The sequence below is a fragment of the Hemiscyllium ocellatum genome, chromosome 14, assembly GCF_020745735.1.
Source record: "Hemiscyllium ocellatum isolate sHemOce1 chromosome 14, sHemOce1.pat.X.cur, whole genome shotgun sequence".
Classification (NCBI taxonomy): Eukaryota; Metazoa; Chordata; class Chondrichthyes; order Orectolobiformes; family Hemiscylliidae; genus Hemiscyllium; species Hemiscyllium ocellatum.
The window spans coordinates 76358532-76502710 of NC_083414.1; the positions used below are offsets into that span (position 1 = coordinate 76358532).

General features: G+C 43.0%; 1 pseudogene; it reads right to left on the minus strand.

Annotated features, from left to right (window-relative positions):
• Positions 1-12749: 12749 nt before the first annotated feature.
• On the minus strand, positions 12750-102287 carry LOC132822042 (cyclic AMP-responsive element-binding protein 1-like; annotated as a pseudogene).
• Between the last annotated feature and the right edge of the window lie 41892 nt (positions 102288-144179).

The window sequence follows — 144179 nt, forward strand, 5'->3', positions numbered from 1 at the left end:
TTTGTGTGCCATAAGACTTTCATTTTAATTCTTGTAAACAGAAAATAGTCTCACCATGTCCATAGCTTGTGAGTATCATTTGGTGAAGAATATAATCTCCAAGGTCACATTGCCTCCTGACTTGAATCGAAACCATTGTCCCTTCACTGTCACTTGTTCACAATTCTGCAACTCTCCCTGAAACAAAAATGTTATGTCCCTGCACGACGTCCACTGGGGTTCACTAACATATTATGAGTGGAAATTAAACATAAGGCTTTGCTGACGAAACTCACCTCACAAACGTCAACTGAAAGGAAGCTGCACTATTAATACATATATTCGGCATTATCTAATTTCTAAAGCAGTTTCAAAGGAGTTTTTCACTTGTTTAAAAAACACATTTGGAAAGTTGTGCCCATCAATCTGTTCATGAGAATGGTCTCCTAATTTTTCAGTAGCTGAAGACAACAAAAAAGTAGAAACTAGCATCAGGAATAAGTGTTCTTTCTTTGCCCTTACAACGTGATTGTGTAGTTCTTAGTCAAGAATCTGCCTGCCTCTGCCTTATGAATATTCAATGTCCTAGCCTTCATCGCTCTCTGGTAAGAGTTCGTGAATACACAACACTTTAAGAGGGCTGAAACAATCCACATCTTATGAAATGAGATACTCTCCAATTTTACTTTCCATCCACTTATTGTAATCTCTCATACAAACTGAAATATTTTTTCACAACTCAACTTAAAAAGACTATTCGGTACATTCTGAGATTAAACAAGATCACATATTGTCCAGCTAAACTCCAGGAGATCCATGTCCTCCTGAAAGGCAATTCTTCATAGGAGTCAGTGAAGTGAATCATCTCTGGACTGCTTTGCAGGTCATTATGGCCATAGCTCTTCCGATGTGGTCTCACCAGTACCCTGTAAGACTGTAGAAAATTCTTCCTGCATCTGACTGAATTCTGTTTCAAAAACGTTTCAACATTTGTCTGGCCTCTCTAATACCTTGATGTACACAACCTTTTTTGTGTGATCCAGGTGCCTGATTCCTCTGTGCCTCAATCCAATCTCTCCATTTAAATAATTCGTGCATTTCCATTAAACTTCCAACATACTTGTGCACAGGCACATCTTGCATTCTATGTTCCATATACCAATATTTGTTGTCCATTTGACCCACTTGTATCTCCTTATTAACTCGTGTCTTCTTCATATACAAACAAAAACAAAAAATAAAAATATTACATTTTGTGGGCCGCACGGTGGCACAGTGGTTAGCACTGCTGCCTCACAGCGCCATAGACCCGGGTTCAATTCCCGACTCAGGCGACTGTCTGTGTGGAGTTTGCACATTCTCCCCGTGTCTGCGTGGGTTTCCTCCGGGTGCTCCGGTTTCCCCCCACAGTCCAAAGATGTGCAGATTAGGTGAATTGGCCATGCTAAATTGCCCGTAATGTTAGGTAAAAAGGGGTAAATGTAGGGGAATGGGTAGGTTGCGCTTCGGCGGGTCGGTGTGGACTTGTTGGGCGACAGCCAATGTCTTTGACCAAATATTCTGTCTGTATTATGGAAGAATACAAACATTTGAAATTGTCTATGTCCTCTCAAGCAGATTCGCATGTTTATATTTTTCCATATTGCAAACAGAATATTTCGTCAAAGACATAGTTTGTCGCTACAATTCAGCGGAATCAACAATGTCATATGTTTAGTCCATGTCCAAGCTATAAATTACCAACAATGCTAAAGTGTTTTGCATCACTCAGTTCCAATCACTGAAATATGGACAGATAGTGTAGAATCTGTGTTGCTGGAATTGAGAAACAACAAAGCTTAAAAAGGCAGAAAAGAGCGAGTGAGGATAAAAATGGTCCTGTCAGTATGGTAGCCAGTAACATGTGATATTCCACAAGGCTCAGTGCTGGAACCATGACATTTTACTTCGTAAATTAATGATCTAGATGAATGCTCTAACGGCATTCTGGTTAACTTTTCAGATGCTATAAAGATAGGTGGAGAGACAGGTAGAATTGTGGAAATGGAGAGGCTGGAGAAGGGTATAGACACGTTAGGAGAATGGGCAAAGAAGTGGCAGATAGAGTACAATGGGAGCTAGTGTGAGGTTGTGCACTTTGGTAAGAGGAATACAGGCAAGGTCTATTTTCTAAATGCAGGAAAATTCTTCAATCTGAAGTGCAAAGTGATTTGGGAGTTCTCGACCAAGATTGTCTCAAGGTAAACTTGCAGGCGAACTCCAATTGTTAGGAAACTTTTATATCACGACAGTGTGTTTGGAAATCTTATATTCACCAAATGAACTGTGAGTCGACTCATAAACAACAACATCTGTTTATTGAACACAATTATTATTAGAACAACAAATTTTACTATAATGTAACGAAACACACTACAAACTACCTTATACTACAACTTAACTTTATCGTATACCACCCCAACAGAACGTTGCCGGGTTCCACGTGCTGATTTCTCCTTCTTATGATGGACTTGGAAGCATCTTCTGCTTTGGTGGGTATTCTCTATTTACTGTGCTAAGTGGGGTTTTGCGGTGATTCTCATTCTTCAGAGTCTTCACTTCATTTTGGGAGGATTTGTCAACAGAATGACCATGTTGGATAACTCTGATCAATTAGACCCAACCAGAGGGCGGCACATTGATGACCCAAAGGCGGCATTCCGTTGTCCCATTCAAATTAAACTCCAGGTTTGTATTGCAGGGTCTGTAGCTGTCAGGTTTGTTTACAAACCGTCTGTGGATAGCTGCAGCCTGTCTGGATTTTGCAGCTTGTGAGTTAGCACAGAGGGTTTACTCAAGGCCGGGATCAATTTCACAGCATGAGTTAATCATTGTTCATTTTTGTAACTCCATGGTAAGTTGTTATTGTCCATCATTAGTTCATTATTTCAGGTGGCACGACTGGTCACAAAGGCAAATACATTGATGACATTTATTTTGAGAGGACTTTAATATAAAAGCATGGATGTAATTCTGAGACTCTATAAGGCTCTAATCAGACCACATTTGGATTATTGTGTAATGTTTTGGGCCCCGTATCTCAGGAAGGATATACGGCCCCTCGGCATGTTCAGAAGCAGTTCACAGGAATGGTCTCAGGACTGAAAAGCCTAACATATGAGGATAGTGGGAAGTTGAGAAGGATGAGGGGATCTAACTAAATCATAGAAAGTACTAAATGCCTGGCCAGAGTAGATGTCAGAAAGAGTTTTCCATTGTTAGGAGGGAAAGGACCCAAAGGCACAGTCTTATAGTTCAGAGAAGACCTTTTATATCGGAGATAAGGAGAAACGTCTTCAGCCAGAGAGTGATGGGTCTATGGTAAGGATGGAAGTGTCCTTCCTTAAAGGACATTAACGAACCAGATGATTTTCCCTTACAATCGATTCATAATCACCATCAGTCTCTTAATTCCACATTTGAATTCAAGCTCCACCATCTACCATGGCAGAATTCAAATCCAGGTCATTAGAACATTAGCTGGGTCTCTCGCTTAACAGTTCAGCGATAACACCAGCAAGCCACTGCCTTGACCAGTCCTCCATCGTGTGACTAACCTGTGTAATATGATTTGCCCAAGACTTTTCCCTCAGACTATTGTTGATTTCCGTGTTGAATCATGGGTGTTTTTTTTCTCCATTATACAATTCCTCTTCCTCTCACCAATGTACTTTAAGTGAGAGGTTATTTAGTATCACCTTGTGCCTTTATCTTTTTTTTTAATCTGTCCTGCCTTGATAGTTTTGCTTTTTCCTGGCCAGTCCACCCAGGCCAACTCCTTCCTTAGCCCAATATAGTTATCATTTCTCTACACGGAAACCGTCATATGTGACTCTGTCCTTATACATTCAATCTGAGTTTGAAACTATAGCATGTCGCGGTCACTGTTTCCAAGAGGATCCTTAACTGCAAGATCGTTTATCAATCCCTCCTTGTCACATAATATCAAATCTAAAGTAACCTGTTCCCTGTTTGAATCCATGACATGTTGCTCTCAAAAACAATACTTCATACAGTCTACGAATTGTTCTTCGTAGCTACCTTTGCCAAGTTGATTAATTGAGTCAATATGCATGTTCATCCCACTGTTGTGCGCTTGTCACCAGTCATCATTATTTCCGAACTCAGAAATACTTCGGAGGGACAGTAGCAGAACATTACTCTTCCCAAGAGGTTTCTTGTCTTGCTTTTTGTTTATGTCTGGACTGATTTACCTGTCGTTCTCTCGTGCCAACATCATTTCCTAATGCAGCCTTGACATCGTACTTAACCAACACATCAATTCCACCTCTTGCTCCTCCTTGTCTAACCTTCCGGAATAGTGAGTGACCTTGGACATGTCACTGCACAGTCTTGATCTCCCTGTAACCATGTTTCAGTAATCCGCCCCACATCATACCCATTTGACTCTGTACCTATTGTCTGCTCATCAATATTTTTTCCAAATATTTTATGCTTTAATGTAAAAACTTTTAAAATAAGTTTTATTGGTTTAGATTTAGCTTTTATACTTTTTGTACACTAGCTTCCTGATCTCACACACTTCATTCCATCACATCTCCCACACTGTCGAACCTTTTTATTAATCCCTGATAATTATGCACCTCATCTCTGACATTTATTCCAATCTCCAACTCACATTTTGAATTGACATGGTCCATCCTTCATCATGGTCATGAGCCTGGCCATGCCTGTTGTCCTATTCACCTCTACCTTCTGCTCAGTTTCATACCTGCTGCTTTGGTTCCCAGCCTCCTGGTTTATTAGTTTCAATCCACCCAATTTCCATTAGCAAACTGCCCCACAAGGATGTTGGTGTTCCTCCAGTTAAGATGCAAAATGTCCATTTTTGAAAGCTCTCACTTGCCCTGGAAGAGCCCCTAATGATCCAAAATTTGAAACCCTCACCCTTGTACTACTTCTTTAACCACATGTTAAATTATACCACTTTCCTAATCATTACCTCTTTTCCACGCAGTACCGGGAGTAATTCAGACATTCCGGCGGATTGTTCTCTCTCTCTCTCTCTCTCTCTTTCTCTCTCTCTCACACACACACACACGCACGCACACACATACGCATGTACACTTGCACACACAGACAGACTTATAAACACAAATGCACACACAGCCACAGATGAGCGCGTACACACACACACACACACACACACACACACACACACACACACACACACACACACACACACACACACACACACACACACACACACACACAGACAAACACACACCACATTAGTTTGTAGAAGAATGCCAGTAACCTTATGAATAATGAGAATGACAACTGGAATAAACGAATTAGTTAAAGGTAGGATGCAAACAATTAGGGTTACTCTTCATTAAGCAATAACAACAAAGCTGTGAACTTATTGCAGTGCTCAAAATTATGTAAAAAATATGATAGGTTAAAATACGAATACTCTGTTTCTGTTCGTTGGCATTACAGCGTCCAGGAGTCCTGGTTTCAAGATTGTCAGCACAAGAACTAGGAGTGAGATAAGGAAAATCTTCTTTATTGTGGGATTTGTTAGAATTTAGAATGCTCTGCTTGGAAGAGTTGTGAATGAAGATTCAAATGAGAACTGGATATATATTTGTAAGTTCCGAATTTAAAGGGCTATAGAGACCGGGTGGCAAATGGGAGGAGTTTGGGAGACATTTCTGGAGCTGATGCATACACAGTGGCCAACAACCTCCACCTGTCCATTAAATTTCTGTACTCGATCATGTACAGATGCAAGTAAACATCAGTATCTGATCATTTCCTGTTGTAAATGCTGGCAAATATCTGATCATATCTGGCGCAGCATAGCCATTTAAAATGCAAGTATTGCAATGTCAGCTTGATGATGAAGTCTAATTATTACTCAGCACATAAATATTTTAATCTTGTATCCCAATTACTAAAACAATTTTTTTTTGCTTTGGCACAAACACTTTGTAAATGTTTGACGTTTCTTTCCTATGGAATATGTTCATCATTTTTCATTGGTAAACAAATTTCGCATTAAATGCCATTCATTCATTTTAAAAAGTGCAAGATTTCAAATTATTGTTCGCTACAACATCATATCACAAATCATTTATTTAAGTTAATATTCACAGTGCATGTTGCATTACTATCATTCCTTAATTGTTGGTAAATAGCTGAAGCTCGTACATTTAAATGAGAAATTAAACTGATTGTTATTTAAATATATAAGACCTCGAATTCTATATGATTGTTCAATTACTTTACCAATCGGAATATATAATCAGTCAGACGTCAAGCGCTTTCTAAATGTTGGTGTGACAATGTATTTATTTGAATACCGACAATGAGTGTGTAATTGTAATCACGTTCACAGTCAGATAGCATATTCTTTGTTCAAAATGCAATAAAATGTACCTTCTTTATTTTTGAATCATTAAATGTTGACAGGAGTTTGTATTTTAATTCCATAAACATAACATCAACCTCATTGTTTTCAGAGATGATGCAATTATTGTTTGGTTGAATAATCATACTTCACATTTTACTTTTGTGCAATTCATGAAACATGGCAAATATCTGATTATTTTTCGGATCACTAAACTCATCAGCTTGCAATTATAACCTTCGCTGAAAATATATTTAAAAGGATCTGAATTCAGGAAGAGTGTTCCTGAACCTCATAGCTGCCCGTGGCACTTACTGAGATACTGGCCTGCACCTAAATGCATCCAGAACACGACCACTTGATTCAGGGCAGTCATTCAAGCATTATTTCAAAACACATCATTTGGAATCCACCTTGGGCCGTGGGGAAAGTAGCCACCAGGCTTTCACTGGTCTCTGCGTAAGCACAAATGCTGCCCAAATTTGACATCATTGACTGTCTATCAACGATGTTTTAGAAATTCATTTTCAGTCAGACCGTGGCCTAGAGAACAGATGTGTGAACGTGGAGTGTCAGAAGCACACCACACAAATTACTTACGGTGATGACATCTGACCTACCTCACAGACTCCAAATGGATTCCAAAGGTGGATTCCCAAAGTGGATTGCAAATGATTTGTTGTGAAATAATGCTTGAATGACTGTCCTGAATCACGTGGTAGTGCTCTGGATACATTTAGGTGCAGGACAGGATCTCACTACGTGTCTCGGGCAGCTATGAGGTTCAGTAACACTCTGCCTGAATTCAGATCCTTTTAAATGCATTTTGAACGAAGGTTATGATTGCAAGGTGATGAGTTTAATGATCCGAAAAATAATCAGATATTTGCCATGTTTCATCTGCAACCTGGACAGGCACTGAGTGGAGACGTTAACAAGGCGAAAGTGAAGACAGCAGATGGTGGAAGTTAGAGTCGTGAGGCTGGAGCTGGAAAACCACAACAGCTCAGGCAGCATCCAAGGAGCAGGAAAATCGACGTTTCGTGCAAAACCCCTTCATCAGCAATAAGAATGGGATCCATGAGGGTAGAGTGATAAATTGGAGGGTTTGGGGCTGGGGGAAGGTAACTGAGAGTGCGATAGTTGGATGGAGGTGTGTGTAATGGTGATACATTGGAGGGGAGGGTGGAGTGGATAGGTGGGAAAGAAGATGGACAGGTGGGCACGGTGGCTCAGTGGTTAGCCCTACTGTCTCACAGTGTCAGGGACCAGATTCGGTTCCATACTGAGACTAATCTCTGTGTGGAGTTTGTACATTCTCCCATGTGTCTGCAATGGGTTTCGTCCGGGTGTTCTGGGTTTTTTCCCACAGTCCAAAGATGTCCAGGCCAGGTGATTGGCCATTTAAAATGGCCATAGTTATAGGTGCATTAGTTAGAGAGAAATGAGTTACTCTTCGGAGGTTTGGCACGGACTTGTTGGGCCAAAGGGCCTGTTTCCACTCTGTAGGGAATCTAAGAAAATTCCTTTCCCACTTTGAATAAAAAGATGGGATGGCTCATGAGGGCGGTGCTAAGCTGGAAGTCTGGAACTGTGACAAGGTGGGAGGAGAGGAAATGTGGAAACTGGTGAAAACCACATGAATGCCATGGGGTTGTAGTGTCACGAGGTCGAAGATGAGGTGATGGATGATGCTCTGGACCTGCATGTCCTCAGCAGAGTGGAAGGTGAAGTTGAAGCGTTGGTTGGTTTGGGTGTCCAAGAGATGTTCTCTGAAGTGCTCCGCGAGTAGAGGTCCTATCTCCCCAACGTGTAGAATACCACATTGGGGCAACGGATACAGTAGCTGACATGCGTGCAACTGCAGATGAAACCTTGATGGATGTGGAAGGATCTTTAGGGCCTGGGGGCGGAGGGGTTTGTGGAGGGGAGGTATGGGCACAGGTCTTGCATTCATTTAGTGGCAGGGGAAGGTGCCTAGACAGGAGGGTGAATTGTTGGGGACCTAACGAGCACTACCTATCTTTTATCCTGTATTCTGCATTCAAATGTGGTTGTCCAGAATGAATCGCTTGACTCTTTTCCAGGTTGAAATCTACCTGTCACTTATCAGCTCCGTTCTTTATCCAGTCAATGTCCCAGTGCAAAGTACAACAGCCCTCCACACTATGCACAATTCTACCAACCATTGTTCCATCGACAATTATAATAGACCGCCCTTCCACTTCCTCTTCCAAATCATTTATAAAAACCACAAACAGCAGAGTTCCCAGAACTGAATCCTACAGAACACCCCTTTTCACCGAGCTGCAGACTAACTACTTCCCATTTACTACCACATAGTGTCTCTATGGACCAGTCAATTCTGTATCCAGACAGACAGGTTTCTCCGTATCACAAGCCTCCTTACTGTCTGAATGAATCTACCATGGGGAACGTGATCAAATCCATGTTAAAATCTATGTACACCACATCCACGGCTCTACCTTCTTCAATGTGTTTGATCCCATCCTTAAAGAATTCCATAGGGTGTGTGAGGCATGACTTGCCCCCTCACAATGCCATGCTGATTATTTCTAATCAAGCTATGATTTTCCACTTAATCATAACGTCTGTCTCTCAAAATCCTCTCCACTACTTTGCCCAATACTGATGTAAGACTGACTGGACTGTAATTCTCAGGATTATCCAAATTTCCTTTCCTGAACAAGGGAGTAATATTTGCCACCCTCAACCATCTGGCACTACTCCAATGGAGAGTGAAGACACAAAGATCATCAACTTAGGCGCAGAAATGGCTTCCCTCTCTTCCTGTAACAACCTAGGGTGTTTCCCCTTTGGCCCAGGGGATTTATCTATTCTTATGCATGTACTTCAATTAGCCTGTACTTCACCTGATTACTGCTTTCCATTTCAGGACTATATACCGTGCTGCTTCACTCAGCATGTATGGTTCCCAATATCCTGTGAACCATGGAACGGAAAATATGGGAAGGTTCCTGATGAAGAGGTGATGCCCAAATCTTTGACTCTCCTGCTTCTCAGATGTTGCCTGACTGGCTGTTCGTTTTCAGTGCCACACGCTTCGACTCTGATCTCCAACATCTGCCATCCTCATTTTCCCTATTACTGACGGCTGTCCCCTCTGCACACCTAGCAGGGAATTAATCAGCAGAAACGCATTGCATGTGGAGCAGAGTGCTCAGTTCTGGAAAATTGCATTAGATTAATACATTCATTAAAAACAAAATTGCATTTGAAAAAATACTAATTCAGTCCCAGAGTTACAGTTTTGGTTCATGAATTTGGAAGCTTCATAAGGAACATTGAATGAGTGAAGAACTCCGAGGTACAGAGTATTCCAGGTTTTATATTGCAGGGTGGATGAGCTTGACTTTAATGCTGGGAATATTATCGGACTGATAGATGTGATAAGGGAAGAAGGTGACATGTGGAAATGTGACATTGTTGCCATTACAGAGATGCGTTTGAGGGAGCTCAGGGCTGACAACTCAATATCTTGTGATCCAAGAACTATAGGCAGGACAGGAGAGGGGTAAAAGAGGAGGTGGTGTTGCATTACTAGTTATGGAGTCAGTTACTACAATAAGGAGGGACGATATCTTGGAAAGATCTTCTAATGAAACTTGGTGGTGAGAGCTCAGGATCAAACCCATCGCAGAGGCACTGTTGGGGATATATTATAGACCCCCAGATAAAAGAAAGTACAGGAGCAGATATACTGAGATGTGTAAAAAGAAAGGTTTATTATGCGCAGGCATTTCATTTCCAAGCACTCATTAGGGCAGTTATAACTTTTTAAGAGGGAACAGATGCCTTGAAATTTATTCCAGAAAGCTCCTTGTATCATCATGGAGCACATACAACAATGGGTGGGGCAGTGATGTGCCTCACTCTGGGGAATGAAGCCAGTCAGAATATTGCAGGCAGGATTGGGAGAGCATTATACGGCCAGTGACAGTGACATCATGCACTTTATGTTTGGAAAGGAAAAGGTAAAATGAAAAATGCATTATCTGGTAAATAAAAGGTTTTTGGATTGGGGAGACAGATTTTATGAAATAATATGACTGGATCTGGCCAAAGGGCAGTGGCTTCTGGGTGAAACTGGAGCAGAACAGCGTGTGGCGGGCATTTGGGGGATCACTTGATCAAAATGGAACTAATGCAAGTATCCGCCCTACGTGTTACACGAAAGACGAAAATTTGGAAAACAAGCCCAGAGAACCTCGGGTGTCAACAAAAAAATCAGAACAGAATTAAAAACGAAAGAGAAGCTTAAACCAGGTATAAAGTGAGCAGGTCAGTGGATGCACGAAATGAATATAGGAAGTGTCAGGCTAGTCTTAAAGAGTCAGTACAAAAACAGAAGGGTTAATCGTGATAAAACATTAGTGGGTAAGATTAACAAGAATCCAGAGACATTATATCAGTTTATTAAGAGGAAGAGGGTAACAGCTGAAAGAAGGGGGAGTATTAGAGACAAAGGGGCAGCCTGTGCATGGAGCCACAGGATATGTTAAACACGGGCATCATATCGGTCTTCAGTTGGGAGAAGCAGTTCCTGGATTCAGGGAGAGTGACAGTGTGCTCCTTTAATGAATTGACAGAGAAGCCAAGAAAGAATTGAGAGTTTATGCAGGGTAAAGAGTGCGAAAGTCCCCAGATCCGTGTGAGCTGTAACTTAGACTGATGTGGAAGATGAGGGAGAACAGCAAAGACTCTGACATTTTTATTTTTTCTCTTGTCTCTGGCCACAGCGAAGGTGTGATGGGACACGACAAACTCTAATGTTGGCACAACTCTCACACAGAGTGCTAGAAATAAGGTATGGGACTAAAGACCACCAAGTTTCCCAACAGTAAGAGGGAAATAATTGTAGAAAATTCTGAGGGCTGTTGTGGCTAGATCATTATACATCTTGAAGGCTGAGGCAGAATGATTTTTAAACAAGAGTTGATTATAGGGAAAATGCAATAAAGTAGAATGGGGGATTATCAGAATAAATATAACGGAACTTAACAGAAAAGCAGACTCAGTGCACGGATAGCCAGAATGTTGCTCCAAAGTCTAATGCAATTCTTTTTTCCGACAGCCCTGTATTCACTGCAACATAACTTCCCTCCCTTTGGAGTGAGACACAGTTTAGAATGCAATCGACGGATTCAAGGATTTCATAAATGCAGTGTTAATAGGCAGAAAGGACCAGAGGACTACGACAATGCGGATTGGTTGTTGGGGTGAATATTTGGCTCAGCGCAGTCACCACCAGGAGGAGGAAGACTCAGCAAGACATCCTCTAAGTACAAGTAATGACATGCTCTGGAGAGCAGGTCGTCATGGGCTTGGTGTCAAGGAGTGTTTAAGGCACAAACATTGCATTACTGTAGTTTCTCCCTTCTTCCCTAAACAAAAATAAAGTTGGAAGAGTAGAGAAAATGCAGTTGGTAGCAGAGTAAGCAGTAAGTCATTTGTTTGAGAGGCTTCAGATTGCAGCAGCTCAGAAAAAAAAAATTACAGGCAAGCTCAAATAAAGTCCTTTTAATTTATTGTTACAGCAGTCAAGATGGCAGTTGGGTCAGTTGCACGTTCATCCTGTGGGATGTGGGAGCTCAGAGAGATTTCCACCATCCCCGTTGCTACACGTGTGGAAAGTGCACCCAGCTGCAGCTCCTGGGAGACCATGTTTGACAGCTGGAGCTGTATGCACTCAGGATTATCGGAGATGCTGCGAACTTCACATATAACTGCTTTAGTGTGGTGGTCACGCCCAAGACCCACCCTGACCATGTTTCTGTAATAACTACAAAGGCACAGTCTCACATAAACATCCATGCACTGAGTTCATCAGTCTTACCTGTCTGCCCTGTTGCATTTAAATAAACACAATTTAATCCAACAGCCAGTCCTTGCTCCCTATCGTGTTCCAGGCAGAGAGTAGGTTTGGAATGGCAAAGGGAGTAGGCAGAGAGTGCAGTTATCCCCTGAGGCCGGTCCCCACGAAAACAAGTATACCACTTCTGATAGTGTTGGAGGGAACGACCGTTCAAGGGAAAGCAGTGGTAGCTCAAATGGTGGTACGACCACTGGTTTTGGAGCATAGCGGGAAAGGGTAAATTTAAACAGGATCTTAGAGATAGGAAAGTCGATTGTTGGAGAGACTTCGGAGATTCTTGGGCCTCAAACGGGAATCCAGCAAGTTGTGCTACGTCCCAGGTAAAAAATGAGGTCTGCAGATGCTGGAGATCACAGCTGAAAATGTGTTGCTGGTTAAAGCACAGCAGGTTAGGCAGCATCCGAGGAACAGAAAATTCGACGTTTCAGGCATAAGCCCTTACACATTTTCAGCTACGTCCCAGGTGCCAGGTTTCAGGAAGTCTCCGCTTGGCTGCAGAACGTTGTCAAGGAGGAGGGTGAGCAGCCAGAAGTCATTGTGCACGTTGGCATCACAAATGATACACGTAGTTATAGGAATCAGGTCCTCCAGAGTGAATACAGAGAGCTCGGAGAAAAGTTAAAAACCAAGACCTCGAAGTGGTAATCCCCCGAGCACTTCCTGTTTCATGAGCTCATGAAAGTAAGAATAGAAGAGTGTGTCAGATACATCCATAACTAAAGAATTGGTGCAGGGGGAAGGCACTCAGATTTTTAGGTCATTGGGGTCTTTTCTGTGACAGAGTTGACCTGTTCAAGAGGGACAGGTAGCACACGCACTGGAGGGGGGAACCAATATCCTGGCATGCACGTTTGCTGGTGCTCCAAGGGAGGGTTTAAACAAGATTGGCAGGGGGTGAGATCCTCAAGAGCAGGGAGGCAAGTGCGAGACTGGAAGGCGATACAGTAATCAGAAACAGTAAAGTGAAAAGACAGGTCAGGCTGGAACACAACAGGCAGCGAGAATGCCTGTTTTTATTAAATTGCATTTCTTTCATTGCAAGAGGACTGACAGGTACGGCCGAAGAACTCAGAGCATTGATAGCTATGTGGGAATGGGATATAACAGGCACTCCAGAAACATAGCTAAGCTAGGGACAAGAAGGGCAGCTTAATGTGTCGGGGTATAGCTTTAGGCAGGACAGAGAATGGTGGAAAGGTGGGGGGTTGCATTTCTGATTAAGGGGAGTATCACAGCAGGAAACAGAAATCAAATAACTGAAGGATCAAACAGCGAGGATTTGTGAATGGAGCTAATAAATAGGAAGGGGTATGATGATTTTATAGGGGCTGTACTATAGGCCCCGAAACAGTCACCAGGAATTAAAGTAATTAATATTATGGAACTAATAGAGTTATGATTGCAAAACCTAAAATATTCCCTCACGTTTACTTCAGTCATTTGCCTATTGCACAAAAGAAGGCCTAGTTTTGCTCTTTCTCTATTAGAATCATCTGCATATTGATGAAGAAAATTTTCGTGGACACATTTGACAAATTCTTCACAATCCAACCCGTTAACACTGCAGTAGTCCCAATCGATTTTTAGAAAATTAAAATTCCCCATTATTACAACCTTATTAAGCTTACATATATCCGAGATCTCCCTATATGCCTGTTTCTCAATTTCTTTCTTACTGTTGGAGAACTTATGGTACAATACAATCAACGTGCTCTTTCCTTTCTTGTTTTTAATTTCTACCAATATATTTTCACTGGACAGTTTGTCACAAATGAGCGTTTAGTGCAATCTGTTCAAAGTGAACTTTTTTTTGTTATTTATAATACTACTTGCATATTTTAACTGGATAATTTTTCAGAAATATCTTCCCCAGTCACAGCAATAATCTATTCCTGAATCAAAAATTGCAGACCTCCCCCTCCCTGCTCTCTGCATGTCAGTTTCTAACCTTTCTATGATACTTAACACCTGGAATATTGAATTGCCAGTCTTGAACATCTTTAAGGCGAAAGTGAGGACTGCAGATGCTGGAGATTAGACTCAAGAGTGTGATGTTGGAAAAGCACAGCAAGTCAGGCAGCAGCCGAGGAGCAGGAAACTCGGTGTTTCAAGCAAAAGCCCTTCATCAGCCCATTCCCCATGAGCGGCTTTTCCCCAAAACGTTAACTTTCCTGTTACACACATGCTGCCTGACCTGCTGTGCTTTTCCAGAACTACACTCTCGACTTGGACATCTCTCAACCAACTTTCTGTACTACATATTATGTCTCAATCCCATGTTCTTAAACATGCCTTGAGTTCATCAGCTTTCCCTGTAAGACCCCTTACATTGAAATAAATTCAATTTTGTGCTTCAGATTTACTATATACTCTTGACTCTCTCGTTTTTCTTTTCTAATTGAAGTGCTGTCCTCACAATCATTAACTTCTCTAACCATCCTGCCATTTGTAATTCTATTTGGAATATCCCCCTTGTCAACTCTATCAATATAAAGTTTCCCTACATAGAATTACGAAATCTCCCTGCTAAGATATTCGTTGCTTTCCAGTTTAGATTAGACTAATCTTTTCTGAATAGGTCATTTTTATTCTAAACTAGATTCCAATATCCCAAAAATCTAAATCCCGCAATAACACAATAGCTCTTCAGCCATTGATTTTTCTCCTTTAACTCTTTGTTCCTTCCCAGTTGAGTTTGGTATTGGGAGTAAACAAGAAAATATTGCTTTAATGATTTTATTTTTAATACTCTACCTCACCTCTTAAGTTCACTCTGTACTGTTTTAATCTTTTCCTAAAACATGTAATTCCTGCCATTATCGACAATAATGTTTGGCTACTCAATCTCACCTTTACCAAGGTGCTTGAAATGTTTCAAAATGTTCTTAATCCTAACACAGAGAAAGCAACAAACCATCCTCAATTAATGTTCACTGGCCCAGAATCTCCTGTTGATGCTCCGATAGAAAATTCCACTGAAGCAATAATTCTACTAACTCTTCTCAAATGCTGCTGAACAGAAGAATCATTCCAATTGTCCAATAATTGATTACTCCTCCGTTTTCCTCAGAGAGACAATCACCTTCAGCTGCTCTAAAAGCTGAAAAAATATTTTGATAGAGGAATAGCCACTGGAAACATTTGAACTACATTCTTATCTTTCCTAACTCAACTATATAACTGATTTGCTGGATAATTTGTTCTCTAAATCTTTTAGCCATCTCTCTCTGTACCTTTTATATGGCCTTCGTAACATTATCGAAGAGAAGGTGAGGTCTGCAGATGCTGGAGATCAGAGCTGAAAATGTGTTGCTGGAAAAGCGCAGCAGGTCAGGCAGGATCCAAGGAACAGGAAATTCGAAGTTTCGGGCATAAGCCCTTCATCAGGAATGGAGGATGAAGGGCTTATGCCCGAAACGTCGAATTTCCTGTTCCCTGGATGCTGCCTGACCTGCTGCACTTTTCCAGCAACACATTTTCAGCTTAGTATCATTATGCCTAAAAGCAGGATTGTTTTTGACAACTTATATATATATGTTATCTTTCATTACCTACAGACAGTAACGCTTAAAAATGGTAAAATATATACATATGCATATCAACATATAAAACTTAAACAAAATCAACCATTTAGCTAATTAAACCAATAAATATATTCCTCTTCAATAAATCCCGAGAAGAAAGTAGACATCTCCAGAATGGAAAATGTGTAGGACTCCCTGGAAGGAAGGTGCAACTCCTTATTTTAAAAAGACCTGATTATTTTTTCAAAGCAAAAACACATTTGCAGTATAATAAAAGAAACCTTTTAAAACATAAATGGACTTTTCTCTTTTTTTGCAAACCACCCTTAAAAAGCTCTTTTAAAACAAAAGTTCGTTTGAATGAAAATTGTGAATTTGTTTTTTTTTCGTTTTTGTATGTTAATGAAACAAAATAGAAAAAATGATGTGAAAATCATAAACTATAATAGTCATATCAACTGCAAAAAAGACTACATCAAATACTTAACTGGCTGCAATTCCAGGAGCAGCTGTAAGATCCACGCTGCTCTAAGAACACTATGTGAAACTGTTTTTACAATATGAAGAAAAGTGGGTGCATGTCTAATAATTTGTTCCCAATTCAAAGTGGCTTGACGATATGATTTAATCTCCTGCCACGATTCGTAATGTAGAATTTAATTGAATCTTTATCCTCATTACTCGAGCTCTTTCAAACAAAATTGTGAATCTGTGTTCATCGTACAGATGGAAAGTTCCTTCTGCTCTGAGTATTGCAGGAATGATACAAAGAACATTACCCAGGTCCAGGTAAACCCCAAAAGCCACCTAAACTTAATCCAATATTAATTACGTACAAGCCTTCTGAATAAAACATAGAGGGGAGCATAGTATAAAAGGTGAATTCAGCTCCATGTCCAAAATAAATTTTGTGGCTCTCTCATAAAAAAAACCTCAACTGCATTATGCTGTAAATTCACCAAAATAGGAATAACAAGAGAACGGGAAGAAAATCAATGTTAAGTTGTGAACTTCATAAATGATGATGATGAGAATGGGAGGGATGGAGTTTGGGGGGAATGCTAAATAATGTTGTGGATGACACAACAATAAGCTGGTGGTTCACAGTGAGGAGGAATGTGTGAGGGTACAGCTGGATATAAACCAACTGTTCAGGTGGATAAATCAATCTCTGATGAAATTTAACACATATAAATGTGATACATTTCTGAAGTGTCAAGACAAGAGTGTACTCAAACTGAACAGAGGCTAGATTTGCTTGATTTTAATTTTAAGAAAAGAAGGTTGAGTGGTGCACCTGATGGAGGTGTTTAACAGCATGAGGGGTATGCACAGGGTGATCAGAGAGCGGCTTTTCCCCTTATACGAAGGCTCAATAAAAAGGAGACACACTTACAAAGTGAAAGCTGTCTCACCACTAATCTCTAAACTGTAGAAAAACGTTCCTGTTTCTAAATGTATTTGTTTTTTAAATATTTCAACATTTATATTGTCTTCTGAAAAATGTGATATTGATGCAGAGGTTTGTTTTGTGATCAGATTCCCTATTCCTCGTGCCTCCGTTTCGCAATCTGTTCATTGAAATAATACATTTTTTTTCATTCAACTCTCCAACATGCTCAAATACAGACACAGTTTCTCAGCTATGATCCAAATAGCAATATTTGCCTGTTCCCCTGATCTGTTTAAAGTCTTATAGCCTGCTTACATCTTCCTTTTCTAATCTTTTCAATGTTTGTATTCTTTTATAATAATTCAAAATATTTTTCATAAGATATATAGTATGACACTTTCCAACAGCGTTGATAATGTAATATCTTTACTCAAAATCAAAACTATAAAGTTGCAACCAAGCTAAAGTGTTTTGCAGTCCAGTCACTCACTTCCCAGACTGAAGTTGCAGAAAATAGTCATTGAAATCTCTAAAGAATTGCCAAGTATTTACTTCTGACCGGAATGGTAATTTGTCTCTTTATTATGAAATGGGCATGTTAATTACGGACTGTCTGTCTGACTGCAACATTTTGAAGTGGTTTACTCCAGGCAATTGAACATCAGGAATAAAGAACCGGGTAGGCCAGCTGGGTGCCAGGCCTGCTGTGGGAATCAACAACGCCTGGCTGCAGTCTTTTCTCCACATTAATATCTTCTCCCGGACACTCAGAGAAACCTACACCTCCCTTAGCCAAACCCCTCAACTCCTGTTACCCCATCCACTAACAATGAATAAAACTCAAAGAACTGCAGATGGAGCAACACAAGAACATGGAAATTAGGAGTGGCAGAAGGATTATCCACATTAAACACCATCTGCCAGATATAACAATCTGCCCCAATTTCCAATATTCATCCGTAAACTCTTTATTTCCGTTATACAGCCTGTTTGCCACCTAGTTTAGTACCATCTGTAAATTTAGTTGTTGTACTCTGTCTCTCCTTCCAAGTCATTTGGATTGATTGTAAACAGTTGAGGTCTGAGAACTGAAACCTGTAGCACCTCACTAGTTTTAGTTTCATCAGAGAAAGACCAGTTATCCTGATGCTTAGCTTTCTGTCAGTAAGCCAATCTTTTATACAATTCAATATTCTACCTGTAACCCCCTGGGATCTAATCTGCTAGATCAGTCCTTCATGCAGCACCTTGTCAAATGCCTTCTGAAGTTTAGATGTACAGCAGTTGCTGTATCTCAATTATCCACATTGCTTGTTACATTCTCAAAGAACTCCAGCAGGTATATCAAGCACAAGCTGCCCATCATGAAACCATGCTGACAGTGGTGAACTGACCTTTGTTTTTCCAAATGTTCAGTTATTTCCTACTTTATGGTTGACTGAAGAAACTTCCCCACTACAGAGTTAAAGCTCACTGGTCTAAAATTTTTCATTTTTTCCTATCTCTTGTTTTGAATACGAGCGTCACATTATTAATTTTCTAATAGTTCAGCACAGTTCTAGAATCAAGGGATTTTTTGAATATCATAACTAACACATTAGGTACCTCTGTTGTTCCCTCCTTTAATATAATAGAGTGGAGGCCGAGAGCCTGACCTCCCTCTAATCCCATCAATGTATTTAATACCTTTTTCCCTCAGCATCGTACTTCCAGCAAGATCCTTTGCAGTTGTCATAAATTTTGGGAAGAAATTATCTTCCACTGTGAAAGCATGAAGTGTTGGCTTTACCTCTGCCACTTCTGAGTTTCCCATTACAACCCCGCCGTTTTCATCCTCTAAAAGGTCAATATTTGCGTTCAGCATTCTTTTACTTTTTGCCTACTCGAAGAAGTGTTCTTTATCAATTCTTATGTTTTCGATGCATTTTCCTTCTTAGACATTTTGATTTTGTTTTTAGCAAAAGTTTGCGAACAATTAAAGCGTTTTTCTATATTCTATTCACAGGAAGATGGCGTCGCTGGTTAGACAGCACTCATTGTCCTTCCCTAATTGCCCAGAGGACAGTTAAGCGTCATGCAAATTTGTGTGTGTTTGAAGTCACATGTAGATCAGATCAGGTATGGATGGCGGTTTCCAGTCCTAAAGGACATTCATGAAACATATGGATGTTTCAAACAATGAGCATAGATTCACTATCATCAATAGACTCTTAATTCCAGGTTCATATTGAATTTAAATTTCACCATTTGCCATGGCAGCATTTGAACCTGAGTCCCCAGAACATTATCTGGATCAGCAGTCGGTGATAATGCCACCTTCATGTTAGCATTGACTCACTTGTTAAATCATGGATCACTTTTCACCTTTTTTAAAATTCCTCTTCCACTCAGAATTACACTTCAATTAAGGAGTTTGGACTACCTCCCGAAGTAGTTGCCACTGTTCTTCATCTGTCCTGCCCTTTATTGTGTTTTGCCAAGTCCACTCAGGCCAAGCCCTTCCTCAGGACAGTAAAATTATCATTGTCCAAAACTACACCTCACATCTGTGACTCTTTCTTCACTGTTTCAGTCTGAATGTAAAACTGCAGCATTTTGTGGTCACTCTTTCTAAGGTGATCTTGTACTACAGTATGATTTATCACTCCTTCTTCATTATATTATAGCAAAGCCAGTTCTCTGTTTTGTTCCTCAAGATGTTACTCGAAGAAACAATCCCTCATACGTTCGATGAATCATTCCTTGAGGCTCCCCTTGCCAATTGATTAATCTAGTCAAATATAGGAGACTCTAACCCCAACCACACCCAGGGTCTCTAACCCCAATTTCTGTACAGCTGATAGAAAGTTTAACACTTTGTGATTTGGTTTGAATGTACATTTGTTTGTTGGTGACCGAGTGTTTGTGCTTTGTTCCCTGGGGCTTGAGATCCGAGACTGTTTTGAATCTGATTTCTATTATGGAAACTTAACATGATTTATTTTAAGATTAAGGATATTACAGTGATTATGAAATAAAATGTTACCTCCTGTTCCTTTACAGGTCATGACTATCTCACTATCAGTTTCTAACTAATCTCTTTTATCCTTACATATCAGTGATTTATGGAGGACAATTGAAGTTTCAGTTCAACATTAGAGTGTAATTTTAAAAATCCAATGGTTAACATCTGTGTCCTTGGATTCTGCCATTATTCATGCATTAGAAGATTTTTTTAAAACTTGAATAGACAAATCCTTTGAAGACACCTCCGATTATTTCTCCGATTATTATGGCATTGTAATTGAGCAATGACTGGTTAAGACTACTTAAGAAAACTAATTTTATGATTAAATTAAGGGAATAAAACCAGGTAATTGTAGTGGATTTCAAAGTTGGGAACTGTATGCATTTTACATTTTAAGTATTAAATACTGGATAAATGAATTTATAATATATAAATATATATTTATAAGTAAGGTTCCAAAATGTATCGTTAGGAACAGGCTTTAAAGTTAGACAAGCATAAATTGATGAATTGGTATTTGAAGTTATAGGGAGCAAACAAACATCTGGCAATTAACATAAGAAGCAGAAACAAAAGGCAAAAATAATGGGAGCCACGGTTGATGAGTTAATAAAAAAAGGTCGAAACTAAAAGGAGAAAGAAACCGGAATGGTGGTGGGCAGCATGTTGAAAATAAACAGAGGAGATGTAAAGTGGTTTGATGGACAGGGACCGGGATCGAGGTGGAAATCCCCACAGGCGGGATGTTATTACTGTGATCACTTTAAGCAGGAGTGTCCGGATCTGAAAAGGGAAGAGAGGGCGATATTTTTTATGAATTTCGATGAAGAATAGGGGTGTCAGAGGTACCTGCCCCCTGGGGCCCACCAGGAACACTTGATAACTTTAAAGGTGCGACTTTATAATAAGGACCTCGTTTTCCTAGTTGATACGGGGGCAGCAAATTCATCCTTAAATTTTAAGCCCAAGGGAGGAGGAACGAAAGAGTTAATTGGATTATGGCGACAGTTTTGTGATGAGAGGCACGAAGAATCAGTTTCGCACTCATGACAAAATACTGCCACAAATTTTTGGGATTGATTTAACAGCAAATGGTGCTGTGAAATCTGTTGAGGTTCTTAAAAATGAATGTGCTCGTGCAAAAAAATTACAGAAACAGAATGAGAAGTCACAAGTGACTGGTAAACAGACAGAATTGAGCAATTACAGTTTTTAAAAAAATGTTTTGGTCACTTGTTGCGTTTCCATCCTGAATTACAGATAATGATTATTTTATTTATATAATATACACAATTAATAATTGATATTTATAATAAATCGATAGTGTTAGCCTGAATCAATAATAGTGGGCAGGATCCCTTCACACATTCTCAGTGACCTGCAATATTGATTCACGGTTAATTTAAAACATGACTGCATTAATTGATTTTTAATTAAAGAATGGAAAGCTACATTACTGGCCGATGAGGAAACTAACGAGGCTGCCCTGAACCCACAAGAAGCGGTGATTTATTCCCTAATACCTACTGTCCCAGGTCTTTGGAAAGCTCCAATATTCACTGAAAGAGAGGAAAAAGAATTGAAAGATTTAGGGGGTGTAAAAACAGCAGAGGGACATTGGATGTTACCTGATGGAAGGGAAATGTTAAACAAAATGATGATGAGAGAAATGATGGCTGTCTTACATCAGGGGAGCAATTAGTGTGTGCAAGCAATGTGTGATTTAGTCTGAAGAAAATATGGATGCAACTGGATAAATATGATAGCAAAACAGATATGTGAGGGATGCATTTCACGTAAAAAAGTAAACAAGAAAGTGTTAAGGAAACAAGTCACAGGAGGGAGAGAACTTGGGCTAAAACCATTCCAGAGCATCCAGGTAGATTATACCGAGTTACCCCGAGTGGGAAGACTGAGATATATGTTAGTAATAGTTGATCATTTATCCGGATGTGTGGAGGAATATCCTCTGGCCACTGCCAAACCCAGAAACTAAAGATTTGTTCTTAAATAAGTATATACTGGGTTTGTCGTCCTCTTTGTCTTTCCTCTGGAAACAGAGTTTATTGGCACAGACTCTGCCCCTTGAATTCGCTGTTCATCCCATCCAGCCGGGAGATTGGGTCTTAGTAATATCATGGACAGAGACTAAATTGCAGTCGGATTGGGAAGGGCCGTACCAGGCTCTTTTGACTACCAAAACGGCAATAAGGTCAGTGGAGAAAGGCTGGACTCACTACACTCGAATCATAGGGCCAGTGGAATCTCCAATTGAGGAAGAAGTCTGGACAGCCGAATCAACGCAAGACCCGCTGAAACTCAGGCTAAAGAGACTTTGAGTAACTAATTATGCAGTGGTGATGCGAGCGTGGGGATTATTTCTGTAGGATTGTATATTAAGTCTTGTGGTGCTTCAGCATGATTTTTAGAATGCTGGGGAAGCTTCGAGTTATGATACTTGCTCTCTTAGTATTGGAATTTTGTCAAACATCATTTTCATACGTGTTATTAATGGTTCCTGAGTCTGATAATCCACATGTAATAGACGCTGATGCATGCAGCTTAGTAAATTGTGGGGATGTAGATAATCAAAGACAGTACCACAGTTCAGAGAGATATCATAAGTCCTATGGGGATGGCCTTGGGGATGGTACTTAGTATAATTGTCTCGTCATAGTATACCGGGCCCCCTTCCGATCAGCTCTCGATTGTACAGATAAAGAGTGTAATCCAATATATCTAACGATAAAGAAAACCACATGGCACGAAGGAAATCATGGGGGTGTGGGTGTGTGTGTATGGCACCTATCAGGTACAATCAAATGGATCAATTGGGATAGAAATGATATCAAACGGGAATGACTTCTTAGGCTGTTGTTTTTGAATTAGCCTAGGAAAGGGAAAACGGGCAGAACTACTGGATAGTAAGATACAACCTTACACCCCTCCCTATGACCCTAAAGTATTAAAAATTATTGAGGTAAAGGACTTGAAACCGGCCATCGAAATATAAACTGGACACAGGGATGCAAATGCCTGGGTTGAATGGGTAAAGTATACTGTAAAAAGTTTGGACAAAAGCAATTGCACTGCATTTGCCTCCGGTCGGCCAATGGCCCAGGAGATTCCCTTTCCACTCGGGTGGAAGCGAGACAGGAGGGGCATGAAATGTATGATAGCCCTGCATCAGGATAAGACTGCGTGGAATGATAGGAATTGTACCTCCCTATCACTAATGTTCCCTCCATTGGAGATGAAAGACTTAACAGCCTCCCCCGCCCCTCACCAAGTCTTCAGCCGCAGTCAGAAATCACACATCGTATGTGCATAGACGAGGTACAAATTGGTCTAGAGATTTGGGGAAGCTGAAATTATGTAAAGAGATTAATAATATCACCGATACAGACAAGGGAGGGAACTAGTCAGCACTAAAGGTCCCCCGAGTGGATCTGTGATGGCACTGTGGAGGCAAGATATTGAGACCCACCCTGCCTCCAGATTGGAGAGGGATAAGTGCAATTGTACATTGGCAATTCCATTTACCCTGGCATTTGAGAAGGAAAAGATACTAGGGTAAAAGAGAAGGAGTAAGAGATCACTCTTAGATTCTTCTTTCGATGACAGGATTTATCTCAATTCTATAGGAGTCCGGGGAGGCGGGGGGGGGGGGGGGGGGAGTACCTGATTTTCAAGGCTTGCAACCAGATTGCTGCAGTTTGGTGGATAACAGTTGATAAAAGTGTAGATTGGATAATTTACATTTTCTATTATCAATAGCGATTTATAAATTATACAAGAGATGCTGTTAACGGAATATCAGAACAGCTTGATGCGACAAGTAGGATGGCATGGAAAAACAGAATGGCCCTTGATATGATTCTAGTGGAAAAGGGGTGTGTGTGTGTGATGTTATGAGGAAGCTGTTGTACTTCATTCCTGATAACACTGCACCTGATGGTTCAATTATTCGGGCCTTAAGAGGATTTACTACCTTAGCAGAGGAACTGGCTGATAATTCAGGAGAAGACATATCTCTCACGGGATGGCTTGAATCATGGTTTGGAAAATGGAAGGGGGTGGTGGTTTCCATCCTTACGTCCCTGATAGTAGTAGCCGTGGTATTTGTAGCCATTGGCTGTTGCACTGTATACAAGGACTCGCCCAAAGACTGATTAAGACAGCCTTAATGAACCAGATGACCTTAAAAGGGAATCAGGCAGAACGTCGTTTTTCTATTAAATAATGAGGGGATGAGTGAGACCAAGATGGATGAAGTCTCGTGAATGATTCTTGTGATTTTTGGGGGCGATGCTTAAAGGAAAAAAATTATAGAAACTACAATTTGCATGTAAAATAAAAAGGGGGAATTGTGAGGAGTAATTATAAATGTTGTTATCTGCAACGCTCACAAGGCTGAATCATGAAAGAGGAAGAGGGGTTAAGCGATATATGCTTGTATGAACAGTTATAAGCATCTGTTTCCAGCTTCTGCAAAAACAAAAAAGACACAATGGAGAGGTCATAAGGCTCAGTATGGGCAAAGAATGGATGGAAATGTTGCTTTATCGAGCAAGGAAGCAGATGGCAGTCAAGGAGGATATATCACAATAGACCACAGAGGGATGTGGTGAAACAGCCAAGCAGGACATGCATTTTTGTCACGAGCAAGGCCAGATGAGACAAGAGATAAACAGCCATGTTTAGAGAAGTGGGCAATGTAATCGGGGAGAAGGAATGGAATAAGTGTTGGAGGAGTAAAAGAGGAATGAATTGGATAAAAAGTTGTGAACTTGTTAAACTCGGAGTGCCTATCTTATAGGCACCACTCTTGCAAGAGTATAATGAACGATACTGCTGCATCAGATCTTGACTCGGACTGAAATTATAGAAGTCAGTGTGCTCTATTTCCCACACAACCATGGAGATCCTGCTTTTAAACTCAGGCCTCGCTTCCTAAACATTCTTTGCTGGACCTTTCACTCCTCTTACAGATGTCATTCATATCAATGTGTACCACGACAGCTAGCTGTTCACCCTCCCACTTCAGTGTGCTCTGAACATGCTCGGAGACATCCCTGATCCTCGCAACAATCGCCCTTTGTATGAAGAATTCATAGAATCATAGAATCATTGGGGTGGGAAAATAGGCCATTTCACACAGCATGTCCACGCTGACCCTCCGAAGTGTAACGCACTCTGACCCATTCCCCTACTCGATTACTCTTCATTTGCCCCTGACTAATGCACATAACCGGCATATCGCTGAACACTATTGGCAAGAAATAAACAACTTAGACCCATTCTGTTACTCTATGTTGAATCTGCTTTCTCACAACAGATACTTTCAGAAATACTGAGCATTTCCAGCAATTTCTGGTTTCGTCACCGATGATATTCACATATTGATAAAAACATGCGCAACACAAACTTGAAACAAAGCTGAATTAAAATGTTCAGGAGAAAACTAAAGATTTGGTCATTCAATGATCCCAGTAAATTTTAATTGAATTACTCATGTTCTGTTCGTGAACGTCATTTGTTCACTTTCCCAATCCTGAACAAAGGTGATTTTTGCATTTTTTGTTAATATCAGAAAGCTCGGAAAAGTTGTATATTTACTTCTTCATGTGGGAATGTGATTGCATCTCATTCTTTCATCTCAGTTCAATTGCAGAGGATTATTGACTAAACACACACAATGTATTACTTTGTCGAAGAATACCAGCAACATTGTTAGTAATTGGAATCATAACTGGAAAGAAGGATTTAGACAAAGGAAGGATGAGAGAAAATGGGTATTTATTTGAACAGAAAAGACTATCATGTGAAATTAGGTGATCAAATTTATGGATAACTATGTAGGGCTGACAAACGATATTGTTATGAAGGTGTAGAGGTTCTGAAAACGTTGAAATATAACATTTGACTGTGAAACAAATCGTGAGTCTGAGTTGCCATGGTACAAAAACAAATTCACATCCGGCCAGTCAGTTTAACTATGCCCCAATACTCTGAAATCCAATGGAGTTTGAAATATAATGTATTCGATGACAACAAAGTCAATGAAATAATCCAATGTTTTGAAGTGTAAAATCGGACAGTTTGAACATTTAGGGAGAGAACTGCCAAGGGCATCCACAAAGATAGATTGCTAGCTGAAGAGCTTTCTGAAAACTACCTGTTGTAAGACGTTTGCACAGCAGAACATCGAAGCCAACCGAGATAAAAATCTACAGAGAAAAACTACAAAGGAGAATTGACAAAGCTGACTGGTTTTGAAATGTGATTATATTCTTTTAAAATCGTAATCATGGTGTTTTGTTTTATCAGAACAGTATTGTAGAATGGGAAGTAAAAAATAGGTTTAACGAAATGAGTTCTAAATAGTTGTTGATTTTAATAATCTCTGTTGAACTTAAGTAACAAAATTGTTAATTTTACTTTAAATAGTGATCTCTGTAAATGAATCTTTGCCTTTCGAAATTTAACAGATTCCAGCATGAGGTGAACTTTTTTTCTCTGTGGCTGGTTCAGATAAGGAGAGGGGTTTACCCAGTGTCATAACAGTTTGGGGCCTTTTGTCTGCGATTTGAGCAAGTTTAGACAGATCCAGTCTGATATTTGGGCAGAGTTAAATAGGTTTGGGGTATGAAAATGCACAGTATATTCAATCATTTACACGTTATTGTACGAGAGCTTTAAATAAAAAGTCGGCGAGACACTTGGTTTAATTTCGGTCAATTGTGGTTGGTTAAATTTAAAGTGAGAGAAATGGCTCTTTAAAAACGTTAAAGAGGTTCTGGGATTTGAAGATGATCCTTACATTTGCCGAGGGCGTTTAGAAGGAAAGATAAAGCCCAAACGTCTAGAATTAGCAAAGAATTTAGATTTGGGTTTAACCAAGAATAATAGTAAAGCTGAAATTGTCAGGAAATTACTCAAACACTAAGGTGTGTCAGAGAAACAGACAAGTGCAGGAGATTTAGAAAAAAAAAACTTGAATTACAATTTAAGAAAATGCAGTTTAAAGATAAACAAAGGGAGAGAGAAAGAGAGAGAAGAAAGAGAAAGCAAGAGGGAAGAGAAGGAGAAGAATAAAAAAGAGAGGAGAAGGTTCTTATCAAGAGAGAGCGAATTTGAACTTGAGAAGTTGCGATTTAGTCAGCAAAGTGAAGTGAATAGGATGGAGCTTAAAAGGGATATTCGTGAAATATACAACTATGTCAAAACTCTGCCACATTTTGATGAGAAATGTGTTGAAGCCTTCTTTATTTAATTTGAAAAATTGGCTAGACAGATAGAGTAGTGCAAGGATTTATGAGTAATGCTAGTTCAGACTAAGCTAGTAGGCAAGTCTAGTGAGGTATTTGCTGCGCTGTCAGATGAGGTGTTAAGAGATTACGAAGACGTGAAACAACGCATTTTATGTGCTTACGAATTGGTACTGGAAGTATATAGATAGCAGTTCAGAAACATAAAGAAGGAACCAGGTCAGCCTTATGTTGAGTTCGAAAGAATTAAACATAGACATTTTGATAGATAGGTGCAGGCTTTAAAGATAGATAAGACCTTGAGGCTCTAAGGGAGATTATTCTGCTGAAGGAGTTTAAAACCTCACTTCCAGAGATGATAATAATTCACGTGGAGGAAAAGAAAGTCCAGAAATTGAGAATGGCCGCAGAATTAGCAGATGAATACATTTTGCTGCATTAGACAAACTTCCAGCCATACTTTCGTCCTGTGAGGGATAGAATTTGGCAGAAAGGGAGATGCTACACTATAAAAGAAAGAGTAGAACATATGAGTTTACCACAGGTTAAAGAAGTCGCCCAAGAGAGTGGAAAGGAGGTGAAAGGCCTCAGGTGTTTTCACTGTAATAGAGTGGGGCACAGAAAATTACAGTGCCGGTGGTTTCAGAAGGGCATTGGGAAAATGTATTTTCACTGACATAAGGAGGGATATGTATTGTCACAGTGCTGATTGTTAAGAAAGAGACTGTGGGAAAAGATGTGGTAAAAGAAGCTAAGCCAGTTAAAGGAAACCCCAACAAGAACTGAAAAGCTGCAGGAAAGTGCACAGCCTAGGCAGAGGCTTGGTATGGAGTTAGTATCTGATCTCAATAAACAATTCACCTCTGTGAGTAAAGTTTACTCAGAAATAACAGCGGTAGAAAGGCAAGTAGTTATATTTTTGAGAGGTACATGAACTAACCAGTCGCTAATGAACGAATTTGCAGTCTTTCTGATCTGTTACCCCAGAGTGTATTAATTTATGGGAAAGATGGACAGAAATTTAGCATTTCCCTATGTAAGATCAGGTTGGAGTGCCTACTCAAGACTGGGGAAGTTATAGTGGGAATGATTAGCAGACTGTCAGATCCAGGAATCCAGTTTGTTCTTGGGAAGGATTTAACAGGGTCCAAGTTGGGAGTGAAATTGCTTGATGTGGAGAACCCCAAGGCAGACCAAGAAACTGAAGCGTTCAATCGGAAATATCCTGGTATTTTCCCAGGCTGCGCAGCAACCATATCCCACTATTATAAGTGACAGCACGAAGGACAAACTATAGACAAAGATGAAGGAGTTGAGGTTCAGTTAACGGACACCCTGTTTGCCGTAATGGTGTAGGGAAAACCTGAACAGGCAGTAGGTCAGACAGAGATGTTTTGGCCTGAAAGGCTAAGGGAATTGCAACAGACAGACAAGACGATAAAGGATATATATGTGCATGTGTACTCTGAAAAGGAGGCAGAGAATATTGATGAGGGTTATTATCTGAAAGATAGATCTTAAGACAGAAATGGAAACTACATCAGGTTAGTGCAGAGGAGAAGTGTGCTGAGGTGCACCAGATTGTGTTGCTGGTAGCGTAGAGACAGCAAGTTTTACAGGTAGCATAAGAACGACCTGTAGGAGGTCACCTAGGGGTACGAAAGACTCGGGCTAAGGGACAAATCATTTTTATTGACCTGGAATGCACAAAGATGTGGTTAACGTTTGGCATACATGTCATTCATGTCACAGGCCACAGGCAGTAATGAAACTAGCACCTCTGTTGCCAATTCCCACATTCGAAGACCCCTTCATTTGACTTATACATGAGAGTGTAGGTCCCCTCCTGAAAAGTAGAGGAGAGAACAAATTGGAAAAACAGGTGTTAGTTACTGCCCCACAGAGTGAGGAATCAAATCCAAATGTTGTGGATTTTGATGTGCCTCAAAATATGTCAAAAATGTAGAAGTCTTTGAGCAGTGGGACAGGTTAGTAAACTATCTGTCTCAGGAGCAAAGAACACAGTTGAAAGGTTTGTTATTGCAATATGAGGACATATGTTAGAATCATATCGAGGGGAGAAATGCTATTATACATGAAGTAGATGTAGAGAATGCTGTTCAGATAAAACAATCCATATCGGCATAATCTTCTCAAAGCCAGACAGGTCCAGAAGGAGGTGGAGGCTATGCTCAATAAGGACATCAGCAAAACAAGCTCGAGCGAGTGGAGCTCGCTGATTATCTTAGTTCCCAAACCGGATGGGACTCAATGATTTTGCTTGGATTATTAAAATATCGACACTGTTACAAAATCAGACTTATATCCAATACCGATATTGGAGGACTGTATTGAGAAAGTTGGACAAGTCAGTTACATCACGTACTTGGGACTCTATGTGTGGTTTCTGGCAGGTACATTTATCAGAGACAGAGAAAGAAATTTCTGAATTGTAATGCCACATGGTATGTATCAATTCAAAGTGATGCCCTTTGGAACGACGAATACACCCAACACATTCCAAAGACTCATGAACAGAGTTGTGGCCTGATTAATAAACTGTGCAGTCCGTTTGGACGATGTAGTGATCTTTACTAAGTCCTGGTGCAACACTTGGTACAGTTGGCAGAGATTTTTGAACGAATACGAGAAACAAAACTGGTGATAAAACTGAACAAAACAGAATGCATGAATGCAGACGTAATGTTCTAGGGACAAAATATCGGTCATGTAAGGTTGATCCCATGGAACGCAAAGAGAAATGCAACCGAGAAATTTCCACGACCAACCTTGAAAAAAAAGGTGTTTCACTCCTTAGGAGTCAGCGGATTCTATCGGACGTCTGTTCCAAATTTCAGCAGTGTAGTGGCACCATTAGTCGACTTGCTGAAGAAGAACACAAAGTTTTGGTTGACAGAACAATTCCAGGAGGCATTCGAACATTAAAAAGAAATATTGAACACCAAACCAGTTTCAGCTCCATCAAACGCTTGAAAACCTTTCAAAGTTGCCATCGACGCGAGTGACATAGGAGTTGCAGCTGTCCTGCTACAGGACAATGAGATGGGATCATACTTTTCAAAGAAACTCCACATCCATTCAGAGAAAATATTCTACGTTTGAGAAAGAACTGTTGAGTTTGGTACTAGCCTTATAACATTTTAATGTGCATTCACAAACAGCGTGTTGGAGACAGTTGTGTACCCGGATTCCAATCTGCTTACATTCTTTGAATGCTTTAAAGAGTATTTCACTGGAGTCTTATGTTATGGATTTTTAATTTAAAAATCGTACATGTAGCGTGTAGTAAGAATATAATCACAAATGCGTTCTCACCGATTTAACTGATAAAGTTTAGACGAGATTTGTATTTATCTGATGTAAAATATCGGTAAATGGGAAGGAGTTAAGGTTGACTTATATTTCAGTTATCTGTATGTTATGGTAATGTGTTTACAGAATAGAAAAACAAATGAGGTCGTGTTTTCATTATGATGGTTCTTTTTTGAGAGAGAAGGTGTTATGAACGTATACATGATACTGTACCTTTAAGATAGTTGAAGGATTTACATGCAGAGTGAGTTCTGGAAAATTTACAATGTAAGATTTGGTTCAGCAGCTGGCAGTGCCTGGGTTGTTATGAGACAAAAAAAAAATCAAATCTGATCAATCCATTTAAATTATTTCCAAGAAGCTAAACTACAATCGAGTTTAAAATTGGCATTTGGCAATATTATAAAAAAATGAAAATATTCGATGCTTTGGGGTAGAAAGCAGAAAAAAAAAGATCACTTAGGGGAGAACTTTCACGACACCACCATCTGCAGACTGCCCGGAGAATAGCCTTTATTTATCATTGACCTGTGAAACAGAAACTCTCAGAAGAAGAAAAGGCAGAGGAAGATACAAAGAGAAGATTCGACAGCTGGCTGGTTCTGAAATTTGAATGTTTTGGTATATCTTAATTGGGGTGGGGGTGGGGGGGCGGTGATTGGACCAGTATTGTAGAAGAGAAAGTACAAGATACGTCAGAGAAAGGAGTTGCAAATAGTTGTTAGTTAATTATTCTCTGTTAGCCTTTTATTAAAAAGTTGTTAACTTTTACTTTAAATATTGACCTTTAGGATGGTTGTTGGCCTTCTGAATTTTTACAGATTACAGCACAAGTTAAATCTTTTCTGTGTTGCAAGTTTAAATTAGCGCAGGGTGGGGGCGGGGGTGTTCCCTGTGTTGTAACACATTAACTTGGATTCCTCTGCACAGATGCTGCCAGACCTGCAGAGCTTTTCCAGCACATTTCTGTCTTACAAACTCTGCAGTTCTCTTGACTTTCTTATCTGCATCATTGACAGCCATGGTTGAGGTCCTGGAGGACAGGAAGACAGCTAATGTCGTAACATTATTTGTAATTTGGCTGCAAGGAAAACCCAGGGAAGTACAGATCAGTGAGTTTAATGTCAAGAGTGGATAAGTGTTTGTAGGAGATTTTGAGAGGCATAATTTACATGCATTTGGAAAGGCAAGGACTGATTGGGGATATTCAGCACGGCGTTATGTCTGGGAATCCATGTCTCACAAACGAGATTGCAGGTTTTAAAGAGGTTATTAGGATGATAGACGAATGTAAAGCAGCATATGTTGTCTACGTTGACCTTAGTGAGGCCCAACAAGGTTCCACAAGGTAGTTTGTTTAATTAGGTTAGATCACAGGAAATCAGGGTGAGCTATCCAATTAGATGCAAGACTGGCTTGACAGTAGGAGACAGAGGGTGCTGGGAGAGATTTGCTGTTCCAATTGGAGGCCTGTGTCCAGTGTTGTCCCACAAGGACAAGGCTGCTGTTGTTCATTGTTTTTGTAAATTGTTTGGATGAGAACACTGGGACCGTGAATAGTAATTTGGAGATGAAACTCCCAAACTTGGAGTTCAGGTGAACAGTGAAGAAGGCTATCTTACAGCACAAAGATATCTTGATCTACTTGACAAGTGGGCTGAGGATTGGCTGATGGAGCTCCATGCAGATAAATACGATATGTTGCATTTTTTTTGGCAAATGCGTGTAGGATTTATTCAGAAAATGGTACCGCGCTGGGAGTGTTGTCAAACAGAGATCCAGGATCCAGGTACATAGGTCCGTGAAAGGTGGAGTCGCATATTGACAGGGCAGAGAATAAGACATAAGGCAATCTGTCTTCCATCCGTAAGAGCATTGATCATAGGAATTTGTACATCATGTTGTGCCTCTATAAAAGAATGGCAAGGCCATATTTGAGGCATTGAGTGCAATTCTTGTTGCCCTGCAATTGGAAGGATGTTATAAACTGGGAAGGAGACAAAAATATTTAAAATATGTGACGGAGATAGGAGATTTTGAGATATACGGGTAGGCTGGGATTTTGTTCCTTTTGCGTTGGAGGCTGAGAAGTGACCTTCATTACATCATGAGAGGCATGGATAGGTGTGTATGTCCAGAACCAGAGAGGATTTAAAAGAGATCTCAGGGACAGTTGTTTCTCACAGAGGGTAGTGTGTATATGTAGCGAGCTGTGAGAGGAAGTGGCATTGGGGAGTACAATTACAACATATGAAAGACAATTGGATGTGGACATGAATAGAAAAGGTTTGGAGGGGTCTGTGCCAAAAGCAGAAAGATAGTAATCATTCAGTTTAGAAAACCAGGGGTGCATGGACAAGTTGGGCCAAAATGTCTGTTTGCTTATTGTATGATTCTAAGAGTCTATGACTCTTTCAGTCCTCCTTCATCACTCATCCTTCATTGCACTCAATTCATTTCCAAGTCAAAACACATCTGCAAGTAATTTCCAACTCTCCAAACTTTCTTAAATACAGTATTCCTGGCATTGATGGGGTTCTGTCGACCACAGCAGCAGCAGAAGCAGAATTAAATTCAAGCACAATCTGTATCGTTTTTCCTGAGTTAATCCCTCAGTCTACCATTCCAAACAAGTTAATCTATGGTTCAGTGATGTATAGGTGAAAGTGCCAGTATCCTAATCGTGTGTACCTAAACCTTATAACAACCTGTTAAAGCTATCATAATTGATTGCTTGCATTCCAAACAACAAAACTAACATCTGATAGAGAGGGTGTAATGATGCCAACACCAACAAACCAACAGTACTGTCACATCCAGCCATAATGGTGATGGATGGTTGAACAGTTACATGAAGGAGAGGACTCCACTATTATCCCAATAATAAATAATGGAACAGTCCTGTACATCAGTGTAAAAGATAAGGATGTAGTTCTAGCAAGATAATCCGCCAGACGTGTTGAGTGGATGATCCACCTCACCCTCGCCATGATGCCCACAGAATCACGGATGTCCGTCTTCAATCAATTTGATTTTCTGCATGTGACATGAAGAAACAGCTGAACACAGTAGGTACGACAAAGGCAATGGGCCCTGACCCCATTCCTGCAATAGGACCGAAGACTTGTGCAGCGCAACAAGCCGTGTCCCTGGGGAAGCTGTTGCATCCCAGCTCCAACTTTGACAAGTGGAAAATTGCTCACATATGCCCCATCCCCTAAGAGGAGATTAATTACAATCTGACCATTTACCAACCCCCTCGGTCCCATCACGATAGTTAAATTGATAGAAGTTCTTTTTAACAGATCTGTCAAACAGCCCAGAAATAACCAGCTCAGTATGGTATCCAATAGGTCCCTATGTGGAGTTGGTGCTGTTGTGGAAATGTCACTGGATTACCAATCCAGACCAGGCTAATGCTCTGGCAGCTGATGGAAATTAATAACAATTAATAAAATATCGAGATCTAAAATCTGGTAGCAGTAACGGTGATGCTGAAATCAATGTCGATTACATACTCCAATTTGCTTCATCAACGTACTTTCAGGAAGGGAATTCTGCCCTGGTGAATTCCATGCATCCCTGGTCTGGCTTAAAAGATACTCTAGACACACACGCATGTGATAAACTTTTCAGTTGTCTCTAAAACGGTAAAGCAAAACACGAAATTGTATCAAACTACTCCGAGGTTTGGAAGGATAAAACTGACAGAACTTCCAGCACCAGCCTCAGTATCGGAAAAGGGAATGGGAAACACAATCCTGTTGGTCCTGCAGAGGCGTCCTTCCTAACATCTGACAGCTTGTGACAGCCATACTCCAGATGTCTCTCGATCCCTTTCATGTTGAGAAATCCTTATTTATATTCAGTGCCTTGTGTTCCACAGCTTATGTGGGAGAGAAATCCCCAGTCACCAGTCACTGAGTGCAGACATTTATTCTCATCTCAATGCAGAGTGGACTGTCTGTACCTAATACTGTGGGCCCTTGTTTTGGATGTCCGAGCCAGGGGAATTATCATCCCAGTTTCCAATCTGTCTCACCCTGTCAGAGTTTTGTATATTTCACTGAGATCTCCACTCATTTTCCTAAATCCCATGGAATACAGGCCCAGTCGCCCCAAACTCTGCTCCCACAACAAGCCTGTCATCCCAGAGATCAGTCTGGTCATCCTTCACTGCACTCCCTCAATATCAGGTTTAGGAGACCAAAACTAGACACAATACTGCACAATTTTCAAGATGAGCTATCACCAAGGCCCTGTACAGCTGCTGTAAGACACCCTTAGTCCTGTCAGTCAATCAGAAACAAGATCATCACACCATGCAGCTTCCTGCCTGCTTTCTGTTCTTGCAATATTGCTTTCAGTGGCTGGTGTACAAGGAGATGCAGATGCTTTTCAATGTTGTAGTTCCTCATTTGCTGGGCCTATGTACACTGGTCAGTGTGCCAATTCCATTCCCAGTATTGGCTTCTGGTTTCAGAACTCACTGCCCTGCATGGTCTCGGAGGGCTGCCCATCAGGAAAAAAAGAAGAACATAAATCCCTTTAAAGATTAACACATTTCATCCAATCCTTTTCAAATGAGAGGTTGCTGTACTATTGTCCCCATCAAAGTGCACACCGTCGCATCCACGCCCATTGATCTTCATCTGCCACGTATTTTCCCAATTCCCTCCATTTATCTCCATCACTTTGGAGATTTCTTCTTAAATCCTCCTCGCCCACTAACAATCCAATATCATTTAGTGCTGTCAAAAACTGAAAAATATTGCATTTGATTCCCTCAACTAAATGTTTGACATGCATTGAGAATGGCTGTAACCCAATCACTGATCCCTGCAACACGTCATGATCCTTCCACTTCAAACCATATTGCTTCATGCCTGCTCACTGTTTCCTGTCAGTTCTCCTATTCTAAAATCATGTTCATATTTTAGTCCCAATCCCATAGAGTTTGAATTTGCACACTAGGCCTAAAAAGTTGATGTACATGTAAAGATTTTATTTTGTAATCGAGGTGCCAGTTTCTCCGTGCCTAAAGCCAATCTCTACATTGAAATAATACACTACGTTTCCATTCAACCCGCCAATATCTTTGAGCACAGATACATTTTTCCTACTATGTTTCATACACCAAAATTTTCCTGTTCACTTCGCCCACCTTAAACATTTTGTAGATTCATGTCCTCTTCATAGCTTCCTTCTCTAACAGTTTCAACAGTTTGTATTCTTTCATAATACAGACAGAATATTTGGTTAAAGAAATGCACTGTGGTGACATTTCACAGTAATTTAAAATGAAATACTTTTAATCCATGTCTAAATTATAAATTTGAGACAAAGCTAAAGTGTTTTGCAGTCCCATCACTCAGTTCCCATTACTCAAAGTAGAGTCAGATGGTGTGGAATTTGTGTGTGTAGAATTGAGGAATCGCAAAGATGAAAAACCACATTTGAAGTTTGGTACAGGCCTTTGAATAGTAGTCAGGAGCTGAGGCGCATGATAGACGAAAAGACAGAAAAAATATGTAGGAAAGGCAAAGCTACATTGAGTGGGGGATTTTAATGTGTAGGTGGACTGGGAAAATCTGACTGGTAGTGGTTTGCAAGGAAAGGCATTTGTGGAATGTCTATGAGCAGGTTAAGGTGCAGGCATCAAGGGAACGGGTAATATTGGATTTAGAGCTGTGCAGTGAGGCAGACTTGATAAGGAACCTTAAGGTGAAAGAACCCTTCAGAGGTAGTGATCCTCATATGATTGAACCTAACCTTCAGTTTGAGAGGGGGAAAGTAGAATCAGAGTTAATATTACAGCTGGATAAAGGCACCTACAAAGACATGAGGGAACAGCTGGGTAGAATTGTCTGGGTGAGGAGCCGAGTAGGAAAGTCACTGAAGCAGTAATGGCGGGAGTTTCTTAGAGCAATTTAGGAGTCACAGCAGAGATTCATCCCGAGGTAAAAGATACATTGTACAGAGAGGATGAGGCATCCATGGATGACTGGGGAATGCATGACTAGGGTAAAAGCAAAAGGCATGGCAAATGGCAGTGGGAAACCAGAGGATTGGGAAGCTTACATTGAAGAACAAAATAAGAAATAAGGAGGGGCAAGATTAAATATGAGGGTAAGCTATCCAGTGAAGTAAAGGATGACTGTAAGAGTCTCTTTAGAAATATAAGGGCAAAATAGAGAAGCAGAAGTGGGTATTGGGGCGTTGGAAAATGACGCTGGAGAGATAGTAGTGAGGAACAAATAATAGATGAGAAACTGAATAATTATTTCATGTCAGATTTCACGGTGGAAGACATGAATAATACCCCAAAATTCAAGTGAGTCAGGAGGAAGAGCTGATTAGGAGAAGCTGCTTGAAAAACTAAATGGGTAAATAACCTGGATGGAGCCATTAATGGTGATCTTTGGAATCCTTGGAATCAGGGAGGGTCCCAGAAGTCAAGAAAATTGTGAACGTGACACGCTGCTTTCTTTAATAGATATTTTTATTGGAAAAAGAAGATCTTTGAACTTTTTTACAAAATTACAACCATAGTACAAACTAGTGTATTCTGCTTTATAATATAATAACAACGCAAATATAGAATTCGAAAACAAACTGCATCCTTTCTCAAAGCTAGCTAAACATAAAATAGGATATCCTACATTACTAACAATAAACAAAAGGAGAAAAGAAAATAAATAAGTAAATAAATAACTCAATAAATATGTAAAGAAAATTGTATTAAGTCATAACAGATCCCATACTGATGCAGGATTCCTCCTCTCAGGGCCCCCGAACCATTCAGAACCACCCCACGGCTAAGCAAAGTATCTGAACAATGTGGCTGATATATCTGTGTCAATGTAGTTCAAGAAGGGCTGCCATGTTCTATAAAATAATTCTGTCTATTGCAGCACCATATTCATAAGGAAGTTAAGGGGGGATTTATTTCATGACTATCCTGTGCCAATTTGAAAGTCATAGGGGACCTCCAGATATCCAACTCACTAAAATGTTTTTCCCCGGACGAAAGAAAAGGATAATGAATAATATCCACCAGTATACATCCAAAGAAGGGAAATTTGGGGAGCCCAAAAGTAGAGGCACAGGGTTCAACCCAATATCCGTATCCAGACTTTTTGCCAAGGCATTCGCTACTCTATCTCAATTCATGTGGGTCTTACGGGATGTCCACAGACAATGCGTGAGAGCACGAACTTCTATTATGCATATAGGCCTCATTGGAGATGATCCTACTTTAAACTTTGCAAGTCAGTCAGATGCTATGTGAGCCCTGTGATGTATTTTCAATTGCATAGTCTGAGTTCTGTTACAAATAGACATCTTCCTGGCATTTTCCGTGACTTCCTCCCACATCTCTAAGGAGTATTCCATCCCCAATTCTTGACTCTCGGTTTATATAACAGTTTCATGTCCTTTGTTACCTTATTAAATAGTTTGTGGTAGAGAGTACTGTCCGCGAGCGGACCCATCGGCCGAAGCACTCTCCTTTCTCTATCCGATTTATATGGATTAATTATCAATGTGGTCTTCTTTTGTATAAAGTCTCGGATTTGAAAATATTGAAAAAGATCTTTACTAGACAGCCCAAATTTCTGACGCAGTTGTTTGAAGGACATTATGACCCCCCCCCCCCCCCCCCCATTGAACAGGTCTCCCAAACAGGAGATACCTCTGGACTCCCAGGTTCTGAATACAGCATGAGTCAGCCCTGGCTGGAATCCCAACATTCCCACTAGAGGGGTATAAGGAAGGTTTTTTGTAGGTTACCCTCATCCTGTTGCATTATCCTCCAGGCTTTGATTGGATTTAATACAAGAGAATTTTTACAATGATCCGAAATAACGCTCATCATATCCATAAATAGTAGATTGATGAGGGAATATTTTGCTTGGGAGGCTTCAATATGAAACCAGATTGATTGTGGTTCACTAGAGATCCAATCAGCTACGTAGGATAGAACATAGAACATAGAACAATACAGCACAGAACAGGCCCTTCGGCCCACGATGTTGTGCCGAACATTTATCCTAGATTAAGCACCCATCCATGTACCTATCCAATTGCCGCATAAAGGTCGCCAATGATTCTGACTCTACCACTCCCATGGGCAGCGCATTCCATGCCCCCACCACCCTCTGGGTAAAGAACCCACCCTAACATCTCCCCTATACCTTCCACCCTACACCTTAAATTTATGCCCCCTTGTAACACTCTGTTGTACCTGGGGAAAAAGTTTCTGACTGTCTACTCTATATACTCTTCTGATCATCTTATAAACCTCTATCAAGTCACCCCTCATCCTTCGCCGTTCCAACGAGAAATGGCCGAGAACTCTCAACCTATCCTCGTACGATCTATTCTCCATTCCAGGCAACTTCCTGGTAAATCTTCTCTGCACCCTCTTCAAAGCTTCCACACCTTTCCTAAAGTGAGGCAACCAGATCTGCACACAGTACTCAAAATGTGGCCTAACCAAAGTCCTGTACAGCTGCAACATCACTTCACGACTCTTGAATTCAATCCCTCTGCTAATGAATGTTAATACACCATAGGCCTTCTTACAAGCTCTATCCACCTGACTGGCAACTTTCAAAGATCTATGTACATAGACCCCAAGATCCCTCTGTTCCTCCACCTGACTAAGAACCCTACCGTTAACCCTGTATTCCGCATTCTTATTTGTTCTTCCAAAATGGACAACCTCACACTTGGCAGGGTTGAACTCCATCTGCCACTCGTCAGCCCAGCTCTGCATCATATCTAAGTCCCTTTGCAGCCGACAACAGCCCTCCTCACTGTCCACAACTCCACCAATCTTCGTATCATCTACAAATTTTCTGACCCACCCTTCGACTCCCTCATCCAAGTCATAAATAAAAATTACAAACAGCAGAGGACCCAGAAATGATCCCTGCGGAACTCCACTTGTAACTGGGCTCCAGGCTGAATATTTACCATCTACCACCTCTCTCTGACTTCGACCGGTTAGCCAGTTTTCTATCCAATTGGCCAAATTTCCCTCTATCCCATGCCTCCTGACTTTCCGCATAAGCCTACCATGGGGAACCTTATAGCCTTCCTTTTAGCCTTTTAGCCTTCCTAAAATCCATGTACACTACATCCACTGCTCTACCCTCATCCACATGCTTGGTCACCTCCTCAAAGAATTCAATAAGACTTGTAAGGCAAGACCTACCCTTCACAAATCCGTGCTGGCTGTCCCTAATCAAGCAGTGTCTTAATAATACAGAGCTCAATTCGTACCTCCTGAAATCCGGAAAATCCAACCCATCCATTACTTGTGAAAGCTGTAGCTTTTATAATTTAATAAGGGGCCGTGTATGACTCCAAATAAAGGAGCCGAGCCAACCATAAAGTTTATGCAGCGCCTGTCTCAGCAGCATCAAGGGGAGAATTCTCATAGCTTATAAAAGGACAGGTAGGATGTTCATGTTGACCAAAGCCATTCAACCTCGCAAGGATATCGGGACCTCTTCCAAGAGTTGAAAGTTCTATCTTATTTTCTCAAATAAATGTGCATAATTGGCTTTATGTAGCTGACTAAATGCCGGAGAAATAAAAATACATAAGTAAAGAAAACCTCTCAGTGACCACCAAAAGGGGAATCGGGATTCATCCGGAAAATTGTATATACTGGCAAGTCCTCCAAGCAGCATGGTCTGCGATTTTATTAAATTGATTTTATAACCTGAGAACATACCAAATAAGTTACCCACTTGAATTTAGCAGGGCACAGATGTCAATGGATCATTTAAGAAAAGAAGGACATCTTCTGAATAGAGAGTAATTTTGTGCTTACCCGATTTAACCTCCGGAACCATTGTATTAGGGTCGGCTCATATAGCTTCCACCAACAGCTTAATCACTTGCGTAAATAATAATGGTGAGAGAGGGCAACCCTGTCAACAACCTCTCACAACGCTAACGCTATCCAAACTTAAACCGCTGTTTTGGGATCATTAATTAATAAAGTAACCCATTTAGTCAAGGCCTCTCCAACACGAAACCGTTTCAGTTACAAAAGAGATATGGCCATTCTACCCCATCAAATGCCTCCTCTGCCTCTGGGGAGATAACTAATCCCAGTATCGCTCCCTCCTGGCAAGCCTATACCATATGTAAGACTTTTCTCATGTTATCAGTTGATCTGCGACCCTTTATAAACCCTATCTGGTCCTCTTTTATAACGAATGGTAAACCCTCGCCAGTCTTAATGCCAACATTTTTGTGAGAACTTAAAATCCACATTCAACAAGGGCATAGGTCTATATGAAGAGCAGTCATCTGGGGCCTTTCCCTTCTTAAGAATGAGAGAAAGATTTGCTTCTCTCAGAGAAGGCGAGAGGCAGCCCTGACTACGTGAATCATTATACATATTTATAAGTGGCCCGCCCAATTATCCAATCAATTCTTTACAGAACTCAGCTTGGAATCCATCTGGTCCAGGAGCTTTACCACCCTGGAAAGGCTTACCGTGTCCTGTATTTCCTGGGTTGCCAGGGTCTCATTCGAGAACAACACCTGTTCGGGGGTTAGGCCCATGTCAGATGTTATTTTAAAAAAGGCTATCTTCCTCGAACTACTCTTACATCCATGTGATCTATGCAATTCGACACAAAACTTTCTAAAGGCTGCACTGCTCATTTCACGATCACAATGGACATAATGGCTTGGGGAGCCCTTTTCTTTCTGGCAAGGGATGCTCGATACCTGCCAGGCTTGTCACCATGTTCAGATAATCTCTGCTTCGCCAGTAATATGCTGTTTGAGTCAGTGTGGTATTCAAAGTTGCCCTATGGGCTGTGATCAGCTGCTGTTTAGTAATGGAGGGTCTATCCACATACACTGTCTCACCCACCTTCAGGCAAGCCTCGAGCAGACGCTTTTCTTCTCCCTTTTGTCTTAATGAGATAACCAAGCCTCGCACGTATGGCTTAGCAGTCTCCCACATCACCAAACGGTTACAGTGATTCTTATCCTCCCAAGTCTTCACGCCTTTTGGGATAATGTGGACAATCTGCCAATGGAATGATCAGGTTCATTTACCCTGATCAATCAGATCCGACCTGGGGTTGTGACATTGATGGGCCAAGGGCGACATTCCATTGTCCCATTCAGGTCCAACTTCGGGTGTGTATTACAGGGTCTGTAGCTGTCAGGTTTGTTTGCAACCGTTTGTGGGGAGCTGCAGCCTGTCTGGATTCTGCAGCATGTGGATGAGCATGGAGACTTTGGTCAAGGCTGGGTTCTACTTCCCAGCATGCTTTAATCATTGTTCATTTTTGTAACTCCATGGTAAATTTATTATTGTCCATTGTAAGATTATTATTTCAGGTGGCCTGTCTTGTCAGATAGGCAAATACAGTGATGTGATTTGTTTTGCAATGATTTGAATGGATGGATTTCCGTGGCTCTATAAGACTCTGGTCAGACCACATTTGATGTATTGTGTACCGTTTTGGGCCCCATAACTCAGGAAGGGTATACTACCCCGGAGCGTGTTCAGAGGAGCTTCATAAGAATGGTCTGAGAAATGACAAGCTCAACAGATGAGATCTCTCGGTCTATACTCACTGCAGTTATAAGGATGAAGGGGGATCTAATAGAAGCATACAGAATACTGGTTGCCTGGTCTTACGTTGAGAAGATGCTTCCACTGTTAGGAGAGAAAGGACTCAAGGACATAGCCTGAGAGTCAAGAGAACATCTTTAGAATGGAGATAAGAAGAAACGTCTTCAGCCTGAGAGTGGTGAATCTATGGTAGAATGGCAGTTTCCTTCCTTAAAGGACGTCAGTGAACCAGGAGAGTTTTTCTTGGCAATCGATTCATAACCACCATCGGTCTCTTAATTCCAAATTTGAATTCAAGCTCCGCCACTTGCTGTGGCAGGCTTTGGACCCAGGTCACTCGAACATTATCTGGGATTTATCACATAGGAATTCAATGATAACACCACAAGGGCAAAGTTGCTCAAACAACCACAGTGCGACTAACGTCGCATTATGACATGCAATGGGATTTGCCTTCATGTTATCCTTGACTTCCTTATCAAGATATGGATGATTTTTCTCTGTAATGCAATTCCTCTTCGGTCTTTCGTATCTCCCTAATTATTTGCCAAATTTCTTCAGCTGTCTTGCCTTTGACTGCTCTTTTCTTCCCCCAGAGTATTCACAGCCAATTCCTTCCTTAGGTCAGTATAATTATCATTGCCTAACACTCTCATGTATGACTCAGTCTTCTCTCTTTCAAGCGGAATGTGAAACTCCAGCATGATGTGGTTACTCCTTCCAAGGCAAAGCTCATCAACCAATCCTTCCTTGTTACGTAATATCAACTCTAAATTAGATTAGATTCACTACAGTGTGGAAACAGGCCCTTCGGCCCAACCGACCCTCCGAAGAGTAACCCACCCAGTCCCATTTTCCTCTGAGTAAAGTACCTAACTCTATAGACAATTTAGCATGGCCAAATCACCGACCTGCACATCTTCGGACTGTGAGAGGAAACACACGCAGACAGGGGGAGAATGTGCAAACTACACGCAGACAGTCCCCCGAGGCTGGAATCGAACCTGTGACCCTGATGCTGTGCTAACCACTGAACCACCATTCTCTGGTTGGTTCCATGACGTCCTCCTCTCAGAAATAATCTCTCATACACTCTATGAATATTTATTCAAGGATATCACTGTTGAGATGACTATTTGAGCCGATTTGCATGTTCATACCACCCATAGTTACTGTTGTGCCCTTGTTACAATCCCTCACTCTTTTCTACCTCAGAATTACTTTGGAGGGACAGCGGTTGAAAATTACTCTTCCCAAGAGCTTTCTTCTCTTGATTTTTATTTGCACTGAGACGGATTTCAAATATTTTTTGACATAAAACACTTTGAAAAGGTCTGAGATCCCACTCACACGAACAAATGTTTATTTTCTTTTCATTAGCTACATTTCACAGTAAATATCGAGGATTTAAGAGGGCTAAAAGTGGTCATGAGATATCGATAGCAAACAGGGTTGAGGAAAATCCCAAAGACCTATTTTCATATATAAGGAGCAAGCGGGTTTCTAGAGAAATGTTTAGGCCACACAAGGACAAAGGAAGAAAGTTATGCATTGAGTCAGATAAAATGGGTGAGATTCTTAGCGAGTACTTTGCTTCTGTATTCACCAAGGAGAGGGACATGACGGATGTTGGGGTTAGGAATAGATCTCTGAGTACTCTGGGTCAAGTCCACATAAAGAGGGAGGAAGTTTTGGATACTCCAAAAATGTATTAAGGAAGACAAGCCCCCAAGTCTGGATGGGATCAACCACAGGTCACTGAGGGGTGTAGTGTGGAAATAACTGGGGTTTTAACATATATTTTTGCAGGATGATTTTGCAGGGTGAGGTCCCAGAGGAGTGGCGAATTTCTAATATTTTCCCCTTGTTTAACCTGGATAATGGGGATAATCCAGGAAATTGTAGACCGGCAGGCCTGATATCAGTGGTAGGGAAGCTGCTAGAGAAGACATTGAGGGACTTGAGTAAGGCGTTTTATTAGGTTCCCCATGGTCGGCTGATGGAGAAGGTGATGTCGCATGGATTTCAGGGTGTTTTATGCAGATGGATAGAGAACTGGCTGAGCAACAGAGACAGAGACTAGTAGTGGAAGAGAATTTCTCAACATGGAGACCTATGACCAGCTGTGTGCAACAGCTATCCGTGCTGGGACCACTGTTGTTTGTGATACATATCAATGATTTGGAAGAAATTATTGTTTGCCCGATTAGAAAGTTTGCAGATTATACTAAGAATGTTGGAGTAGCAGATAGTGAAGGGCACTGTCAGAGAATACAGCAGAATATAGATAGATTTGGAGATGGGCACAGACATGGCAGATGGAATTCAAACTGTGCAAATGGAAAGTGATGCATTTTGAAAGAACCAGTTGAAGAGTGAACAACACAGTAAATGGAAAAGTCCTGGGGAAAATTGATTTACAGCGAGATCTGGGTGTTCGGGTCCATTGTTTCCTGAAGACACCAACATAGGTCAGTAAAGTGGTCAAAGTGGCATATGGCATGCTTTCCTTCATTGGACCAGGTGTTGATTACAAGCATTGGCAGGTCAAGTTACAGTTGCATAGGACTTGGGTTTGGCCGCATTTGGAATGCTGCATATAGTTCTGGTCACCACATTAACAAAAGGATGGGGATGCTTTGAGTAGGGTACAAAGTAGGTTCACCAGGATGCTGCCTGGGTTGGACAGTGCTGGTTATGAAGAAAGATTAAGTAGATTAGGACTATTTTCATTACAAAGTCGAAGGTTGAGGTCTCCAAAATCAAGACAGATATACAAAGGGTGGATAGCAAGAAGCTTTTTCCCCAGATTGTGGAACTCAATTACTTTGGGTCATGAGTTCAAAGTAAGAGGGGAAATGTTTAGGGCAGATATATGTGGGAAGTTCTTTACACATAGGACGGTGGCAGCCTGGACCATGTGGCCAGCAGAGGTGGTAGGGGCAGGAACGATAGCGTTATCTAAGATGTATTTAGACAGAAACATGAATGGGCAGGGAGCAGAGGGATACAGACCCTTAGAAAATAGGTGGCAGGTTTAGAAAATAGGAGGATCTGGATCAGCATAGGCTTGGAGGGCTGAAGTGTCTATTCCTGTGTTGGAATGTTCGTTGCTTTTATCACTCATTCTAAAAATAGCAAGTTTTCAACTTATTGTATGCTACATGATAATATAAATGATTTATTTATTTGATAGTGCATGTCAAATTATTGGCATTTCTAAATTATAGTCACAGGGTCAAAGAGATGTACAGCATGGAAACAGATCCTTCAGTCCAACTTGTCCATGCTGACCAGATATTACAAACCAATCTAGTTGCACCTGCGAGCACTTAGCCCATTTCCCTCTAAACACTTACGATTTATACACCCATCCAGACGCCATCTAAATGTTGCAGTTGTACTAACGACCATCACTTCCTCTGGCAGTTCATTCCACGCACGTACAACCCTCTGAGTGAAAAAAATGCTCCTTACATCTCTTTTACATTTTTCCCTTCCTAACTGAAACCTATGCTCTCTAGTTCTGGACTCCCCCACCCCTGGGCAAAGACCTTGTCTATTTACCCTATCCATGCCCCTCATGATTATTTTTAGCGTTTATAAGTTCACCCCTCAATCTCCAACGTGTTCAACCTCCAGCTATAGCTCAAACCCTCCAAACTTGGCAACATACACGTAAATCTTTTCTGAACCCTTTCAAGTTTCACCTGATCGATCAGGGCCTGGGGATTTTTGCATCTTCATGCGTTTCAAGACATCGAATAATTCTTCCTCTGTAATATGGACATTTTTCATGATATCACTATCTATTTCTCTGTAAATCTACATCTCCCATGTCCTTCTCCTGAGTAAACACTGATACAAAATACTCATCTAGTATCTGTCCCATCTCCTGCGGCTCCACACAAGGCTGCCATGCTGATCTTTGGGCTCTTTTCTCTCCCTGTTTACCCTTTTGTTCTCAATGCATTTGTAAAATCCTTTTGGATTATCCTTAACTCTATTTGCCAAAGCTATCTCATTTCCCCTTTTTGCCTTCCTGATTTTCCTCTTTAGTATACTCCTCTTGCCTTTATACTCTTCTCAGGATTCACTCGATCTATCCTGTCTGTACCTGTCATATTCTTCCTTCTTATTCTTAACCAGCTCTTCAATGTCTTTAGTCATTCAGCACTCTCTATATCTACCAGCGTTTCTTTTTACCCTAACAAGAATATACTGTCTCTGGACTCCGGCTATCTAATTTCTGAAGGCTTCCCATTTTCAAGCCGTCTGCTTACCTGCGAACATTTTCCGCCATCAACTTTTGAAAGATCTTGCCTAATACCGTCAAAATTGGTCTCTCTCTCATTTAGAACTTCAACTTTTAGATCTAGTTTATCCTTTTCCATCATTATTTTAAAACTAATAGAATTGTTGGCAAATAACTGCAGCTCACACATTTCAGATGAGAAATTAAATCGATTGATTATATTTAAATGTTATAATTCTATTTGATTGTTCAATCAAATGCTCACTCTGAATATTCAATCTGGCAGATGTCAACTATTTTGCAAATGATAGAGCGACAATGTATGCATTTGAATACCGAAATTCAATGTTAAATTGTGATCAGCAAAATAGTCAGACAACATGTTCTTGTTCAACACAAAACAAAATATGTATTCTTTCCTTTTGTATAATAAAAGTGTTTATATTTAATTCCATCAATATAGAATCAATTTGATTGTTTTCAGAGATGATGCAGTTATTGTTCAGTTGAATAATTGTAGCTAATACCTTATTATTGCACGATTCACAAACATGGCAAACTCCTGATTATCGTACAGGTCAGTAAACCCGTCACTTTGCATTATGACCGACTTTAAAAATGGATTCCTTAAGGGTGGATTCGGATAGAGTGCATGTAGGACTCAGAGAGACACTGGCCTTGTCCTGAATCTGTGAAGAGAGTTTCCGACCTGGGTCAGGGCAGTCATTCAAACATTCCCTCACAGAGAATCATTTGAAATCCACCTGGAGCAGGACGAAACTAGCCAACAGGCTATCACTGCTCTCAGTGTAGGTATAAATGCTGTCTAAATTAGATACCAATGACTGACCAGGAACCATGCCTTCCAAATTCACGATCAGTCAGAGCCTGGCCCAGGGAGCAGATGTATGGTCATGGAGTGCCAGAATGACATCGCACAAGTTATGTACGGTGATGACATCTGTCATGTCCCCCATACTCTATACATCTGCACCCTGGACCAGGCACTGGCTGATAACATTCACAATTGATGTTCTATTGTTGCATTTTGTGTCTTACAGTGAACCCTCTGAAACTATATCCAATAAGTGTATCTTCACATTCAACAGTATCAAAATAAAATTATACATGCCTGTGGATGCTAAGATACTAGTTCAAAGGTCACCCAGCAGAATGTATCTGAAGTAACCAGGAGCAAACGGCAAGCCAAAAATCGTTTTATTAACTGAACTTGGTGGATTTTGTCTGGTCTTGGTAACCACACTGGTCCCTCACTCAGGACTAAAAGAGATCATACTAGATTATGAGACTGGGAAGATCACCACAAAATACTTAAAATCCTGAAGTGAGAAAGTGCTTTAGGAGTAAATGTTAAATAGATTAGAAAGGGTCTGCTGGCAGGAGGAGTGCAGTGGGAAGGGGAACCATTGTCAGGGTTTAATGTCACAATAGGAACAGGGAGAAGTGAAGGTGCTGGAGGTGGTGAGAGAGTGTTACAGAGAGTGGTTAGGGCCTGAATCGTGTTACAATGGCAGTACGGATTGCTGCAGCTGGAGATGTTTGCAGAAGTAGGGAGGGATATATGTATTTTTATTTATTCATTCATGGAATGTGGGTGTCACTGCCTGGACTAACATTCTTTGACCCCACTGCTAATTACCCACAGGGCAGCTCAGAGTCAGCCACATTGCTGTGGGTCTGGAGTCACATGTCGTCCAGGCAAGGTTAGAATGTCAGATGTTCTTCCCGAAAGGAGGTAAGTGAACCAGCTGAGTTCTTCTGACTGAACAACAATGTTTTTATGATAGCCTCACCAATGTATTTTACAGATACAACATGACATCCTACTCTCAATGCTCTGCCCAATGAAGGTAAGCATCCCAAATACCTGCTTCACCAGCCTGTCTACCTGTGACACCACATTCAAAGTACTGTGTACCTGCATCCCTGGGTCACTGACTGACAACACTACCCAGGGCCCGAACATTAACTGTACAAGTCCCACCCTGGTTTGTTTCACCAAAATGGAATACTTCACGTTTGTCTGATTAAACTCCATCTGCTATTCTTCAGCCCACTATCCCAGCAGTACTGTTCATCCTGTTGGATCATATATAACCTTCTCCACTAACCACTTTACCACCAATGCCAGTATCACACAAGAAGCTTATGTACCAGGAAACCAATATTCCCAACCAAACCATTTAACCAGACGACAAACAACAGTGGACCCACTCCACCGCGGATCACATGTCTCCAGTCAGGAAAAAAACATGTCTCCCATCACCCTCTGTCTCCTACCACAAAGCCAATTTTGTATCCAGTTGACTAGCTCCTCCTGAATGCCATATCCTTTTACATTGATCTGAACGTATTACCCAGTTTACCATACAGAACATAGAACACAGAACAATACACCACAAGACCCTTTGGTCATGATGCCATGCCAATCTTTAACCCGACTGTAAGATCAAACTAACTTCCATACACTTCATTTTACTATCATCCATATGCCTATCCAAGAGTCTGTTAAATGTCCCGTTCCACCCACCCACCACTCTGTGTAATGAACCTACATCTGAAATCTCCCCTTACCCATCCTCCAATCACCTTATAATTATGCCCCCTTGTACCATGCATGCCATGGGATAAAGAGGTATCTCACTATTCACTCTATCACTGCCTCACACCATCTTGTTCACCTCGACCATGTCACCCCTCACCCTTCTTCACTCCAATGAGAAAAACCTTAGGTCCCTCAACCTTTCTTCATAAGACATGCTCTCCAGTCCAGGTGGCATCCTGTTAAACACCCTCTTTACCCTCTCTAAAGCTTTCACATCCTTCCTGTAACGAGGGGACCAAAGCTGAGCACAATATTCTAATTGGGATTTAAACAGGGCTCTATAGAGCTGCAGCATAATTTCTTGGCTTTAAAACTTCATCCCCCAGCTCATGAAAGTCAAAATCAACATATTCCTTCTTAACAACATTATCAGCTTGGGTGGCAAATTTGGTCATGAAATCCAAGATCCATCTGTTCCTCCACATTATTCAGTATTCTGCCTTTCCCCCTCTATTCTGCATTCAAGTCTCACCTACCAAAATGCATCACTTCACACCTTTCCAGATTTGACTTCATCTGCCACTTCTCAGCCCAGCTCTTCATCCTGTCAATGTCCCGTTGCAACCTCCAATAGACATCCACACTATTCACCACTCCACCAACCTTCATCTCATTGGCAAAGTTACTAACCAAATCTTCCACTCACACATCCAAGTCATTCATAAACTCACAAAGAGCAGAGGTCCTGTAACCTCTCCCTGCAGAAAGTCACTGGTCACCAAGCTCCAGGCTAAATGCTTTCCATTTGTCACCACCCTCTGTCTTTTATGGGCCAGGAATCCTGTATCCAGACAGACAGGATTCCCCGCATCCCATGCTCTGTACTTTCTCAATGAGCCATAAATGTGTTTTATCACATTCTCAAAGGATTCAATAACATTTGTGAGGCATGACCTGTCCTTTACTAAGCCATGGTGACTCTCTGTAATCAAATTATGGTTTTCCAAGGAATCATGAATCCTGTCTCTCAGAGTCCACTCTGATAATTTGCACATCACAGCCAGAAGACTGACAGGTTTGTAGTTCCCAGGATTATCTCTATTCCCTTTCTTGAACAACGTATGGCTGATTCACCTAACCTGCACATCTTTGAACTGTGGGTGGAAACCGAAGCACCTGTCAGAAACCCATGCAGACATGGAGAGAATGAGCAAACTCCACACAGACAGTCACCTAGGGCTGGAATCGAAATCGCGTCCCTGGTGCTGTGAGGCAGCAGTGCTAACCACTGACCCACCGTGCTGACCCATGTAACTCTCTAAAGTCCTGTTTCTGATGCTTGGTTCCTCAACGTTAAGTTAACTTCCTTCTTCCTCTTCACTAGATGTTCTACATCGCTTGGAACTTTGTCAAATGTTTTGCTGAAGTCCATGTAGACAACGTTGACTGCTCTGCCTTCATCTATCTCTTGTCAACCTCCTCAAAGAGTCAACCCAGTTTGTGAAACATGGTTTCCCACTCACAAAGCTATGCTGAATATCTCTAATCAGCCTTTGCCTTTCCAAGTATATGTAGCTCTTTTCTCTCAGAATCTCCTCCAACAACTTACCCAGCACTGGCTCACTGGGCTGTGATTTCCTGGCGTTTCCCTGCAGACCTAAAGTGATGGAACAGCATTAGCCACCTTCCAGGTTTCTGGTAACTCATTGTGTCTGTTGATAATATAATTATCCTTGTTTGGGACACTACAATCTCTTCCCTAGCTTCCCACAATATTCTAGCATAGACATCATGAGCTACTTAGGATTGACCTACCTTTATTTGTTTTAAGATTCCACCACTTTCTCTTCTCTGGTGAGGATTCTTTCCAAGACATCACTATTTATTTCCCCAAGTTCCCGAGCTTCCATGTCTTTCTCCACACTAGCTTCTGACAACACTACTTTAACTAATATCTCACCTACCTCCTGATAGTTAAGGGGCCCTATTCTCTCCCAAGTTACTCCTTAGCCTTTATTGAAACTTGTAGAAAGGTCTCTGAAAATTTAAATAAACTGTACCCTCGGTACAGCCACTCCTACACCCGTATCTATTCTGCCATTTATTCTCACACCAATAAAAATACAATCCAACAGGCTCAAAACCACATTATCTTTTTATTAAAAGTGTTTCTAAGGGTCAATTATTGTTCAAAGTTTGTGCGAAGATTTGTAGCTCGGGTGCTCGTTGTTGTGGTTCTGTTCGCTGAGCTGAAAGTTCTTGTTGCAAACGTTTCGTCCCCTGGCTAGGTGACATCATCAGTGCTTTGGAGGCTCCTGCGAAGCGCTTCTTTGATGTTCCCTCCGGTATTTATACTGGTCTGTCCTTGCCGCTTCCGGTTGTCAGTATCAGCTGTCCGCTGTAGTGGTTGGTACATTGGGTACAGGTCGATGTGTTTGTTGATGGAGTTTGTGGATGAATGCCATGCCTCTAGGAATTCCCTGGCTGTTCTCTGTCTGGCTTGCCCTATGAGAGTAGTGTGTTGTTGTTTATTGACACACTCTTTCTAACACATTCCAGCTCCCGACTTGCTGTCAGGGTTACACGATGTGGTTTCAGACTTACAGCAGAAAGGATTATGGGAGTTCTTGCTTATCAATCTGAAAACGGTAGCTTACAGGGTCAACAGGTAATAGAGGCTTTGGAAATAGGGTGACTGAAGAACAGTATGAGATTAGGAGTGATGTGTGGACTGAATGAGATTATGGGCACAGAATGCAGTGGTGACTGAAGAACGAGATAGGGAGTGCTGTGGGGCCTGAAAGAGGACAGAGAGATATGGAGGGCTGTTGGGACTGAAGGAGGTTGCACAGATCAGGAGGATCATGGGGATTGAAGGAGGTTACTCTGAATGGGAGGGTCGTCGAGTCTGGATGCGATTATGGAGCCAGGGAGGGTCGTGGGCACTTTTGGACTGGCATTTTTGATAAGGGATAGCACTACAGCTGTTCTGAGGGAGGATATTCCCGGAAATACATCGAGAGAAGTTATTTGGGTGGAACTGAGAAATAAGAAAAGGGTGATCACCTTATTGGGATTGTATTATAGACCCCCAATAGTCAGAGGGAAATTGAGAAACAAACTTGAAAGGAGATCTCAGTTATCTGTAAGAATAATAGGGTAGTTATGGTAGGGGATTTTAACTTGCCAAACATCGGCTGGGACTGCCAGAGTGTTAAAGGTTTAGATGGAGATGAATTTCTTACGTGTGTACAAGACAATTTTCTGATTCAGTATGTGTATGTACCTACTAGAGAAGGTGCAAAACCTGACCTACTCTTGGGAAATAAGGCAGGGCAGGTGACTGAGGTGTCAGTGGGGGAGCACTTTGGGACCAGCGACCATAATTCTATTAGATTTAAAATAGTGATGGAAAAGGGTAGGCTATATCTAAAAGTTGAAGTTCTAAATTGGAGAAAGGCCAATTTTGATAGTATTAGGCAAGAACTTTCGAACACTGATTGGAGACAGATGTTCACAGGTAAAGGGATGGCAGGAAAATGGGAAGCCTTCAGAAAGGATAACAAGAATCCAGAGAAAGTATATTCCTGTCAGGGTGAAAGGAAAGGCTGGTAGGTATAGGGAATGCTGGATGATTAATGAAATTGAGGGTTTGGTTTAGAAAAAGAAGGAAGCATATGTCAAGTATAGACAGGATAGATCGAGTGAATCCTTAGAAGAGTATAAATGAAGTAGGAGTTTACTTAAGAGGGAAATCAGGAGGGCAAAACGTGGACATGAGATAGATCTGGCAAATAGGATTATTGAGAATGCAAAGGGTTTTTACAAATGTATTAAGGACAAAGGGTAACTAGGGAGAGAATAGTGCCCCTCAAAGGTTAGCAAGGCGGCCTTTGTGTGTAGCCACAGAAAATGGGGGAGATACGAATTGAATATTTTGCATCAGTATTTACTGTGGAAAATGAAATGGAAGATGTAGACTGTAGGGAAATAGATGGTGACATCTTGCAAAATGTCCAGATTGCAGAGGTGAAAGAGCTGGATGTCTTGAAACGGTTAAAAGTGGATAAATACCCAGGTCCTGATCATGTGTACCCGAGAACTCTGTGGGAAGCTAGAGAAGTGATTGCTGGGCCTCTTGCTGAGATATTTGTATCATCGATAGTCACAGGAGAGGTGCCGGAAGACTGGAGATTGGCAAATGTGGTGCCACTGTTTAAGAAGGGTGGTAAGGACAAGCCAGGGAACTATAGACCGGTGAGCCTGACCTCGGTGGTGGGCAAGGTGCTGGAGGGAATCCAGAGGGACAGGACATATGTGTACTTGGAAATGCAAGGACTGATCTGGGATAGTCAACATGGCTTTGTGCGTGGGAAATCATGTCTCACAAACTAGATTAAGTTTTTTGAAGAAGTAAGAAAGAAAAGTGATGAGGACAGAGCAGTAGATGTGATCCATATGGACTTCAGTAAGGCGTTTGACAAGGTTCCCCACAGGAGACTGATTAGCAAAGTTAGATCTCATGGAATACAGGGAGAAGTAGCCATTTGGATATAAAACTGGCTCAAAGGTAGAAGACAGAGGGTGGTAGTGGCGGGTTGTTTTTCAGGCTTGAGGCCTGTGACCAGTGGACTGCCAAAAGGATCGGTGCTGGTCCTGCTACTTTTTGTCATTTACATAAATGATTTGGATATGAGCATATGAGGTACAGTTAGTAAGTTTGCAGATGACAACAAAATTGGAGGTGTAGTGGACAGCGAAGAGGGTTACCTCAGATTACAGCAGGATCTGGACCAGATGGGCCAATGGGTTGAGAAGTGGCAGATGGAGTTTAATTCAGATAAATGCGAGGTGCCGCATTTAGTGACAGCAAATCTTAACAGGACTTATACACTTAATGGTAAGATCCTAGGGAGTGGTGTTAAACAAAGACACCTTGGAGTGCAATTTCATAGCTCCTTGAAAATGAAGACGCAGGTAGATAGGATAGTGAAGAAGGCAAATGGTATGCTTTCCTTTAGAAACAGAATGGGAAATTAGACTGATGCAATGAAGGATACACAATGAGGGAGAATGGCACTGAGTCCCACAGAGATCTGGAAAATCCCAGTCTCCATCCCCAGCCTACGTCTCTCTGGAATGGAGAATTCTGTTAGCTCAGGATCTGCAGGACCTGCAAGAGTGAGAGGCACTGACAGAGGCAGCAATTAGACCCTCACAGTGAGGGATACCGCATGGAGAGAGACTGAGTGATATTAGCAGTGTGCTGGAAGGTGTCAGGATCACACAATGGTATGATTAGAAGAGGTTCTGACCAGTGAGCACTCAGGGAGGATAGAGCTATTTTATTGGGATAGACTCCTCTGGTACTTGGATTATGTCCTGTGCGATAAACGGACACAGATGAGTAGGGGGACAGGTCTGAGGTGAATGGTAATTCCCAAGACCAAAGAGAAAGGTGAAATATTGGAATACCATGGAGATGAGGATGAAGACCAAAAGAAAGAAACAGTAAGGGACTGAGTTTAATTCGAATATTACATTGTCAAACAGATTTGTGACAGGAAATTATTGCTTAAAATAAAGTAAACACCATTTCTGCCCCTCTCAATTCCTCATACACCACAAGTGACATCACTTCCACCACTTACATTATCGCTGATATCACACGCTCAGTGACTTCCGCACTCCCTACTGCGTGTTTGCCACCACTTCCGTCCTCACCAACACCACTCACTTGTATTCTGCTGACACCCCACCCCCAGAACCCTGAGGGGAACACCACCCCTGCTCATGACTCCAACCCCAATCCCCCGAACACCACACCCACTCCAGTTTCAGGCTCTGTCCCTTCCCCCAGCTCCAAACCTACGCCAGGTCCTGGCTACCAGTCCTGCCAAGTTTTCACCATTCCCCCTGACCTCCTCCTCACTGAAGACGAAAGATCAGTCCACAGCAAAGGCCTCACCTTTATCCCCCTCCATCCACGCATCAATGAATTTAATACACGCCGTGATGTTGAACACTTATTCCGCTGCTGCCAAGCTGGCTTTTACAATCAGGATTCCCACCCACTTTCTGAGGACCCCTTTGCCCACCTCCAACACACTCCATCCACCTGGACTCCCAGTGCTGGCCTATTACCTGCCTTCGATCTCTTCATTTGCAACTGCCGCTGAGACATTAACTGCCTCAACCTATCTACCCCCTCCCCCACTCCAACCTCTCACCCTCACAATGCGCAGCCCTCCACTCCTGACCACACTATCAAACCAGCAGATAAAGGGGGTGCAGTGGTAGTTTGGCACACTGATCTTTACACAGCTGAAGTCATGATGCCAACTCGAAGACACTTCCTCTTACCGCCCCCTCGACCATGATCCATCTCCCATCACCATACCATCATCTCCCAGACCATACAGAACATCATCATTTCAGGAGGAGTTCTCCCACCCACAGCTTCCAACCTCATTGTCCGGAATCACCCGGTTCTACCTCCTCCCCAAGATGCACAAGCCTAACCACGCCAGCTGACCCATTGTCTCAGCATGCTCCTACCCCACCGAACTCATCTCTCCCTACCTCGACATTGTCCTATTCCCCAGTCCAGTAACTCCCCACATTCGTTCAAGACACCATCCACGCCCTCCACCTCCTCCAAAACTTCCGATTCCATGGCGCCCAACGCCTCATCTTCACGATGGATATCCAATCCCTCTAGACCTCCATCCGCCACGACCAGGGCCTCCAAGCCCTCCATTACTTCCTCTCCCGATGTCCCCAACAGTACCCTTCCACCAACATTCTCATTCATTTGGCTGAACTTGTCCTCACCCTTAACAATTTTTTCTTCAAATCCTCCAACTTCCTCCAGACCAAAGGGGTAGCCATGAGCACCCGTATGGGCCCCAGCTCTGCCTGTCTCTTTGTTGGCTACGTAGAACAGTCCATCTTCCGTCGTTACACCGGCACCACTCCCCACGTCTTCTTCCACTACACTTTCGACTGCATTGGAGCTACCTCGTGCTCCCTCGAGGAGTTTGAGCAATTCATCAACTTCACGAACACATTCTACCCTGACCTTAAATTTACTTGGATCATCTCTGACACCTCCATTCCCTTCTTGGACATCTCCATCCCCATTTATGACGACCGACTTGATACTGACATTTTTTACGAACCTACCGACTCCCACAGCTGGCTAGATTGCACCTCTTCCCACCCTACCACCTGCAAAGTTGTCAATCTGTATTCCCAATTCCTCCGCCTCCACCGTACCGGCTCCCAAGGAGGGGCAGTTCCACCACAAAACACACCAGGTGGCCTCCTTATTTCGAGATCACAATTTCTCTTCCCACGTGGTAAAAGAGGCCCTCCTACGCATCTTGTCCACATCCCGCATCTCCGCCCTCACACACCAACCCTCCAACTGTAACAAGGACAGAACCCCGCTGGTGCTCACCTTCCACCCTACCAACTTTCCCAGTAACCAAATCATCCGCTGACAATTGTGCCACCTCCAAACGGAAACCACCACCAGGGATATATTTCCCTCCCCACCCGTTTCCGCTTTCCGCAAAGACTGTTCCCTCAGTGACTACCTGGTCAGGTCCACGCCCCCCAAAATCCCACCCTCCCTTCCTGCCACCTTCACCTGCCACTGTAGAAATTGCAAAATCTGTGCCCACACCTCCTCGCTCACCACCATGCACGGCCGCAAAGGAGCCTTCCACATCCAAAGTTTTACCTGCACATCCACCAATATCATTCATTGTATCCTTCCTCCCGATGCGGACTCCTCTACATTGGGGAAACTGAACAGGAACTAGCAGAGCGTTTTAGGGAACATCTCCGGGACACCCGCACCAATCAACCACACCGCCTTGTGGCCCAACATTTCAACTCCCCCTCCCACTCTGCCGAGGACATGGAGGTCTTGGGCCTCCTAAACCGCCGCTCCCTCACCACCCAACGCCTGGAGGAAGAACGCCTCACATTCCGCCTTGGAACACCTCAACCGCAGGGCATCAATGTGGACTTCAACAGTTTCCTCATTTCCCTTTCCCACACATCACCCTAGTTCCAAACTTCCAGCTCAGCACCGTCCTCATGACCTGTCCTAATGGCGTATCTTCCTTCCCAACTATCCACTCTGCCATTCTCTCTGACCCAGCACCTTCTTCCCTACCCCATTTACCTATTGTACTCTATGCTACTTTCTCCCCATCCCCACCCCCCTCTCATTTATCTCTCCACCCTACAGACTCCCCGCCTCTGTTCCTGATGAAGGGCTTTTGCCCGAAATGTCGATTTTCCTGTTCCTCGGATGCTGCCTGATCTGCCATGCTTTTCCAGCACCACTCTAATCTAGACTCTGGTTTCCAGCATCTGCAGTCCTTGTTTTTACCTTACTGGAGGAGGAGACGACTGAGATCAGGTATGTTGTACACACTGAAGCAAGTTACAGTGATAGGGATGGTAGTCCGAAATGCAGTACATTTCAAATATGTGGAGGGACTATTGGGAAGCGAGGAGGTTACAGCGATAGGAACTGTTCTGGCAATTAAAAATTATTGAAGACACTGGTCCGCAAGACATGCCATAAATACAGAGTTTCAGAGTAGCGAGTCTTAGTACAACAGAACTTACATTAGGAGTGGTGATTGAGCTTGGGGTGTGTGTGTACCGTGCTCCCCTCCAGCACTGTATCTATGTCATGTTATGTAAACAGATTTTTGGAGCCCGCTCATTGTTCTTTGCACTGTGAGCTGTGGGTGATCTTACCTCACTACAGGATTTATTGAAGGCTCCAGATCTCCTTTCCCTTTGTCTCTCTCTGGCAGACCAACTGCGTTCAATGTGGTGAAGGACCACCACCCCGCAACTGGGAAGGTTATTGAGTCAGGACTTTCCTGAGTACCTACACGAGACAGAGAAATAGACAGAATGGGAAATTAAATAGATGCAGTGAGGGTTACACATGGAGAATGGCACTGAGTCCCACAGAGATCTGGAAAATGGAGCGATATTAAGTAATAGTCCCAGATTGCTGGAATATGTCAGGATCACACAGTCATCTTGGAAGAGCGGGTTTAGCTTCAGGATCCCCTGGTATCAGTTCTTAGGGATGAGCATCCTGTGAGCAGGTGAAGTGATGGCATAGTGGTATTATTGCGAGAGAATGTGTCCAAAACCTCAGCTAATGTTCAGGGGAGGTAGGTTTGAATCCCACCATCTGAAAAGGAGACAATTGAAATCAATAATTTTAAAAATAATAATTAACAATCCACAAATAAGTATGAAACCATTACTGATGTACAACAAATCCAAATGGTTGTCCTTTCGAGTAGGACATCTGCCCATCCTGACATGGTCTGCACGACATACCCACAGCAAAGTGTTTGCCTCTCAATGACCCTCTGAATGGCCGAGTAAGTTACTCAGTTCAAGTGCAGCTGGGGCTGGGCAAGAAAGGCTGGTCAGCCAGAGACACTCACATCCCATACCTGATTTAATAAATAATCCATTAGGATGGTCCCCCTGGAACTGAGCTGGGACCTGTGTCCTGGCCAGTCATGGAGAGAGGTTTATGGACAGGACTTTTAAACTGACAGAGAGGATGCAGGGACAGGGTTCAGGTGAAAGGAGCTTTCCAAATCCAAAGGGAAAAGGTGAAACATAAGAACAGCAAGGGAATGTGGCTGAAGATAAGCAGAAAGGAACAGAAAGGACGGAGATTAACTAAAATTGTACATCAGCAAATAGATTTGTGACAGAAAATTGTGAGAAAGAGTATATTATGTTCTTTTTAATGGACAACGTCGCTGCAATAAGGTCGATCAATTTGTGACACAGAGATAAAAGAAACCAGGGAGACATGGTGACAGGGTGAACAAAAACATTTTGTGGTTCACAACCTTGTGCAAACTCAGGCAAAACAGACAACGCTAACAATAATGGATACCAAAGGCATTACAGAGAAAGCATTTGGCCTCAGATCATGAAGTAGAGTCAGTCTGAATGTAAATTCTGGCTACTACTTGCCAAGGACACAAGCAGCAGAACACTTTTAGCCACCGAACAGTATAGCATTGCTCATCACTGCATTAAACAGGAACTCAGTGCAATTGTTAACAAAGGCTTGGGGATAATTTTGGAAAACTTCAATATTTATATAATCTGGGACAATCGCATGGTCAACATTTATATTGGAAGAGGAGTTCAGTTATTTTTTTTCAGTGTTTTTCTGAAAAACACATTGTGCAACTGTTAAGGGACATAACTATTGCAGAGCGACCGTGTAATGAAACTTAGTGAATGAGTAATGTCACCTGGAGAGATCCTTCGGGAAATTGTGATAAAGTGCAGTTTAAAGAAATATAAAGTTTTAAAGTGAATCACAAAAAGGACAAGCTACAACTAGAAATAAAAATAGCCAATTACATGAGTTTGAGAGGAGAACTGACCAAGGTAAATAGACTAAACAGACTGAAACATGTGTCTGTAAATGGACAGTGGAAAACATTTAAAGGAACAGTATAAAACACTCAACAGAAGGACATTCCATTGAAACAGTAAAAACCTCAGCAAGAAATCCCCACTGGTCCCTCACTCAAGACAAAAGAGATCATACTAGATTATGAGGCTGAGACGATCAGCACAAATTACTTAAAATCCTGAAGTGTGAGAGTGTTTTAGGAGTAAATGTTAATGGATTGCAATGGGTCTGCTCGCAGGAGGAGGGCTGTGGGAAGGGAAACCTCTGTCAGGGTTTATTGACATGATAGTAACAGGGAGAGCTGAAGGTGCTGGAGGTAGTGAGAGTATTACAGAGAGTGGTCAAGGTGTTACAAAGCCAGTACGAATGGCTGCAGCTGGAGGGATTTGTAGAGATAGGGAAGAACATATGTATTTTTATATATTCATTCATGGGTTGTAGGTGTCACTGCCTGGAACAACATTCTTTGACCCCACTGCTAATTACCCAGAGCGTACCTCAGAGTCTGCCATATTGCTGTGGATCTGGAGTCACATGTTAGCCATACCAGGTAGGAATATTTGATATCCTTCCCTAAAGGACGTTAGTGAACTAGATGAGTTCTTCCCACTGATCAACAATGATTTTATGGTGGCCCCACCAATGTCTTTTCCAGCCACAACATGACATCCCAACTCTTACTCTCAATGCTTTGCCCAATGAAGGCAACCACCCAAACGCCTGCTTCACCAGCCTGTCTACAAGTGACACCACTTTTAAGGAACTGTGTACCAGCATCCCTGGTTCTCTGACAACACTACCCAGGGCCCGAACATTAACTGTACAAGTCCCGCCCTGGCTTGTTTCACCAAAATGGAACACTTCACATTTATCTAATTAAATTCCATCTGCAATACTTCAGCCCACTATCCCAGCAGTACTGTTAATCTTGTTGCATCATAGGTACCCTTCTTCACTGTCCACTTTACCACCAATTCCAGTGACACCCAAGAAGCTTACTTACCAGGAAACCAATATTCCCATCCAAACTATTTATCCAAAATGACAAACAACAGTGGACCCACTACACCACGGGTCACATGCCTCCAGTCAGAAAAACAACATGTCTCCCATCACCCTCTGTCTCCTACCATCAAGCCAATTTTGTATCCAGCTCACGAGCTCCTCCTGAATGCCAAGTCCTTTCTACACTGATCTGAGCTTATTACCCATTTTTTCCAAACAGAACATAGAACACAGAACAGTTCAGCCCAAGGCCCTTCGGCCATGATTTCATGCCAACCTCTTATCCAACTGTGAGATAAAACTAACCTACATACCCTTCATTTTACTACTATCCATCTGTCTATCCAAGAGTCTATTAAATGTCCCTAAAGTGTCTAAATTTACTATTATCATTGGCAGTGCATTCCAACCACCTACCATTCTCTATCCTCTTATCCATCCTCCAATCACCTTAAAATTATGCCGCCTTGTTATAGCCATTTATTCCATAGGAGAAAAAGTCTCTGACTATTCGCTCTCTCTTGTGCCTCTCATCATCTTGTTCACCTCTACCAGGTCGCCCCGCCCCCTTCTTCACTCCCACAAGAAAACCTTAGCTCCCTCAAACGTTCTTCATAAGAAATGCCCTTCATTCCAGGTAGCATCCTGGTAAATCTCCCTGTGTACACTCTCTAAAACTTGCACATCCTTCCTGCAAAGACGGGACCAGAACTGAACATGATATTCCAAGTGTGCTCTCACCGGGACACTATAAAGATGCAGTAAAACCTCACTGCTCTTAAAACCAATCCCCTTCTAACGAAAGCCAGCACAACATATGCCTTTATAACAACCCTACCAACGTGCGTGGCAATTTTGAGGCATCTATGGACATGGACCCCATTGTCTCTCTGTTTCTCCACACTGCCAAATATTCTAACTTTCACCCTGTATTCTGTATTCAAATTTGACCTTCCAGAATGAATCACTTCACACTTTTCCAGATTGAACTCCATCTGCCACTTCCAGCCCAGCTCTGCGTTCTGTCAATGTCCCATTGCAACCTATAACAGCCCTCCACATTACCCACTACTCCACAAACCTTCATGTGATTGGCAAACTTACTAAACCCATTCTCCAACATCCAAATCCAAGACATTTATAAAAGTCACAAACAGCAGAGTCCCAGAGCTGACTGTTACAGAAAACCACTGGTCACTGAGCTCCAGGCTCAATACTGTCCATCTGCTGCCACCCTCTGTCTTCTCTGGGCCATCCGATCCTGTATCCAGAGATAGATTTCCCTTTATCCCAATCATCCTTCTTTTCTCAATGAGCCGTCAACGTATTCTGTCATATCCACAAAGAATTAAATTAGGTTCGTGAGGCATGACCTGACCCCTCGCAAACCCATGCTGACTGTCTCTAATTTAAGTATGGTTTTCCAAGCAGTCATAAATCCTGTCTTTAGAGTCATCTCCTATAATCTGCACACCACATAAACTAGACTAAATCTGTAATTCCCAGAATTCTACCGCGGTAACATGGCCCAGTCTCTAAAAATCTTCCTTCCTCTGCCACGTTCCCCAGAAGGACACTGGAGGGTGGTGGGAGTTACAGGGATAGGAAGGAATATCAGGACAGGAGAATTTTGGAGACATTAGGTGGTTTGCAGTGCAAAAGGAGGCTTCAGTAATTGTGAGGTTTCATGGTGATGAAGGCATTTGAAGAAGGAGGGAGGATTGTAGGGAAATGAGAGGTTGCACAGTTTAGAAGTTTTGTTACGACTGCAAGAGGTTACTGAGGTGGGAAGGTTTAAGCACTGGTGGTTGTTACATAAACATGGTTTTGATTTCAATGTCAGGAAGAGGATTCAGGAGAGTATGGGGGCTGAATGAGGTTACACAAATGGGAAGAGTTGTCAGTCGTGGAGGTGCTTACAGAGACAGCAATGGTCTGATCTGGAGCAGAGGACCCAGATTGGGAGGGTTGTGGGGACTGGAGGTGATTTCAGAGGGAATGAGGACCATAGAGCCACAGGAGATTACGGAAATGTGGAGAACTATAGGGCTGATGGGTTCATGGAGTTGGGAATGTTGGGAGGGACGGAGAGATTTACAGGGATAAGGATGTTTGTAGGACAGGGCTGGATCACAGACAGCGAGTGTTTTAGGGAGCTGAGCAGATTACAGAGATAAAAATGTTTGTATCGACTGGAAGAACAAACAAAGATACGCAGGGTAGTCGTGACTGAAGACGTTTATAGATATAGAAAGGCTTAGGTTCCGGGGGCAGTTTAGACATGGACACTGCGGAATCTGGATTTCTGTCAGATATTGGGGAAGCAGTTTTAGTTGGAGACAGTTTCACAGATAAGGGAGCATAGCACAAACAGAAGGAAGTTCCTGCGATCGGGAGGGTTGTAGGGGAGGATGATATTTACACAGATAGGGGTGTAAAATCTGGAGAAGGTTATGGAGATGGGTAGATGATGGAGAGACTGGAGGAGATAACATTGACAGGGGGCGACAGTGATTGGACTGGTATTTAATAGATAGTGGGTCTGCGAGGAACTGGATGGGGAGAGGCACAGACATTGCAATGAGTTCTACAGATCAGGAGGGTTGCAGGGACCTGAGAGGATTACACAAATAGGGGTACTGGTCGGTCTCTACAGACTGTTGCTGTTTAGGGACTGGAAGAGGTTTCATAGATCGGGAGGGGTATAAGAGCTACAGGAGCTTATCGAGAGTTGAAGAGTTGGAGCAGTTCACAGAGTGATGTTTCTCAGACAGGAGCAGCTTACAGATAGTGAGGGCTGTGTGGCCTGAGTATATTAAAGAGAGGGAGAGTTTTTGCATCTGGAAGAGATTACACTGACAGGGACAGTTGAAGAGACTGAAGCAAAACTGCATGGAGAAGGTTACACAGATAGGGAGGTGAGTAGGGACTGAAGGTGAATACGCAAACATGGAGGGTTATATTGTTAGGCGGAGCTTAGAGGTATAGGGACTGGTGTAGGGATTTACATAGGTAGGGAAGGTTGTGTTTTTGGAAAAGTTTACACTGATACAGACAGTGTTAGGGAGTGTTTAATGGACTACAGAGGAGCTCAAAGAGAATGTATTAAGGGGAGTGGAGGAGATTACAGACACAGAGATGGCTGTCGGTTTGAAAAGAGCTTCTACAGATCCTCAGTGCTGTAAGGCTGGAGGGAGGTTATAACAGTGAGTGTTACCAAGACTGAATTGCTTCACTGATATAGAGCAGGTCTCAGCATGTAACTGTCAATGGGAGGTTGAGACAGCCCAGGTGACTTTTCCGAGATACAAACATTTACGGCAATAATTATCGGGAGGATTCTAAAAGCAGGAAAAGGTGACACTCATATTGATGTTTGCAAGGACTGGAGAAGCTTACATATGCAAGAAGTGTTTTAGTGACTGGAGGAGATGACAGTGCAAAGGAGAATATTGGGCATGAGGTAAGGTTCAAGAGACTGAGATGGTTGACAAGGCTGGACAATAACCTGAATAGAATCTCCACACTGTGTGTCCAGGCCATTCATCCCAACCAGTCCATTCCAACCCTCTGAAGAGCATCCCATCAAGACCCATCCCTCTACATATCTATTAAACCCTGCACATTTCTCATGGTGAACTCACACATTTCTAAATACTACAGTCAATTTATGACGTCCAATCCACTGATCGTGCAAATTTTGGACTGTGGGAGGAAACCAGAGCACCCGGAAGAAACCCACACAGTCAGGGGAGAGAACATGCAAAGTCCACACAGACAGTCGCCCAAGACTGGACCTGAAGCTGTGAGGCTGCAGTGCTAACCACTGAGCCACCCCTGGATCTGAATATACAGAGCACTGCAGACATTTGACCAAGTCACAAAGTTCGCAAGGGTTTATTGTAACAGGAGGAGAATATAGTCAGGAACAGGAGAAGGTTACATATATGGCGTCCAGGAAAGGGACTGGATGAGGTTATCGCAATAGGGAAGGCTGTGGAATCTCTAGACAGTTACATGGGTCTGGACGGTTGGGGAGACTGATTGAAGGTAGTCATACTCAGAGTTGTACACACTGGGTGAGGTTACCGAGTTAGCAAGGATTCTATGGACTGGCTGAGGTTCTAGACAGAGGCAGTCGTGGGAATGAAACGTTGCTACAACAAGTGAGAGAATATTTCAGGAACATGGATGGTTTTAGTGGCTGAAGGATGTTCGAGAGCTAAGAAGGCTAGTACTGACTGGAGATGGTCAGAGATAAGGAACGTTGTAGAGATGGGAGTTAGTCACAGAGACAGAGAAGATTGAAGGGAGAAAGAGAGAGGGCAAGGTTGCAGGTTTCGGGGCAGTTCAAGTGGCTTCAGAATGATACACAAATGAAGGGTTGGCAGGAAACACTGCAGGAACTGAAGGACTCCATACAGACAGGGAGATGAAATGGATGGTGGAAGGTTAGAGGTAATGAAGGTGCTGTAGGACCGGATGGAGGAGTGCTGTTGGGACTGGAGAAGGTTACAGTGACGTCATGTGCTGGAGAGGCTGGAGGAAGGTACACAGATGGGGAGGTCAGTAAGGGCTGGATGTTACAGACGGGGGGGCTGCAGGTACTGGACAAGATGACAGACATATGGATTTTTGAAGTTTTTTGGCGATAGTGATCATAATACTAGGTTTCAAAGTCATTTTCGAAAGAGATAAGGATAGTGCAGAAGTGAAGTGGCCAAATTTGGGGAAGCCCCCTAATCGTTAGAATATCACTGTCACTGGGTATTATCACTATCACGAGACAGGATCTGGCAAACATAGACTGGGGGGGGGGGAAGTATTTGAAGTTGGGTTCATATTCGGAAAGAGGAAGTATGTTAAAGTGATACAGGGAGAATTCGGGGCCAGTGTGTTCCCTGAAGAGCGATTGTCAAAGGCAGGAACTCCAGTGAATACTGGTCAAGCGATATCATGAGCTTGATAAAGGAAGTACAATGCCATGAAAATAGGCAAAGACCGACCAATGTATAGGGAGTGCAAGGGGATCCTTAAAATGACAGGCAAATAATGGGCATGAAATGTCCTTGGCAGATACTGTTAAGGAGCGATCACAAGGTAATCTATACTAATTATGAGTATAGTTAGAGGAAGAGGATTCCCAGGTAAAGAGTTGCACCTGTTAGAAACCAAAGAGACAATCTGTGCATGGAGCCAGAGGAAGTAGGTGAAGTCTTCAATGAATACTTCCCATCTGTATTCACACTGGAGCAAGGCATTGTAGCCAGGGATTTCAGTTGGGACGGTGAGGTTCTAGAACATATTAAGATCAATAAGGAGGAGGTATTAAGTGTTTTCAAAGGCATAAAGGTAGAGAAATCCCCAGTGCCCAATGAAATGTATCCCAGGCTGCTATGGGAGGTAAGGGAGGAGATTGCTGGGCCCTGGTGGACATATTTCATACTTTGCTGGCCACAGGTGAAGTGCTGAATGACTGGAGGATAGCTAATGTGGTTCCTTTTTTCAGTAAGGGCAGCAGGGATAGGCCAGGTAATTACAGAGCAGATCGTCTGACAGCTGGGGGGAGGGAAATTATTGGAGACAATTGTGACGATGAATCAACACTTCCAAAGGCATGGATCACCGTGGCAGCGTCATCACGGATTTGGGAGAGGGAGATACTGTCTGAGGAATTCAGTTAAGTTGTTTGTTGAAATGGTGTCCAAAAACATTGATGAGGGCAGTGCAGATGATGCGGTCTACATGGACTTGAATAAGACTTTTGACAAGGTCCCTCATGGAAGGCTGGTTCAAAAGGGAATAGCCACTGGGATCCAAGGAAAGTTGGTAATTTGGATACAAAATTAGTGGACAGACCTCTTCGTGTTTGAAATTCTTTTATCAGTGGGTTACCACAGGAATCTGTGCAGAAACCATTGCTGGTTACTCTGTGGAATAATAACTCCGATGTGAAAGCAGAAGGAATCATTATTAGATGAGCAGATGACATGAAAGGTGAGGGGGATGGTCTCAGGTTGCAGTCAGATATCGATCAGATGATAAACCGAGCAGAGTAATGGCAGATGGAGTTTACTTCGGATCACTGTGAGAAGTCTCATAAGCGAAGGACGTACATCATGAGTGGGAGGTCCTCCTTGAGTACGAGTAACACTGGGACCTTGGTGGACAAGTCTCTGGATGTCTGAAGTGTCAGCACAAGTGGACCCGAACTGGGAGAAGGAGTGGGACCCATATCCTATGGGGCAAATTGTTAGAGCTGCTTGAGAGGATATAATCTCATCTGGCGGGATGTTGCACCTTAAACATTCTTAAGGTCAGAAAGAAGATTGAGGCTGGTGCACAAGTTAAAGACAGCAATTGTTAGCTCGATCGTCATCGTATTAAATGGTGGAGCTGGTTCGAAGGGCTGAACTGCCTCTCCTGTGCCCAGTGCTTATCTTCTTCCGGTAATAACTGGAAAGCTGAATCCAAAACTCACCACCTTCACCAAAGGAGATTTTCGGAAAAAAATCCAGGATAGTCAGGTGGATTAGCGTTCCAAACTTAGATAGTGAGGACACATGTGGGAGATACTGATTTTGCAATTTTAAACTGAGGTGAGTTAAAAATCACACAACAGGTTATAGTCCAACAGGTTTAATTGAATCAAAATGAAGGAGCAATGCTCCGAAATTTAGTTTGATTCCAATTAAACCTGAAGAACTATAACCTGGTGTTGGGTGATTTTTAACTTTGTACACCCCAGTCCAACACCAGCATCTCCAAATCATGTAAATTGAGGGGAGACAGGGATTTATGGTTTTAGACTGTGTAGTACATTCACACCGTCCAGAGTACTCTTGTGAATATCCATCCTGTACTTTATTACAAAGCCAAGGTCGCTGACAATGAAAATCAAAACACCCAGGTAACATCACCTCACCTCGTAATCTGATAAAAGACTTGTGATAAGTATGGTTGAATTTAGAATACAGTTGGAAAGCGGGAAGATTAAGTCCAATTCTAAGATCCTGTGCTTAAAGAAAGGATGAAGCAGGAGCTGGCTAATGTAGACTGGAAGCAAAGACTTTTGGGTGGGACAGTTGACAGACAGTGGAGGAATATCAAAGATTTTTTTTTTCAAACTGCTCAGCAAAAGTATATATCAGTGAAAAGGAAGGACTGTAGGAAAAGGAGTAATCTGCCATGGGTGGCTAAGGAAAAAAGGGAGTCTATCAAATTGAAATAGAAGGCATACAAATTGGCAATACCCAAGGAAAAACTAGGAGATTAGAAAAACTTTAAAGATCAACAGAAAGCTAGATGGGATTGGGAGAGAAAAGTGATGAGTAGCTGTCCTCAGGGCCAGAATAGCAGCTTACACTGCTAGAGGGAAACCTATTGTGTGGGGAACATATGGCCTCTGTAATTGTTGAAGCACATAACTGTCACCATAGAGATAATCCTGATCAAGTTAAAAATCACAGCACACTCCAAAAGCTTGTACTTCCAAATAAACCTGTAGGAGTATAACCTGGTGATGTGTGGTTTTTAAACTTTACCCACCCCGCTCCAACACGGCACGGTGGCACAGTGGTTAGCACTGCTGCCTCACAGCTCCAGGGACCTGGGTTCAATTCCCGCCTCAGGCGACTGACTGTGTGGAGTTTGCACGTTCTCCCCGTGTCTGCGTGGGTTTCCTCCGGGTGCTCCGGTTTCCTCCCACAGTCCAAAGATGTGCGGGTCAGGTGAATTGGCCATGCTAAATTGCCCATAGTGTTAGGTAAGGGGTATATGTAGGGGTATGGGTGGGTTGCGCTTCGGCGGGTCGGTGTGGACTTGTTGGGCCGAAGGGCCTGTTTCCACACTGTAAGTAATCTAATCTAAAAAAAAACCAGTTCTTCCACATCAGAATTCTGACAGTACTGAAGTACTGTCAGATACCTGACTGAGCCACAGGGGCGTGGGGGAGGGGGATGTGGTTTAACCACAAAGAGCTGAGCTGAACTCGACTTTTTAACTGCCATTGTCATGGAGATAATACTCAGAGACAGCATCCATTCAAAACCACAAACCACAAAGGTATAAGAATGGGAGCTGTACATCGGACAGGCGGGGAGTTACCTGATGCTGGAGGTGTTTTGCATGTACACTATCCAGATAACTGCCATGTTTCATCCATAAAGACTCAAAGAAGACGTCTCAGAGTTCTGTACCTAGTTATTCCTATCCAGCAGGGTTCAGGAATATGAGTATACAGCAGTCAGTCTTCACAGTGGAGGATATGAAGAACATGCCAGTAAGTGATAAGGAGACTGAGGAAGGTGAGGACCAAGAAACAACCATTATCACAAATGCGTTAGAGCTGGGCAAGCTAATGGAATTAAAGGGAGATAAGTCTCTTTGCCCTGACGGAATATATCCCAGGGTGCTACCAGAGATCGCGGGAGAAATAGTAAATATACTTGGCGTTAGAGTCCTACAGCAGAGACAGGCCCTTTGGCCCAAACTGGCCCAAGCCGACCAGAATGTACATCCACACTAACCCCATTTCCCTGCACTTGTCCCATCTGCTTCTGACCCTTTGCTATCCATGTATTTGTCCAAATGTCTTTTACATGTTGTTAATGTACCCACCTCAACCACTTCCACTGGCAGCTTATTCCATATACATACCACCCTCTGGGTAAAACAGTTGCCCCTCAGGTTCCCTTTCATAATTTCTCCTCTAATCTGAAACTGATGCCCTCCACTCCTTGATTTCCTGGGAAGAAGACTGAGTGCATTCACCTTATCCATGCCCCCTCATGATCTTATACACTTCCAGTACACTTGCCCCTTCGTTTTCCACTGCTCTAAAAAAAATTCGCTTGTCCAACATCTCCCTGCAACCCAGACCCCTGAGATCTGGCATCATCCTTGTAAATTTTTCTGCACCTTTTACAGTTTAATAACTGAAACCTATTCATCATATTTCCAGTGTTTCCCCGCGGCATTGGAACTGACATGACAACACCAACGGATTACACACCATGATCGAGAATTAACTCCTTTACAACAATCCCGTTTTCATAGCATTTTCCATGCTGCAGGCATCCTTGTGTCTTTCTGGTTGCATGATTAATTTTAAACTTGTCCTCATACAAAACAAGTCTGTAAATTAATTGTTTCTGGGAAATGTGCCATGTTTTTTTCAGACTTTTAAAACCAAATGAAATCTCTCTCCCCAGTCACCACGCAACATGGACTTCGTTTTGTCTCGGTAATTTTTTCCAGACACACTGACATTTGAAATCTTCGCCCACGGACAGAATACACACCTTTCCTTCCACATGAAAAGGCCAATGATATTCAGATCGGCAAGGATCAAGTAACTATCAAAACCGAACAGAAAGTTCAATTTGAATTTCTCATCCACAAATCTGCCCTTTCAGAACCCAACAATAGAGAAACCAGGTCACCATTGTTAATACAGGATGGAAATTCATAAGACAATTATTGTATTAAATTGTAGTTTCTTGGTTTCCCCCAAAGCTTTAAATCTCATTCTCACAATTTCTTCTGTGAACTGAAATCCAAACCAATCTCCTCACTCCTTCCCTCCAAACCCAGTTCTAACACTCTCTCCTCTCTTTGAATTCAGTCTCTTGCTCCTGTATGCAGACTAAGAACCAATAAAAGGGGCAGCACGATGGCACAGCACTAGAGTCCCAGATTCGATTCCAGCCTTGGGCTCATTCTCTCCGTGTCTTCGTGGGTTTACTCCAATTTCCTCCCACAATCCAAAGACTGACAGTGCAGGTCAGGTGAATTAGCCATGGTAAATTACCCATAGTGTTAGGTGTTTTTTTAAAAAGAGGGAAATGAGTCTGGGTGGGTTGCTCTTCGGAGGGTCGGTGTGGACTGGTTGGGCCGAAGGGCCTGTTTCCACACTGTAGGAAATCTAATCAAATCAATGAGTCTGACTCAGAGCCTCCCGGGGTTTGATGAATCCTCCCCCCACCTCCCAGGGTTTCCTTCCTGGTCAGACCCACATTGATGTATTTCCCCCAATCTGGAACCTCTTACTCATTTCCCCCACTCCGACCTCTGATGAGAACCTCCTGCACACACTGGCCAAATCATATCTGGTTGAACTGAAATGAAACAGATTACAGGCCCTGCCTTGTCCCTCTCCATAACATTCCTGAATCTTCACAAGAGTTCTGATAACTTTCTGCAAATGCTTCCCCGTTGATACTTTGACCACTTATCAGGATACCGGGGGAGGGGCCATTCCCCTGGATCCTGCTTTCAGAGGGAGGAACTGCCAATGGCACTGACCCAATGCCCTGGCACTGACCCATACTGCACATATGCCAACAATTGGCCAGCACCGCGCCTGTGCACTGGTCTCCCTTCCTGCAGCACATGCTCCAGATCACACAGGAGCCTGGGTGATTGACAGCAGCTGCTGGCCAATAGAGTATAGGGGTCGGGGCTGGAGGACTAAGAGAATGGGATTGTAAACAATAAATGAATGTGGAGGACACTGGGGGATGGACAGGTCAGTGAGGGACAGGATCAGTGCAGCAGCAGGAGGGGATCCTGGACAAACTGAGCAATGGGAGAGTCTGACAGGAGAGACACTACAGGAAGGTTCTGTTTGGAGGCTCAGACAGGGACAGCTGGGCGACAGTATGGCCTGGTGGCCTGGGCATGTTTTCTAATCAGCCTCTTCAAAGATGCTGTTACTCAACTCTGAACCCGATCCTCCTGGTCCAGAGGCAAGGACACTACCACCATTTCTTGATGGGTTAGTGGAAAGAAGGGAAGATTTTCTCAATCTCTCTCACATGGAAACTCCATGAGCTCTTCCCACTTACTGTCTACGGTGGGAATGGAGGAGACAGAGCAGATGGGGAGGGGGAGGGGTTAGGGATATAGGGACTGCCTTTCTAAAGGAACTCACCTGTGTCGGTGATATTAACAAGACTCTATACACAGTCATTTACACAAAGCTGGTGTACGTGAACTTTATCCAGAATATTAACACCCATAACTGGTTGACACAGACCCCAATGTACAGAGTTAAGTCCTGGATATTAATAACGGCTTTGTGTGAGAGAAATCACGCCTCATGAACTTGAGTCAATTTTTTTGAAGTAACAACAAAGAGGATTGATGAGGGCGAAGCAGTGGAAATGAACTACATGGTCTTCAGTAAGGGGTTCAACAAGGTTCCCCATGGGAGACTGGCCAGCAAGGTTAAATCTCATGGAATACAGGAAAAACTAGCCATTTGGATACAAAACTGGTAGAGGGTGGTGGTGGAAGTTTGCTTTTCAGATTGGAGGCCTGTGACCAGTGGGGTGTCACAAACGATCAGTGCTGGATCCATTAATTTTCATAATTTATATAAGTGATCTGGATGTGAACATAGGAAGTATTGTTAGTAAGATGACACCAAAATTGGAGGTGTAGTGGACAGTGAAGAGGATTACCTCAGATTACAACGGGATCTTGATCAGATGGTTGAATGTGCTGAGGACTGGCAGATGGACTTTAATTTAGATAAATGAGAGGCGCTGCATTTTGGAAAAGCAAATATGAGCAGGATGTATACACTTAATGGTAAGGTCCTCGGGAGTGCTGTTGAACAAAGAGACGTTGGAGTGCAGTTTCACAGCTCGTTGAAAGCAGAATCACAGGTAGATAGGATAGTGAAGAAGGTGTTTAGTATGCTTTTATTTATTGGTCAGAGCATTGAGTATAGGAGTTGGGAGGTCATATTGCGGCTGTACAGGACATTGGTTAGGTCACGCTTGGAATATTGCGTGCAATTCTGGTCTCATTCCTATCAAAACAATATTGCAAAACTTGAAAGGGATCAGAAAAGTATTACAAGCATGTTGCCAGGGTTGGAGGATTTGAGCTACAGGGAGAGGATGAATACACCGTTTTCCCTGGAGCGTCAGAGGCTGATGGGTGACCTAAAAGAGGTTTATAAAATCAGTAGGGGCATGGATAGGTTAAGTACATAAGATCTTTTCCCAGTGGTGGGGAGGAGGCACGATGGGGGGGTGGGAGACAGAGGGGGAGACCGAGAGGGGAGGGTGACTGTTATTTTGTTCATCTACAAAACAACCCTGTTCCTGTTTTCTCCTCATCTATCTTCAGTCCCTCTGAAGGGCTCAGAACAAGTGCACAGACCCTGGAAAGTAGAACTTCAGGGTGATCAAGTGCTGAAGGTTGCATTTGGACGCTGACCTTTATTGGTCTGTGCATTTATCAATAAATGGAACTGGGTTCAATTCCACTGTCCTGGATTAATGTCTGAGGCCAGAGACATGCCAGTCTCTGACCCTGACTACTGGATCCTGTCACTATAGCCTGCCATTCTCCTTCCTCCCGTTCTGTGCAGCGGTGCTATCTGTGGTGTCATGAACCTGGCTGTTGCTGATTTCCCGAGAGTCCACCCCACCTGTTCCCTCCCTTATAGAATCCCAAGCGGTGCACAATATCTGGTTGAGAAGGAGATGATCACTGGAAACACCTGCACTCCTTTCCTGAGCCTTTTACTTGATCTGATGGTCACCCATTCCCTTACTGCCTGTGTAACCCTCACCTGCAGTGTGACTAACTCACTAAACGTGCTGTCCATAACATTCTCAGTATTGCTCCACAGTGAGTCCACTCTCAGCTCCAGGTCGGAAAAGCAGTTTCCCAGTAGCTGCAGATGGGCACACTTCCTGCACACACAGCCGTCACGGAAGTGTCCCTTATTTCCCACATTGTGCAAGAGGAGCACACCACGGGTCTGAGGTCTCCTGTCACAACGTCTCTTTAGTTTCAGCCTGTTACTCCCATTAGGAGAATTTAAATGAGCTAGCAACCTTCCTTCTCTTCACACATTTCCATTATAATCAAAAGCCCCGATCTTTACTTAAGCTGACATTTTATACTTTAAAAACTGTTTTAAAAAAAACTCAGCTAGTATTGCTTACAACTTGGCTGTTCCCATTGGGACCATGTGAATTTCTGAACAGCCTGAACTAAAACTGAAGCTGTGGTTCACCTTCTCCCCGTCTCCCCTCGCTCTGTTTACACCCAACTCCAAAACACTCTCATTGAGCCAAGCAGCCCTCACAGTGCAGCCCTGTCATTTTCATTGTCTGCTCACACCTACAATGCCCTCAGCCTCCTGTACTGTTCCAATGAGTCTCAATGGGAGCTCAGGACTGGCATCTCATCTTTCAATTCAGCCCTTTGTAACCCCAGAGTCACCATGGACTTCAGCAGTTTCTGAATGAACAGACAGTTGTCAGAATCTGGAACATTCCACCTGAAATGGTGCTGGAATTTGAGTCCATAAGGAATTTTAATGAAAAGTTTGCAGGGAATTGAAAATGAGGAGTTTACAGGTTAACATCATGAAGCGGGTGATTGGGTCTAAATCTGATAGTTGCTATTAAGAGACGAGGTGTAATTTGGATAAATCTGTGCTTCCTCTCAGGCCAATACCTCCTTCCACAGCTGCAGGGCCCAGAATTTAGCACAAACCCCAAGGGTGATCCAACCACAAATTTGAATATCTTTCTGCTTTTTGCTTGAAATAAAACAGATACTTTCCCACAGACAAAACAGACACACCTTTCACCTTTCTACAGTTAAATGTCAATGGTATTCAGATCCTGATGACCCTGCTGACAATAAAAATTTGCTTTTGAGATCCCTGTCTCAATTATTCTCCATTAATATCCTAAAAAAATGAATTCACAAAACAAAACTCACAGTCAGTGCAGACTGAACAGTAAAGACAAATATTTCTCTTGGTATGTGTTTGATGTGTAAATGCTCCTCTTCAAATCACTGCAACAAAGATAGAACCCCCCCAGCTCTCACCTTCCACCCAGATACAACGCATCATCCTCCGTTATTTCCACCACCTACAATCAGATCCCACCGGAGATATATTTCCCTCTGCATTCCTTTCAGCATTCCACAGAGACCATTCCCTGTGAATTCCTAGTCAGATCAATGCTCCCCACCAATCCACCCTCCACTCCCAGCACCTTCATTTGCCACTGCAAGAGGTGTAAAACCTGTGCCCAGGCCTCCCCCTCACCTCCAAAGAACCCTTCCACATCCAGCAGAAATTTTCCTGCACATCCAAACACCTCACCTATAATGGCTTTTGCTTTTGATGTCCGGACACTGGAGAGTCAGGACACCAACTTGCTGAATGTTTCATGGAACGTTTCGGAGACACATGCACCAACCAACCCCACCATCCTGTGGTCGACCGCTTCAACTTCCCCACCGACTCCATGCATGTCCCGGGCCACCTCCACCACCAAATCCCAGCCACACGACGCCTGGAGGAAGAAAACGTCATCTTCCACATTGGGACCCTTTAACCACAGAATCAAGGTTACCTCATCTGTCCTCCCCGACATTATCCCAGATCCAACCCTCCAACTAGACCCCAGCCTCTTGAACTGTCCCACCTGTCCATCTTCCTTTCCAATTATCCACTCCACTCTCTCTCCATTACCCTCCACCCATATCAACCTATTGCCTTCCTAGCTCCCTTCCCACCAACCCCACACATGCCTCTTATTTATTTCTCTGCTCTCTTACTCCCCCTCCCCAATCCTGGCATTCCTGATGAAAGGAACATGCCCAAAACATCGATTCTCTTGCTCCTGAGATGCTGACTGACCTGCTGTGCTTTTCTTGAGCCACACATTAACGCAAGCTGGAAGAACAACACCTTATCTTCTACTTGGGGGATCCTGCACCCCACTCGTCCCAGTATCAAATTCAATAATTTTAGGTCCTGAACTCTCCAATGTCCTCGCGCCCTAGCCTCTTAACCTACACACCAGGCCTTGTTATCACATAGCCTACCATTACACACTACCTATGGTTAGGCACGAACAGTCCCCAGAAACAGCTATTCACCCTCCCCCAGCCAGATCGTTATCCACTCCTTAGTCCAACTGCTCCTATCTCTTTGGACTCTATCCCCACCTATCATTTACTCCTTAACCCCTACCTTCTGCATATAAACCGACATTTCTTTTCAGTAATATGAGTTCTGAGGAAGGGTCAGCGGATCCAAAACGTTAACTCTGATTTCTCTTCACAGATGCTGCCAGACCTGCTGAGCTTTACCAGTACCTTCTGGTTGTTGTGTGAGATTTACAGCATCCGCTGTTCTTTTGGTTCTAATTTACCAGGAATTTCTATTTCAGGTCTAGCAGCCTAAAACCGTGCGTTTATAAACCCTCCCAGTCCACAATAGCTTCATTTCTTCCCCAGACTTTGCAGTCTCTCCCACTCCCTTCACACTCACTAGGTCCCTCCCTCACCGTGACACTGCGCCTGCACAGCTCATGGCCACATGTTGGCCTGCTGGACCTACCCCAATTCACTCCCATTGGCTGGAGGATCACGCCAATTCTCCTATTGGTCTAAAGCTGCTGTCAATCACCCGGCCCCATTGTGACATGAGTGGGCTCCTCCCAAGAGCATCGGATGCTGAAGAGTGACTTCATAGAGGTTTATAAAATTATGAGGAGTATGGATGGGAAAAATAGACAAGGTCTTTTCCATGGTGTGGGGGAGTCTAGAATGGGAGAGTGTAGGCTTAAGGTGAGAGGGGAAAGATTTAAAAGGGACCCAAGAGGCAACTTTTTTCACACTGAGATTGGTGCGTGTATGGAATCTTCTGTTCAGGGAAGTGGTGGAGGCTGGTACAATTACACCATTTGGCATCTGGATGGGTATGTGAATAGGAAGGTTGGAGAGGGATATTGGCAAGTGTTGGCAAGTGGGACTAGGTTAGGTTGGGATATCTGGTCGGTATGGACCAGTTCGACCAAAGGGTCTAATTCCATTCTGTATGTCTCTATGACTCTGCCCTGGGATGAGCTTCATCATACACAGTGAATGGGGCAGTAACAGAGCACAGGGGTTTGGGGCTATTCAGCCCAGTGGGGTTGTACTCTCCCCCTCTGGAGATGGTGCTAGTCTATCCCAACTCACCTCTCATTTGTCTGTAGCCCTCCAAATCCTTCCTTCAAAAAGTTAAATTCCAAATTTGTTTATCAATAACTAATGAATCTGCATCCAGCTGTCGGTCAAACTGTTCCAGATGCTCAGAACTTAGTGAGTAAAATAATCTTCACAATTTTAACCTGCATTATTTGCCAGTTACCTAACGGTAGTTACTAAAAATTGTGACGTTAATAATTTCTCTCTCTGTCTCTGTGCAAATTAAATATCCTGGAAACAAATCTGCTCCTGGTCGAAATCACTGCCTAACGTTCTAAGCTCCAAGGAGAATTATCTGATCTTCTGCTAACTCTCCATGAAAGAGAACCCCATCTTAATTTTAGTAGTGCCATAAAGATGTACAGCAGAGAAACAGACCCTTCGATCCAACTTGTCCATGCTGACCAGATATCCTAAATTAATCTCATCCCATATGCCAGCACTTGGCCTATATCCTTCTAAACTTTTGCTAATCACATAAAGCATCTCAAACGCATGACTGGGTAATTGTACCAGCATCCACACTTCCTCTGGCAGTTCATTCCATACACGTACCGTTCAGCTGGAAACATTGCTCCTTAGATCCCTTTTAAATCTTTTCCTTCACACCTGAAACCTGTCCCCCCAAGCTTTGAACTCACATATCCTGAGAATAAGAACCTGGGATTTCACCCTATCCTTGCCCCTCACATTTGTATCCGATGCTCCAGGGAAAACAGCCCCAGCCTGTTCACCCTCTATCTATATAGCTCAAACCCTCAACCTTGGCAACATCTTTGTGGATCTTTTCCAAACCCTTTCAAGTTTCACAATATCATTCCAATAGCAGGGAGACCAGGACTGAAAGCAGAATTCCAGAAGTGGTTGAATCAATGTGCTGTGCAGCTACAAAATGACATCCCAACTCCACTACTCAATGCACTGACCAGTAAAGGCAAGTACACCAAACACCTTCTTCACTACCCTGCCTATGATTCCAAATCAAGGAACTATGAACCTGCACTCCTAGGTCTCTTTGTTCAGCAACACCCCGCAGGACCTTCCCATTAAGTGTATAATTCCTGCCCTCATTTGCTTTTCCAAAATGGAGCACCTCACATTTATCAGAAATAAACTGGATCTGACAATCCTCAGCACATTTGATTGAAGTCCCATTGTACTCTGAGGTAACCTTCTTCGCTGTCCAGTGCACCTCAAATTTTGATGTCTACTGTAAACCTATGAACTATACCTCATATATTCACATAGAAATCATTGATATAAATGATGAAAAGCAATAGACCCAGCACCGATCCTTACACCATATTGCTCATCACACGCCTCCAGTCCGAAAAGCACTACCCTCCGTCTCCAACTTTCTAGCCAATTTGTATCCAAATAGCTGGTTCTCTCTGCATCCCATGGTGTCTAACTTGCTAACCAGTCTGTTATGTGGAACCTTTTTGAATGTCTTTCTGAAGTCCAAGTTAGTGTTTATGTACAAAGCCATGCTGATTATCCCTAATCACTTCTTGCCTTTCCAATTACATATAAACCTGTCTTTCAGAATTCCTTCCAACATCTTGTCTGCAACTAACTTCAGGCTCATCAGTGTATTGTTGCCTGGCCTTTCCTCATCACCTTTCTCAAATAATGGCGCCTGTCTTGCACCACCTCACCTGTGCCAATCGCTGTTAGAAATATCTCAACGAGGGGCCAGGCAATCACTTTCCTAACTTCCCACAAAGACTTGGGATACACCTGATCAGGTCCCACATATTTACTCAGCTTTATGCATAAGACATCCAGTACAACCTCCTCTATAATATGGATAGTTGTCAAGTTATCACTATTTATTTCTCCAAAGTCTCTAGCTTCCATATCCTCTTTCAGTAAAAGCTGACATGAAATCCTCGGATAGCATCTCTCCCACCTTCTGTGGTTCCACAGACAGCCTGGTTGATCTTTGAGGGTCCCTATTCTCTGCCTGGTTACTCTTTTGTCCTTAGTGTTTTGTAGAATCTCTTTGGATTGTCGTTAAACCTCTTTCCCCCCAAAGTTATCTCATGTATCATTCTTGCCTTCCAGTTTTCCCTCAAGTGTACTCCTACTGCCCCTATACTCTAAGGGATTCACTCAAACCCAGCTGTCTGTTCCTGCCATATCCCTCCTTCATCTTTTTGTACAGACCCTCAATTTCTCTAGACACACAGCATTCTCTACACCTACCAGAATTGGCCTTAACAGGAACATACTGTCTATGTACTCTTGTTGTCTCATTTTCATAGGCCTATGGAGGCAATGGCAGATGAGGGCATGGAAACAGTCATTCTCAGTAAAGAGATAGTGTTGGGAAAGATAACAGCCCAAAAGTACATGCGTCTCCTGGTCGTGATGGAATGCATCCCAGGGGACTAAAAGAGATGGGGTGAAGGGTCTGTTCTCCTTCATTTCTAGAGGGATGCTTATGTTGCAGCTGTACAGGGTGCTGGTGAGGCCACACCTGGAGTACTGTGTACAGGTTTGGTCTCCTTACTTCAGCAAGGATGTACTGACACTGGAGGGGGTGCAGAGGAGGGTTAATAGTTTGATTCGGGAGTTGAGAGGAGGGAGTTGGTGTATGTGGAGAGACTGAATAGACTAGGACTATACTTGCTGGAATTTAGATGAATGGGAGTTTGTAATGTTAAAAATGGAATAGATAAGATAGAAGCAGGGAAGTTATTTCCATGGGGGGGGGGGGGGGGTGTGGAAGAGTCAACCTCTACAGCAGAGCGTCAAAATAAGGGGGCATCTATTTGAGCACAGAGTTGAGGAGGAACTTCTTCAGCTAAAGGGTTATGAATCTGTGGAATTTCCTGCTGAGTGCAGCAGTTGACGTTATCAACTTGAATGACTTTAAAGCAATATGTAGATTTGCAAACAGGAAAGGAATTAAGGGTTATGGTGGGAGAGCAGGAAAGTGGAGCTGAGCCCATGAAAAGATCAGCCCTGACCTTATTGAATGGCAGTGCAGGTTTGAGGGGCCAGATGGCTTACTCCTGCTCCTATTCCTTCTGTTCTTATGTTCCCACTTTTCCAGAAATATTGAAAGTTCTCACCTTGTACCGTCAAAATTCACTTTTGTCTAATTTTGAACACCAACTTTTAGATCTGGTCTAATATGTTCTGCAACTATTTTAAAACTAGTAGAATTATCGTCAGAGAATCCCAAGTGTGGAAGCAGGCCATTCGGCCCATCACATCCACACTGACCCTCAGAGCCTCCTATCTTACCCCTGTAACGCTGCATTTCCCATGGCTAATCCACCCAACCTGCACATCCCTGAAGAATATGGGCAATTAAGCCTGGATTATCCACTCAACCTGCAGATCTTTGGACTGTGGGAGGAAACCAGAGCACCCGGACGAAATCCACACAGACAACCTCAAAATGGTGATCATCCTGTTCCTATTTCCCATTTCCACCCAAGTAATTTCAACGGGGGAACCCCCATGAATATCCTCCGTAAGAACAACAATAATGTCATTCCTAATCAAAAACACCATTTCACCTGCTCTCTTATCCCCCTTTCTATCCTTCCTCTTATATCTATTCCTTGGAACATTTCCTTTCCAAAAAGCCACGTTTCTGTAATACCCACTAAGCCCCAGTCCCATGTTCAAAACCATATCATAAGCTCATCTGCTTTCCCTGTTAAACCTCTTGCAATGAAATAAATGCAGTGCAGTGCTATCAAAAGGACAGACTGATGTGCAGAGCGGGTGAGCTGGCCCTTCTGATGAGGGATCATGTTCATCGCCTTGCGAAGAGGGAGACACAGAATCAGGAGATGTAGAGTCAGATTGGAGGGTGGCCAATGTTGTCCCATTTTTCAACAAAGGTGGAAGAGAGAAAACAAGGAATTATAGACCTGTTACCCTGATGTCAGTGGTGAGAAAGATGCTGGAGTCAATTATAAAAGTTGAAATTATGGCTCATTTGGATAGCAGGAATAGGATTCGTCAGAGTCAGCATGGATTTACAAAGGAGAATATACTGACTTGGATTGAAAATTGGCGGGTTGACAGGAAGCAAAGAGTAGTGATAAACGCTTCCTTTCGGAATGGCAGGTAGCGACTAGTGGGGTACCACAAGGTTCGGTGCTGTGACCTCAGCTGTTTACAATATGCATTAATAATAAAGATGAACATATTAAAAGTAATATTAGCAAATTTGCTGATGACACAAAGCTGGGTGGCTGGGTGAAATGGGAGAAGGATGTTATGAGGTTAACTTGGACAGGCTAGGTGAGTGGACGGATGCATAGCAGATGCAGTTTAACGTGGATACATGTGTGGTTATCCACTCTGGGGCCAAGAACAGGAAGGCAGATTACTATCTAAAAGAATTCCGGATTAGTGGTGCTGACAAAGCACAGTAGTTCAGGCAGCATCCAAGGAGCAGCGAAATCGACTTTTCGGGCAAAAGCCCTTCATCAGGATGCTGCCTGAACTGCTGTGCTCTGTCAGCAGCACTAATCCAGAATCTGGTTTCCAGCATCTGCAGTCATTGTTTTTACCTCTACTATCTAAAAGGAGTCAAGTTTGGTAAAGGGGAAGTACAACGAGATCTGGGTGTTCTTGTACATCAGTCAATGAAAGCAAGCATGCAGGTACAGCAGGTAGTGAGAAAGCTCACTGCATGCTGGCCCTCATAACAAGAGGAATTGAGTATAGGAGCAAAGAGGTCCTTCTGCAGCTGTACAGGGCCCTGGTAAGACCGCACCTGGAGTATTGTGTGCAGTTTTGATCTCCACACTTGCGGAAGAGCATGTGGCTATTGAGGGAGTGTTGGGTAGGTTCATGAGGACAATTCCCGGAATGATCATATGTTGAAAGATTGGAGCGACTGAGCTTGTATACTCTTGAGTTTAAAAGAATGAGAGGGGATCTGATTGAGACATTATTGAAGGGTTGGACACTCTGGAGGGAGGAGGCATGTTTCCATGGACGGGTGAGTCCAGAACCAGAGGACTCAGATTAACAAAAAGGGAGAGGTCATTTAGAACAGAGTTGAGGCGAAACGTCTTCACCCAGAGAGTAGTGGCACATGGAATGCACTGCCCCAGAAGGCAGTGGAGGCCAAGTCTCTGGATAGTTTCAAGAAAGAGATGGATAGAGCTGTTAAAGATAATGGAATCAAGTGTTACGGAGATAAGACAGGAACAGGATACTGATTGTGGACGATCAGCCATGATCATAATGAATGGTGGTGTTGACTCAAAGGGCAGAATGGCCTATTCCTGCGCCTATTGTCTATTGTACCTTGTCAGTCCTACCTCATTCTGTGCCTTGCCTTTGCCTGCCATTCCAGTCTCTCTCCTCAACTGTACCAGCCTCAGACTGACCTCCTTTCTCACTATATCTTTAGGTTTACCCCCACACCCTCACTGGTTTAATTCCTCACGAGTAGCACGAGCAAATCTCCCTGCTTGGATATTAGACACTTCCAATTCAGGTGTAATCCATCCTTCTTATGCATGTCAAGTCTACCCCAGCACAGATTCCAATGATCCAAAAATGTGAATCCTTCTCCCCTGTATCAGATCCTTAGCCACGCATTCATCTGCTCTACCCTTCTATTCCTACTCCCACTAGCATGTGGCACCAGGAGTAATCCAGATATTATTACCAACAAGGACCTGCTTATTATCCTCCAGGCTAATTTGCTATATTATCTCATCAGGACTTCATCCTTTTCTCTTATGTCATTGGTACCAATGTACAGCGACCGCCCACTGATCATTCTCCCCTTTCAGAATATTCTGCACCCTCGGAGCCATCCTTCACCCAGACAGTAGGGAGGCACCACTCTATTCTGATGTCTCCCTGTTAGCTACAGAAACTGCAGTCTGTGCTGCATACTAGAGAGCCTCCTATCACCATCGATCGGTGGAACCTGATACCTCACATTACACCAGATCCATTACACTAGTAACTTGGCTGTCAGTGCGATATTCCCCTGAGAGTGTGACCCCCGACTCTTTCCAAAACAGTATACTTGTTTGAGATGGAAATAACCACAGGAGACTCCTGCACTACTTGCCCTCCACTCCTCCCTTTCCGAGAGGAAACCCATCTACCTGACTGGATTGGCAGTTTTCCTACCTTTCTGAAAATGCCACCTATCACACCCCCCAGCTCCTGTAAATTCTTCATTACCTTTAACCATCGCCCCATCCGATCCATGAAATCCTATAGGATTTGCATCCTCACTTCCTGCAGGCAATCAGGATCATTGAAACGTTCCTTCATCTCCTACATCCAACAGGAAGAGCACATCACTGTACGAATGGCCATCTCTGCATCTTAACAGTTCACAGACCCAGAAAAAGGCACACAGTCTTGCAGCTTTACAAAACACTGCTCTAGAATAAATTAGTACCAATATTTTATATTAAAAACTTAATCAAAGTATCATAAGATGTGTATTTAAAGAAATAAACCGTCGCCCTACTAAATGTTGTAGCTTTACCTAAATAAAACAAACTAAGATTTAGCTTTGAAGAGACAGAAACCCACTGAGTTGTGAGTCACAGATGAACAGCACTAAACAGAACCTTCGGTCAAATTTGTCCATGCCGACCAGATATCCGAACCAAATCTTATCCCTCTTGCCAGCACCTGGGCCATATCCATCTAAATCTTTCCTATTCATGTCAAGTATCCAAATGTCTTTAAAATGCTATAATTGTCAGCCTCCACCTCTTCGTCTGGCAGCTTATTCCATACACGCACCACTCTCTGCATGAAAACATTGCTCCTCAGTTCCCTTTTATATCATTCCCCTCTCACCCTCAACCTATGCTCTCGATTTCTGGATTCTCCTACTCAGGGAAAAGACCTTGTCTGTTTACCCTATCCATGCTACCAATGATTTTATAAACCTCCATGGATGTCACCCTCAGTCTCTGATGCTCCAGGGAAAGAAAGCCCCAGCCTTTTTGCTCTCTTCCTGCAGCTCAAGCCCTGGCAGTATGATTTTAAATCTTTTTCGAACCCTTTCAAGTTTTACAACATCTTTCCGATTGACGGAGAACAGAATTGCACACAATATTACAAAAGAGGCCTAACCAATGTCCTGTGCATGATCTTCAAACTTCTATACTCAATGCTTTGATCAATAAAGGAATGTATTCCAAACACTTTCTTCAATATCCTATCTACCTGCAACTCTACGTTCAAGGAAATATGAACCTGCACTGCAGGATATCTTTGTTCATCAACACTATCTTGGAATTTGCCACTAAGTGTATCAGTCCTGTTAAGGTTTGTTTATCCAAAATGCAGCACGTCAAATTTATCTGAATTAAACTCCATCTGCCACTTTTCACCCATCTGAACAACATCCTGTTGTAATCTGAGGTAACATTCTTTGCTGTCCACTATACCTTCAATTTTGATGTCATCTGCAAACTTACTAACCATACCTTCTATGCTCATATCTAAATCATATATATAAACGACGAAAAGTAGTGGATCCAGCACTGATCCTTACGGCAGTCCACTGGTCACATGCCTCCAATCTGAAAAACAACCCTCCACCACCACACTAGCTTCTACATTTGAGCCTGTTCTGTATCCAAACGGCTAGTTCTCCCTGTATTCCATGAGATCTAACCTTGCTAAACAGTCTTCCATGGGAAACTTTGTTGAGCGCCTTACTGAATTCCATAGATCATGTCCACCTCTCTGCCTTCATCAATCCTCTTTGATACATCTTCAAATAACTCAATCACGTTTGTGAGACATGATTTCCCACGCACATAGTCATGCTGACTATCACTAATCAGTCCTTGCTTTTCAGAATACACGCGCATCTTGTTCCTCAGGATTCCCTCCAACAACTTGCCCAGCATCAATGTCAGGCTCACCGGTCGATAGTTCCCTGGCTTGTTCTTACCACCTTTCTTAAATAGTGACACCACGTTAACCAACCTCTAGTCTTCTGGCATCTCACCTGTGATATTCGATGATACAAATATCTCAGCAAGAGGCCCAACAATCACATTCCCAGCTTCCCAGAGTTTTAGGGTACACCTGATCAGGTGCTGGGGATTAACCAAGCTTTACAGGTTACAAGACACCCAGCACATTCTCCGCTGTAAGATGGACATATTCAACATCTATTTCCCCACATTCTATATTGCCCACGTCCTTCTCCACAGTAAACACTGATGCAAAATATTTAATTAGTATCTCTCCCATCTCCTGCGGTTCCACACGTAGGCTACCTTGCTGATCTTTGAGGAGCCCTATTCTCTCTCGAGTTACCCTTTTATTCTTAATGTATTTATAAACACCCTTGGGATTATTCATAACTCTATTTGCCTAAGCTATCCCATGTCCCCTTTCTGCCCTCCTGATTTCCCTCTTAAGTATACTCCCACTGTCATTAATGCTCAGGGTTTTTTGGGATTTTTGGACTGGAATAAATGCAAAATATTACATCTTGGAAAAACAAACGAGGGCAGACTTAGACTAATTAAAAACAGTGCCTCGAGTAGTGATATGGAACAAAAAGGCTGAGAGGTTCGGGTCTTTCAAGTCTGTGTCACATGTAGACAGGGTGGTTAAGAAGATGCTTATCACACTTGTCTTCATTGCTCAGACCTTTGAATACAAGAGTTGGGACGTTATTTTGGATGTTGGGGAGGCCTTTTCTGGAATTCTGTGTCCAGTTCTGGTCATGCTGATATCGGGAGGACATTATGTAGTTGGAGCGGATTCAGAAGCGATTTACCAGAATGTTGATGGGAATGGATAGTTTGAATTCTAAGCAGAGGCTGGATAGGCTGCGACTTCTTTCACTGGCACGCAGGAGGCTGAGCAGTGACCTCATTAGACGTTTCTCAAATCATGGAGGGGTGTTATCACTAATGTGAACAGCAGGTGACGTTTCCAGGAAGGGATGTAATTCAAGGCTGGGTACATAGCTTTTAAGGTGACAGCAGAACGGCTTTAAAAAGGCGTTTGGGATTTTTTTTATTTTTGTTCAGACAATGGTTTAAGTGTGGAATGAACTATCAGAGGAAGTGGTAGTTGTGAATCAAATTACAATTTTAGGGTGGCATAGTGGCTCAGTGATTAGCACTGCTGCAGGGCCCCAGGTTCGATTCCAGCTTTGGACAACTGTCTCAGTGGGACTTGCACATTCTCCCAATGTCTGCATGGGTTTCTTCCAGGGGCTCCAGTTTCCTCCCTAAGGAGAGAGCAGCCCTATGGTCTGGTAGGTCAAAGCTGCCTTTACCTTTTACACAGTGATGCCACTGTGTCTCTGGGGTGGGGAGAGGGAATGCTGAAGGTGGTGAATGGGACACCACTCAGGCACAGTGCTTTGTCTTGGAGGATGTTCACTTTCTTTAATATTGTTGGGGGCTGCACTGATGCAGGCAAGTGGAGAATGTTCCAACACAATCCTGATGTGTGCCTTATAGAGAGCAGACATTGGGGAATCAGGGGTTTGGGGGAAACTGAAGTTGTTCTCCTTGTAGCAGAGCCAATTGAGGGGAGCTGTGACAGAGGGGCTTACAAAAGTTACCCTTTATAATAACAAACCTTACACCCATCAGCTCATTATACAAGGATTACAGGACACACATTAAAGGTTTGGGAAGATTCAAAGGAGAACTATTATGCAGCAAATGGGATTCAGATGGAATACAATACTCACACACAATGCGAATATCCAGGTCCTGATGAATTGACTAATTCAATCCGAGGTAGGTGTTACAATGACTGAGATTACCATCTGAATGTCCATCTGTAGTATCCTGTAATACAAGTTTATAAAATCCATCACTGTCAGTTCAGGATAGAAACTCGCACCATCCCCTCCTCCTGTCCTAGGATGACTGGACGCATTACCCCTTTTGGAGGTCAGCAGTCAGTTCAGAGGGAAATCTACGTGGGTTTCTAGGAGTTTCCACCTTGGGACTTCATGTGACTGAACAGGGCAGATCTTTGACACATGGGACAAAATGTCCAAGAGTCAGTGAGATGTGGAGAGCAGGATTTGCTTTTTTTTTTACCTTCCGTGCTGCCGCTGTGCCTCACCAATAAGACACGGGGGGTGAAAGGCTCATGCAGCTCGATGGGCAAGTTGCCTCCATTCTGACCAATGGGCAGCAAGCTCCTCCCATAGAGTATCTCTAAAAACAGAGCAACTCTGCATGTTTCCCACTGCCCAGGATTCCCAGTAAATGTTTAGGAGAATGGGGGAGGTGGGGCAACTCCTAAAAAAGGCATAACTGTAGAGTTCGAAGGGGATTGTGAAGAGAGGGAGAGATGCATAGGAGAAGGGGGCAACAAGTTGCCAGATGGAGTATAATTCGGGAAAATGGGAAGTTGGACATTTTGGAGGAGATAGTAAAAGAACAGAGTGCTATTTAAATGGTGGAGACTGTAGAAAGCTGCACCACAAAGGGACCAGGGGTAATCGCGTAGGAAACACTGAAAGCTAGCAGATTCTGGGTCAGTCATGGAATCAAAGGTTCTATTTCAGATTCATCAAGTTTAAGGCAACACCGACACGGGTCAGGGGTTTCAGTAGCAATGGAGGTGGGGTGAGGGGGAGACAAGCAACATTTCAGAGATTGGAATTCCTGGTGTTTGTGATTGTGTAGATGTCTGATCAGAAGGTCACCTTGGGGTCAGATATGACAGCAATGTTGTAAAGAGTGTAGTTCTACCTCAGACAGTTCCCAGTGAGAGGGAGGGGCTCAGCAGTGAGGGAAAGTAATTTGCATTAGCAACTGACGGCAACGGGTTTAACCATTACAATGTTTGATTGGAGGAAATTGCAGCTAATCGAGTAGTAGAAGCATGGTAAGCAGTTTGATAACTTAGCAATAGTGCAGCAATAGAGAGGGATGATGGGGAGGGAGAGCTGGGTATTGTCAGTGTACGTGTGAAACCTAACACAGCGCTTCTGGACGATGTCACCTGGCGGTATGTAGGTGAGATACAGGAGAGAGCAAGGATAGATCCTGGTGGGACACCAAATATAAGGAATTCAGAAAGGAAAGGGAGAGTGGAGATGGAGCAGGATTTACAAATAATAGGGAGGGGTCAAATGTTAGTTTTTCTTGCAGAAAGGATGAGAAGGACTTAACCAGAAAAGACAGACAGACAGAACAAGGAACACTACCTGTGAATTGGCGAGGGGGAGTGATGATGATGATGAGGAGGAAACAGAGTTGGAATGTCTGTAATTTCGCGAGACTGGTAAAAGATCAAGATGAGCTTTGATAAGGCTGGACAAGAGACTGGAGAAAGATGTAAGTTTGGGACAAAAATCAGGAACACCACATGAGGAAGCTTTCTTCGGTGGGCTAGTGGGAGGGAGGGAAGCAGCAGAGGCATCTGATCAGATTGTCTCAGTTTTATTGACAGAGAAACTCCATGTGCTCATTGATCTTGTTGTTGGAGGGAAGGATGAAGGAGACAGGATGATGGACAGTGTTTTACAAAGAAACAAAACCAGGGTAAGTGATATTTAAAATGCATGAACAAACCTAAAGTATTTAACTTTTATCCAGAATATTAAAATGTACAACTGAAGTCCTTGTCCGAATCCCAGCTCGGCAGATGGTAGAATCTGAATTCAAGAAAAAAAAAACTGGAAATAGGAATCTCCTGATCTCCATGGAACTATTGTCAATGGCAGAAACAATCCTAACAACCTGACAGTCGCCCAGCAAGCTACTCACTGTATTAATCACTGCAAAGTTGCAACAAAGGAATGAAACTGGATGGACCACTTGGCATCTAACAAGGCATTAAAAATACAACCACAGAATTAGCCATCTCGACTCTGCAACATCCTGCTCACTAACATCTGTTTTTTTGTGCCAAAACATGGCGAGCTGTCTCACAGACTAGTCAAGGAACAGCCTGACATCGTCATACTCACAGAGTAATCCCTTACAGATAACGGCTATACACCACCATCACCATCCCGAGATATCGAGAGTGTGATGATGGAAAAGCACAACAGGTCAGGTAGCATCTGAGGAGCGGGAGAATCAACGTTTCGAGCCTAAGCCCTTCATCAGCCTGACCTGCTGTGCTTTTCCAGCACCACACTCTCGACTTTCTCCTGAAATCTCTGGATATGTCCTGTCCCACCAGCAGGACAGACCAGGCAGAGGCGATGGCACATTAGTGTACAAACTGGAACCATTTGCCCTGGGAGTACTCAGCGTTATCTTTGGACACCAGGAAGTCTCATGGCTCCTGCTGATTACCACATACCGTGCTCCCACATCTGATGAATCAGTGCTCCTCCATGTTGAAAAACACTGGGAGGAAGCACTGAGGCAATAAAATGGTGACAAGCCTACTCTGGGTTCAGGATTTCAATGTCCTCTACCAAGAGTAGTTCAGCAGTAGGAATACTGACTGAGCTGGTCGGGTCCTCAGGGACATAGCTGCTCAACTGGGTTTGCAGCAGGCGGTAATGGAACCAGCAAGAGGGAAAAACATACTAGATCTTATCAGTATGAGTCTACCAGCTGCAAATGCATCTGTCCATGACAGTGTCGGTAAGAGCAACCATCCCACAGTCTTTTTTGGAGACAAAGCCTCACCTTAAAGTTGAGAAAAACCTCCCTTGTGCTGAGTGGTACTATCACCGTGCTAAATGGGACAGATGTAGGAACTCAAACTGGATCTCTCTGAGGCACTGTGGGATAACAACAGCAACAGAACTGTACTCCAGCACAATCTGTAATCTCATGGGTTTGTACATCCCGCACTCACCCATCACAATGGACAGGAAAGGATGGCATGCCATGAGCAGCACCAGGCATACCTAAAAATGAAGTGCCAACCTGGTGAAGCTACCAAACAGGACTATCTGCAAACTGCATCAGCAGCAAGCAACAGAGCTAAGTGATCCCACAATCAATGGGTCAGATCAGAGCTCTGCAGTTCTGCCACATCCAGTTGTCAACGGTAATGGACAATTAAACAACTCGTTGCAGGAAGCACCACAGATATCCCCACCCTTACTGATGGAGGGGTTTCACACATCCATGCAACAGATAAGATGACAGCATTTGCAGTAATTTTCAGCCAGATGCAAAGTGGCTTGATCCATCTCAGCCTTCATCCAGCTCATCCAGTGGTTCCTAACATCACAGATGTGAGCTTTAAGCCAGGTCAATTTATTTTGAATAATACCCAGAAATGGTAAAGTAGTGTAAAGGCTATAGGTCCTGACAACATTCTGGCACTAATACTGATAGCTCGTGCCCCAGAACTTGCCACCCACCAAGCCACGTACCACTCCAGCACTGGGATCGACTGACAATGTGGAACATTGCCCAGGGATGTTCAACACAAATACACAGGGCAAATCCAACCCAGGCAATTTCCCTCTGTCAGTCCACATTCGATCAGCAGTAAAGTGATGGAAGTAGCCATCAACAGGGCTATCAAGCAGCAGCTGCTCAGCAACAGCTAGCTGAGTAACACTCATTTTAGGCTCCACCAGGGCCACTCAGCTCCCGATTGTGTTACCGCCTGATTCACAACCTGATAACCAGCTGAATCCCAGAGGTGAAGTGAGAGTGACAGCCCAGTCCCACTCCAACAGCATTATTTCGAGCTGATTCCACCCTCACCTCAGCTCATATACTGAAACTCTCATCCATTGTGTGTTATCTCCAGACTTAATTATCCAAACACACTCCTGGCCAACCTTCCCAATTCAACCTTCCTGTAATCTCAAGAAAAATTGCAAGCTCTATCGCCCACGTGCTCACTTCTCCCCAAACATGTTCATCTGTCAAAAGGATCCTATTCATAAGCAACAACAATTTAAAATTCTCATTCTTGATTTGATTCCTGGCTGTGATCATCCCTAGCTCCCTGCCCCACACATCCTTTGAGACCTCGACAACCCATTTTCTTTGAGACTCCCAACGACTTGTTAATTCATTACTTCAACTGTGTGGCTGATTCTACAGTTGCCAAAGCAACATGATCTGGAATTTGCAGACAAAACCTCACAGGTCTGCTTCCCACCGTTAAGACATCCCTCAAAATCTGCTTTTTGGCAATTGTTTTGGACACCTGACCAAATATCTCTATATCTGGCCTTATATCTAAAGTTCGCAATCGTATTTTTGTGAAATTATAAGCATGATGATAAAACTACAAACTGTTCTTGATTTGGACATTATCTTCAAATATTCACTGTTGCTGTAATGAATAATCTGCAATGTCTCTTACCCAACCATATTGTGGGAGCACCTTCACCTCACAAACTGCAGCTGTACAAGAAAGTCAAGCATCACCCTCTCCACAGGCAATAGGGCTTTGGCATTAATCACTGCCATCTGTGGAAGGAGAAATACACATGATGTTTCAGGGAATGCAAAACGGGTTGCAGGGAATGAAAATGGTGCAGAATTTGATAGTCAGAAATGGAAGGAAAACACACTTGCTTATTGGAAAAACGAATTCTTGACTGTCAAAAATATTCAAGAAAAAAGTAATCTAATGATAGAGCAACACATGGTCAGGGGCTGGGCCACAGTGGAAAACTCATTTACAAAGGGTCTGTAAAAGTAATAATACAGATCAAACATACACCCATGGTTCGAGACTGAGGAAGCTAGATATTGACAAAGTGGTCATGAGGGAGCCCAGAGGTGAAGCAGAGCTGTATTGGCTGCTGTGATCACAATGACTCTATACGAGAGAAAGGCTGCACATGCGCCTAGCTGCACCTTGCCCCCTACAAAGATGGCGGCCGCGCACATGTCCAGTGAATCGTTGTCCCGACTAAAGATGGCGGCGCTTATTCAGGCCTGCAGCCGCTGAGGCAATTCCTCATTTATTGCAAACACGGGACTGGGACGTTCAAACTTGAGTTTTCCGACGCGCACAGTTTGTTTGTAAACCCTCTCCGCTCATAGCAACGCAGTTTTTCTCCAGTTTCCCTGTTTATTTATTTCCTTACCGTATCCCTTCTCTCCATAACTTCCCGAGCATTATTACAGCGACTCTGTGCCGCGCGCGAGGGTGATCACATGGTTTAGTTTAGCTCCGCCCTTCATTCACTTTGATTGGTTGGAGGTGAAAATGTGTTGCTGGTTAAAGCACAGCAGGTTAGGCAGCATCCAAAGAACAGGAAATTCGACGTTTCGGGCCTGAGCCCTTCATCAGGAATGAGGAAAGTGTGTCCAACAGGCTAAGATAAAAAGTAGGGAAGAGGGACTTGGGGGAGGGGCGATGGAGTTGTGATAGGTGGAAGGAGGTCAAGGTGAGGGTGATAGGCTGGAGAGGGGGTGGGGGCGGAGAGGTCAGGAAGAGGATTACAGGTTAGGAGGGCGGTGCTGAGTCCAAGGGAATCGACTGAGACAAGGTGGGGGGAGGGAAGTGAGGAAACTGGAGAAATCCGAGTTCATACCTTGTGGCTGGAGGGTTCCCAGGCGGAAGATGAGGCGCTCTTCCTCCAACCGTCGTGTTGTTATGTTCTGGCGATGAAGGAGTCCAAGGACCTGCATGTCTTCGGTGGAGTGGGAGGGAGAGTTAAAGTGTTGAGCCACGACGTGGTTGGGTTGGTTGGTCCGGGCGTCCCAGAGGTGTTCCCTGAAGCGTTCTGCAAGTAGGCGGCCTGTCTCCCTAATATAGAGGAGGCCACATCGGGTGCAGCGGATGCAATAGATGATGTGTGTGGAGGTGCAGGTGAATTTGTGGCGGATATGGAAGGATCCCTTGGGGCCTTGGAGAGAAGTAAGGGAGAAGGTGTGGGCGCAAGTTTTGCATTTCCTGCGGTTGCAGGGGAAGGTGCCGTGAGTGGAGGTTGGGTTGGTGGGGAGTGTGGACCTGACGAGGGAGTCACGAAGGGAGTGGTCTTTGCGGAACGCTGATAGGGGAGGGGAGGGAAATATATCCCTGGTGGTGGGGTCCGTTTGGAGTTGCCGAAAATGACGGCGGATGATACGCTGTATACGGAGGTTGGTGGGGTGGTAGGTGAGAACCAGTGGGGTTCTGTGGTAGGTGAGAACCAGTGGGGTTCTGACCGACCTCCAGTTCCGCCCACCGTCCTTTCATTGGTCTAGTGCTGATATCAATCACCCGGGGTCCCTTTGTTGGTGGGAGCATGCGCAGTGTGTCCTGCTTTTGCCGGTATGTTGGGTAATGTTACCTGCGAGTAAGAATGAGCTCTGCAGTAGATTTCCTTTATTCATGGAGGGGATTGCCTTCCTACTCATGACTGTATAGCTGTGACTGATGAATCAATGCCATCCGAATCAGTACATAAACACCCCATTTTCACAACATCTAAAATCTTTAGCACATTGTATCACGCTCTTCTTTGGAGACAAAAAAAAAACATGAAACGGAGCCTCAAGGAATCGGAGCGGGAGTAGGGCAATTAATCCCTTTCAGCTTGTTCCCCCATTCTGTCAGATCATGGCTGGGCTAACCCAGACCTAATCACCTCTTTTAGGCTTGATCCGCATAGCCCTCAACTGCTCAATATTTCAAAAATCTATCTACCCTTTTCAAAAATAATTTGAGATAGAATCATAGATTCCCTACAGTGTGGAAACAGGCCCTTCAGCCCAACAAGCCAGAACAACCCTCCAAAGAGTAACCCAACCATTCCCCTCCCACATTTAACTTTCACAATTGTTTGTGTGACAAAATTCTAGCCATTCACTGAGAGAAAAAAAATCTTTAATTTTTTTAAAATGCATGTCCCCTGGTTTAAGACTTCACTGGTGCTAGAAGATCTAATCAACATCCACCCTGTCAAGCTCCTCAGAATCTTGTTTGCATCAGATCACCCCTGCTTCTCTATTCTTGACAGGTCAACCCTTTCGTCCTCGAAGCAGCTAAGTGAATCTTTTTTGAATGGTCTCCAATGTTGGTTTATCCTTTATTAAATATGGGAGCTAACATTGTATACAGCACTGCAAGTGAGGACTCAGCAACAGCCAGTGTGGTTAACCAATCCTCAATCCATGCTAATACATTACCCCGATACCATGAGCTTCTAAATTGTGCAATTACCTTTTATGTAGCACCTTATCATTTGCATTTTTAAATTCCAAATACAGAACATCATTGGATTGCCCTGCTCGTTATCTCCTCAATGAACTGTCGCAAATTTGTCAAATATAGTTTCTCTTTCACAAAACCCAGACTACCACGTTTAATGATAAGCTTTTTTAAATGTCCTGCAATTTCTTACTTTAATATTCGACTCTGTAGATTCTTTCAGTAGATTTGCTAAGTATGATTCCCCTTTCTTAAATCCAATGCGGACTCTGTCCAATCCTGTCGCTGTTCAGTAAGAAACTTGACTGTACTCCAATATAGTTAGTAAATGTATCTATTTATTTTTAAAAATCGATTACTTCTAAATACTGGACCCATGCAATATCAATGAATTCATGACTCTATAATCCAAATTCAATGTTTTTTTTCTGTTAATTCCTTTTTGTACTGTGTTATGCAGACGGCACCGAGTGTGCACTCTTAATTGTGAGTAACTTTGAAAATAATACATTTTTAAAATGACATCCCAAAATGCTGCCTCATTATTGTGCAAGGAGGATTTTGCATTGAATAGTTTGCAGATAAAATTGAACAGCTTTTTGCTGCAATTTGGCCAGACTGCAGGTTACTATGGAGTACCTCACCTTTAGAGTGTTCTCAGATATCGTGCAGCTGCAGTATTTTGTTTTGCACTCAGCTGTATGTTGTTCTCACTTGTTTCTATGTGAAAGATTACAAAATTAACTTGGATGAATGAAGTTATGATTTCTTTCACCAATGTTGGGAGAAAAAAAAGTCAGTATTTCAAGTGCTGATAAAGTAAAATAAACCCTTTCTACTGATTATCAGTTTAAGATGGATATGGAACAAATGCTGGCAAATGGGAGTAGATTAATTTAGGATATCTTGTCAGCATGGGGAAGTTGGACTGAAGGGTCTGATTTTGTGTTGTACAACTGTGACTTCATTCTTTCAATTGAAAGTTGAATACTTCGAGGGGGAAAAGGAGAATTTATGCAGAGAATGCACTTGAAATGACGATTGAGGTATATCAAACTCACATTGTTCCATGACCTCTTCCTCTGGGTTCTTCAATGAACAAACTTGTTTTGTTATCTGAATAACTATGTATCATGTGATTTATTTTGCTCAAAATATTTCGTTAGGAGCTGGTGAACTATTAAGAAATTTTCATTTTTAAAATTTATGCAGCTTGATTTTAAGCAAGAAAAGGTTAGCGTTTTACTCCCACTGAATCATTATTCTATAAAAGATAACAAGCTTTTTATCTGTTCTGGCACTGAATATATGGAAGTCAATTCTCAAGGGAAAAATCCTCGTTGGTTATGTTCCCACATATGTGGAGTAATTGCTTCTGGTCACTCTTCAAGCTATAGAGGCTAGGAAAGAAATGGTATGGCCAAAGTTAGCAACATCATTTGGATGGACTATGCTCATTGGGGAAATCGGCTGTCAGGTCTGGCTACCATACATCAGGAGCATTTCCGAACTGACAGCCAGACTGATGCAACCACTAGGACTCATAACTGCACACAAACCAACAGCCACTCTCAGACAACAACTCACCAGGACAAAGGACCCGATACCCAGCATAAGAAAAACCAACGTAGTGTACAAAATCCCATGCAAGGACTGCACAAAACACTACATATGACAAACAGGAAGACAGCTAACAACCCGCATCCACGAACACCAACTAGCCACGAAACGACACGACCAGCTATCCTGAGTAGCCACACACAAAGACGACAAACAACATGAATTCGACTGGGACAACACTACTATTATAGCGCAAGCCAAACAGAGAACAGCCAGGGAATTCCTAGAGGCATGGCACTCATCCACTGATTCTATCAACAAACACATCGACCTGGACCCAATATACTGGCCACTGCAGCAGACAGCAACTGACAACCGGAAGCGGCAGGGACAAGCCACTATAAATGCAGGAGGAAACATCACAGAAGCGTTTCACAGGAGGCTCCCAAGCACTGAGGATGTCACATAGAAAGTGGATGAAACATTTGCAACAAAAATTCCCAGCTCGGTGAACAAAACCACAACAACGAGCACCTGAGCTACAAATCTTCTCCCAAACTTTGAACAGGTGACTTTATCAAAGCACATTTCACACTACCCAGCTAGGAATTTGGTCCCAATTCTGTCGGTCCATCCATTCCTATGGATAACAGGTATTTTAAATGAGAGCACTCTATATAACTATTTGAATTGAATAATTCAGTGGTTACGCCCTCTTGGATTCTTTATTTCAAATTACTCAGTGATTTTTGTCCCCCCTGAATTTGCCAAACACTGGGCAGTTCTGGAATATTCCAAATATTTACAATAGATGCATTCACACTATTGAAGGCAACCTGGCAGATTTGGATACCATTCAGCTAGTCAACAACAATAAATAAGTAACTTTATTAATTGCTTACTCTCCACCAATAACACAAGCCAAATACTATTGATACTACAGATTGTCTCCCAAGGATTCCCAAATCTAAACAGTGCATTCCAGATATGCTCACTATCACCATCTGGGAACAGTCTCCCAAAGTGCTCCCAGAATTTAGAAAGCACACACACTCCGCTCCAAAGCTAAATCTGCTGTCACAGGCTTCACTCTTATTGCATACAGTGACATTTATTGTCCAGTTCTTTAATGTGACATTATTTTGCAAACAACTTATAAAATTCTTTAAATCCTGAAGAAATTTGGTGTCAGCCCTTTGTAGAAGTGAATGGAACATGTGATGTTTGTTTGACCTTTGGTTCTATGTACCAGACCGAACTGAACCTTTAGCAAGATGTGGGATCTTTCACACAAACCTTGTTTAAAAAAGCAAAGATTATGCTCTGAGATTTAAGTCTTCAAGCAGGTTTGATCAAAAAGCCTTCCAAAAATTGAGAATTTGATTTCAGCCCCTTTAAAGAGACATGCTCTCGGCCTTCAATTTTGTGACATATGATCATTCTTTGGTAAACGTGGCTGTGTGCATCACTGCAGGATGTTGTGCTGAAGGGGCCTCATTGGGCGGATGAGCTTTAGTACTGGTGTAACTTGGCTAGGTCTGAGATGGAATGTTACTTGGAGTTAATTTTTGTTTTTAAACTGAGGCGTGCTTGTGTAACTTTAGTGTGGAAACTATGCTCATGTTTGCAATGAACCTTTCACCTTTGGAGATTATTTACAAAACAGATCGGAAAAATACTAAATTTCAATATAGAAAGCACAGTGCTGGAGAACTGCAGGTCCAGCAGCATCACTGAGGGGAATAAAACATTGTAAGTTCAAAATCTCATGACCATTTGTCCGTTCAGACGAAGAGTCAGTGAACTTGAAATGTAACATTTTTTCTCTTCCCCGATGCTCTCAGAACTGCTAAGTTTCTCCAGCACTTTGTTTCTGGGGTTCAGATTTCCAGCACCTGTAGTTTATTGTTTTGTTATAGATCCTATGATTTGACTTGGGGGGTGAGAGGCAGCAACTGTGATCAACTCGGATAAAACTCCCCAACCATGGAAAAAAAAAGTTCTTTATACTTTGCAAAACACGACTGTAAATAAGAAATGCAATTAAGCTGAATGCAAGATGGCATACCATCTGCCGTGTCTCAAACTTGCTACTCACCTTTGAGGACTAATCTGTCAGAATTGTTTTTGCTCGCTTCCTTTGAGATCACAGTCCACAAATGTCCCAGTTCCAGTTCCTGGGCCGGGCCCGGTGACCACATTGCAGTGGGGTGGGGAGCTTTGTGTCAGCCTGAAGTTTTTGTCAAGAGTAACATTGCAGGTTGAAGTTGACGCTTTTGACTAATATTGCGCCATCAAACTTGGAGGAAATCCTTCCGAATGAATTGATTAACTGGATTGAGCCGGTTTACATGCAGTCCTGTTAGTAGTGCTGTCATATTCTAAGTTAAGAATCTCACAACACCAGTTTATTGTTAAACAGATTTAATTGGAAGCACACTAGCTATCGGAGCACCACTCCTTCATCAGGTGATTGTGGAGGGCACAATTCTAAGACACAGAATTTATAGCAAACATTTACATTGTGATGTAACTGAAATTATCGATTAAAAAATACCTTGATTGTCTGTTGAGTCTTTCATCTGTTCGAATACCATGATCGTTTCACTTCTTTCATATGTAAATCACAAAACCTGTTTTTAAAAGTTGCATTCCTGACAGTGGCCCACCAAATCACTCATTGCATTAATCACTGCACAGTCTCAACAAAGGAATGAAACTGGATGGACCACATGACATCTACCAATGCACTGGAAAGTACAACCACAAAGTCAACCCTCTTGACACTGCAACTTCCACCTCACTGTGGGCCAAAAACAGCAACAGAACTGTAATCCAGCCCAATCTGAAATCTCATTGCCTGGTCTATCCCCCACTCAACCAATAACATCAAGGCAGGGGATCAACCCTAGTTCAATGGAGAGTTCCACAGGGCATGCCAGGAGCAATACCAGGCATATCTAAAAATGTGGTGCCAACCGGGTGAAGCTACCCAACATGCATGCCAAACAGCGCAAGCAACACCAAATAGAACTATGTGATCCAACAACCAATGGATCAGATCTGAGCTCTGCAGTTCTGCCACACCTAGTCAGGAATGTTGATGGACAATTAAATAACTCACTGGAGGAAGCATCACAGATATCCCCACCCTTACTGATGGAGGAGTCTCACACATCCATGCAACAGACAAGACAACAGCATTTGCAGCAATCTTCAGCCAGCAGTGCCAAGTGGATGAGCTTTCTACATTGGTCCCTGACATCACAGATGTGAATCGAATTGGTTGAAAACTTATTTCAAATCAGATCAAGAAATTGAGAAGTAGTGTAAAGACTGTCGGCCCTGCCAACATCATGGCAAAAATACTGATGGCTGTGCTCCAGAAATTGCTGCCCACCAAGCCAAGTACTGCTCCATCACTGGCACATACTGACATTGTGGAACATTTCCCAGGGATGTTCAACACAAAAACGCAGGACAGAGCCAACTCAGCCAATTTCCCTCCATCAATCGACACTTGCTCAGCAGTGAAGTGATGGAAGGTGTCATTAACAGTGCTGTCAAGACGCTGCTCAGCAATAACCTGCTTAGCGATGCCCAGTTTGGGTTCTGCCAGAGCCAATCATTTCCTAATCTTGTTACAGACCTGATTCACAAACTGACAAACAGCTGAAGTCCAGAGGTGAGGTGAGGATGATAGCCCAGTCCCACTCCAAGACCACTATTTCGACTTCAGTGATATCACCTGACCCCATCACAGTCTCAGCTCATTTACTGAAACACTCATTCATTCATTTTGTTAACTCTAGATTTCATTATCTAAACCCACTCCTGGCCAGCATCCCACATTCACCCACCCTATCATCTCCTGAATATTGAAAACTCTACCACTCATTTTAGTTCAGAGTCCCAATGATGCGTTTATTCTTGAGTTCAGCTGTGTGACTCTTTCAATAGATTCCAAGGCAATACGGTCTGGAATTCCCACCCTAACCCTCTAAGATCTGCTTTCGTCCTTTAAGTCATTCCTGAAAAAATGCTTATTTCGCAAAGGTTTTGGTCACCGGACATAATATTCTCCAGCTCTGGCTTTATGTCAAAAGTTCTCAATATCTTTGGGAAATTAAAACGTGTTGATTTGTATAGATACCTTCTACTCTTCACTATCACTGAGTGAATAATCTGTAATGTCTCCTACCCAACCATATTGTGGGAGCACCTTCACCATACAACTGCAGCATAACAAGGAAGTCAAACATTACCTTCTCAACAGGCAACAGAGCTTTGGCCTAGATCACTGGTATCTGTGGAAGGAGAAATTCACCTGTTTCAGGAAGTGCAATATGAATTATAGGGAATGAAAATGGTGCAGAATTTGACTGTCAGAAATGAAGGAAATTCCACTCATTTACTGGAAAAAAGAACTCTTGACTGACAAAGATATTGTGGAAAAAGTAATCTGTTTATGGAGCATATGGTCAGGAGCCAAGCAGCAGTGGACAATTCATTTACAAAAAGGTCTGTGAACATAATAGTAAAATACTACACAGAGCAAAAATACACACGAGACACTGAAGAAGCTAGATAACAAACAAGTGGACATCAAGGAGCCCAGAGATGAATCAGAGCAATGTTCCCTTTTATGATCCCACAGTCAGAGATGTCTAGCACAGAAACAGATATTCGGTCCAACCCATCTATGCCAACTAGATATTCTAACCCTTCCACTCTCACCCCAGCCCGGACGGAATTTCACATTGGCCCCAAGGTCCCGTACTTCCCGTGGGAGCCTGTGCCCCACAACCTGAGCCGCCTCTGGAATTTTAAATTTGTCCCTTTTAAGGATGTAAAAAGGCAAGTCCTATATCGACTGCTGCAGCACACCGTCCACCTCTTCTCTCTCATCCACTGTCCGGACACGCCTTGGCGTGCCCATTTGCCACCGGGCGGTGGGGATCCCCAGTGGAGGGCTCTCTACGCAGGAGTCCTCCCCCTTTCTCTCGGGGATCTGGGGTGGAGGGTGCTGCATGCAGCAGTCCCCTGCAACCGCAGATTGCAGTGGCTCATGGACTCCCAGCCCAACTGCTTGTTCTGTGGCGCTGGGGAGTCCGTGGACCATGTGTATATTGGGTATGGGCGCTTGCACTCCCTTTTTGATTTTCTCAAAAACCTCCTTGTCTGCTTTTGGTTGCACTTCAGTCCCACGCTCCTGATCTTCGGGCACTCGGTACGGAGGAGGGAGGGCAGGTCTGAAGACCTCCTCATGGGTCTGCTCCTGGGCCTGGCCAAACTGGCCATAAACAGATCCAAGTAGCCGGCCGTGGAAGGGGTCGTTAGGGCCGACTGCCTGCCCCTCTTCCACGGTTACGTTAGAGCTCGGATGTCCTTGGAGAAGGAGCACGCGGTCTCCACCAACACCCTGGAGTTGTTCAGGGATAGGTGGGCGCCGCAGGGAGTGGATTGCATTATTTCCACCTCCAAATCTATTTTGATTTAGTCCCTGCCCTCCCCTTCACTGTTTGATCACACAGCATTGCCCTTTGATGTGAAGGGCATTGCTTGTCACTGGCCACCCGAGTGTTTTCCTATCTTCCTTGCGGTGGAAATTAAATAAAGATTCATGCACTTTGTGCCTCTCACTGTGTCTCACACCTGCACACACACACCATGGGTGCTGGGGAAAAATAAGCACTACCGCAGTTAGGCGGTAGTGTGGGGGTTAATTAAAAAAAATTTAAAAACTAGCTGTTCCGTAATAATGATAGTTTCCAAATCCCCACCTACCTTTGTCTCTTTGCTAGTTACTGGAAAGATATTAATATCCTCCACTGTGATATCCCATAACTAAATGCTCTCTCATTTTCCAAAGTACCAACATTTACTTTAGCCATTCTTTTCTCGTTATATATATTTAAAGAAACTTTTGCTCTTTGTCTTTATAATCTGTGCTAGTTTATTTTTCTCATTTTCTATATTAATTTTCTTTGTAGCTCTTTTGTGGCTTTCGGTTGAACTTTAACATTTTCCCAGTTCTAGTTTCATGCTGTTTTTGGCCACTTTGTACGCCTTCTCTTTCAATTTGATTTTCCAGAACAGTAACCCAATTCTCCAAGCATTTCACATACTCTTTCTTCTTGCGACGTCTCTCTCGAGTTGCTTCCCTGTTTTTCATGAGGCGGATTTCTCATTTACGAGTGGTTTCTTCAGCATTCTGGGGCTGCATTTGCAGGACTGGTGAAGATGCCATAACCATTCCCATGGCCAGCAGTGGATTTAGGAGTTATACAGATCTGATAAGTTTGGACATCTCCAGCAGCATCTTGTACAAGCACTTGGCTGCCCAGCACAAAGATTTGGTGTCCATCAGGGCTTTGAGTATACTATATGATGGCTGCTCCAACCTTGGCTGTAGCTGCGTTGGTCATTGTTGGTGGCTGGAGTCCTTGCACTCCATCTGTACCATTGTTGGCCAGCTGAATTGCTCCCCTGTGTGATAGCAATGTATTGTCCACTGCTAGCCTGATAGATGGGTGTCTGCATCCTCATTGAAGTAACTGTTGAGACAGAATCTTCTTCTGATTTCTCCTCATCGATTTCTTGGCACACCGGGGGATTAGAAGGAAGTTCATTCAGGATTTTCCTGTATGAAGGCCGTCTCTATAGAATTTCTCTACGCTTCTGAGAGTCAGTCATGCTATCCACAGATTCCTGGGAGTCCTCACTTTCAGGTATAGTAGAGATCTGAACAATCTGAACCTGAGGCGAGTGTTTGACTGAGGACTGAGCTGCTTGGTAACGACTTCGACTTGAACAGTCTGCCCATTCGGCAATTGCACTAAAGTTACTGCTGAACTTGTTGTTGATTGGATCCCAGGCATGGTTACATTATATATTAATTTCTAGATGAAGGGACTGGGGGCATTCTAACGAAGTTTGCTGATGATACGAAGTTAGGTGGACAGACAAGTAGTACTGAGGAAGTGGGGAGGATGCAGAAGGATCTAGACAGTTTGGACGAGTGGTCCAGGAAATGGCTGATGAAATTCAACGTGAGCAAATGCGAGGTCTTGCACTTTGGAAAAAAGAATACAAGCATGGACTACTTTCTAAACGGTGAGAACATTCATAAGGCCAAAGTACAAAGGGATCTGGTAGTGCTGGTCGAGGATTCTCTAAAGGTAAACATGCAGGTTGAATCCATGATTAAGAAAGCGTATGCGATGTTGTCATTTATCTCAAGAGAGTTGGAATATAAAAACAGCGATTTGCTATTGAGACTTTAAAAAGCTCTGGGTAAGCCCCATTTGGTGTACTGTGTCCAGTTTTGGTCCCCATACCTCAGGAAGGCCATATTGGCACTGCAGCGTGTCCAGCGGAGATTCACACGGATGATCCCTGGAATGGTAGGTCTAACATATGAGGAACAGCTGAGGATCCTGGGATTGTATTCATTGGAGTTTAGAAGGTTAAAGGGAGATCTAATAGAAATTTACAAGATAATACATTAGATTAGATTACTTACAGTGTGGAAACAGGCCCTTCGGCCCAACAAGTCCACACCGACTCGCCGAAGTGCAACCCACCCATACCCCTACATATATCCCTTACCTAACACTACGGGCAATTTAGCATGGCCAATTCACCCTGACCCGCACATTTTTGGACTGTGGGAGGAAACCAGAGCACCCGGAGGAAACCCACGCAGACACGGGGAGAACGTGTAAACTCCACACAGTCAGTCGCCTGAGGCGGGAATCGAACCCAGGTCCCTGGCGTTGTGAGGCAGCAGTGCTAACCACTGTGCCACTGTGCCGCCCATCCACTGTGCCACCGTGCCGCCCATGTTGTGGTTCTGTTCGCCAAGCTGGAAGTTTTTGTTGCAAACGTTTCATACCCTGGCTAGGTGACATCATCAGTGCTTTGGAGCCTCCTGTGAAGCGCTTCTTTGATGTTTCTTCCGGTATTTATAGTGGTCTGTCCTTGCCACTTCCGGTTGTCAGTTTCAGCTGTCCGCTGTAGTGGTTGGCATATTGGGTCCAGGTCGATGTGTTTGTTGATGGAGTTTGTGGATGAATGCCATGTCTCTAGGAATTCCCTGGCTGTTCTCTGTCTGGCTTGCCCTATGATAGTAGTGTTTTCCCTGTAGAATTCATGTTGCTTGTTGTCTGCGTGTGTGGCTACTAGGCATAGCTGGTCGTGTCGTTTCGTGGCTAGTTGATGTTCATGTATGGTTTGACCAATCGACATGTAGATTAAAATCACCCACGATCATAGCTGTACCATTTTTACGGGCATTAGTTATTTATTTGTTTATTGCCTATGCCAATGTGATGTCATTATTTGGTGACCTATACACGATGCCTATCAGTGACTTTCTTGTTAGAATTTTGACTGCATCATTCCTGTTTCTCCTAATGTATGGCAATAATAACAACAACTACTTGCATTGTATGGAACTTTCACAATCGCAAATCTCCTAAGGTGCTTCCTGGATGATCAAAACATTAATTAAATACAATTATTTTAAAATACATCTTAAAAAGGAGGACAGAGAAGGTTAGGAAGGCTATTCCACAGACTTCTGCCCTTGACAGCTCCAACTGTGGAGTGATGCAGATGGGGTGGGTTGGAAAGGGAACGTGCAAAGGGGAAATGGAAGAGTGCAAGCAGTGCATAAAGTCTTAAGGACAGAGGAGGTCCCAGACTGTCTGTCATAGAGGCTATGGCTGCCTCATGGAGTTTGAAGCAGTACAACAGGTCCACGCATGTCATAACTATCGTGCTAAAAGAGATTTCTGCTGTCTTAAACAGAGTGACGAATGTTGTATTGTGGGCTTATGAAATGACAGTGATCTCTACCAAACATGTACGAGGTAGAGTCAGGGCAATAATGAGATGCTGCAACAGGAGGGGAACAGGTAACTCCATACAAAACCCTACTCCTCCTTACCTATTTTCAAGTACAAAACCGAGTGAGTTCCAGAAAAGCACTTTTATATCCCACCACAACACTTTACCCCACAATCGTGGTATATGTGCACAAGGAGGAGTGGAACAGACTGTATTGGGACCCTGAATCACTCGGTAAAGACTAAAATCATCGGAGTATTGAGAGCACCAACACATTGTATGCGTTTTCTATTGTTTTTACTCGGTTCCTGACTTACCTTATTTTCCCTCATGAACCTTTTCAAAGTTGTTTTTACACACAGCTGCACCATCTGTGAATTGAACGCCGGTCTCTCGATCCAAGATTCAGGATATTTTCCCTGCATTACAAGGCATCGAATCCAACTCCCCTTGTCCCTGAATGTTTCTGTTGCTTAGCTGCTGAGTCGCACTTGAAACAACTCTGCAATTGGGAGGAAGGGGCGTAACTGGAGGACCGAGCAGCGGCCGGTCCTCCAACCAGAGTGAGTGAGAAGCGGGGCCAATGCATTCTCGGAAGTGAACGCTTCAGGATTGGTCAGAAAGCAAACTGCTTTGCAGGATTGATCATTGTCATGACATAGTGGAGCATTAAACCCCTCTGTTAAAACAATGTAGTATTTTAAAGAAATAGTTAAATGTAAATATAATAACATACATATTTCCAATCGACTTACACAACTCGAGTAACAAACTTATTTTCAAACTCCTAGAACGATTGGTAATTTACATACCTGGCCGGTATGGTTAATTTGGACGCAACAATCTATTTGCATATTAACCGTCTCAATGACTATAACTCGACAGAGCAATTGTTAATGTCTAATATTTCCCCCGTGATTCGGTAAAGGTCTGAATATTCTCTATCAACTCACTGATAACCTCCGACGCACGCGCACTTTGGTTTCTATGAAGAGTATGCGCAGTGTCACATTAACCAGGACACGGCGAGACATGGAGCAGCTTTCTCCGGGTGCGGTTACGATCGGCATCAGAGAGTGGTGTGTGGGCGACGCGCGGGGAGAAAGGAGCGGAGAGAATTGACAAGACGCGGATATAGGTGAAAAAAACGCGAAAAAGACCCTCCAGGCCCGGATAAGGAGATGGTGGTCTCTGTCGGGAAAGGGGCCCAGGGTCAAGGCCGCCATTTGTTTGAGGGAAGAGGGAGCGCGGGCCTCAGAGCCGCCATCTTGAGAAGGTCAATATGCAGGAGGGCGGAGCTATCGGTGTCTAGGACAATCGGAGGAAAGGCCCACCTTAGATTACTTCACTAAAGACATGAATGCACCCAGTGGATTTTTCTTAACATCAGCATCAGCAATTGTTTAATACAGGGTACGCAAGCTAAGTTTGATAAATACTTGACTGAACAGTCAATAGGACTGTGGGATATGTTTGAGGGGCTGAATGGTATATGATTGTTCCTATTTGCTTTGTTTCTGAAAAGAGGAGGTGACTTGCTGTGAGGTTAAAATATTTTAAAATGAAAGGGGTCTCCCATTTCCATTTGAGATAACGTTGTTCTTTTCTCCTTTGGATTGTGTGATCTGTGACGTTCTCAGACCCGGGGAAAGTGAAGTCTCCCGGGATATTCAAGGCTGACCTTGACTGACCTTTGAAGGACATGGGAGGGAATGTTTATTGGGAGAAGACAGGAGAGGGAGTGGTCAGCTACAGTCAGATCAGGCGTGATGTTTCTAAATGAAGCAACAGGCTAACTGCTGCTCCTAACTCACACGTTGTTCTGTCAATTTACCCTCAAGACTGTGACAGAGGGAGAGAATGATTCCATTCAGCTAGTCAGCATCGTGACAACGCAGCAGGAGAAGGCCATTATGCCCATCCATGGGGTTAGATAAGAATAGAATGAAGTACTCAAGTCATTTCAGTAAATTATACAGAATAGGAGGACGCCATATAACCATCCCAGGCTGTTATGCAGGAGCAAGGGCACCCTAGATAGCTGTCAGGAAATACAGAGTAGAGATGATTATGCAATTTGTGTTTGGAAAGCTGTAACTGGTAGAATACTTCAGGGATCTATGTGAGGTCATCAAATATTTCAATCCAAATAAATAAATTGGATGAAGTGGATGGCCCTCAGTTTGCTAATGGACCAGGATAGTCATTCAATAAGATGTTAAATGGAGACAGAGCGTCTGAACTGGGACACAGACAGCCGGAGGGCGGAGGGTCTGCAATGAGATTCAGACAGGGGAGGGGCAGAGCGTCTGCAATGGGATACAGACCTGGGGAGGGCAGAGCGTCTGCAATGGGATACAGACGGGGGAGGGCAGAGCATCTGCAATGGGATACAGACGGGGGAGGGCAGAGCGTCTGCAATGGGACACAGACCTGCGGAGGGCAGAGCGTCTGCAATGGGATAGAGACAGGTGGTGGGCAGAGAGTCTGCAATGAGATACAGACAGGGGAGGGCAGAACACTGAAATGAGATACAGACAGGGGAGGGCAGAATCCCTGCAATTAAATACAGAGAGGGGAAGGGCAGGGTTTCTGCAATGGTATACATACAGGGAGAGGGAAGAGCGTCTCCAATGGGATACAGGCAGAGGAAGACAGAGCATCTGCAAAGGAATACAGACGGGGGAGGGCCAAGCGTCTGCAATGGGATACAGACAAGGGGAGGACAGGGCATCTGCCCTGGGAGAGCGTCTGCAATGTGATATAGACATTGGAGGGCATAGGGTCTGCAATAGGAGACAGGCAGTTGAGGGCAGAGCGTCTGCAATTGGATATAGATGTTGGAGGGCATAGCGTTTACAATGGGAGACAGACAGATGAGGGCAGAGCGTCTGCAATGGAGTATAGGCATTGGAGGGCATAGCGTCTGCAATGAGAGACAGACAGGGGATGGCAGAGTGTCTGCAATGGAATACAGACAGGGGTTAGTAGACCGTCTGCAATGGGATACAGGCATTGGAGGGCATAGCGTCTGCAATGAGAGACAGACAGGGGATGGCAGAGAGTCTGCAATGGGATACAGACAGGAGGAGGGCAGAGCATCTGCATGAGGATACAGACGGGGGAGGGCTGAGCATCTGCAAAGGGATACATACAGTGGGCGGCAGAGAGTCTACAATGAGATACAGACAGGGTAACGGCAGCGCGTCTGCAATGGAATACAGAGAAGGGGATTCCAGCGCATCTGCAATGGCATACAGTCAGAAGACGGCTGTGAGCAAACCTTCAGCAAAAAAAAATCAGTTCAATGTAGGCGATGGGAACTTTTTGTTTCGTGGAAAAGACAAAACAGCAGAAAATTATTTAAATTCAGGGAGAATGCAGAAATCAGTGGTACAGGGGGATTTGTGTGTCTTCGTACATGAATCACATGAAATTACTCTGAATATGTTGCAAGTGATTTGGAAGAGAAATTGAATGATTCTGTTTCGTGCAAGAGTGTTAGGTATGATCTAAGCCATGTTTTTTTGCATCAGTGCAGGGCATTGCTGAGATCACGTCTGATGTACTATATGTAGTTATGATAGCCTAAACTGAAAAATAAAAGGTTTAGAAACGTTTCAAAGATGTTGCTCTTTACTCGTTCTTGGGATGAAGGCATTCCGTTATGAAAAATTAACAGTTCAGCCTGCGAATGAGAGATGTTTTATTGACCATATAAGATCTTGAGAAGAGTGTATTCGGTGAATAAAGGATGGCTATTTCTTCATGTGTGGGAGAATAACACTGGGGAAGTAATTTAAGAATTCGACATGTTCAAAGGAAAGGTCATTGGACCGAAAAATTGAAGTCTGATTTCTCTTCATATACGCTGTCAGACAGGTCGAGCTTTACCAGCAATTTCTTTATTTCTTTATTTTCCAGCAACATTCTCATCTTAGCACAGATATTATGAAGAAACTAAACGCTTATTTTTACATTATGCAGGCACATACTAGCACATATTCAAAACAAGTAGGGTCATTTAATGTTAATGAATTGATTCTGTGTACGACAGCCGCAATAATGCTGGAATCGAGAATGTGATGGAGTCATATAGTTCGAAAAATGTTCAAGGAAAGCTCACATAGCCCAGTTTAGGGTCTGATAATGTTAATGATTTAACTTACAGATGGAAAAATGTAGCCTATCTGTGAAGGAACAGTCTATTGCTGCCATCCTGTTTCCTGTCGCTCAACACATCAATCTGTTGGAGTGAAATTGAAAGCCTAGTCGTGTTTCCCACTCACAGAGAATTCCTGATGAGTATTATTAGAATTTCCCAATTCCTTGAAGCAATGCAATTCAACTAAATCCAACTGTTTCAGGAAGAAGTCCCACTGTCAGGATGTTGTACGAGCAGTATAACTTCAGAAGGAATTATTGAGACTCGATAGTCTGGGGAACATGCAAGAGATTCTGTGGCTGCAAAGAGGAATCCAGGATGGTGTAAAGCCTCCTACGTGTCAGGGTCCAGGATGTCTCGGAGCGGCTGCAGAACGTTCTCACCGGGTCGGGGAGCAGCCAGAAGTCTTTGTGCACATGAGTAGAAATGACATGTGTAGAAATAGTGATGAGATCCTGCAGAGTGATTATATAGAGCTAGGAAAAAGGGTAGAAGACTGGACCACGACAGTGGGAATATCTGGTTTACTTTCAGGGCTCTGTGCTAGTGAGGGTAAGAACCGGAGGATATGGCAGATGAATGTGTGGCGAAAGAATTGGTGCAGGGGGCAGAGATTTTTGGGTCACTGTGATCTTTTTGGGCAGAGGTGACCTGTTCAGGAAGGGCGGGTTGTACTTGAACTGGGAGGGGACCAATATCCTGGCCGGCAGGTTTGCTAGTGCTGCAAGGGCGGATTTCAACTCGATTGGCTGGGGTTGGGGAGGGGTGGGATCCTCAACAGCAGGGAGGGAAGTGCAAGGCTGGAAGAGATACAGTAATCAGAAACAGTAAAGTGAAGAGACAGGTCAGGCTGGAATACGACAGGGAGCAAGGAATGCCTGTTGGATTAAATTGCAATTGTTTCAATGCGACATGGCTGACAGATACGACCGATGAACCCAGGGCGTGGATATGCACGTGGAAATGGGATATTACAGCCATTACAGAAACATGGCTAAGGGAGGGACAAGATAGGCAGCCTAATATACCAGGGTAAAGTTGCTTTATGCGGGGCAGAGATGGAGGAAGGAGGGGAGGGTGAGTTTCATTTTTGATTAAGGCGAGTATCACAGCAGTAATCAGAGATAAAATAGCTGAAGGAACATCCAGTGAGGATTTGTGAGGGAGCTTAGAAATAAGAAGGGAATGGTGATATTATTTGTGTTGTTGCATAAGCCCCCAAATAGAAAACGAGAAATTAGCGGAACAAAAATATGTAGAGCGACTGGGGAGACTTGCAGGGCCAATGGGATTGCATTAGTAGGAGATTTTAATTTTCCAAACATTGCCTGGGAATGACATAGAATTAAGGACTGAGACGGGGTGCATCTATTAAGTGTGTTCAGAAAAGTTTCCTCAAGCAATATGTAGAGGGTGCAACTAGGGAAGTGTCAAAACTTGACCTATTCTCAGAACTAGGGCTGGAAAGGTGACTGTAGTGACAATGGGGGAGCACTCTGGGATTAGTGACCATAGTTATATTAATTTTTAAAAAGTTATGAAAAAGTACAAAACAGGTCCACGTGTTCAAGTTCTAAATTGAGACAAGGCAAATTTTGATGGAATTAGACAGGAGCTTGTAGGGATTGGTTGGAAGAGTTTGTTTACAGGCGAAGGGATCTCCTGCAATTGGGAGGCCTTTAAAAGTGAAACGTCTAGAATTCAAGGTCTATATGTTCCTGTGAGGGTAAAGGGCAAGGTTGGCAGGAAGAGGGAAGCATGGATGTCAGGAGGTATTGAGGCATTGACCAGCAAAAAGGAGGCGTGGCTCAGGTCCAGGCAACTAGGATCAAGGGAATCCCTGGAGGTATACAGGGGATACAGTAATTTACTGAAGAAGGAAATCAGGAGGGCGAAAAGGGGGCACAAGTTAGCTTTGGCTGAGAAGATTATGGTGAATCCAAAAAGGTTCTTTACGTATATTAACGTAAAAGGAATAGCTAAATGAGAATATGACCCCACAAGGTCCAAAGTGGGCATGTATGTCTAGAACCATAGGATATGTGTGAGATACTCAATAAATATTTCTCTTCTGCCTTAACCGTGGAGAAATATATGAAGATTTGGGAGGAGAACAAAGGTCGTAGTTTTATCTTGGGATGAGCCAATATCACAGGAGAAGACGTGTTGGATGCATTAGAATGTATGAAGGCTGATAAATCTCTTGGTCTTAAACAGATGCATCCAAGAACACTGCAAGCGGCTACAGAAGAAACTACAGGGACGTGGTTGATATTTTTTGTATCATCGGTAGCTACAGTTGAGGTTCCAGAACATTGGAGATTAGCAAATGTTGTGCCATTATTCAAGAAGGGTAGCAAAGAAAAATCTGGAATCCAAAGACTAGGAAACCTAACATCTGTGGTAGCTAGGTAACTTGAGGGGTGAGATATACATGCATTTGGAAAGATAAGGTTTGTTCAGACATAGTATTTTTGACAGATTCCCTACAGTATGGAAACAGGCTATTTGGCCCAACAAGACCACACCTATATTTACCACTGACAAATGCACATAACACTGTGGGTAACTTAGCATGGCCAATTCACCTGTGCTTTCCATCTTTGGAAGGAAAATGGAGCACCCAGAGGAAACACACACAAGCACAGTGAGAATGTGCAAACTCCACACAGAGAGTCACCCGAAGCTGGAACCAAACCCAGATCCATGGCACTATGAGGCAGCAGTACTAGCCACTGAACCACCATGCCACCCTCGCTTTTTTCAATACAGTTCTATGACACAGGTACAAACTCTATTCTGCCCTTCAACAATGATACACGTTCCAATATCACATACCATGGATAGTTTATTATCCATTGAAAATGTCATCTTATTATTATTTATTAGTTTGTTATTATTAATTTTAGGAATTATTATTATTAGCTGTTTTTAGACTGGAAATATTGCATGGCTTTGTGAGTGGGAGATCATGCCTCTCAAATTTGTTTGAGTTCATTGATGAAATGACAAGGAATGTTGATGAGGGTAGGGTGGTAGACGTAGTCTGTATAGTTTTCTGTAAGCCCTTTGACAAGGTTACCATTGATAGACTGGTCTGGAAGGTTAGAATCGCATGGAATCCAGAGGGAGCTGGCAAATTAGACACACAATTGGCTTCATGATTGTAAGCAATGAGTACTAGTGGAAGGATGCTCTCGGACTGGAGGCCTGTGACACATGAAGTGCCTCAGGGGTCGGTGCTGGTCCCATTGTTGTTTGTTATCTGTAACAATGATGTTCTTGCGAATGTACAAGGCATGATTAGGAAACTTGAAGATGACACTGAAATAGATTGTATCATGCACAGTGAGGAAGTATATCAGAAATTGCAGCAGGGCCTTGATCAAACTGGAGAAGTGGGCCAAGGAATATTTTGGCAACGTTAGATCAAGGTAGGAGTTCCGTGGTGATTGGTAGGACCTTAAGGAGTGTAGTTGAGCAGAGGGAACATGGAGTTTAGGTCCACCGTTCTATGAAAGTGGGGTCATATTTAGACATGGTAGTGAAGAAGGTTTTTCCACACTAGCAAGCATCGGTCAGGACATGGAGGCGAGCCGTTGGAAAGTAATGTTGAAGTTATTCAGGAAGTTGGTGAGGCTGCATTTGTAGTGCTGTGTTCAGTTTTAGTCGCATTGCAATCAGAAGAATGTTTTTAATTTGGAATGTGTGCAGACGGAATTTACAAAAATGTTTCCAGAACTCAATAGAATGAATTATAGGGAGAGGTTGGACAAGTGAGGCATTTTTTATTTCGAGAATAGAAGACTGAGAGGGATCTTATAGAAGTTTATATGGATAGGGTGAATGGATCCAGCCTTTTGATTCCTAGAGTTGGGGAATCGAGGAGGAGAGGGCATCAGTTTAAGGTGAGAGGGGAAAGAATAAAAAGGAAACTGGTGGGAACTGTTTCACACAGAGAGTGGTACACAAAAGGAATGAGCTGCCAACAGAAGTGGTTGAAGCATTTATATTAATGATATTTAAACGGCATTTGGGCAAGTACATGGACAGGAAAGGACGAGAATGCTTTGGGCCAAGTGCTGGGAAATGAGGTTAATGTGGTTGGATATTTGGGTCCGAATGGACGAGTTTGGGCAAAAGAGCCTCTCTGCCTCTCTCCATGCTGTAAGACTTGATGACTACAAATAAAACAGCATTTGGGTCAAACTCTCATTTTCCCTTTGGTCATGAGTTCAAATCATATTTGGACAATGTTCTTTCATGTGAACTTTGCAGATATTTTTCTTTTCAGTTTGTTCTCGACAATGCATGCGTGTTTGTCTCTGTGGGTGTGTCTGGGTGTGTGTGTGTGTGATTCTCAGCATTTTTCAAAGAGAAATATCAATGTACATATTTGCAATATCTTCTCGTCATTCCTCTTTCCATCATAGTTTGAGCAACTTTGTTTTCTTCATAGACATTTTTATTTTAGTAGATCAAATAAATCTGACTGAAAATGTGTTGCTGGAAAAGCGCAGTAGGCCAGGCAGCATCCAAAGAGCAGGAGAATCGACGTTTCGGGCATGAGCCCTTCTAGAAACGTCGATTCTCCTGCTCCTTGGATGCTGCCTGACCTGCTGCGCTTTTCCAACAACACATTTTCAGCTCTGATCTCTAGCATCTGCAGTCCTCACTTTCTCCCCTAAATAAATCTGCCTAACTTGTTCCTAACACTGACCCTGACACACTCTGAGAACAATATCATTGGCCATGTCACCAACCTAGTTATAATTATTTTTTGTGGCCAGAGGAGGAGTGGGGCTAGAAAAGGGAGCAATAATCCAAAAAAAAAGAAACACAGGGAATTATCGACTCAATCAGCCAACGTCAGTGTCGAGGAGTTCGTTGGAGGGGATTCTCAGCGATAGGATTTACATCTATTTACAACGACTGATTAGGGGTAGTCAATATGGATTTGTGTGATGGAAATCATGTTTAATTAATGTGATTGAGTATTATGCAGAGGTGTCAAAGAAGATTGAAGAAGACACTGTAGTGTACATTGTTTACACAGACTTCAGCAAGACATTTAATACAGTACCTCATCGTCGACAGATTACTAAGATTAGGTTATATGTAATCTAGGAAAAGCTAGCCAATTGGATACAAAATTGGATTGAAGTAGTGAATTATTTTCCAGACTTAAGACCTGTGGCCAGCGGTGTGCTCAAAGAATCAGTGCTGAGCTCACTGCTTTTTACCACGGATATAAACAACTTTGATGTGATTATCGGAGGCATGTTTAGTAAGTTTACAGATAACATCACCAAAGTGGCGCAGTGGACAGTGAAGAAGATTATCTTAAAATATAACGAGATCCTTGAACATCAATGAGCCAAGGACTGGCAGATGGAGTTTACTTTAGATATTTGTGAGGTTTTGCATTTTGGTAAGTTAAAGTAGGGTAATGCCCTGGGGAATGTTGCTGATCAAAAAGACCTACTGGTGAAGATTCATAGTTCCTTGAAAGTGGAGTTTAGGTCGGTAGAATGGTGAGGAACGTGTTTGGCATGCTTGCCTTAATCGGTCAGAACATTGAGTACAGGAGTTGGGATAGCGTGCTGCGCTTGTACAGGACATAGGTGAGGCCACTTTGAGAATACTGCGTGCATGTCAGTTGACTCTGCTAAAGGATGGATATTATTAATCTTGAAAGAGTTCAGAAAAGTTTTACAAGGATTTCCTGGAACCTGAGGGTTTGAGCTACAGGGAGATGATGAACAGGATGAGGCTTTTCCCCCTGGCCTGTCAGAGGCTGAATGGTGACATGACAGAGGTTTAAAAACGCATGAGGGGCATGGACAGTCTTAATAGGCAAGATCTTTTTCCCAGTGTAGGGGTGTCCAGAACTAGACTGCATAGGGTGAAGGTGACAGGGCAAAGACTTAGAAGGGACCTGAGGGGAAGCTTTTTGATACAGAGGCTGGTGGGTGTACTGTCAGAGGAAGTGGTGAAAGCGAGTACAATTACACATTTGTAATGTATGTGGATAGGTACATAAATAGGAATGGTTGAGAGGGAGGTGGCAAGTGGGATTAAGATGCTTGATTGGCAATGACAATTTGGGCAAAAGGATCTGTTTACACTCTGTATGACTCTCTTATCCTCACAGCGATATGAGGAAAAATTCCAAAAGTGCCATTCGAATGGGAATTCTCTTCGCTAGAAGTTTGTGGTGCTTCTCTGATTGCAAGTATTCACAACTGAGTTAGTTAAAGATTTGACAGAGAAGTGAGTCACGGATAATGGGACACAGAGAGGAAGATGAGGCTGAGACTACAATCTGATCAGCCACAATCTTAATGTCTGGTGGAGAAAGCTCAAATTCTCGAATGACCCACTCCTGCACCTCAGTCCCACGTTTCTGTGTTCCATGCAATCCCTCTAGCCTGCTAGACAGGATCAGTTGGTTTCCACTTACTGTTATAACATAGTGCACAGAAACAGAGGAGACCATTTCGTCCATCAAGACTGTCCCATATGGTTTGGGAGATTTGGAAAATGTAACTGGAAGGCCCAGGCTGGATATGAAAGGGGTTGCTCATCTCTTTTTACAGACCTTTCTCTCTCTGTAAATTGTGCTTCATTTGTTGATCATCTTTGAGACCCAGATTCACTGTGAATACAGCCCCCAAATCTCACCCAGCAATGACTCATAAAATCCGCTGGTCTCCCTGATTGCAACATTCCATAAAAGCCATTCCAGGAAAATAACACCTACTAACTTTCCAATAACAGAATGGGAGAACATCAGAAACAGGGGAAGGACATTCACATCCGAAGCCTGCCTTGCCCTTCACTAATATCGAGGCTGACCTGCTCCAAGTCTCAACTCTTCCTTAATGTTCAAGTCTTCCTGAGCACTTCCATCGAACACAGAACAAAGAACAATACTGATTTGGAGATGCTGGTGTTGGACTGGGGTGTACAAAGTTAAAAATCTTACAAGACCAGGTTATAGTCAAACAGATTTAATTAGAAGCACGCTAGATTTCGGAGTGTCGCTCCTTCATCAGGTGATAGTGAAGTGCTCAAGCCTAACACAGAATTTGGAGCAGAAATTTACAGTGTGATTTAACTGAAATTATACATTGAAAAATTGATTGTCTGTTAAGCCTTTCATCTGTTAGAATACCATGATAGTTTCACTTTTTTCATATGTAAATCACAAAACTTTGTTTTAAAAATTTGCATTCTCAGGTTAGCTGTTAATAATGGTGATAGCTAGACAATATGTTGAAAGTGGTGCCCTCTGTTTTGTCTGTCTATGCCATGATGTTTATATTGATTCTAATCTAAAAAGTGAGATAACGGAGTTTTACATGAATTCATGCAGTTAGGATCTTCAGCCCTCGATGTTGTGCCGTTTGCCCTACTCTAAGATCAGACTAACCTACACGCTTCAGTTCACTTTGTTCCATGTGCCTACCCAAGAGCCTCTTATGTTTCCCTCAAGTTTTTGACTCTACTACCACCGCTGGAAGTGCATTCCACACACCAGCACTCTCTGTGTAAATAATCTACTTTTGATATCTCCCCTAAACCTTCCTCCAATTACCTTAAATTTATGCCACCGAGAGATAGACATTTCTGCCCTCGGAAAATGTTTCTGGCCAATCACTCTCTCTTTTGTCCAAGTATGGGGACGGCAAACACGAGGGGACACAACTTTAAAGTGAGGGGAGACAGGTATAAGACGGATGTTAGAGGTAGTTTCTTTATTCAGAGACTAGTAAGAGTATGGAATGCTTTGCCTGCAGCTGTCATAGATTCGCCATGTTTATGTGCATTTAAGTCGTCGTTGGACAGGCAAATGGATGGACATGGAAGAATGTAGGTGGGATGGGTTTCAGCTGAGTGTGACAGGGTGGCGCAACATCGAGGGCTGAAGGGCCGTACCGCGCTATAATGTTCTATGTTCTGTGCCTCTCATCATCTTGTATACCTCTATCAAGTCACCTCTCATCTATTTTTCCTCCAGTGAGAAAAACCATCGCTCCCTCACGGTTTCTTCATAAGACCTGCCCCCCTGCCGAGGCAGCATCATGGTAAATCGCCTCTTTACCCTCTCTAAAGCTTTCTTATCCTTCCTATAATGAGGATACCAGAACTGAACACAATATTCTCTGTGCGGTCTGAGCAGGGCTCTATCGAGCTGCAGCATAACCTCGTGTCTCTTAAACTCAATCCCCCTGCAACTGATAGCCAAAACACCATGCGCCTCTTAACAACCCAATCAACTTGGATAGGAACTTTGAGGAATCTGTGGGCACGGACCCCAAGAACCCTCTGTTCCTCCACACTGCCAAGAATCTTCCGCCTCGGAACCCTCCAACCACAAGGGATGAATTCAGATTTCTCCAGTTTCCTCATTTCCCCTATCCCCACATTGTCTCAATCCCAACTCTAAAACTCAGCACCACCTTCCAGACTTGCAATTTTCTTCCTCACCTCTCTCCCCCCCCCCCCACCCGCTCTCTGGCCTATCACCCTCACCTTAAACTCTTTCCTCCTATCGCATTTCCAACGCCCCTCCCCCAAGTCCCTCCTCCCTACCTTTTATCTTAGCCTGCTTGACACATTTTCCTCATTCCTGAAGAAGTGTTCATGCCCGAAACGTCGATTCTCCTGATCTTTTCATGCTGCCTGACCTGCTGTGCTTTTCCAGCAATACATTTTTCAGCTCCTCAGTTTGACGTCCTTACATCTCCACACAGTCGCGCAGTGACATTTCCTCTCTCCAAAGAAGCAGTTGACAATGGAACATTACGTTTCTCTATATCTCAGCGACTGATGGAGTTAATTACCACGCTCAGAGACGAGGGATAGAGGGAACATAACTCACGGTAAGCAGGGACATCCCATAATAAATATGATATTCAGGAATATGGGAAAAGGGGAAATGGTAGAATTACTGCCCATTCTGTTTTCCTTCCAGTCCATCATCAGCAATCCTTTTGTTTGCTTTTTCTTTCTCTCTCTCCCTCTCTCTCCATCTCTCTCTCTCTCTCACTTTCTCTCTCTTGCTGGACATCATCCACTCAACACAAAACTCCCGCTCACCCTTCCATCCATCCCTGATATAATAATATTATTTCTCAGTTGCATTCAGTTTTGATAGGTTCACTGAACTCGAACCGTTATTTGTGCATTTTTTTTCCGACAGACGGCCATACCTGCTGAGATCCTCCAACATTCTTTTAGACGGTGGAGAATTTTATTTCAGATCGCCAGCATCTACCTTTGCTTGTTGTTGTTGTTGTTTCGCAGGACGCCCGAATCACTGGCAAGGGCAATATTTGTTGTCCATCGCAACTACCCTTGACCACGCTGCCATTTGGAAAGGCAATATGGAGGCAACCATATTGTTGTGGATCTGAGGTGACACTTAGTTCAGATAGTGCAAAAATGTTAGATTTATTTACCAAAGGTTACCAATAAAAAAAGAAAAGAAATCCTGAAGGTTTATGCTTGCCATAAGTGAAATTAGGTTTCATTCCAATTTTGGTTTTGGAACTTAAATTTAGTCATCGGCTGTGGTAGGATTTCAGACAATGCTTTTAGAGTCATAACTTGCGCCTCTAAGTTACACAGTCAGTGACATTATTACTCTGTTGCAGAGTCCCTGTTGTGAATTAACTGTCGAGACAAGAGCAAGTTTGTTGTCAAAATATTTGTAACTGGAAGAGAGGTCAGAAGAGAACTGGGGCCATATAATCTGTCGTTAATGAAGGGGTAGATGATGGCAAAGTCAGTAACAGAACTCAGGCGGAATAGGAGATTGGGGATATTGGAGGTGGGCATCGGCAGGTTTGATGACAGAGAGAATATGGAGATATAAAACAGTTCACGGTAAAGAGTAGACTCAAGGTTCCGAACAGTCTTATTCTTTCTCAGATGTTTATGAGTAAGTAGTTTGGAAATGCATGAGAAGGAAGTGGTGTTTGTGATGGAAAGTTTATGTATTTATAAATATAATCTACTAGAACAGCAATAACATTCAGCATCATTTATAAAATTGACAGAAATAGACTTACCAGGAACACCAACAATAGCGAGGATGGGATAGTACCCAGCTCGAATAAGCATCAGTACAGCTTGTATCCGCAATTCTAACCGTGGTCGAGCCCGTGAAAGCCAGTAAAGATCCCTGGATAAACTCCTGTCCATTGTTGGAACATTCCAGTGGAATGTTCTCAGATTCTGATCCATTGTTGGATCATTCCAGTGGAATGTTCTCAGATTCTGATCCATTGTTGGAAAATTCCAATCTAATGTTCTCAGCCTATGATCCATTGTTGGAACATTTCAATGTTCTCAGATTCTGATCGCTCTCTCTCTTTCTCTGCAGCTGCTGATCCCAATCTTGTTGAGGTTGACTCTGCCCCGAATATTATGAATTAAGTACCTACTTATGGAAGAGGGAAATCCTCCAGTGATCCAGTTAGGTCCAGGAAGACCGATATCAATCACAGTTACTGAAAAAACAGCTCCAGTTAACGCCTTTCAAGGCAACTCTGATATATCACAATAATACTTGGTGAGGCTGGGATTTTTATATCGCTGATTATTGGGCTCATGGCACGTCTCCAGTTGTAAACATAGAGGTGAGAGAGAGACATAATTCTTTTTCTTCACAAGCTCGATGATTCTGCTGTGTTTTGGCAGTATAGGAATTGCTGGACTCCCGAGCCCGCCTGTGTCTAATCACCAGGCCTGCTGCATCTTTTCCTTTTATTTATTTATGTTTAACGTTGACTTTTGTCTGTCCAGCATTAAACTGCTTAGGTGGGTTTAGGCATTTTTGAGAGACACATCCAGAGTCATAGACGATGGAGATACAGTCCATTCCTTGTGTTCTTGCAGCTGTGGCCTGGTCCTGTGGAGTGATGGTCAAACTTTCACAGAACCACGATTCTTAGTTTTCCCTTTTTGCCAGTTATTGCTGGAGTCTCAGCAGGATTGGAAGGCAGTAAATCTCTCCCGGGTGCTGCACATTGTCTCTGTGATATCTCTTGGAACTGTCTTTTGATGTTCTTTCCTCCTGGATTGGAGAACTGCATGTCAGACAATCTGTTTCCTGCATTTGTTTATGTGTGCTTATTGGATGATACCATATTGGAGCAGTTACTGTATAGTAGTTAAATAAACTATTATTCTGCTAAGTTTTCCAACAGAATTATGCTATTGCACGTTCCTCTTCCTTTTGTTGTCTTTTATCGACAGTAATTGAATAAATTGTGTTTTGTTTAATGTCGAATATTTTGACCAAGTAAATTCTATCTCAAACACAGCACCTCACATTTACCTGCGGAATGGGCCGAGCTAGAGGAGTGATAATCATGTCAGGAATTATATTGGATACTCAATCCACCTCTCAGATCCAGCCCGGACACGTATAAGACCAGATGAGATACCTGCTCAGCATGAAGCACTGCGTAGACCACGCTAGTGTACTGGTCAGCAATCCGTCTAGGATCGAACACTGTTTAAAGCTCACCAGTTCACTACCTATGTGTCCAACAGTGCACTGATCTATAAACTTGGACTAGATGCTCTGTTCAGCACAGAGCACTGTGCAGAACACACAAAGACTTTGTTCAATACACACAGACTGGATATCTATAGAGCTGTGCAGTGAATAGCAGTGAATTTATCCATTAATCTGGAGCAGTTACCTTCCCAGCATACACAGCTGTGTATACCAATCAGTGCATTGCTGAGTAACACTCTGGTATATCACTGCCCAGCGTGGGAAAACTTGCAGCTCATGCTGGAAGTGACAGGATGTGCAGCTCCTCTCCATTTACAGCTCCATATCTCCATTGTGGCATGACACAGAAGTGCTGTGGGTGTGAAACTCACTGTCAGAGAGAGATGGCAGGGGAATCAGTTTAAATACCAAAATATGGGAGGAGCATGGTTAAAAGAGAGGGGGAGATTGAGAGAAAATTTCAGAGTAGGATCTGATGGTAGGTTTAAGAACTATGAAATAAAAACAGTTCAATAGTATCTTGCAATATAGGCCACTGTTTTCAGGAATTATGGGCGAGCAGGATATTGGTATTAATTCAGATGATGGAGAGTTTTGGATAAGCATTTGCCCTGCAGCTTTGTAACTGGGAGTAGGATCAGCAGAGTCTTGGACTCATTGGGCTGAATCGAACAATAATTTGTCATTTTCATTGGATGTGACAAAAGGAATGTCTGCACGAGGCAGAGCTAGTTTCCTGGTGTTATCTTATCGAACTCACCTCATTAACAATCCACCCCGCCCCATGGTGTCCCTCTCATTCATTGCCAGCCCGATTCTTCCACTCATCATGGCTGGAGGTACACACCATCTCCCGGATTCCCCTGGATATTTAGTGATCCCTGGTACTGCTGCCATCATTAAAAGGCCAATAGGAACACGGTTGAGCTTTCTCAGTTTGGAGCTGCCCTGCATAGTTTACCCGAGCATAGCAGATAAGGGGAAATTACACCACAGCTTGTCGACAGAGGCACAGAGGACCTGGTGAATAGTCTAGTATAGAGAGGCACCATTCTCTACCCAGAGCATGGTCTGAACACACCACCCAGCTCAGTGCAGTATCTGCAGTCCGAAGAAAGGTCCAGCAATACAGGGAAAGAATCAATAACTTTCCCCGCTCTGTCAAGTAAAGGGTCACAGTATTCTCTCTACTGTCTCACACTCACTGTATATCTGTTAACGCCTTCCCAGAAATAAGGCTCTATCACTCTCACCACTGCAATGCAGCACCTTCTCGCTCTCTCTCTCACCTACGCAATATCCCCACATGGTTATCAGATGTTCTAATGAGTGCAGTTTCTAGAATTCTCTGGATGATTTTGTTTGTACAAAGTTCCAGATAATTTTCAAAATAATTCAACTTTAGCAAAATGTTCATGCCCCAGTATGTAACATATCAGAGGAAGGAGCGAGCAGGGTTTTACTTTTTTTTTAATTCACTCAGGATGACAGTGCATCATGAGGCTTTTAAGCCTCTCAAATATGCTCCGCTATTCAGCCTAAAGAAGCACCTAAACACTTGAAGACTCACTCTCTACTTGAAGACAGGCGCCGCATTGGAGTTTCGCCAGTTTCACTGGAATATACTTGTAATCCCGAGAGTTGTGGAATATTTCACACATTGCCACCAGTCATTCTGTAACCACGTCTATTACAACAAGCTATGCATTGCTGATGAGCTACTTACCCTTGATCTTTTCTGTTTGAGACAGTACAAAACTTTCATCTGACTACAATTTTGTTTATAATATTGAAATTCTTTGTGCCTTTCCCTGTGACGAATTATGTAAAATACTGTTTTAAATTCTCTGCCAGTTCCTGAAACCAGTTCTCCAGTCACATCCTCCAGGTATCCCACATATTCTTTCCTGCCTTTCATCCAAGGATCACACACACATTATGAAATTTTTTTATTCGATATGGGAAAAGACTTGCGGTTAGTTTCTTTTCATATTTCCTGCTAGTTTTGAAATGTTTTTCTTTGTATTTTGTTTTTATGCAATCTTCCTCTGGTTCCAAAAGTGAACTTCCCAAATGTGGCCGATGCTAGAGTTCACCAATCTGAATTCTTTAGTTTTTAATTGATTAGTATCCTTCACAGACTTTGTGCATCATAGGTTGTTCATCTTCACATCTTCATATCATCTTCTTTTTGACCAGAGTCAATCATTACTGATCGTTATTAAGCAGTACCTGCTTAAATGTTCACCCCACCCACACACACACACATCTGCTGACCTTCACCTGTGTCTATTTTCACACTCCGTATTTGACCAGATCAATGACATAAATCTGCATTTGAAATGCCTGACTCTTTTCAATTATTCTGGGAGAACCTATGTATGTGGCTGAACACACGATTATCTGAGGGTGACTCCATTCTCCCAGTTTCCCAGGCTCTGTCATTTCTGTTCGATGATGCCACATTACAATGGGAAGCTTCCTACTTGACATCCTTTTCTCTCAAACGAGAAGTCCCCTCACTCTGATGGACTGAGCCTTCAGCTGTGACTGTCCAGTCTCCCTCACTTCTGCCCTCACTCCGTGCCCTCCTTCCCAGAACAATGATAGATCTTCCCTTGTCCTCACTTCCTACTGCACTAGAATCTGCATTATACGAATCATCATCCACCACGTCCATCACCTCTAGCAGGACACACCATCAAACACATCTTCCCCTCCTCTCCACTGTCAGTATTTCATAGCGACCATTCCTTCTGTGGCACACTCCATCACCCGGAATACTTTCCCACAGCCCCATGGCACCTTCCCATGTAAATGCAGAAATACAGAGAAAGAGTAGGTAATTCAGTACACTAAGCATCCTCCATTCTAATTCATGGTGAAAATCTCCTCAATTCAGTTTTCCCCACACAGTGTTCAGATCCTTTAGTATGTTTAAACATCGGAACATACAAAATAGGAACTACTGTTTTCGCTTTGGTCCATCAATTTTGATCCTCCATTCAATATACAGGCAGTTATCCAATAAAGGTGGGTTTATTCAACACAATTTCGCTGTAACACAATTAGTGAATTGTGCCCCTTTCTTTATAAAGCGAGCTCCCGTTCACTGATATGGGAGACCGTCTCCGGAACCAGCTGAACAGCAAATCCCACCCTCTGTCTGCCAAATCAACCCTTGGTGTATTCAGCTAAAGCAGGAATATAATCCGTTCTGCAAGCGTTGAAACTGAGCCTGAATGTGGGATTTATAGTCTACATTTAGAAAGAAATTAATTTCAAACCGGAAGGGGAATATCTTGGTGAGAACTGGAATTCCGCATTGGCATCTGTGGTCAGTCAGCTCGTGCGCTTTCTGCTGAAAATCTTGGTGATAGGTGCAGGGCTGTCGTCAGTGACTGTAGTGTTAAAGTGTGACATTTATTGTACTAATTCATTACAATATACGGTTTAAAGATTTATGTTGCCTATGCTATTGTGGGCAGGCACAGGAAGAATGTGCAATCTCCACACAGTGACCCGAGACTGAAATTGAACCCAGATCTCTGTGTTGGAAGGCAGCAGTGCTAATCACTGAGCTACCCACTGTGGGCAACGCAACTTGCCTGCACAATTCAACACTCGCAATGTGGCATAACAGCAGGGAGAGTTCCTAACTTCCCAAACTTGTCATTGAGCAACAGGAGGAGGACATTAAGATCTTAAGCGGCTTGGTCAGGAACATGCGCAGGACATGCAAGCCATCAAAACCATAATGTAGGAACATCAGGTGGACGTTCATCCCATCTTGCATGTAAAGCAGGAACAGAATGAGTCCAGTCAGCCACCCATGCCTCTTACACAGCAATTGGAGCCGATTTGTTACAGCCTCGTGCCTATTTCACAGAAATTGAAACGGACTGTCGAGATTATGGAAAGGGAAGAACTTAGGATAACCAACTTCACTCGGGAATGGAAAGGTATGAGCAAACGATTGGGACTGAAGACAAATTGTTTGAATCTGTTGTTAAGGAATTCACAACAGGAGACTTTGAAAGTCAAACCGCAATCCATCAAAGTCGACCTGATTTTATTAAGGATAAATCATGTTTGAATGATTTTCCTAACGTTTTTAAATTAAAAAGTGCGACAAACAAGTTGAATAACAGGGATCTGAAAGATCTATTATATCTGGACTTCAAGAAGGCAAAAGATTAATATGCAAGACAAGAGCACATAGGGTTAGCACAATTTATTTGCTTGGAGAGAAAATTGGCTAACCAATAAAAACCATGTGGAGAGGGTGAATTTTCATGGCTGTGTTTAAAGTGGAGAGGGAATGGATGTGTGTCTCCTCGTTAAAACACAGGCAGACTTGGCAGATCCCTTTCCCCACACACACACTCTGTGGTTTCAGAGCTTCTACTCTCTGCAACCTCTGCTCCATTTGTTGTTCATGTTACAGACCCAGATGCTGTAACTAAAGTCAACAGGCTCTATCCAGAGTTGGGTCACCAAATCCTCATGTCTCCCTGAATGTCTGAGGCAGATCACAGCACCGCTTCCAGCAAACCATCACCATCACCATCACCTCGACTGAGCTTTCAATAACAGGAGTCAGTCAAAAGCCCCTCAGCTCCAAGTTAGAGACCTGTTCCTTGGCAATAATCCTCGAGGGGTTTCCTCATGTTATGGACCGCACAATCATCTGAGAGAGACAAACACTGGCCTTCAGTGGTCAGGTATAGACCAAGTTTCAAAACCGTGCGTCAAAGCTGCTGGGACCCCATTTCCTTCTTGGAGCAACAGCCCGGCACATACCATTTCATTGTTTCTGAGCTTCACAATGCCAGCAGTTGATACACTCGGGAGCAAAAATCAACATCAGGGAAAGGTACAGAAAAACAAACAATTAATTAACTGATAACATGTTGTGCAAATATGGATAAGGAGACAGAGGAGTGGGAGTAACTGGAGAAGTGAGACAATGGTGGGTCCTATCACAAGAATGAGAGCATTCAATAAAATTATTGCCAGATCAGTTGAAATGGTTAGTTACATCAAATTGCGAATCTGCCTCACAGAACCATCACAGACACCATAAACTGGGACAAGGGACCAGCCAGAATGGAGCGCTATGCAGACCATGCTAATGGACTAATCTATAAATTGTAATACCTGCCCAGCATGGGGACCATTGCAAACCTTTGCCAGTGTAATGCTACTATACTTACACGACAGGAATGTCTTGTACTGGAAGATTTGTAACCCATGCAGTGAGTGAAAGTAAATGGACTCCCACAAATGTATGGCTTTGTATCTCCACTGCCGAAATATAAGGTAAGAGATTGTTTGTTTGTGTGTGTGTGTGTGTGTGTGTGTGTGTGTGTGTGTGTGTGTGTGTGTGTGTGTGTGTGTGTGTGTTTGTGTGTGCTGGTGGCAGTAGATATGAAAATCATTATTTGAGAGAGAATAGACATAGAATAAATCAGTTTCATGTGAACAACTGACAGGGCTTTGTGTCATTAACCGAGGGAGACTGAGGACCGCGACATAGACAGAGATGACGACGTGCTAGTGAATATTAAAGTAAAGGCGTTGCCAGACCCAGCAACAATATAAAGCAATCGTACAGGAATGATGGAATTTTGTTCTGCCTTTAGATACAAGCCTTGGAATTCCGACTCAGATTTGGTAAAACAGCAGCAGATTATTGGTTTTATTAAGACTGTGTTTTATTGCTGAAGGTTCAAACAGCAGATGGGATGAACCAGTGAAATATATTCTGCAGTTGCCAATAGTTAAAATTAGGAATGGTCAGGATATGGTGTCAGTAATCAGCTTGTGGCCAAAGAGATCACCGTAGTCGTGACTCGACTGTTTCAGTCTCAGTTATTGGCCAGGTATGAGATGGTGTCAGAGGAAGGAAATGGAGTTTGCATAAGAACAGAAGACAGTGACCTCCAAGCGTTCAATATTTAAATAGCAAGGGCAGTGATACAATGAATCCTGGGTCATACCTGAAAGTGAGTAGGTCAACCAGCATGCACAGTGCCAGAACTAAAGAAGGAGAGAAAGGATGAACAAGTTCACTGTTGTTGATGTGGTTTGGAGCGTGAATACTTACAGAGTAGAGTAAATGAAAAGAACAGTAATACAGTCGCACATGGTTAATGCAAATAATAAATCGGCAGTGAAACTTACCAGGGACACCAACAATTGCCAGGATAGGATAATAAAAATATTGAGTAATGTAAAGTGCATATATGATCCGCGATGATAACGGCCACCAATAATATGTAGAAAGAATCCAAACATAATAGGATAACCTCCTATCCATTGTTGGAACATTCCAGTCTATTGTTCTCAGATTCTCATCCACTGTTGGAACTGTCCAGTCGAATGTTCTCAGATGCTGATCCATTGTTGTAACATTCCAGTATAACGTTTTCAGATTCTGATCCATTGTTGGAACTTTCCAGTCTAATGTTCTCAGTTTCTGATCTCTCCCTCTCTCTGGAGCAGCTGATCCCCGTTACTGCTATCGGTGATGCTCCCGCCCATACCATGGGCTAACACATTGACTGGAGCCCTTTTATCACTAAAAGATGGAAACCCTTCACTGGGATAATTAGAATCCATGGAGACTGACATTAATCTCAGTCACCAAACAAACAGGTTCAGTTAACCAGTTCCTTACATCATTTCACATAACACAATGAAAGGGAGCATTTCTTCGGTTTGGATAGAATGGATGAGGGTTGCTGAGGGATAGACCATAAATCTTTCATTTTTTAAAAATCTGTCTTCCCTGTATGTGGGAGTATTGTCGGAACACTGCATTGTTTCACAACTGTCTATAAAAGGTGTCAGGAATAAAATAACAGACGAGCTGCATGAAATGTTTGGTGGAGATGTTTTCTAGATATCATTTTGTAATGTTGCTTCAAGTTTGAAATTCCCTGTTATCAAGTCCTTTCTTAACCTTGTGACGTCATTCAGAACATTGAAACTACTTCCCAAGAACAGGGAGAAACAGGAGGTAGTCATTCAACTGCTCACGACTTGGACACAGGGACAGGAGGTAGTCACTCATCTGCTCGAGACTGGGACACAGGAACAGGAGGCAGTCACTCAACTGCTCGAGACTGGGATACAGTGAAATCTGGGGGCTAGTGAGGCCCCAGATTTCTGTTCCCCAGGAACAGGAGTAGGTGACTCACTACCCACCAGTCTGAGACACTGGGAGGAAAGCGAAATTGACTTGGTACTAACAGAAACATCTGAATAAGTTGCATCAGCTAGCCATTCAATCCTACTCCAACATGCTTCAAATCCATGGCTGATCTAATTGTAATTCCCTCATTCCATTTAACAGAGATTCCCCTCTCTGCCGCCTCTGCTCCATTTGTTGGTCATGTTGCAGATCCAGATGCTGTAACTACAGTTACCATGTTTCATACAGAGTTGGGTCACCAAAGCCTCTGGTATACCTGAATTTGCACAGCAGCTTAAAACACAGCCGCCAGGAAACCATCCCCAGCATTTCCATGAAAGTACAAATACTAGAGTTAAGTCCAATGTCAGTCAAATGCAAGTGAGAAGCCTGGTCTGAATCACTATCAGTTGTGGGGATTCCTCATGTTATTGAGCACATGAGCAGCAGAGAGTAATTAACACAGGCGTTCAATGGATAGGCACAGAGCAAGTTACAAAGGTGTGCCTCAAAACTGCTAAAACCCCACTATCCAACATGGAGCACAGGGCAGGAACTGGGAAGTCAAAGAAAACGCAAACAATGCTTTTTGAACATTGTTTCTAAGCTTTTTAGTGTTAGAATCTGATGCTCTGTGTGAGCAACATTCAAGGGCAGGAAAAGATATAGGACGGTTAATGACATTAAAACTGGACAATTAGAACTTCGTAATGGAGAAGCAGTTTAAACACCAACAAGTGGGAGGGTTTTGTGAAATAGACAGAGTGAGAGAGACTCTGAGTCAGTGTTATGGAAGGGTGTGTTTGCAGGTTTCAGAATGCTGTCATGAAGACGTTTCGAACATATCTAGCAACATTGATTAGTATTTCCGGGAATGATGAATTAATACGATATTGGTGCAAGGTCAGATAGAGTCAGAGTCTCAGAGATGTCCAGCACTGAATAAGACGCTTCAATCTAACTCGTCCAAGCTGATGGGATATCCCAAATTAAACTAATCACATTTGCCAGCATTTGGCCAATTTCAATGTAAACCCTTCCTCTTCTTGTACCCATCCAAACGTCATTTAGAAGATGTAATTGTAAAAGCCTCCACCACCTCCTCTGGCAGCTCATTCCACACATGCACCACTCTCTGTGGGAAAAAATGCTCCTTAGGTCATTTTTAAATCTTTTCCCCCTCATTGGAAATCGATGCTGTCTAGTTTTGGGGGGAAGGACCTTGGCTATACACACTATACATGCTCCTCGCGCTTCAGGAATAAAAGAACCCAACTGACTCGTGTGCTCCCTATAGTTCCAATCCTGGCAACATTCTTGTAAATCTTTACTGAATCTCTTCAATTTTCATAATATATTTCCAAAAGGAGGGAGACCAGAATTGAATGCAGTACTCCAAAAGTGGCCAAAGTAATGTGCTGTACTGCAGCAACATGACCACCCAATACATATAGTCAAAGCACTGGCCAATAAAGGCAAGCATACCAAATGCCTTCTTCACTATCCTATCTACCTGCGACTCTACTTTCAAGAAACTATGAACCTGCACTCCAAGCTCTCTTTGTTCAGCCACACTTCCTCGGACCTTACCATTAAGTGTATATGTCCTGCCCTGATTTGCATTCCCAAAATGCAGCACCTCCCATTTATCTAGATTAAAAGCCATCTGCCAATTCTCAGCCCATCTGTCCATCTGATCAAGATTCCATTGTACTCTGAGATAAACCTTCTTTGCTGTCCCCTCCACCATCAATTTTGGTTTCAGCTGCAAACTTAGCAACTATTGCTGCAATGTTCACATTCAACGATTTATGTGAATAGTGAAAAGCAGTGGAGCCAGCACCAACCATTGTAGCATACCAATGGTCACAACCCTCCCGTTCGAAAAACAATCCTTCACCACCACCCTCTGTCTCCTGCCTTCGGGCTAATTCTGTATACCTATGGCTAGTTCTCCCTGTATTCCATATGAACTAAACTTGTTAGCCAAACTACCATGCAGAAAGTTGTCAAATACTTTACTGAAGTCCATATCAACAATATACACCTCTGCCTCAATGAATCCTTTTTGTCACTTGTTCAAAAATACTCAGTCAATTTAGTGAGGCACAACTTTCTAGGCTTCGAGCCATGTTGCCTACCACTTATTAGTCCTTGCTTCACAAAATCCATGCAAACCTTGTGCCTCATAATCCTTACCAACAACTTGCCCTCCACCGAAATCAGGCTCAGTAGCTTTTCCTTACCATCCTTCTTAAACATTGTCAGCAATCACACCAAGTTCGCAAGCCTCCTGTCTTCCGGTACCTCATCTGTGACAATTGAAGATACAAATATCTCAGCAAGGGGCCTAGCAATCACTTCACTCGCTTCCCACAATGTTCCAGGTTACATCTGATCAGGTCCTGGAAATTTTACCATCTTTACGGGCTTTTTGAACTCCAGCATCTCCTTCCCTGTAATATAGGCACTTTTTAAGATGTCACGGTTTATTTCCAAAGCTCTTTAGCTTCCATATCCTTCTGCACAGTCAATACTGACGCACGATGCTTGTTTAGTATCGCCTCCATCTCTTGCAGTTTTGCACATCGGCAACCTTGCTGATCTTTAAGTGGTCCAATACTCTCCTGAGTTACTCTTTTGTCCTTAATGTATGTGTAGAGATCCTTTGGATTCTCCTTAACCCTATTTGCCAGAACTATTTCATGTCGCCTTTATGGCCTCCGGATTTCCCTCTTATGTATACTCCTACTGGCTCTAGAACCTTCCCGACAGTCACTTTAAATCTGGAATTAAGAATCAAATGATGATGATGGATCCATTTTCGATTTTTGGAAAAACCCATCAGGTTCGCTGATGGCTTTGAAGGAAGCAAACTGCCGTCCTTACCTGGCCGGGATTACATGTGACTCCAGACCGACAACAATGTGTTTGACTCGGAACTGCCCTCTGGGAAATTAGTGTTGGGTAATGAATGCAGGCCCAACCAGTGATACACTCATCCCGTGAATGAGTACTGAAAAAAAACCTTCACTCCTGCTCTCTCTGTCTACCTGAAATATGCTTCCCGCTTATCCGTGACCTGACACTCAATTTTTCCAATCCTCCAGCATTCCTTACACCTACCAGCCTTACCCTTCACCCTAACAGAGACAAACTGTCTCTGTGATTTTGACATCTCATTTTGAAAGATCCCCTCTTCTCAGCTGGCCCCATAATTGCGAATATCTGTTCCAAACAAGTTTGGAGGTTCTTGCTAATATCACCAATATTGGCCTTCCTCCAATTTAGAGCATTTTCTTTTAAACCCAGTTCATCCATTTCCATCTCTATTTTAAAACGAGTAGAATTATGATTATGTGTCCACAGGTGCTTCCTCACTGTTACTTCAGTCTCCTGCCCTGCCATATTTCACAATGGGAAGGTGACATTGAGTGTCATTCTCTGTGATGGAGAGCATTGGTGAAGCAGCTACAGCGTTGTAACTGGGATTGTGGTCAACAGTGTCTTCATCTCATTGGGCTGAATCGAACAATAATTTATCTCAGTGCCATTTTCATTGAGTGTGACAGAAGGATTGTCTGCACAAGGTCGAGCTAGTTTCCTGGTGCTACCTTATCGAACTCACCTCATTAACTACCTCCCCCATCCCATGGTGCCCCTCTCATTCAACGTCAGCCTTATTCTCCCACCCATCACGGCTGGAGGCACTCACCATCGCACTGATGCCCCTGGATATTATGTTATACCTGGCACTGGTGCCATCTTTAAAAGGCCAGTAGGCACACAGTTGTGTTTTTTTTATTTTGGAGCTGGTTTATAGAGTTGACACCGAGCATGGCAGATAAAGGATAATTACACCACGGTTTGTCAACAGGGGCACGGAGGTCCTCGTGGATCGGCGAGTACAAAGGGGAACCATTTTCTTCCCAGAGGGGGCTCACACTATCACACACACCTGGCATGGTCTGAGTTCCCCACCCAGCTCAGTGCAGTGTCTGTGGTCTGAAGAAGTCTCCAGCAATGCTGCGCAATCATCAATAACCTTCCCCGCTCTTTCAGGATAAGGGTCACCGTATTCTCTCTTCTCCTTCACACTCACTGTCTATCTGTTGCAGCAGCAACCCAGAACAACGTTCATGCTCCACCACTCTCACTGCTGCTTGCAACACCTTCCCTCTCTCTCTCTCTCTCTCTCTCTCCATTATACCCCCCCCCACACACACACACACACGCACACGCACACTAATAACATTGCATGAATATGCCACTGTGGACTGACTCCCCCCAGACACCTCACAATATCTCCCCACCACCTACACCAGCACTAACAGCAGGGGTACCCACTCCCACCCTCCCTCCCTTTCTCCCATTCCAGGAGAAACAGCCTGGAATAGACAGAAATGACCAAGCCTCATGTGGAGATTCTGAAGTATCCACGTCCCACCTACTGAGTAAGGAGCAATGTTCAGTGAATGGCAATTCTCACTTTTAACCCACTGGCATCTCCGTTTCCTCCAGCACAACTTAGAAGTCGTGGCCCTGATGCCATCTCCCTTTCGTGTCGAGCTGGTACAAATGGAATCCCCACGGTCTCGGTGGACAGGAAGGTGGGCTCACATCGCATCGTCTCCATCACATCCCAGGAAGGGAGCACGGAAGCTCCCTCGTTCACCTCCTCCTGTAAACAGCTCAGATACTGAAACAAATCTGTGAGATTTACTGCTCTCCCCACCTGTCCTGACATCTTCACTAATCTGTTCTCATATACACCCTGGGCTCTCTGTTCCTCCACTTCCTTTATAACGGTACAACCTAATTTATATTGTCTTTCAATGTCCTTCCTACTAAAGAGCATCACCTCACACTGCGCTGCATTGATCCTCATCTGCCATACACCTGAGCACTACACCAATTTATAACTTTCCTGTTGGAGTTCCACACCGTCCTCAACAAATTTCACAATTCTTTCAGGTTTGGTATCTGCAAATAGTTAAATTGTCCTACAGTCACACTCCACTCAAAAATAATGACACACACCAGACAGAGCGAGTGAAACATTGGCACACCCTCCATGTCTGTGTACAGTCAATGCATAGTGAGTGTCTCTATGTGTCTGTATTCGTGTGTGTATCTGTGTGGGGCGGGTCTGGCAGTCTCGGTGGTGTTTAAAGTGATGTAATATCCCCGATATGAGTTCTGAATAAGGATCACTCGATGTAAAAGGTCAACTTTCATTTTTGTCCAAAGATGCTTCCAGAGCTGCGGAGATTTCTGTTGTTGTCAATCTCTGTTGCACTCCACCCCGATACCCCACCCAACTGTAATCGTAGTTCTGAAGTGTGTAAACGATCAGGCATTCAGTCTGGGAGGGAGAGAGGGAGAGCAGCAGTTCACTGAACAATCCAACCTGAATTTTGATTGCACCAAACACACACACACACACACACACACACACACACACACACACACACACACACACACACACACACACACACACACACACACACACACACTAGTTTGGTTTGGAGAGGATTGTTGCAGTACTTAGGCCCCCAGAGTAGAATATGTTCATGTGGAGAAATGTCGGCGCTCTTTCTGCACTGTGGAAATGGTTTTTCACTGGGTAGCATTTCCAACACACTGTATACGCATTAAAGCATATTTCCATTGCAATTATATCCAAGCAATTCCGAGTGAGCCGCGATGAGATTAATTTTAATGCACTTCCTTTAACTTGGAAGTATTAATGTTTTACCCTTACAAGTAACCTGACCTTTGAGAAAGGATTGAAAAGACCTAAACCAGAACAGCAGAGTGTGGGCTTGTATCACATTGAAGAAGATAGGGAAAGGGAGAGGAAGGTAGAGTGGTTTTGACCCCGTTTCAGTGATTCACACCAAAAACAAGAAACGTTCCCATTGCACAGAGATGCAGAGACCGAGATCCACACACTAATGTAGTAACACACGTAACTGGCACAGAGAGACAGACATGCACGCAGAGGTTAACAGTGACATACGTAGACAAACAGGAATAGACAAACACCAACAGAAATATGCAGGTACATACTTGGACATACAAACACACACTGACTAATCGAGTTATACAGGGTATTTGCAAACAGGCCTATCGGCCCATACAGTCCTTGCTGGCCATAATCCCAAGCTAAATCATTCCCACCTGCCTGCGCTGGGCCAAGATTTGTACAAATGTTCTCTTATTCTTGTACTTAACCAAATGCGTTTTAAAAACTACAACTTTACCCAAAATCCATCACTTCCTCGGGAAATTCATTCCCTACACGAACCACATGCTGTCTAAAAAAAGAATCAGCTCACAGGTCGTGATCAGGTGGACGCAAGAAATTTGTAGGCAGCAAAGGAAGTGATTGCTGGGTCCCTTGCTGAGACCTTGTCATCATCAATAGCCACAGGTGAGATGCTGGAAGTCATGAGTTTGACTAAAGTTTTGCTATTAAACAAAACGGGAAGAAAAAAAACAAGAACTATAGATTGGGGATCCTGTCATCAGTGGTGGGCATCGTGTTGGAGGGAATCATGAGCTCCAGGATTTACATGCTTTTGGAAAGGCAAGAACTGATTTGGGATAGACAAAATTTAGGACTGCTGATGCTGGAGATCAGAGTCTCGATGAGAGTGGGACTGGAAAAGTACAGCAGGTCAGGCAGCATTTGATAAGCAGGAAAGTCGACGTTCTGGGCAAAAACCCTTTATCGAAATAGTGGAATGGGGTTGTGCATGGATAATCATGTCTCACTAGTTTGATTTATGTTTTTGTTGAGACGTAACGTGGAGGATTGATGATGGCAGAACACTGGATGTGATCCATATGGACTTCAGTTAGGCATTCGACATAGTTCCCCATGGAGACTGATTAGCAAGGTGAGATCACATGGAATCCAGGGAGAATTAGCTCGTTGGATACAGAACTGGCTCAAAGGTAGAGGACAGAGGGTGGTGGTGGAGGGTTGTTTTGCAGACTGGAGGCCTGTGACCAGTGGAGTGCCACACGGATCGGTGCTGGGTCCGCTACATTTCGTCATTAATATAAAAGATTACGATATGAACATAGGACAGTTAGTAAGTTTGCAAATGACACCAAAATTGGAGGTGCAGTGGCCAGCAAAGAAGGTTACCTCAGATTACGACGGGATCTTAATCAGATGGGCCAATGGACCAAGGTGTGGCAGACAGAGTTTAATTTAGATAATTGAGAGATGCTGCACATTGGAAAGGCATATCTGGGCAGGGCTTATACATTTACTGGTAAAGTCCTAGGGAGTATTGCTGAACAAAGTGATCTCAGAGCACAGTTTTATAGTTCATTGAAAGTGGATTTGCAGGTAGATAGGACAGTGAAGAAAGTATTTGATATGTTATTGGTCAGTGCATTGATATATGCGTTACGAAATTGGATTGCGACTGTACAGGACATTGGTTCGGCCACTTTTGGAATACTGTATGCAATTCCAATCTCCCTGCTCTGCAGGAAGGATGTTGTGAAACTTGAAAGGGTTCAAGAAGGGTTTACACTGAGATTGCCGTGATTGGAGGGTTTGAATTACAGAGAGAGGCTGAATAGGCTGAGCCTGTTTTCCTGGAGAATCAGAGTATGAGGGTTGATTTTAGAAGTTAGTAAAACTATGGGTGCAACAGATAGAGTGAATAGCCAAGGACTTTTCCCTAGGGTAGTGGAGTAAAAAAACTAGATGGTGAAGGTTTAATTTGGGATGGGAAGCCAAAAAAAGGGCTCTAATGGGCAACATCTTCATGTAGAGGATGATCAGTGTGTAATGAGCCTCCAGAGGAAGGTATTGAGGCTGGCGCAATTACAACATTTAACAGGCATCTGGATGGACAGATAAATGGGAAGGGTGTAGATGGAAATTGACCAAATGCCGGCCAATGGGAGGAGAATAATTTTGGCTATCTGGTTGGCATGGACACGTTGGAACAAAGGGTATGTTTCCACGCTATACAGCTCTATGACACTACGTCTTTTAAAAAAACGTCCTCCTCTTATCTTCAAACAATCCTCCACTCAAGGGAAAAGAGACCTAACATTCAACATTATCGATACCTTTTATGATATTATAAACCTCTACAAGGTTACCTCTCAGCCTCCTACGCTCCAGTAGAAAATGTCTGAGTTTGTTAAGCCTGTCCTTGTAATTCAAACACTCCATTCCTAGCAACATCCTGATAAACCTCTTCTGAACTCTCCTGAACTTGATAACATTCTCTATATAACAGGGCGACCAGAACTACACACAGTCCTCCAGGACATGCCTCACGAAAGTCCTGTGCAACCAGAACATAATACCCCAACTCCTGTACTCAAAGGACTGTCCACAGCTGTTCGTCATTTATATAACTGGTTTGGATGTGAACATAGGAGATATGGCTAGTAAATTTGCAGATGACACCAAAATTGGAGGTGTAGTGAACAGTTAAGAACGTTACCACACAGTAAAATGGAATCTTGATCAGTTGGGCCAATGGACTGAGAAGTGGAAGATGGAGCTATAGTTAGAAAAATGCGAGGTGCTACATTTTGGAAAATCAAATCAGAGCAGGACTTAAACACTTAATGATAAATTCCTGGATAGTGTTGCTGAACAAAGGGACCTTGAAGTACAGGTTCATATTTCCTTGAAAGTAGAGTTACAGGTAGATAGGATAGTGAAGTAGGGATATAATATGCTTTCCTTTATTGTTCAAACCACTGAGTACAAGAGTTGGGAGGTCATGTTGCGGCTGTGCAGGACATTGGTTAGGCCACTTTTGGAATACTGCGTACAATTCTTGTCTCATTCCTATCGGAAAGACGTTGAGCAACTTGGAAGGGTTCAGAAAAGATTTACAAGGATGTTGCCAGGGCTGGAGGATTTGAGCTGTAGGGAGAGCCGGAATAGGCTGGGGCTCTTTTCTCTGAGTCATGAGAGGCTGAAAGGTGAATAACAGAAATCTATAAACTCATGAGAGGCATGCATAAGGTAAATAGAAAATGTATTTTCCCCAGGGTGGGCGAGTCCACAACTAGAGGGCATAGGTTTAGGATGAGACGTGAAAAATTTAAAAGGGACCTCAGGGGCATTTTTTATGCATAGAGGGTGGTATGTGTATGGCATGAGTTGCCAGAAGCTGGTCAAATTAAAGTATTTAATAGACATCTGGTTGAGTATATTAATAGGAGGGATATGGGCAAGAGTTGGTAAAATTGACAAGATTAGCTGAGGGTATCTGGTAGATATGGACAATTTGTACCAGAGGATATGTTTACGTGCAATACATCTCTATGATTCTATGTCTCTATAATGAACGCCAACACGTGAAACCCCTTCATAACCACCCTATCTACATATGAAGCAAACTTCAAAGAATTATGTCTGAAACCCTAGGTTGCTCTGTTCTACAACACTACCAATGGCTCAACATTTAATTGTATCATTATTTTATTAGCTTGTTTTACCAAAGTACAATACCTTGCATTTATCAACATTAAACTCCATCTACAATTATTTAGCCCAGTGATTGATAATATTGGTGAAGAAAGGCTGGAAAGTAATCAGTTGCCTTGTATCATTTAATGGTTTCAGGAAGAGGGCAGTCACACGTTAGAGGTGGGAAACAGTGATCGGTGTTTCAGGCCAGAAAGTATGCTCTGTCTTTGTCTCTGATGTTCAGTGTTGCTATCTATTCGATTTCCTTCACAGTGCAGTGTGTCTACAGGATTTCATTCCCTCATATTGCAGACTACAGATAATAGCCATTTAAACTGGAAATAATAGCCAAGTATTCAAAGATGTTCATAGCTTATCTCGAAGGCAGATCACATACCTCGATATCCTACAGTTGAGGTAAATACATTTTTAACAACGTTATTATTCTAACTGGGTAATTCAGTAAAGTGAACCTGATTTCAATGAATCCACACCGATCTGAAAGCTGGCATTTAAAGTTAAAATTTTGGGCATGGTTTAGATCTTGTGTAGTCGGTAGTATCCCTGCCTCTGGGGCAGAGCTCTGGATTCTATTCCAATTCCTGAACTTGTCTGGTAGTGTCCCTAGCTCGAGAACAGATTGTCTAGATTCTGGTGCAGCGTGTCAGAACAGGCAGATGAACAAACACACAGGAGAATAATGTTGCGACTTTCGGGTCTATTGTGGGGTGGTGGTAGTGTCCTTGCCTCTGGTCTCAAAGGTCTAGGTTCTAATCCTACTAGAGGCGTTTTATAATATGTCTGAACGCGTTGACTAAAATGATTTTAAAATTGTGGTTTGATCGAGATGGAAGAGATGTCAGTATTGAATTTCAGATTTAAGCCCCAGAAGCACAGACCCTGGGTGGGAGTGACATTTGCGCCTTCTAGAGGTTTATAAATTCATGAAGTGCATGGATAGGGGGTGAGTATGTATGGAAGTCCAAAATTAGTAGGCATAGATTTAATGTGAGAGGGGAAAGATTTTTCACTCAGAAAGTGGAAATGAACTGCCGGATGTAGTGGTGGAGGTTGGTATAATTACAACATTTAAAAAGCACGCAGATGGGTATTTTAATAGGAAGGATTTAGAGTGATATGGGCCAATTGCTGGCAAATAGATTAGATTAGCTACAGTGTAGCACAAGTCCATACCAAACCCTCTGAAGAGTTACCTACCCAGAACCATCTCACTACATTTACCCCTAACTAATGCACCTGACATTATGAGCAACTTTGCATGGCCTATTCACATAACCTGCACAACTTTGGACTGTGGGAGGAATCCCATGCAGACACAGCGAGAATGTACAAAATCCACACAGTCAGTCACCTGAGCCAGTAATCAAACCCAGGTCCCTGGTACTATGAGGCAGTAGCACTGAGCCACTGCACCGCCCCAAATAGGGCACGATTAATTTCAGAAATCAGGTTGGCTTGAACGAGTTGGTCAAAAGTGTTTGCTTCCGTGCTGTACAACTCTAAGATTCATCAAGCCACTTGATCTAGGTCCCTGTGTAATCTTCATTGTCCACTATATAGCCAAACTTAGTTTCATCCATAATCTTTCTAACCTTGCCTTCTATAATTCTCATCTGAATCATTGTCTAAATGTCAAACAAAAATGGATTGAGCACAAGTCCCTGTGGAACACCGCTGTGCACAGTATCACAAAACTGGTCCCTTTTCTCTAAAAGCTTCCTTTTCTCAAAGATACTGTGTCCTTGAATTGTTTTTTCAGAGGGGTCGTAAGTAGTTCCCGGATCCAAGGTGATTGGTTTGATAAAGAGTTTAAAGAGTTTTGTGATTAAAAGTACAATGAAAGAGGAGTGGTCAGGTCTCTATGTGAGCAGTTCAGTCCAGCACCAGTTTGCAGTTCAGCTGTGTGGATAGGCTCTCTCTCTCTCTCTCTCTCTCTCTCTCTCTCTCTCTCTCTCTCTCTCTCTCTCTCTCTCTCTCTCTCTCTCTCTCTCTCTCTCTGTCTCTCTGTCTCTCTCTCCTTCTTCCCTTCTAGCTTCAACTTGTAAACATTTGTTCCATTCGCACTGTTCTTAAGGGAGGTTTGCATGTTGGGATGGTTGTGTGCTTCCAGAACAACTAATTAAGTCTAGTTTGAATAGATTGAGATCTTTAGGGGTCCTTTATTCTGTTCTTTGTGTTTCATTGTGTAGTGTTGTGAGTATTTCTTGTCTGTTTTAAAACCTGATAATTTTCACTGTGCACTTACTGAAACAAATTACAAAGTTACGGTCTGCGCAGCCTGGTTAAGAAAATTTTGAGTGGTCTGGCCTATTCCATAACTACAGTCCTCCAGTCTGAAAAATACCCCTCCTCGATAATGCTGTCTCCTGCTATTAGGTAAACATATGCAGACATGTACACAGACACAAACACACAAACATACACACACAAAGAGACACACACACGCTCACAGATGCACATACACAGATGCACACACACAAAGACACGCACACAGAGACACACAGACACATTGCCACGCACAGACACACACACACAAAGACAACACATGCACACAGACGCACACAGACCCACAAAGAGACATACACAGAGACATACACACACACGCTCAGACACATACACAGAGAGACACATATGTATGCACATGCAACACACTCACACATCTTAGCGTCTTTAGGATATAACTCGATACGTTATGATTAAAGATGGGCTCAAGGTTTGTTGCGAGGGGGTAGTAGAACTGGCTTGAAAAACATGTCATCCATGATCAATAGTTCAGTAGACTGGATGGGACAAATGGCCTTTTTTCTGCTTTAATGTTATACGCTGTATGGTACATGCATTTGTTTGTGTTAGTGTTTGTATTTACTTGTACATGTGTGTCTGTGTGTCCATGTTTTTGTGTGTCTGTACTTTTGTGTATTTGAGTGCGCCTGTTTGTGTATGTCTGTCTGTGTCTATATATGCCTATCTGTGCAGGTATCTGTGTGTGTGTGTCGCATATGTTTGTGCTCATCACTATTTTTAGAAACGAAAATATCAATGTACATTTTTGTAATTTCTATACTGTTTGTCATTCATGTTTTCATTATAGCTTGAGGAATTTTGTTTCAGTCATGAATTTGTTATTTTAAGAGTTGAGGGACATCTACATGTCTTCATAGGACGACTCTGACCTAATGTGCGAGCTATATCATAGGCCATATCATCAGCTTGGTTGCACCGATAATTTGCTGTGACCAATGGAGGAGAGGCAGTAGAAAAGATAACAGTTACTCAACAACACAAGGACCGGTGAGCCCAACATCAGTGGTCGGTGAGTTGTTGGAGGGGATTCTGAGGGATAGCCAATTGCATGCATTTTCAAAGGTAAGGATTGATTGGGGATAGTCACCATGGTTTTTTGCACGAGAAATCATGTCACACTAATTTGACTCAGTCTGTTAAAGAGATTACAAAGCAGATTGATGAAGGCAGTGTTGTGGTTGCTTTCCATATAGATTGGAGCAAGTTCTTCGACAAGATTCTGCATATTAGGAAAATTAGTAAGGTTAGGTCACATGGGAAACAGCGCACCCAAGCCAATTGAATACAAAATTAGATTGAAGGGAGGCGACAGAGGATTGCTTTTCAGACTTCAGGCTTGTGAACAGTAGTGTGCCACAAGGATCAGTGCTGAGCCCACTGCTTTTCGTCATTTATATAAATTATGTGGATGTAAGCAAAGGTGGCAATGATAACAAGTTTGCAGATTACACTAAAATTGTTGGTGTTGTGGGTAATGAAGAAAATTATCTCTGAGTGCAATGAGTCCTTGATCAGATGGGGCAATGGGCTGATGAGTGGCAGATGATGTTTAATTCAGATAATTGTGAAGTGCTGCATTTAGGAAAGCAAATCGGTGTACTTAATGAAAATGTCTTGGAGGATGTTGCTGATCAACGAGAGAGAGAGAGAGATGTAGGTGCAACGCTCCTTCAAAGTGAACAGGATAGTAATTGTTCAGAGCATTGAGTTTCAGAGTTCGGATGTCATGTTACAGCTGTACAGGATATCAGTGAGGCCACATTTTGGAATACTGTGTGCAGTTCTGGTCTCCCTGCTGGACGAATGTTGTTGTGAAACCTGAAAGGGTACAGAAAAGATTTACAAGGATGTTGCCAGGTTTGGAGAGTTTGAGCTATAAGCAGAAGCTGAATAGGCTAAAGTGGTTTTCCCTGTAGAATCACGGACTTAGGGCTGACCCTATGGAGGTTTATAAAATCATACGGGACATGGATTTTTAAATAGACAAAGTCTATTTCCCAGAATAGGGGATTCGAAAAATAGAAGGTATAGGTTTAAGGTGCGAGAGGAATATTTTAGATGGAACTTCGAGGCAATGATTTCATACAGAGGGAGCTCTGCAGAAGGGATTATCTGCCTGAGGAATTGGTGGGGTCTGGCATGTTGATGGGTATCTGAATAAGGAGGTATAGAGGAACATGAGCGAAATGCTGGCAAATCAGACTCGATCAGATTGGGATGTCTGATCAGTCCTGAAAAACGTGCATGCTACATGACTCTATGAGTGGGATGAGGAGACGTTCTAAACAAGCATTTCATGTGGGAATTCTCTTCTCCACAATTTTGAGATGCCTCTTTGTCTACATTGATTCAAAGCTGAGTTAGTTAAATATTTGATAGAGAATTGAATCATGGATAATGGGATACAGACAGGAAAGTAGGTCTGATTCCACAACCTGATCATCCACAGTCTTAGTGCCTGGTGGTGCAGGCTCTAAGTGTCTCAATACCCACTCCTACTCCATAGTCCCATGTTTCTGTGTTCCATTAAGCCCCTCAAACCTGCTAGACAGAAGCAGTTAGAGGCTACTTACTGTTATACCCTGGTGCACAGAAACAAAAGAGATCATTCAGCCGCTCAAAACTGTCACACACAATTTGGGCTGGGTTGGAAAATGTAATTGGAAAACCCAGGCTGGTAGCAAATAGGTCGCTCACCCCTCCCGGCAACTTATGCTTCATTTGTTGGTCATGTTGTAGACCCAGTTTCACTGTGAATACAGCTCCTATACCTCAACCAGAGATCATCAAGACAATTAGACAACATTCAATAACAGAGCTTGCAGGAAAATAAAATCCTCTACTATCCAATAATAGAATGTGAGGATGCCAGAAACAGGGATATGTCTTTCATTCACACGCCGCACCCCCCCCCCCCAACACACACACACATAAGCATGTCATCATCCACAATAAGATCATAAGGTCTAATATCCTCTTTCATGGCCAATTCTGCAGAGCTCTCACCTCTGACTGTTCAAAAAGCACTCCCTGCTCCCACACTGTGACCTATTGATATGAACAAAAGACGTGAAAACAAGGGCTCAAGGAAGAGTGACCAGCCCTGACATCAAGGCAGAATTTAACTGATGTTGGTCTCAAGGCGCCTGAGCAAGATTTCACAAAATGTGAATGAGTTGCAAACTTCTCTGGTTGGAGTGATTTAAAGCATAAAGCACAATGATTGTGATTTGTGTACAAAAATCCATGCAGTAATGAAAATGTCTGCAAAAGATCCTCAAGGTAGCTTCCTCAGTACAAACATCTTCAGCTGCTTTATAAATATCTTGCCCCCGCCATAAGATTAGAAGTGGGGGTGTTCATTGAAGATCCCACAATATTCAGGAAAAATGCCCCCTTCAGCTCCTGAACTAGTCTGTGTATATGTGCAGCAAGACCTAGACAACATTCAGGCTTGTGCTGTTGGAAGTATTGGTAATATTCATGTAACAGTGCTGCTGGACACTGCACATTTCCACAGTTAAAAGGAAGAGATTATTCAGCGCCTCATGTTAGCTTCACATGTATATGGGGAACACATTCAGCTCAATGAAATTATTGGAGAAGTGTATAGATAGCCCATTTAGTGCCTCCAACCAAATTCACAGGAAGAGAATGAGTCACATGTTATGGATGACAGCAGAGCTCCTCAAAAATATTTGAAGGCATTGGCCTAGATGCTATTAATAATTCAGTGTTCTGATACAGTAATGTTCAATAAACATGTACTTGACAAAAAGGAAAGATCAGACACAAATTCTTAGATGCAGTTCTCCAATCGGGGAGGGAAAACAAACCAAGTGAAAATTTAGAGAGTGTTGCAGCCAGGAGAATTCCATTGAAGCTTTCAACTCTGTGGAGACCCCAATAGCTTCTGATGTTACTGAGAAACCAAAACCATTTTTGTAATGCCAGAACTGCACACAGTATTCTTTCTCTGGCCTAACCAATGGCATGTTTAACTCATATTCTATCGCCTCCATGAATGAACACTGTGTCTACAGTCCCGTGAGATTTCTGAACTGGCTATTGCACTGTCCAGTCACATTCAGGGATGTTTGGAGAAACACTCTCTGACCTCCCTAGTGTTCTGCTATTCATTGAATTCTTCCCTGTCTGACTCATTCTTCCAAAGTGCATCACCTCACATTTATCAGGGTTCCATTCCATCTACCAGTGATCTGACCATCTGACCATTCCACCTATATCTTCCTGTAACGCAAGGCCTTTCTCCTCACTGCCAACCACCTGGCCAATCTTTGTTTCAAACGCAAAATTACTTATTACACTCAGTCCCCACCCCCACCACTCCTACACATTCACATTTGCATCATTTATGAATCCCACAAATAATTAGATACACTGCACTGCTCGCTGTGGTACACTGGTCTATCCCTACCACCTTTCCAGTAACTTGGGATCACATAGCTGTTCTCCAGTTCTCTAGCACCTCCCTTGTGTGGTCAGATTCGACTTAAACATTTAGGTCAGGACGTTTCCTTTCTTGTCTCAAACAGCATCCTGCGGCACAACTCATCTGGACGTTACATCATCCTAAAACATCAGTCTCAACTTGCATCTTATATCAATCTGTTCGAGAACTTCCCAGTCCATCTTCTTGAATTCTGTACCTGCATCTTCCTTCTCCCAACTAAAACAGATGTGAGGCTCACATGTCACAGGCTATCAATGTTCCCCAGTTTCAAATACTGATTACCCCCTTGGTTTCGAAATGGGTCCTAAGTTTTCCCTGGTTATTCTGTTCAGCTTGATGTTTTTGTTGGACATCTTGGGTTCCCCCTAACTTTGCCTGCTGCACTTCTCCATGCCCCTGTACTAGTCAGTCAGTTGCGGGTGAATTTTCTAAGTTTTCCTGAGATCACCTCTCATTCTTTGAAACAGTGCAGAACACAGGTATAATCTCATCCACACTGCATGCCATCTATGCAGAACACCTTTACTTCGATATTCCAATTTCCATTAAATGAAGGCCAACTTCACTTTTACCCTTCCATTTCCAAAAGTCGCCCCGCACTCCATTGGTTCAATTTTATTTACTATTCACTTTCTGAACTCTTAAACATCCACCTGAATATCTAACTATATCACATCCAATAGTTCTCCATTGTCTCCCCTTACAAGAAACATCTTCTGATGTATTCCTGATGAAGGGCTCTGGCCCGAAACGTCG